General features: G+C 46.9%; 1 protein-coding gene across 1 annotated transcript; it reads left to right on the top strand.

Moving 5' to 3' along the window:
- The first annotated feature begins 30,260 nt into the window (after positions 1-30,260).
- On the top strand, positions 30,261-97,262 carry NUAK1 (NUAK family kinase 1). Its single transcript, XM_065887751.1, has 7 exons — positions 30,261-30,747; positions 61,405-61,525; positions 77,197-77,348; positions 79,926-79,991; positions 91,227-91,346; positions 93,134-93,266; positions 96,075-97,262. Exons 1-7 carry the CDS (start codon positions 30,493-30,495, stop codon positions 97,226-97,228), a joined length of 2,001 nt encoding a protein of 666 aa, XP_065743823.1. The 5' UTR covers positions 30,261-30,492; the 3' UTR covers positions 97,229-97,262.
- The last annotated feature ends 46,917 nt before the right edge of the window (positions 97,263-144,179 follow it).

Raw genomic sequence — 144,179 nt, forward strand, 5'->3', positions numbered from 1 at the left:
TAAAAATGTATTGTGGGGACTTCCCTCGTGGTGCAGTGGTTAAGAATCCACCTGCCAATGCAGGGGACATGGGGTCGATCCCTGGCCCGGGAGGATCCCACATGCCGTGGAGCAACTAAGCCCGTGCACCACAACTACTGAGCCTGCACTCTAGAACCTGTGAGCCACAACTACTGAGCCCACGCACTACAACTACTGAAGCCCGCGTGCCTAGAGTCCGTGCTCTGCAACAAGAGAAGCCACTGCAATGAGAAGCCCGCGCACCGCAACAGAGAGTAGACCCTGCTCGCTGCAACTAGAGGAAGCCCGTGCACAGCAACGAAGACACAACACAGCCAAAAATAAATAAATAAATAAATTTAAAAAATGAATTATGGTTATAATGAAAAGTTTGTTTATTTGGAAAGAAATTTGGTAGTGAAACATGCAGAAAGGTACAAAGGATATTACAACAAACATTCATGTAGCTGCTACTTTCAACTGCTATTGACACTTTATCTTTTTTCCCTCAAATCTTATATGAATGAAATTTTAAAATTACAGATACAGTGAAGATTCTCTTCTGCCTTCTTTCTCGGTCTACCTCCTCTACCTCTTTCTTCTCCCCTCCTTACCCTCCTCACACACCACAGGCACCGATATCCCTCGTTTGGTGGTTCTCCTTTCCACCTTTTTTACATTTGGCAATGTAGTATAGAATAATAAATAAAAATGAGAGAACAAATTTTTTTTTTTTTTTTTTTTTTTTTGCGGTATGCGGGTCTCTCACTGCTGTGGCCTCTCCCGTTGCGGAGCACAGGCTCCGGACGTGCAGGCTCAGCGGCCATGGCTCACGGGCCCAGCCGCCCCGCGGCATGTGGGATCTTCCCGGACCGGGGCACGAACCTGTATCCCCTGCATCGGCAGGCGGACTCTCAACCACTGCGCCACCAGGGAAGCCTGAGAACAAAATCCTTTTGCCTTTCTCTATCCAATCCCTATTCTTTTAGATACCAGGATGAGAGGCTTAAAAATCTCAGTTTTGGGGACTAGAATATTCTAGTAGACATCACTAGGAAGAGCGTGGTTCTTAGACCTAAGAGATGCTGTATAGGCAGTGTGGTATGTTCAATGGGATTAAATGTGTCCAGTGCAACTAGAGAAATGACGATATATTCAAAGTTTACAACATGGTGGGTACTTTATTATTATTATTATTTTTTGTCTGCACCATGCAGCATGCAGGATCTTAGTTCCCCGACCAGGGATCGAACCCATGCCCCTGCAGTGGAAGTGCGGAGTCCTAACCACAAAACCCCAGGTAAGTCCCTGGTGGGTACTTTAAATATGTAATCTCATTCAATCTTTCCAGAAAACTATGAGGAAAGTATTTCATCCTCATTTTACAGAGGAAGCCGAGGCTTAAGGATGTGATGAGATAGCCCAGGCAACTCCACTAACAATCATAGCTGGATTTGAACCCAGGTCTGTCTGACTGTAATGCTCCTGTAGATGACAGCTGAGTGACACAGGCTGCGAAAGGATTCAGGCCTACAGGCCAAGGTTCTTGTTCTCGTTAAACAGAACTTCCACTTGGTTCTCTGTTTTCTTTCACTCACTCAGAATTTTTCTGAAAATTTCTCTCCTTAGGGCAACATTTTCCATCACAGAAGGTGATTTGTTTTGGAAATATTTGAGTAAAAACAGCTCTGTATTTCTTGCTTTCCAGAGAATGGAAAAACACATGCTATTCAGTTGTGTTTTTAATAGCTACTTTGAGAAACAACACGCAGACATTCACATAAATTACTTCTTCTTTGTTAATCACCCCAAATGCCATCCACAATGTTTCCAATGAACAGCTGGGAATGTGAGTTAAGAAACTGAGTGATTTCTTAACATATTTACTTTCCTTATGAAATCTGTATCCTTTGCCTTAGAAAGATAAATGTGTTTGAGATTTCTCAACTTGGAGTTATTTAACATTTTCCAAGGACCAGCAGACTCCCAGGTGATTTTGAGGGGCATTCAAGTAGACATGGGATCTTCAACTTACAAATCTCATAAGACAGGCAGAGATATAGAAAAATATATGAACGAACGAATGGCTAGTATTTTGCAGTTAAAAAAGCGTTCACATACAGTATGTCATCCATAATCCTGGAGGGTAGGGGAGCAGACTGTTATTCCCATTTTACAGAAGAGGCAGGTGGGATGCTCAGAGGTTGAGTAGCTGGATTAGGTAACGTGACTGGGGAGGGGCAGAATTACCCCTTCACCCAAGGTCTCCTGAGTCCTGGAGCCATGCTCATTCCCCAGGGAGACAGAGTGATGCGGTTTGAGTCTTGACTCTATGCTTACCAGACAATGTGCTCCAAACTTCGCGTCTTCAACTGTAGAAGAAAGAACTAGGATGCCTATAACCAGAGGGATGGGAGAAGAGTCAGTGAGCTAAGGAGAGACTTGAAAGAAGATGTCTTACATCCGGCTCACCAAGTAGTCTAAGCAAAAGGGGGGGGGCAGTAGGAGCACCCTGGGGTGTCTCGTGAAAACCAAGTATGAGCTCTCTTTCTTTTTCTCTCCTCCTTCGTTGCTTTTCTTCAATCCCCAACCCCTCCCACTCCAATGGCTTCTCATCTCTGCTTTTCACTCTGCCAGTCTCTTTTCTTCCTCCTTTCCTCCCTTAGGCTTTCTTGGTTTCTCTGGACACGGGACATGCAGTAGCTACCTCAGCTCTTACCTGTCCTCTCTGTTCAAACACCAACAGAGAAGAACCAGAATTTCTGAGTGTCACAAATTTTAAACAGACAAAATCTAATTGGCTTAGCTGAGGTCAGGGTTCCTGGAGAGGAGCCATGGGGCCATGGGTCAAGTGGTCAACAAGCATTTAATAATCCCTTAAGTACAGGCAGTGTGCTTACTGCCATGACCTGATCAGATTTTTAAAACCGTTGTTAATCGAGTGTTTCTGTAAGTCAGGGATTGTGCCTTGCACCAATTTCATTTCATTGTCACAGCAACCCTTTGAGGGAGACATTATTACCCCCATTTTTTTTAACATATGAGGAAATTGAGGCTCAGAGAGATGGAACCATTTTCCTAAGACACATAGGTAATAAGAGCCAGAGGTAAGATTTGAACTCAGGTCTATCTGACTCCAGAGTAGGCAAGTGTAACCACCAGGAAGTATTGCATGTAAGGTATTTATTGCTTCTCTGAATGTAAGGAATGACTGAAGGAATGAGTGACTCAATCACCATTATTTGAAAGATGTACTAGAACAGGGGAAGGTCATGTTTCCTTCCCAAGCGTTTGTGGAGGCTCGTATGCTCTGATTCACATAGGGTCATTCTTAGGTCCCAGTTTAAAGTATTTTTTGAGCCTGTCATGGTACTTCATCTGCTGGCTCTCCAACCTTCTCCTCCTTCAATCCCATCCCCAACTCATGTAACAACCAGACCCCTGAAGGCACCCTGCCCTCCATCCTGCACTAAAGTTCCAACTTGCATCTTTTGCTCCTCAATACAAAATAATTGACAATATAGGACTTGCTAAACAGAACTAAGCCTTTCTCAGACCCTTGTGTGATGGGAAGTCTTGGAGGTTTACGTGAGACGTCTGTTTCATGACCACAGGGCAATCTAAATAGGCCTGGATGTTCATGGTTTCAGCTACTGAACCATCCCCAGACCCCTTTATGGAACTTTGCTTGGGGCAGTAGAGGCAACCTGGTTTAAGCGGTAATAAAACCCTTGAGAAAACTCTTGTCTTAGTAGCTGATCAGAGAAGAATTCCTTTTGGGGAAAGGACCTATATATTTGTGAAAACTGATGAAACTACTTGGTGTGAGACCCCTTGAAGATCATACCAAGAGTATTAGGAACTCACCAAATTCAAGGGTGGCTCTCTTTTCCAGGCTGGGCCCAACATTTTGATCTTTTAAAATAAGTAACAAAGAAGAAGATTCTGGACACTGGAAGATGTGACAACCACTCAAAGACTGTTCTCCTGCCTGTCAGTATCAACTTGACCAACATTTGGCTATTACCATGCCACTTCAGTCTTCAGCTTGGGACGCGTGTTCCTTTGTGACCTGTCTGAAGAGATGTCCCAGTCTGGGTAGGGGCATATCCAGAGTTTTTTCCACAGTGGATAGATATCTGCTTCAAAGGGGGAGGTGATATTTTTATAAAGTCTCCTGGGGAAAATACTATTGGAGGGATGATATCAGATAATAACTCCCAAACCTCAATTGAGGTAGCATTAATGGTTCCCTCTTAGCTTTTTTTTTTTTTTTTTTTTTGCGGTACGCGGGCTTCTCACTGCTGTGGCTTCTCCCGTCGCGGAGCACAGGCTCCAGACGTGCAGGCCCAGCAGCCATGGCTCACGGGCCCAGCTGCTCCACAGCATGTGGGATCTTCCTGGACCGGGACATGAACCTGTTTCCCCTGCATCAGCAGGCGGCCTCTCAACCACTGTGCCACCAGGGAAACCCCCTCTCAGCTTTTTAAATTGAACAAAAAGAATGGCCCAATGATTGAATGACTATTACTTGCAGGTGTGTTCCAAGTACTATATGTACCATTTCATTTAATAATGCAAAATATATTTTTCTGAGAAACATGCACACAGATCTTAGTGTGACTCACTGGAGGCAAAGGGAGCTAGTTAAATAAATTTTCATTCCCCCCACCCAAAAAAAATAGAAGGGAAACAAATCTTAAAATGTATGTTGAGTTTGAAGAGGTTCGGTCAGGAAATTAAAAAAACATGCTGGGTATTTCTAATACAGGGAATTTAATACAGGGTATTGTTATAAAGATCTTGAAAGGGCTAGAAAAACAGAAATAAGAAGGAGATGGGAGGGAGAACAAAACGGAAGACACCTGGGCACCCAGAGTTGCTGGTGTCTTTGGCAGGAACCACTGCCTCCCTGGGGAGCTTGTTGCAGTGAGATCTAAGTCAGTTAAAGTGGTGCCTCCTTGGCCCAGGCTGGGACTGCTGAAAAAGAGCTGCTTCTGCCAGAGTGGTTGGAGTCCAGACTCACCTAACTGCTGCAGCAATTCTACCTGTCAGGGTGCCAGAGCAGGAAGCTTCTCACCAGTGCAATACCTGTCTCTTGGCAAGGTGCTCTAAGTGAAGTGTTGGTTTTTATGTCTGGCTCCCCTAAGCTCACTTGAGCTCCTTGAAGGGATTGACTTCACTTTATTTGTGGTCTCATTCTTTTTAGTAATTGAGTTTTTACCTGGGCACATGGCTGCCCAGAATAAAGACTTCATTTCCCAGCATTCCTTGCAGCAAATATGGCCATGTGATCAAGTTATGACCAATGGGATATGACTGGAAGTGAGGGAGGAGGTCTGCCTGCCTTCCCCTCCCTCTTTCTCCTTTCCACTGGCCAGAATGCGGACATGGTGGTAAACCATTTTGGACCATGTAGATGAAGTCAACATCTCTGTATTAGTTTTCTGGAGCTGCTGTAACAAAGTACCCCAAACTTAGTGGCTTAAGAAACAGAAATGTATTGTCTTGCCTTTCTGGAGGCTAGAAATCCAAAATCAAGGTGTCAGCAGAGTTAGTTTCTCCTGAGGGGTGTGAGAGAGGATCTATTTCATGTCTCTAGACTGGCTTCTGATGGTTTGCTGGCAATCTTTGGCATTCCTTGTCTTGGAGAAGCATCACCCCAATCTTTGCCTTTGTGGCTATCTCCCTGTGTGCATTTCTCTGTCCAAATTTCCCCTTTTTATAAGGACACCGGTTGTATTGGATTAGGGGCCCACCCTACTCTGGGATAAGCTCATCTAAACTTAACAAATTACATCTGCGATGACCCTATTTTTCCAAATAAAGTCACATTCTGAGGTGACTGGGGGTGAGGACTTCCACGTATAAAATTTGGAGGGGACGCAATTCAGCCCATAACCACCTCACGGTGGATGCTGTGCTGTGATTACCTTTTAGGACCGAAGGATTTATACCCACAGCTGCCAGTGACCCCACCCCCCAGCTTTCAGCCCTTGCTGAGACATGCCCTCAGCTGAAGAGAGTCTTCTGCTCCAAGGTCACATACCTTCCCTGGGGGAAGACAGTAACCAATGACCAGTCTCTGTGTGTATGTATAAAGGCCCAGCCCCATTACCTCAACTTGGACAACCCTGAAAAGCCACTGCAGCTACAGGGCACCCCAAAGGGGTGGCTGAGGCCTTGGTCGTGACTGTTTCACAGCCCCACTCCTCCCTTTGCTCAATCCAGCCTGTACCCTTTTCCACAGGTGTTCATCCTGCAGGTTAACTTCCATTTCTGAGTCTGTTTCCTGAGGAGTTCAAAGGGCAACACACCCTAAAGAACCCAAAGCAGAGAAGAATCCTGTGTCCCTGGCCCCAGGGGGCAGCCCTATGACCTCTACTGTTTACTGTGATACGAGAAAGAAAGACTCTGCTCCTCCATTTAATCCTGAGCTATCTGCAGCCTCTCTCACTGCGGCAGAACCTGTGTCCCAAGAACTTGTTGAGGTGCAGGGGGTGGTACGCACTGAGCAGGTGATTGTGCTTAGTGAGCTCTGATGATCTCTCCAGCCTGGAATTTCCAGGATCCCCAGATTCTGTGAACACTGCGGAGCGGGCAGTGGTCCACGAATCTGTGCATCGCACGGGAAATTAAAAAATGCTTGTTTTGGAGGTTGCATCCAAGACCTCTAGCGTCTTTGCGGTGGGGCTCAGATGGTTGTGATGTTGCCAGTTGGGCAGCCATCAGAAGATGACATTTGGGGTGCACTGGTGTGGGGAAACTCATTGAGTTTTGCTTAGGGGACTTCTTCCAGCTCTGAGTGTCTCTCTTCGCAGCTCTGTTATTTTGTCGGGCTTCAATTTCTCCGTCTCTAGCACAGGACTGAGCTATTTGCAAGTCTCTTGCTCTGCCTGCTTCAGAAAGTTGCATGAGGCCAAATTGAGCCCAGATGAAGGGCTTTGAAAGGTCAGTAGTGCTGTCCAAATACACAAGGTGAGATGATCATGATTGGTATTGACATTAAAAGGCTGTTTTTGGTCACAGGTTGTGCAAACCAATGCTTGACAGATGGTGTTCCGCTAATGCTCCCAGGAGCCTTGTTACTGGGGGATTTTCCACTGAATGCAATTTTCTTTCAAAAGTTTTGTTTTGAAACCAGAGAGCCAGTGAGGAGCGTTGGTTAATCCTGGATGTGGGCTGAGCAGCTCAAGCTGAGCATGGGGCAGGCCCTTTAGCTAGGCCTGGACCTTTGCATGACCTGGGAAGAGAAGCTCTTTCAGTCCCTAGGACAGCTGGCTGCAGCTGACCCAATGTGAGCTGCAGGCTTATTGCAGTTTCCAGAAGTCTCTGGGCTGAGGTGAGCCAAACTCTCTGCCTTTGTCTTTTTTTTTTCATTTTTTAATTGAAGTCTAGTTGATTTACAATATCGTGTTAGTTTCAGGTGTACAGTGCAGTGATTCAGTTATATATATATTCTTTTTTTCAGATTCTTTTCCCTTATAGGTTATTACAAAATATTGAGTATAGTTCCCTGTGCTATACAGTAGGTCCTTGTTGGTTATCTATTTTATATATAGTAGTGTGTATATGTTAATCCCAATCTCCTGTTTTATCCCTCCCCCCAGCCCCCTCTCTGCCTTCGTCTTTTTTTTAAAAAATTATTTTTATTTATTTGTTTTTGGCTGCATTGGGAAGCCGTGTGGGGGCTTTCTCTAGTTGTGGCGAGCGGGGGCTACTCTTCATTGCGGTGTGCGGGCTTCTCATTGCGGTGGCTTCTCTTGTTGTGGAGCATGGGCTCTAGGTGCACAGGCTTCAGTAGTTGCAGCCCGTGGGCTCAGTAATTGCGGCTTGTGGGCCCTAGAGTGCAGGCTCAGTAGTTGTGGTGCATGTGGGATCTTCCTGGACCAAGGCTTGAACCCATGTCCCCTGCATTGGCAGGCAGATTCTTAACCACTGCGCCACCAGGGAAGTCCCTCTGCTTTCATTTTGATATGCATTCTTTTGGGCAGGGGTATGTGAGGGACAGGGGGAACTGGGAGGGGGAGGGAGGGAAAGGAGAGGGAGATCATAGCACACTGGAGCTGGAGGGGACCTTAGAGCCATCTAATCCACTCTCTTCCTATTGCCCGTCATGACACAAGGCTCAGAGAGGTTTATCTTGCCTAATAACATCACACAGCAAATTAGGAGACAGCTGGGTGCAGAACACAGGATTTTAAACTTCTAGGCCTGGGGCTGTTCGCCACCCACAGAAACTGTTGACTGCAGCTTCCTGGAAGGTTCTGCAGAGCTGGGGAGTTGGGTGGAGTGCGGACTCATTTGCTTGGACCCAATTTCCCATCTCAATAGCTGGTTCCTACCTCTGGTGTTGCTAGATCCTTGTTAGATTAGCTTCTCAGAAGCAGCCATGGGCAGTGACCTGGTCGGCCCTGGTTGACCCTACTTTGAAATGCAGTAGAAAGTTGATTATGGTCTGGTGCAAGGGCATTGTGACACCTTCTGCTTCTCAACAGACTGCCCCAACCACTGCCTGGAAGAGCTCCATTGAAAGGCCCTCTTTGGAGCTGCCTTTCTAAGATTTCTCTATTTAAAATGTAAATACCCCTGGGAGGCAACACTTTTCCATCTGACCTGCTATTGTTGTCACGGAGTGTCTCTGATCTCAGAGCTGGTCTCAAGAGAGAATTGAACTGGATGCAGTGAGGGGGATGGTAGGGTGACAGGGAGAATATGGAAGTGAGGACTGAGGCGTGGGAAACTCCTTTTTCTCGCTGCACAACTCTGGTGAGGGCTGGTGGGCTTTTGGGCCCAGTCCCTGCCTGGGTGAGGGCCATTTGCCCTTCTTGCCCAGTGACCTTGACCTGACTCCCCAGGTCTGAGGACTGCCTGGGAAGCCCGGGCTATCCTCAGAATTGGGTCCACCTTTGACTCCTCTCACAGGTGGAGAGCAGGGGATTTCAGGGTGGGCTCCACAGCTGAGCACAGGGGCTACAGGGGTACAAGGGCCCAGGAAGAGGGCTAGCGGACACTTCTGGCCACTTTGGGGGGCAAGGAAGGGCTCATAATGGCCTTTCCTCTGCTCAAGGCCTCAAGGTACCCTTGGTGGGGAAGCAGGGGTGGGCTCAGATCTCCATCATGGCCATGGGAAGTCTTGAGGAGGGGTCTTTGCAAAGGCAGGGGAGGTCCCTCTCTTCCTAGTGTTATTTCAGGGGAAACCAGAAGAAGCCCTGACCCCTAAATATATCCACACCCCGCCCCCCACATCATTGGCTCTGCTTTATCACCAATGGATCAGCATTTCTTTGAAAAAAGAAAGAACATTAAAAAGAAATTTGTCATGAATATCATAGAAAATCTAGAAATGCATAAAGAAAAAACAAAAGCAATCATCTATAATCCTATTGCCCATAGACAAGCGCCGTGAACATTTTGGCCTGTGTCCTCCCAGTATTTGGGCTGTGAGTGTGTGTGTGTGTGTGTGTGTGTGTGTTTGTGTGTGTGCGTCTGTAAATATATGTGTATGCATGGGTGTATATGTATACATTCATGTGCGTATATTCAAACCTGTGTGTACATATGTATCTATGTGTGTATGCGTATACATGTGGTTGTGTGCATGTGTATATACGTGTATGTGTGCGCGTGTGTGTAGGGTCCACCAAAAATAGCCCTCTTCCCCATCTGATGTCTGAACTTCTTAGGAGAGTCTGAAGAGCTGGGACGGAAAGTCTATGAAGAGAAGAGAAGGGAGAATTACAGAGGTGTGGGCAGAGTTAAGGAACAGATACTCAGTGGTGTGGCACTCTAAGGCTAGCGATAGCTGGAAGGACTTACCTCCCCTATGGATGCCAGGAAGGCAGAGGGATTCCATTTAGAGGAGCTGTAGCCATGGAGGGGGTTATAGGGCAGGATCCCTGACCACAGAAGGATGCAGTAGTTGCTAGCAGTAGGGCACTCGTCATCCTCCGACCCTTGCTGGTGCCTCCCAATGGCTTCACCCAACTGAAAGCCAGAACTCAAGGGGAGTCAGCCTCCCTGGGTCAGAGAAAGAACAGAATGGATAGGGGTTGAGTGGGCGGTGCAAACAATAGGCAACAGAAACTTCCTCCCCTGTGGAGGAGTGAGTGAGGAGCTGGCAAGAGGCTGACTTTGATGGTGGATCTACTTCACAGCTAAGTAAAAGTCAGGAATGGGGGAAAAAGTCCTTCTTCCTCCCCTTCCCCTCCCCCACCTGTCTGTCTGTCTATCTCTCTCTATCTGTTTACCTATCTAACTATCATGTCTATCTGTCTCTAAATTCTTCTAGGAGAAAATTGTAGGTGGTATGACGTAGCAGCTAAGCTCAGGCTTTGAAACCAGACCACTTGGGTTGGAGAGCTGACTGGACCACTTGAGAGCAGTGGGGAAAGAAAGCAGTGGGAGTTGGAGCTGCTTATCTCACTGCTCTGAGGCTCCATTTCTACATCTCTCAGTAGGACCAGTGGGAGGATGAGATGAGTGAATACATGGAAAATGTTTAGAACAGTGCCTGGAATATAGTAGGTGTCAGTTTGTAGCTATGCCAACAGCCCATTGTATTAAGTTGTATTAAGACCTAGTGAATAGTTGGGTAACGCTTCCTCATGCAAAGAAAGAAAAGAGCCAGTCACCGGGTCATGGGAATGGGGGCGGGACTGAGGTTGGCTTGCCCTGTCTCCAGTGTCTCACCCCACGTTAGATTCAGATTTCCCAGTCAGGGCCTCTCTCTAGAGGTCTTTCTGGGCACTTCTATTCTAGTTCAAGCCTTTGAAAATGAAAATCCTCCGGGGGTAGGAGCTATTCTCACCGAGGTGCTAAGAGTTTCTCTGCAAAAGGCAGGAAGGAGCACGTGAAACGCCAAGACCAGCTCTTCTGGACCAGGGTGCACTGAGTCCCTGTCCCCTGACCCCACCTGGCTGCCTTCCCACGGGTCTCCCCTGCCTGACATGAAGTGAGGCTCAGTGGTCTCAGCCAGGCCTGCCTCAAGGCCCTCTCTGCCCTTCTTAGGTAGCAAGTCATGAAAGGAGCCTCAGTTTCCTCACCTGTAAAATGGGAACAATAACCCTTCATTTGCTTGTAGTGAGGTTAAATGCAATACAATAATGCATCTGTGGAGCTTGCTTGAGTGCCTGGCACAAAACACAAAGGCAGCATATGGTCATGTAAAAGAAAACCAAAGGACCCGAATAGACATCTCTCCAAAGAAGACGTACGGATGAGCAATCAGCACATGAGAAGATGCTCAGCATCATTATCATTAGGAAAATGCAAATTAAAACCACAATGAGAAATCACCTCACACCCATTAGGATGGCTATTATTATTATTATCGCTATATTTTTTGTGTGTGGCCACACCGCGTTTCTTGCGGGATCCTAGTTCCCCAACCAGGGATGGAACCCGTGCCCCCTGGAGTGGAAGCGTAGAGTCCTAACCACTGGACTGCCAGGGAATTCCCTAGGATGGCTATTATTTAAAAAATGGAAAATGGTAACTGTTGATGAGGATGTGGGGAAAATAGAAACTTGTGCCCTGAGAGTAGGAATGTGAAATGGTGTAGCCACTGTGGAAAACAACATGGTGGTCCCTCAAAAAATTAAATGTAGAATTACCGTTTGATCCAGCAATTCCATTTCTTTTTCTTTTTTTTTAAATTTATTTTTGGCTGCATTGGGTCTTCGTTGCTGTGCGCGGGCTTTCTCTAGTTGCGGTGAGCGGGGGCTACTCTTCGTTGCGCTGCGCGGGCTTCTCATTGCGGTGCCTTCTCTTGTTGTGGAGCATGGGCTTTAGGTGCACAGGCTTCAGTCGTTGTAGCTCGCGGGCTCAGTACTTGTGGCGCGTGGGCTCAGTAGTTGTGGCTCGTGGGCTCTAGAGCGCAGGCTCAGTAATTGTGGCGCACAGGCTTAGTTGCTCTGCAGCATGTGGGATCTTCCCGGAAAAGGGCTCAAACTCGTGTCCCCTGCATTGGCAAGTGGATTCTTAACCACTGCACCACCAGGGAAGTCCAGCAATTCCGTTTCTGGGTACACACCCAAAAGAAATGAAAGCAGGATCACGAAGAAGTATTTGTACACTCATGCTCATAGTAACATTATTCAAAGTAGCCAAAACGTGGAAGCAACAAAGTGTCCATTGATGAATGAAGGGATAAACAAAATGTGGTATAGACATGAGATGGAACATTGTTCAGCCTCAAAAAGAGAATGGAATTCTGACAAAAGCTATAATACAGGTGAACCTTGAAGACATTATGCTAAGTGGAATGAGCCAGTCACAAAAAGACAAATATTGTTTGATTCCACTTTTACCAGAAGCCTAGAGTAGTCAAAATCACAAACAAAATGTCGAATGGTGGTGGCTGGGGGGAGGGTGGAAGGGGAGTTAGTGTTTCATGGGTACAGAGTTTCAGTTTGGGAAGATGAAAAACTTCTGGAGATGGATGGCGGAACGATGGTTACACAGCAGTGCGAATGTGCTTAATGCCACTGAACTATACACTTAGAAATGATTAAAATGGTAAATGTCATGCTATGCATATTTTGCCACAAAAAAGTAAGCAAACCAAACCAAACCAAGCTAGTTACAATAACAACGTTATTGTTAGCAACAATTACTGTTATCTTTCTGAAAGTGGATCTTGTTTCTTAACACTCTTGTCTTTCCCAGCCCAGGGCAGTTCCAGGCTCTAATGAAAAAAACCATTGGTAGTTGTAAGATCATCTCCTCCTCTTGGTCTTCCTTTTCCATTTCCTTCTTCTTCTGGAGGACAGGTCCTGGGTGTTTTCCCCATTTATTTCCAGAGCCTAACACAGTGCCTGCTTACTAGAATTTTTTTTCAATGAAAAAATGACCAAGGCTATTCCTAGGAAAAGATTTGTCTCTGTTCTCTCACTTATACTCCTAGAAATGCATCTTGAGGCTCTTGATGTGGGTTATACAAAGGCAGCAGAGCAATGAAGAAGCTAATAAAAAAGACAGTTCCTCTCTTCCAGAGGGGTCAGAGCTATCTCAGTTTATTGAGATAGAACCTGATAGGTGAAAATCGAAAGCTTTGAGGCAGAAGAGCCAAGACTTGGTGAGAGAACAGCAAGGTTTCATCCCTTTATAGAAATGCTGAGCCCTTAATCACTAACCAGAAAAACAGGCAAGTGTCCTCTCCAAGATTCAAGTCACTTCCAAAGAGACTGGCTTCATTCCCTCAGGAGTAAGAGGCTTTCCTGGCACTTTGTTTTATTCGTTGAACATTCCTTTGAAATGTTCTAATTTGGGGGTACACAATAGTCATTTCTTGGTAGAGCAAGATTTATCTCAGGGTTTGAGAGCTAGTAGGTTAAAACCCTTGGAGACTGGAATGAAAGTCCTGTTTGCCTGTCTGGCTTATTTTCACAGAGCCTTTGGAACCATTGTGGTCCTTTCTCATCTTGTAGACCATGTGACTCATCTTTGGAGTGAGAGGAAAAAAGGAAGAGGCAGAACTGGGGGTCTTTGACCTAACTGACAAGGGCAGCAGATGGGCTATTTATTGCCTCACTTTGTCCTTAAGAGGGTCTGTGTGTGGTTACTGCAAATTTCACTACCCTTCTGTGCACACCACGGTTGCCAATTGTATTAGTTAGCTTTTGCTGTGTGACAAATGACTCAAAACTTAGTGGTTTAAAACAATAGCCATTTATTCAGCTCGTGAGACTGGGTGTGACTGGCCATTTCTCTTATCTGGGCCAGGTATGACTTACAGCTGTTGGGTTCATGCATCTGTGGTCAGCTGTGAGATGACTTGGGGGCTGGCTGGTCTAGGGTGGCCACAGCTGGGCTGGCTCATCTCTGCTCCATGTGGCCTCCCATCCTCCAACAGACTGGCCCCGTCCAGGCTTGCTCCTGTGGCAATTGTCCAAGGCCAAGAGAGAGATAATAGAAATGGACAAGGTCCCTTGAGGTCCAGGCTTGGAATTGGCTGGACGTCACTTCCACTGCATTTTATTGGTCAGAGTGAATAATAAAGCCAGCCCAGATCCAAGGAGTGGGGAAATTGATTCAAGGAGGGGAATGATAGCAGGCCGTTTTTTGTAAACAATCTATCATTCTAACTTTACAAGTTTGCTATCATCTGGGACATCAGGTGAATGGGAGAAATAATGAAATAGCACAGTGCTTGCCATTAGTCATGCTCAGGAAATGCTGAATAAATAAATAAAAACATCTTGGGCTTCCCTGGTAGTGCAGTGGTTGAGAGTCCGCCTGCCGATGCAGGGGACACGGGTTCGTGCCCCGGTCCGGGAAGATCCCACATGCCGCGGAGTGGCTGGGCCCGTGAGCCATGGCCGCTGGGTCTGCGTGTCCGGAACCTGTGCTCTGCAACGGGAGAGGCCACAACAGTGAGAGGCCCGCGTACCGCAAAAAAAAAAAAAAAAAAAAATCTTATTAGGCAGAGAAGATAAAAGTAAGAATAAGATGCAGTCCTTGCCCTCAAGCATCTCAGAGCCAAGAGGGAAGACAGATGCATAAACAGATGATTCTGATAGAGCGTGGTCAACGTGGCCTGAGCAGTTTGGATGGAGTATTGCAGACACCAATAAGACACAGGTCCCCCTCATCCAGCCTGGGAGTGGGGTGTGGGGAAGCCAGAGGCAGTGAAGTAGAGTGGTTAAGAGTATAGTTTCCAGCCATCTTGCCCAAGTTGAAATCCAGTTCTGATACTGGATGTGACCTTGGGCAAGTCCCTTGACCTCCCTATACCTCAGTTTCCTCATCTTTAACATGCAGATGTTAAAAGCAGTGCTTACTTCATGGTGTTTGCATGAGTTTTAAATGAACTAATATTTGAAAAGCACTTATAACAGTGACTAGCCTATAATAAGCATTGTGTGTTAGCTATTATTATTATCAATTATTTTTAATAATTAGTAGGTGTTAGCCAGATGGGGGCTTGCGAGAGGTCAGAGCATTCTAGATGTTGGGGGTTTGGTGAGACCCTACTGCATTCTCCTCCCTTTTAGTTGTGAACCAACTGAGAAATGAACACAGGAATCAGGTGGAGGTGAGAGGATCAGTGTTGTAACTGCTAAAGGTGGACTAGAGATCTCAGCTTGGCTTTGAGGATGACGTGGTTTTCCTGCTCCTTCCTATAAAGCTGGCATATATTTAGGGTTCAACAGGTTATTATTTACGATTCCACCTTGATGTTAACTACTGGATTTCTTGGGCTATAACTGAATTTTGAATCTACTGGAAATAAAAATTCTGAGAACCTTTCTTGCTTGCCCCCCACCCCCCTTTTGTCTTTCCCTGCCTCCCTCCACGGAACCTGAATATGCCTGGCATTTGCTTTCCCAGCCTGCTTTGAAGCTAAATGTAACTATATGACAAAGTTCTGGTGGAGGGGGTGGGCTGGGAAGTATTTGCATCTCTCATAAAAGGAGAGACGGACATATGAAGGGGCTCACACCACCCCAACGCTTCTTACTTTGAAAGCCATAGTATGAGAATGTGATGTCTGGAACTATGGCAGCCATCTGTGACCATGAGGTAATAACCCAAGGAAATTTAAAAAACAACAACAACCAATAAACTAAGAATGGAAGAGAAGAAGAATTGAAAGAGCCTGTGTCCTTGATGTCTTTGTTGAACTGCTGAGCCAATTCTGGAACAATGTACCTCCAGTCTTCTTGTCATGCAAGATAATAACATGTCTTCATTGTTTGTCACTTTTACTTCGTTGTTTTGTTCCTTGTTGTTAAAATCGTTCTTATATAAATCCTCTCATTACAGGAGGAAGGTGCATTTTCACTAAGGCTGTTCAAAAGAATGTGCCACATACTAAAAGGTTCTTCCCAAAAAAGGTCCAGCAAGTGTACTCCCCCTTTATGGTGACTACTCTAAAATGGACACCATTCGTTTTGGATTTATGTGTTTTAATGAATTTTTAAAAATCAGTCTCATTTCTTTATAGTTACACACTTGGGCTTTAGCTCAGCTTATTTCAATATTTACTTAGCACCAATTGTTTCAAACATAGTAATAACACTAGTGACACACAGTGAAAAAGAGACCCAGACCCTTGCCCAGTCCAGGGGGGAGGATAAACAGATAAACAGATAGTTTCAAAAAATGGACATTTCAATGATGATATGGAAGTACAAAGGAGGGGAAGCAGCCACATGGTTGGGGGAGATGATGGGGGTAGCAAATCAAGCCAGGAAAGAGAACATTTATTGAACACCTACTATGGGGTGTACAGAGTATATGAATGCGTGGCTTTTATCTTGAAGTCCTGGTTCTGGAATCCAGATCAGCTCATGAGAACTGCCTTCCTTCCTCATCTTTTCAACATTAGCAGATTAAGGTAGATTAATTTATACCTCCATAAATGACAGAGGGATGGGTGGGGGAAGCACAGCCAGCATGGACACTAATCAACATACCTAGGATCAACATATTAGGGTTTGCTTATTTGCATAGAGCCAATCAGAGCAAAAGTGTGAGCAGCAGCACTCCAGTGAAACCAATCACAGAAAAGGAGCCCGGGAACCATGAGCTTTCAAAGCTGGATGGCATTTGTTGACACGACGGGGGCTGTGTGGTGCCCCTCTGCATGCCCCTTCCCCACTGCCCTAAGGAACCCTTGGGAGACTTTCGTCAGAGGCTCTGAATCATGCTTTCATGAGAACTCTTGTACTGGATCCAACCCACACTGATGGCTGAGACAATTGCTGAGGTGAGAGGGAGAACATCCATTCTTACAGGTGACTGATTCCTACAGGTACCTTACTGGACATTAAGGCACCGATAAGGCCTTTTATCCCAAAGGAATATATGTGTTTGCATTAAGGTGAAGGTTTAGTCTAGACAGTTTAGATAATTTTATATTGCAAGATCTTTCAATGTTAAGTAATCTTGTGTGTGTGTGTGTGTGTGTGTGTGTGTGTGTGTGTGTAATCTGAAAGGCGTCCTCTGATGGGTTTCTACTTATAGAGCCAGTGCAATGAACAAAGCCCAGCTCACTGTAGCCTTAAACCCTGTAGCTCTGACCAGGTGCTTGTAAACAGGGACTATGCCAGATACTTCTAAAGTAATGAGGATGGAGCTTGTGGGGTCCACTGTCTCTGCAACTCTGTTGTTTATAGGTTTCACTCAAGAGGCCAGAGCCATAATCAAGGTTGGACTTTACAAATCCAGGAAAACATCCTTAGAGGACAAGATCACCCCTGGCCAACATTGCCATATGGGACTTATTTGCAAAAGGGAAGTTCTCCTTCACCTGCACTGACACTTCTTAAGCTCATCTGGCTATGCTTGAAATTCTGTAATTAGAGTTTCATCCCTTTGGCTAAAGTCAACCAGGCAATCTGTGCCTTGTTAAGTACATTGCTTGGAGAGTGAACCATTACATTTACTAGTCACAAAAGTGATGTTCTCATATTCCTTCCTCTCACTGGATGCCCTGAGCAGCCCAGTAAGATAAGTTTGATGATTATACCTGTTGAATTGATGAGGAAACAGAAGCCCAAACAGAAGCCAAAATCTAAACCCTTGGCTTGAATTCCACATTTCTATGGATGATGTGGGCTCTTGGGTCTCACATTGCTCATGTAAAACTTGGACACAATAATGCAATAACACAACTCTCCTGGACGTCATCAGGAAGACCAAACGAAGCATGCTGCTCTTTCGCTTGTTAGTTCCTTCATTCACATTTAGCAGGTGGGTCTTCACAGTTCTGATCTGAGGGGCAGAGGGCTACCAAGATGCATGAGGAGAAATTGCTGTCCCAACAGTAAAAAATAACAATATCTCCCTTTAATAGAGCCCTTATTATGTGCCAGATGCAAGGCACACTTCAATATAATCCTCCCCAAATTATTTGTTAGGTATTGTTCCCATTTTGTAGATGCAGAAACTGAGGCCCAGAGAAATTAAGCAATTTGCCCAAGGTCACACAGCTAGCAATGGAGGGAGCTGGGGTTTGACTCAGATCCAGAACTTTCATTCTCCATGTACATGGCCTCTCCTACATTGGACTTCCTCTGCTCTATATTCCCTTTGACATTGGCTGGGCTTGTTTTAGGTAGATGCAGCTGGCTGCTATGGAGCCACACAGTCAAATGGAGCTCTGACCAGCAGGTAGACCCAGGACCCAAGCAATTTCGTGAGAGCTGCTGGGACATTTTAGGTACTGGGGGCCGAGACTCTCTGGATAATCACTGCATCTTTCTGTGGGTGGGTGTGATGAAGCCGGCTGCTCCCCAGCTCCTGCTTCACAGGATACCCTTTCCTCTCTTCATGGACTTCCTGGGGGGCTACCCATGGTCCACTCTTTGTCAGTGTGGGGATCTAGTCCCTCCGGCCAGAGGCCTCTCATCACCCGCCACGTCTGATAGGAGTGGCTGGTCCTGCCGCTGAAGAGAAAGCCCGCTGGTAACGGGAGAAGGCCAGGGGTGAGAAGCAGAGTGAGAGTCTGGAAGGGGACTGACTGCTGGGCGAAAATATCCCAAGGACGCATTAACTTCCCTAAATGCCCTTCCAGCATAACGAAGGTGTGGAGAAGCCAGTCAGCTGCTCTTTTCAGAGAACGTCAAGGGGGCTGTTCTTTTTTTAAAAAAATTATTTATTTTTGGCTGTGTCGGGTCTTCGTTGCTGCACACGGGCTTTCTCTAGTTGCGGCGAGTGGGGGCTACTCATCGTTGTGATGCGCGGGCTTCTCATTGCGGTGGCTTCTCTTGTTGCGGAGCATGGGCTCTAGGCACGCGGGCTTCAGTAGTTGTGGCACACAGGCTCAATAGTTGTGGCACACGGGCTTAGTTGCTCCGTGGTGTGTGGGATCTTCCCGGACCAGGGATCAAACCTGTGTCCCCTGCATCAGCAGGGGGATTCTTAACCACTGTGCTACCAGGGAAGTCCGGAGGTGGCTGTTCTTTTTGAAAGAGCAGGAAGCCAAGCTGAAGCCAGGGAGGGGTTCTTTGTCCTGCCCTTTTTTTCTGGCTCACTGTATTCTAATCTGGAGGCTGAAAGCTCCGTGCATTCCATTTCCTTATAAAAAGGACATCGAGACCCTGCAACGAACTATGTAGAAAGTATTTCACAAGTGACTTTCACAAACATGCCCCCCACGTTTATTTTTCATTTTGACAATGTCCCTACGATGGAGTATTGTTGTCTCCCATTTTACAGGTCACACAGTTAGTAGCAGACCTGGTCCTTTGACTCCATCTTCTATTCTCTTTCCATCACATCACTTCTCCCTGAGTTATTCAAGTTCTTTGAGTCTGTCCTAGGAGCTGGTCAATTTTTCTGCCTGGTAGTATATATTTTAGGCTTTGATGATCATATGGCCTCTGTTGAAACTACTCAATTCCACTCTTATAGCTCAAAAGCAGCCATAGACATACATAAATAAATGGGCATGGCTGTGTTCCAAGAAATCTTTATTTATGGCATTGAAATCTGAATTTCATATAATTTGCAGATATCATAAAGCACTGTTCTTATTTTATTTTTCCAACCACTTAATAATATGAAAATCAGCCTTAGGTCGTGTAAGACACAAAACAGGTGGTGCAGGTCCCTGCTCTATCTTTATTCATAAAACTGGGGAGCACACATGCCTCTCTCTTAGGCTTGTATGGATTAAATGAGATCATACAGGGGATGCGCTTTGCACAGGGCACATCGTCGCTCTTATAACCCACCTGTAAGAGCATGAACTTCCCTGGGCTTCCATTTCCCCATCTATAAAGAGGGAAGGGTTGGCCACTTGCAGCCCTAGTAGTCTGTGAATTTCTGCCAAATTGCTTCTTAATTTTTAAAAAATTTTTGGCCGCACTGCACAGCATACAGGATCTTAGTTCCCCCACTGGGGATCGAACCTGCGTCCTCTGCAGTGGAAGCGCTGAGTCCTAACCATTGGACCACAAGGGAAGTCCCTCAACTTGCTTCTTGATAAAGAGCTTTGACTGCCTGCCTTCTCCTGTTCCTGAGGACATCCATGCCTCCTGGATCGCCCCTGAATTTCTCCACTCCACTTCCATTTTTGCCAAGGTTTTTTTTTTTTTTCCTCTGTCCTGGTCATTAGGTATTTTGTGTCTTGGCTTGCCCTGAAGTGAACTAGAGTTCTTCTGCCTGTTTCATAGAGATTTTCGTGGGCAGAGGCTCAGCCACTTGGTGGTGCTGTGGGAAAATGTTTCTTCTCATAAAGCCACCTGGAATTTCTCCCAGAGAACTTCAGGTTTCAAGGGAGGAACACAAGAAATGGCACTTCTGGGGAAAAAAGAGTGTGGTTCACACCTGGGCATAAGTTTTCTGCCTTGGTCCACATCCTGTTAATTTGGGCAGTCAGGGCTCTGAGTTCTGAGGTTTCAGGAATCCCTAGTGGGGTGCTTGCATTGGAGGGGCTATGGGAAGACAGATCTGGGGAGACTCCCAATTCATCCGAATTCCTGGCTGTTTCCCAGATGTCCCCTCTTCTGTCTTGTTGGGGGAGGGAGTCAGTCTCTCTCCTCTCCAAACAAAACATGCAGTTCTCTTTGGAGCCACTCAAATGGCCTTTATCTTTCAGTGAGCTGACTTTTTGTGGTTTTTATAGAACTGCTGTTTGCGAGATGTGATGTTGCTTGGATACTAGCTGTGGTGGAGCCAAAATACCTGAGTTTGAGTCCTGGCTCCCCATTTTTGAGCTGCCAGAACTTAGATAGGCACTCAATCTCTTAGCACATCAAGTGTATGTGGGGAAAGTAAAAATCTCTAATCCCAAGTAAAATATCATTATGAGAATGAAAAGAAGCCAGTTGTGTGAAGGCATTTTGTAAACTGTCAAGCAAGAGACTGATGGGAGGTCTTAGAAACTTCCCGAGGGCAGAGGACTCCATTGATTACTCTTGATCCCCAGTCCGGGCACAAGGAGTGCATCTTACAGATGCTCAAGGTACATTTGCTGCATGAATAAATGAAACCAGTGGATGCAGAGAGCATGAAGGGAAGGGGAGACTGGAAATGTGCCTGTTAAATTAAGGGTTTCATAGGATGAGGCTGCAGAAGGAGCTGGAACAGCAGACCCTTGAGAGGAATTTGGGGCACCTGCCTCATCTGCTGGGAAGGCAGCTAACGCATCCCTCACCAGCTGGCTGCCTGGGCAGCCTGGCTCCGGTTGGACCCAGCTGTCAGGCCCCGGGCTGTCTAAGGCCTGGGGAACTGCTCTAGAGCAGGTGGACCAAAGAACTTCTGCCATCACAGGCAGGCTGGTGACATGCCTGGAATGCCCTCCCTCTCGAGCCTGCTTTTAGAGCTTAAGTCCCTGGTGACAGTAAACATAATGGACGTAGGGCCTGACACTGAGCTGCCCTGGGTCTTGGCAGGGCAGAGCTGAAGGACCCATATCCCAGGGCTAGAAATACAAACAAAAACAGGACAGGTAAATATAGGCAATTATGTAGGGTATCTAGAGCCCAGGACTATTTTTCCCTGACCTAACTTTTTTTGTTTGTTTGTTTGGGACAGAATTACTTGGGAAACTGTAATTGCTTTACATGGTTGTTATAGCTGATAGAATAAATTTAATAATATTATTAATTAAACCGTAAGATAGCAGCTCCCAGTTTGTCAGTGCTTACCACATGTCTATGTAGGTATTATACTTAAACACTTCATAGGCATCATCTTATTTAGTCATATAAGGTAAGCATTAACCCCACAGGATCACATCGCACAACTCTAAAAGGTAAGTATTACTATAATACCCATTTTACAGACGAGGGAACTGAGGTTTAATCTTTAATTACTTACCGGGGTCATGGAGCTAGCAGATGAAAGAGGTGGAACTCAAATTATTCATCCATCCATTCATTCATTCCACAGATAATTATTGAGCACCTATTATATACCAGGTACTGGGGATTCATGAGCAAGTAATATAGATAAAAATCTCTGCTTTGTCCAGACAGACACAACAAATAAGTAGATTGTGTAATATTATACACTGGTCAATGCAATGGTGAAGAATAAAGGGGGTAAGTAGCACCAGTGGTGGGGTGGGGGAGAAGAGGGTGGGCTGCGATTTTAAACAGGATGATCAGGAAAGACCCCACTGGCAAGGTTACATCTGAGCAACAGTAGAAGGTGCTGCTGGGTTGATGAGTTGTGTGGGAGTGAGTCAGAGAGTATAACTTTAATGCCTTTGAACTTTGCCCAATGGGGCAAATTGAAAAATTGGAGTCCAAGGAAGACTTCTACGGATTTACCTTTCTCTTAAGTTCATTCTATCTTTCTGGGGGTATGCATTTCCAGAGTAAGAAATAAGAAGGTAAACTAGGGAGGAAGTAAAGGTAGTCAAATTCATCCATCCATCCATCCGATGTTGTTTATATGGCACACATTATTAGGCAGATCTATACTTCTATTAGAACGAAGAATAAGATCGAGCTCTGTACTGCTGGATACAATGGCTATTAGCCACATGTGGCTATTGAGTGCTTGAAATACGGCTGTGTGACTGGGGAACTAAAATTTTAATTTCATGCAATTAACTAAAATTCAAATTATAAAACCTTGGAGTAGTGGAAAATATTTTTCTGTTAAATACAACTTTATTTTTTTGCTAGGGTTACATTTCAGTTTAACCACTGCAAACTTAGCTCTGAATTAAGATGTACTGTAGGTGTAAATTATGCAAAAGAAGAATGTAAAATATCTCGTCAATAAGTTTTTATATTGAATACATGTTGATTGCATGTTGAAATAATATTTTGAACATACTAGGTTAAATAAAATATATGATTAAAATTAATTTCTCTTCTTTTTCTTTTTAACTCATTTTTAATGTGGCTGCTAGAAAAGTTTAAATGCTATACATGGCTCACATTATATTTCTATTGGACGGTGCTGCTCTAGACCTGACTACCCTGGAGCTCTCAGGCAACTGGGCAGAGCTGGGCACATAATCGAATAACTGTACTACCATGAGGTAAGCGCTGTAATAGACTCAGGAACTGAGTGTTCTGGAGCGAGAGCCTTCAGTTCTGATCAGCACAGGATCAGAGGCAGACTGATATCTTAAGCTAGGTGTCCGAGGTGAGTAGGAGTTTGTCATCTGGAGGACAGGAAGGGGGGTGCCCCAGGCATTGGGTGCAGCACATATGAAGGTGGAGAGAAGTACCCCAGAAACGATGGGCGCTTGGTGGAAGGAGGTGGTGTGGATATGAATCAGGAGAGGGTCGTTAGGGTCAGACCTTGCAGGGAAAGAGAAGCCGGCATTGCTCAGGAAGAGAAAGACACATGGCTGGTCCCCCGCGTGCCAGCCACTATGCCAGATGCTCTCTCCTGTATTAGCCTATATTAGCTCATTCGTTGACTCCACACAAACTTGTTGAGTACCTACTATGTGCTAGTCATTGTTCTAGATGCTGAATATACAGAGGGAACAAGACAAAGTCTCTGCTTTCAGAGACATGAAGGTCATGATATACAGGACAGGGAGGAAGGAGAAGAAACCAAGGTCAGAGAGGTCGAGTGCCTTGGGCAAAGTCACACAGCTGGTGATAGGTAGGACCAGCGTTCTGATCTGGGTCTTTCTGATGCTAATGCTGATGCTCTCATTACCCTGTCAAGCTGCCCTGTGTGTTAGGCCACGGAATTTGGACTTTGCCCTGAAGGCCATAGGAGATCAGTAGAAGAGGTAGATACAGGGCCAGATAGACGATTGTTTTAGGAACGGCATATGGTGACGGGGGGGGGGGGGGGGGGGGGGGGGGGGGGGGGGGGGGAGGATGGCAGAAAGGAGACTGCCTAAAGAGCTATAGTCCGTGCTTTGTAGTTCTTGTGGGTGCCTCTCCTTAGCCCCTGTCAGAGTCACCTCCCCTGTGCCTCTCCAAATCACTTCCCTCCCTCCTCAAGCCTATTTTCAGTACAGTGGTTGCAGGGAGACTTTTCAAACCCAAATCTGATTATGTCACTGCTCTCATCAGATTGGTCAATGGCTTCCTGACTGAATAAAATAAAAGAATAAAAGCCAAAGTCCTCCCACCCCTCCGCAAAGCCCTAGAGGATTGGGTCCTCTGTTAACTCTCGGGCCTCAACTCCTATTCCACTCTACTCGCAGTGACCCCCGCATTGTTCCATCAACAGGCCAAGGATATTCCTGCCTCAGGGCACTTACTAGACCCTATGGCTGGGAGGGTCTTCCCCCTGATATCCATATCGTTCCCCAGAGACCCAGATGGTATATTCTCTCTCTTCCTTGGAGCCTCTGCTCAAATGTCCCCTTATCAGAAAGCCTTTTCCTTACTGCCCTCATCATTCTCTACCTCCTTACCTTGCTTTATTCTTCTTGCTAGCCCTTACCGTTACCGGACATGTAATACATTTATTCGTCTATCTATAAACCAAACGAAGGCAGGGGCTTCGTTTTTGGGCACTTCTGTATCCCGAGTACCTAGAATCACCATGAGCCCATGGTAAGCACTTAGCTCACGTGACTGAGTGCACTGGCCCATGCAGGGAGTGAAACGTAGAGAATTCTTTGTATCTCCCCAACCTGCCCCGAACGCCCCATGTAACCTCAAGGAAACCCAAAGGCTCTTCCACTGCGGCCAGTTAGAGTTCTTCCCACATGACCCCAGTGCATCCCTACATGTGACACGTGTACTCTCTTGACTTTCTGGCAGCCACTCTTTCCAGGGTGGTATGGTATTGTTTGCTCCTGCTGGAGTCCTGCCAGCGTTTTCCCTGTTGATGGGGAATTTATCACATTTCAGTTTCTTTTCTCGATAACAGAACCTTCCAACGAATCCCTGCTGTTGTAGTCCCACAGGAAGCCGGTATCTTATTTTTCAGTATAAAGTTTAGGACAGAGAAAACAAAGCAAATGGAGCTGCTGCCAATCGTCCACTTGCCCCATTCTCTTCACACGTGCGTGAAGAAGGGAGGAAAAGAAGGAATGTGCCGGGAATGTAAAATTGAAATCTCCAAAAGGGATCGCAAATTGTCAGCCCCGAGGGGCATCTCGCCTGATGACAGGATTCCACAGAGAGGCGAAGGTACCTGCCCCAAGTACCACCTCTGGGTACAGTAGGGGCCAGGAGCCCTGTCACTTGTCCCGTTGGTTGTCCCCATACTCCGGTGGATACCCAAAGTGATGCTTTTCCCAACAGGACCCTTTTGTCCCCTCAGTCACCAAAGAGATGAGAAGAATGGAAAGTAGGATCTCAGTCTGGGTTATTTCAGTTGAATCCTTGTAATATCAATGGATTTTATTGAAAATTCTGTTTCCTGGTGTCATCTGTCAGCCCCCCTGAAAAGGTCTTCCCTTGTATCCTTTTATACACATAATGTAATACCAGTGGGAAGATGGCAAAAAATAATAACAGCCAACATTTATTGGACGCTATCTCGTGTCATCTTGTGTTGTTCTTAGTGCCTTTTTTTTTTTTTTTGCATTAACTCAATCAGTCCTCAACAGAAACCCTTTGAGCTAGGTATTATTGGTGTCCCATTTTAAAGATGGGGAAACTGAGAAACAAAGAAGTTGCCCAAGATCACACAGTTTGAAAACGGTAGAGCCAGGATTTGAACTCAGCTGGTTCTGATTCTGGAGCCTACGCTCTTAACCACCGTTTTTACTGTTTCTCTAGCCACTTAGCTCAGAGAGAAACACAGCTTCTGTTTCGATTTTTGAGGAAATTTTAGTTTTTATTTTAAGTATATATTCCACATTCAAATAGCCTGGGCTCTCCCAAGAAGTTTGGTGGCTGGAGGTCAGTTGAATGTTGTAAATTGTGTTTATTACCCACAGACTAGAAACTTCAGGAAGATGAGACTAGGCCTGTCTCGCTACAGTGCATTCTCAGCCCCAGATGCCTGGTATGTAGTGAGAAAAAAAGAAATATTGTTGAATGACTAAATTTGTTTCTTACTAGTTTTATGACTATTGAATACTACTCTTGTTTGATCACAGATACTTGTAACCTGGGAAAAATTAAAGGAAAAACTCCTGCTCCAAATAATAAGCTTTCTCCTTAAATAAGCAAGTGGACAGAGAACATAAAAGTGGCATTTTGGGTTCCAGCTATTCAGAGGGTTGTTATAATCTCCCATTTTGCTTTTTATATGTAAATACAGACAGTATAAGCTCTATGTATTAGTTAGGGTAGTACTCGCTGCTGTAACAAAGAAACTCTCTAATTTCAGGGGCTTAACAATAGAAGTTTATTTCTTACTCATGCACCAGTCTAATATCCTGGTCAGAGGGTGACTTTATTTTTCAAGGTGATGCAGGGACACAGGCTTCTTTTATTTGCTGACTCCATCATCTTCTGGGGCCTTGGAGTCCTCTGCTTCCAGCTAGGCAAAGTGGGGAAGGTATACCCATTTTTCAACACCCTGGTCTAGAAGTAATGCATATCACTTTTGCTTATATCTCACTAGAGATAACCAGTCATATGGCCACAGTGGGATGCAAAGGAGGCTGAGAAATATATCCCCAGTGGAGCAGCTGTGGAAGAAGCATGAATATTTGGCGGGCATCTAGAAATCCACCACTGTGAAGAATAAGCGTCTGCCTGGGTTGCTTTTTATTGTAGGTCGTCTACCAGACAACATAAGTTAGAAATGCCACAACCTTAGGTAATGTTCCAAAACCTCATCTAGAAAAATGGAAGACTCATGTCAACCACAGCATATGCATTCATTGACATGAGCTGGGATGTCAGGCAGCTTGGAACGGGGGTCAGAGCAAAGCCTGATCACAGGTAACTTAACCTCTTTGAGACTCAGTGTTAACAGCCAAGTGGGGGATCATAACAGCCAAGTGGGGATCATAACACCCATCTTGCGGTTTTATGATGATTAGCGGTAATACATATAAAGGTCGTGGCAGACAGTAGATAAACCGTAACTGGTATTACTATGTTTTCTGAACAAAGATTTCTCAAGAGAGCAAACACTCTTTCTTTTAAATTGCTTTGAAAATAGAAAGTGTAGTAAAGAACAAGTAGGGAGCCTTATGTAAATATAAGTTGTAGGACAGTGTGGATGTCATGCTTCCAACTGCTGACGTGACAACATTGGTCCCATATCCAGAATGAAGCCAGAAATCAGTCTAATCAGGCAGTATGATCAACCTGCTTGTAACTGCATGAATTCTAGTAGAAGCCCTAAGAAGACGAAAAATAAGTATAATATTAATAGCCATGACTTATTGAGTGTATACATTATGTCTCTTAATCCTCACACCAACCCCCTGGGACATACTGTTACCCCTGCCAATACCTCCTATGTTATTACCATTGACATTTTGCAGATGAGAGAACCGAGGGGCAGAGGAGGAAAAGAGTTGTCCAAGATGCTCAGTTATGTGTGGTGGAACAGGGATTTGAACCCAGGCAGTCTGACTCCAGAACTCAAGTTCTTAACTAAGGAGCCTGGGATCTTGTTGGAGGAAATGCTTTATCTATGTGAAAACACTTGAGCACAATGCATGAGAACATTGTGCTGAAGTGTGGTTCAAATTATAAATGCTATAGGAATTCAGTCTGGAGAGGAACTCTCTGTGCTTGGGTATGACTGTGTGCCAGGCATTGTACTGTTTCCATCCTTCCCATTTAAGGAGAGGTAGCACAGCATATGTGGAAGAACAACATACACTTTGGAACTGGACAGGTAGTGTTTAAATCCCGGCACTGCTATTTACAGCCTGTGTAATCCCAGGCAAATTACTTAACCTTTCTGATACGGTTTCCTCAACCAAAAACAGGGTTTCCTGTCATAAAATAGGTTCCGTACATGGTAGGTGTTATTCATGCAACAAATACTGATTAAGTCCCAGGCACTTGGGAGCATCTCTATCAGCCAGAATAAGCAACGTTACGCTGCTATAATAAATAACCCCTATATCTCCCTGGTTTAACATGTGTTTAATATTTGCTCACACTACTTTTCCAATGCAGGTTAACTGGGACAGCTCTGCCATCTTTACAGAGGCCCAGGCTGGATGACGGAGGCTCTATCTCTGTACTTCATGGTTGTCACGATAAGATTGCCAAGACTGAACTTGCAGGATTGTCCAGACATGGGCATTTGCCCATTGATCCTTAAAAGCTTCTACCTAAAAGCAACGCACATCACTGCTCTCATTCCATTGGCCCATGCAAGTCATACGGCCAAATCTAATTTCAAGAGGATGGGGTAGTAGATTCTTACCATGTCCCTGGGAAGGGAAAGACCCGGAAAATATTTGGTTAACAGTTTTAATTACCGCTACAGACACGATCTGTTTATCTGTAAAACAGACCCACTAATCTATACTTTAAGAAGAAGAAACTGAAGCTCTGAGAGGTTGAGTCATTTGACCAAGGTCACACAGCCTATCCACTGGGAAGCCAGGCTCAACCTGCATGTTACTCACTCTGACTTTTTAATCTACACACACAATGTCTACAGACTTCGTATAAAAGCAGAATAGTTGCAGGATGGGGGCAGAGAGGCCCTGCAAGCGTGGAGGACAGAATAGGAATTGAATAAACATGGCCTTTGTGTTTGTATTAAGCGATAACCAGTGTGCTCCTGGGGAAGGCAAGAAGGGACAGCGGGGTTTATGTCAAGCATCAGTAGAAGAGAAGTTTGGACAGAGAAGAATACCAAGCACAGGAGTGTGGCACAGAGAGGATATGATGACTGCAGTGTTATAGGCCATGACTCTGGCAGCCGGGAGGGGGTTTGCGGGGAGGACATGCTGTTGCTGGAGTCCTCGGTAAGGTGATAAAGGACAGACAGGAGTGAAGGCAGCAGGAATGCAGAAGGGATGAACCTGAGAGCTGCAGAGGAAGGGCGAGCCCAGCTCACTGGTGAAAAAGTAAGAACCACCAAGCAAGCCATCTGCAGAACGCACCAGACATCCTTCATACCTCACTCTTCCCATCCTAGTCTGGTATACTGAACCATTTATAAAAAAAAGTCCTAAGGTTTCTTTTCCCTTTGCCTTCTTCTCTATTTTTCCTTGCTCCTTCTTAGAAGAACGGGGCAGCCTGGCTGCAGACGTAGGCCCTTCCTGCCTGACCCTCGCTTGGGGGTGGGGGTGGGTAGAGTGCCTGGTACCATGTCCAGGATCTGGCCATTTCAGTTAAAGGAAAACTCTAACGGCCCAAGGGGCCGAGAGGCCTGCAAGTCACCTCTGGCTTCAGCAGGCCCCAACCCTGCTCCATTCGAGGCCCCTGGTTTGCCCACCTCCAAAGGCAGCCTTGGCGGGCAGGGTGGGCACCCAGCTCTCCTCCTCTGTCAGCCGTCGCCCTGCTCTCTCTAGATGGTGTCGGAGGGCGGCAGTGCGGCGGCGGGCCCCAGATTCAGCCTCTTAGCCTCCCTCCCTCCCCGACTCCGCCTTTCTTCGGGGAGGGCGCGGCGCCGGGCTCAGCGCGCCCCTCTTGGGGTTTTCGGGGGCGCGCAGCTGCCCGGGGCGAGCAGCCCTTCCGCTGCCGCGGCGGGGGTCTGCGAGGCGGGGGTGCCAGCCCCGGTGGGGCGGAGGGGGTGCGCACCGCGGCTGGGCCGGGGTGGCCGTGACTCACCGCCTGTAACCCAACACCCGCGCTGCTCCCCTCCCCCAGCCTCTCCCCCGTCTCCGGCCTGGCGGCCGCGGCGACACCCAAAAGAAAATGAAGGGGCGCCCGAGCCCGCGGCGCCCCCGGCCGGATCGCGAGAGGGTCCCGGCGGCCCTCGGCTCCGAGCGCTCTCGCCTGCCCGGCCCCGGGGCTCGGCGAGCCGCCGCCGCCGCCGCCGCCAGGGCGCGAGCAGGAAGGGAGGCCGAGCGGCCGGAGCAGGAGTCGGAGGAGGCTGTGGCGGTGGCGGCGGCGGCGGCGGAGGGCCCGCGGTAGTTGCGGCGGGCGAGCCCGGGGAGGGGTCGCCCGGGCTGGGACTCCCCTGTCTCCGTCCCGGCCGAGCGAGGACAAAGCCCGCCGGCCGCCGCCGCCGCGGCCTAGGCGGCGCGGCACAAAGGGCGAGTCGCGACACGCACCCGTCCCCCTCCCAGCTCGGGGTGGCCCCGGGTCCCGGGAGGTGGGGGAAGCCCCGGCCGCCCCGCCCCTCGCCCCTCGCCCCCCTCCCCCGGGGCCGGCCCGCGCTCGCCGCCTCCGCCCCCGCCCCGTCTGCGCGTCCTCCCGGGGAGGGGTCCGGGGGCGCGGCGCCCCACATAACACTCCCCCTCCTGCGCTCGGAGCCACCCCTCTCCCCTCCCTCCTGCGAACACCACCGCCTCCCCCGCCACCGCCGCCACCTCGCCCGACGCGCCGCAGCTCGCCGCGGCTGGTGGGCGGTGCGCGGATCGTGCGCGCCGGGGGCGCCAGATGTGCGGTCCCGGCCGCCGCCAGTGACCCAGCCGCAGCCCGGGCGGGAGCCGGCCGCCTACCCAATGCTGCGGGGGCGACCTTGAGCGCGCCCAGGTTTCCCTCGGCGGGGACCCAGACACCGCGAGCGCCGTGCCCTGTCCTGCCCTCTCCTGCCCGGCTCGCCCCGCGTTCGGACATGGAGGGGGCCGCTGCGCCCGCGGCCGGGGACTGCCCGGACTTGGGGCCGGGGGCTCCGGGCTCTCCCCCGGAGGCGGGGGCGGGGGCGACAGCAGCCCCCGCGGCGGCGGCCCCGGAGCCCAGGAAGCCGCACGGGGTGAAGCGGCATCACCACAAGCACAACTTGAAACACCGCTACGAGCTGCAGGAGACTCTGGGCAAAGGCACCTACGGCAAAGTCAAGAGGGCCACCGAGAGGTTTTCGGGCCGAGTGGTGAGTTGGGGGGAAACCCGGGGGGCTCGGGCTAGACGCGGCTGGGGACCCAGCGCGCGCGCGGCGGGGTCTGGGGCGCAGAGGAGGGTCTCTTGTCCGAGAGGGGGCTTCCCGGGAACCCCCAGACAGATTCCTCACTCTCCCCCCAGCTCCCCGTGGCTCAGGCGTGTCTTTCTCCCGAAACACTTGTTACATCCTGTCTGCGCATATTTTGGGGGTTTTGATCCCATCAGCAAAGTAGTGTTTATGATTTGCAAACACTTTGCAACGTCGGGACCGTTGGGGTCTCCCTCGCGGGCACGCATTCATTCCCTGGAATGCCTTATTGCTTTAACTCCAGACAGAACCACAAACTCAGCTCGGAGCTGGTCCCCCAAGCCCCATGTCCTGTAGATGAATGAGACCCCCCTCCCCTGCATCCTCCCACTCCCCGTTACCGCGATGCTGCTGTCACTGCAAGGGAGGACGCACTCCTGCCTGTTTTTAAGAGAGAAGGTTAGGGGACAAAAGTAAAGGCTGCTGCATGCCTGAGGGTTGTGACAGTTTGTTGCTGGCTTCTGGGAGGACTGAAATGCCTAGGGCATGGACAGCCACACGGACGTTGAGTTGCAGACTCAGTTGCATTAGCTGCAGGGCTACTACATTGCTTAAGGGGTCTGCCCCAGCCACCCCCACTCTTTGTGACAGCTGAAACCCTGCCAGGGTCCCAAGACCATTTACACAGCCCCAAGTAGCGCCTGGAGTGCCTTGGGGTCTCTGCATTGTCCCAACCTCGGTGTGTTGTCATTTTCCTTTCTGCAGAACGGGCCCTTGAAATCCACACTGCTTGTGGCTGGAGGTTTGGGTTCAAAGTGACTGACTGTTGCAGAAAGATTTTGTGTGGTGTGTGGCACGAAATTAACATGGTTCTTTGATTTGCAGCATATCAGATGGATTTTAATCGATTTGGGGCCAAAGTCAGGAACTAATGATGGGACTCCTTGTGTACACTTTTGGGGGCTGTTTCAGGTCCCAGGTTGATTATAAACTTAACAAATGACCATAGGGAAAAAGCAAAATGGACTGTCGGATGAAGTGGTAGGTTCATGTCAGTATTTTTCTTTTGCATCTTTGCAGGGACAGTTCTGTGGACAAAATGGGGCATCAGTCAGAAAGTTCAGCCCCCCAATTCTCAAATATTTGGTTACCTGGGTAACTCCCTCATTCTAGGCTTCACTCTTTGGGTTGATATGGCTTTATCCTATAGCCTAAAAAAAGTCTGTTATAGGTTAATTGGAAATTTGAGAGATTGTACCTTGTATTTTTAAGCTGTCGTCTATCAACAAATGCCATAGCAAGCAAGTCATTGAGAGGGCAGGTGCCATTTTTGTAGGTTGAAAAATTTCAAGAGGAGATGGTTGTAAAGATGACCTTTGAGGAGCACACTTGCAGGTCTGTGGAAGAGGAGGCTGAGAAACGTGCGCTTCATTCATGCTTTTTGTCTGAGGTGATATTCCCCAGGCTGGATGTTGAATAAGCAAAAACTAAGCCTAGCTCCTTGCTCATGTTGTCTTAATAGCTGTTGAAGAATCGCGCTGGGAAGTTGGAAAGCGAAGTAATGAAAACCAGACGCAGTTGGAGCTGCAGGTTGAGGATGTGAGCTTGTGAGGGGTTGAGTGGTAAGGGTGTGTCTGGGATTTGTGAGGGGACACAGATACCAGAAACCTGGGGAGCTGCCACTAACTGCAAGAGTGAAAGCTTGTCTTATGGCAGACATCTTTCCGAGCTTCACCGGGGCCTCAGGTATTTGTCTTGCTGTCTGATCCACGGACTAGGGTAGAGTGAAAGGGATTGCATCAGTAGACGGGAGCCTGCCTTTCTCTTTTGGTGGGTGTCTTTCCCTTTATTTGCAGAAACTCTGAGTATTCCGTCGGGATTTACTCGAGTGGCCACGAGGGGGCGCCCTGAGAACGGAAGAGGCTCATTTCGCAGCCGCAAGATTTGAGTCCTGCTCTGGTATTGTCCAGTCCTCGTTCAGTTTCCCATTGTGCTATTCATTTCAGCTCCATCTCATGTTTTACTCAAAAATTATGCAAAGATTTTGAATCTGGTAGCATATACACATCCAGAAACTGGCAATCCCCAGACTGCTTTCTACTTGATAGATAAACTTAGGATGTTAGCAAAATCATCTGGTGAAAACCCTGCATTAAGCAGATGGGAAAACCGAGGTTGGGTGAAGGGAAGGCTTCCTTGGCCTCAAGTCCTTCCCCTGCTGAGCACACTGCTCACAGATGGTGTCAGAACTTAAGTGAGAAACAGGAATTGTCAGGTGGAAAATTCCCTGTGCCTGACTGGACAGAAAATAAAACAAACATCAAAAAAATTGGTCAGCAAGTTGTTCTTGCCTGTACAGTGCTTGGTGACTCAGAAGCTGTCAAGAGCAGCAAGGAATTTTCATCTGAAGTGTGAACTTGGAGTTTTCTTCTGGTTCTAAGGATGCACTAAACATCCACAATTCGCTTTTGGGGTGCGGTTTAGGAGAATTCAGAGCACGCTGTCTCATTTCTACCTTTTAGGCCTTTGGGTAGAATTGTGAAGTGATGTTTTATTTTCATTTGTACCCACGCCCTTCAGAGCACTTCCCAAGAGGAGCTGTGACTTTCAGCTCCTTTGCCAATGCGAGTGGCGGAAATCGGGTGCTGGGTGTCAGGCTCCATGAGATGCTGTGAAATCAGCCCCCCTGAGACAGAGAAGTGTTTAAGAGTAAGAATGTTGTGGCTTTTCATTGCACGTCTGCAAGGACCTTCTGAATCAAGCAAAATACCACGTAGCATCAGCGCTCCGTGAAAGGCAGTTCCGTAGAGAGTTGCAGAGTCTGGAACTTGGAGTTGGCTAGTCCAGCCCTCTGCGTGGTCCAGGCATCTTCCCCTCTTCATCCCAAATGTAGTCTTGCTGCTGCTGCCAGAGCATGTCCACGAGAAAGGACTCAAAGTGGCTTCTTCCAGAGATTAACAAGCCCCACAAAGGAGGCACTCTTGCAGAAGGGCTAAGAGTCCTGGCTTACGTTCAAGTCCTGACTGATCCCTGACTACCCTTGTGACTTTTGGCAAGCTATGTAACTTTCAGAAACCTCCACTTCCTCATCTGTCAAATGGGCTAATATAGTACCAACTTCATGGACTAGTTGTGAGAATTGAATAAAATAACCTATAGAAAACCTCAAAAAGGGAAATTAGCAAATTTACTTTCCTCTTTTAAAGGATGTTTTTTCTCATATCACTTGGACTTTCATTTAGATTTTAAGACCATCAGAGAGGCATGATGCATTGGACAGTTGCATTGGACACTCAGAGAGAGGAAGGAGAAATCATCAACTTTTCAGGTTAATTAGGGAAGTGTACACATAGGAAGCCATGACAGTCAGCCAGATTCTGATAGGATCTGAACACATTGCTAAGGCCTTGAATTTGGGCTTTGTTTATTGCACAACTTTTGTTTTGATACAGTTTCAGGCAGGGCTGTGTAGTGAGCCCCAATGTTATAACATGGCATTTTCTTTGAGCCAAACTCCCTGGACCCTCAGGCTGCACAGAGCATTGCCAAAAAATTCAAGGGCAAAAACAAACAACGTTTTGGGGAGAGGTGTTATGCGATCGCCTCACCGTCAAGGGCTAAGTTCAACTCTCCCTCTGCACCAGGTTAGCTCCTGTGAGCAGTACGTGACATGGTGTGAGCAGGTAGCAGGTCTCCGGGAGGGGTCTGGCATGGGAGTGGCAGGGCTGGCGGGCAAATCGTGCTCCCAGTTTGCCATGGTGCATGGGTGATGGGGCATCCTTGCCCAGCAAAGGAACTGATTTGACTAAAAACGGGTGTTTTAAGCACTGGCCCAAAGTTATTGATATCCTGGTGCTGGAACATTGCAGATCGGGGATGCAAATTAGTAAGCTGGCCTGCGCGTGGCTGTCATACGCATGGTGGCTGAGGTGCCATGTTGCAGCTAAGGCCCAAACCCAGTTTCAGGGAGTAAGGGACTTTGGCAGACACGTGGTCCAAACTTCTCATCCTTGAGGTGGGAAAAATAAGGCACAGAATTGTTAAGTGACTTTTCTGAGGTTGCACAGCTGGTGAGTGACTGGGCTGGGTCTAAGAAACCTGATTCTTAGTTTGCTATTTTTCCATCACTCATTTAATAAATCTTTCCTGGAGCAAGACACGAGCCTCACTCTTAAAGAGCTTATAATCTAGTAGCAAAGATGAAATGTACTTACAGCTATTGAACTAATTCTGCTCAGTTCAACAAAGATTTATTACCATCTCCCATATGCTTCTCACCATGTTAAATTCTGGGACATCCACATGGATAAGACCCGAGGAACTTTCAGTCTAGTGGAATAGACAGAGTGAGCAGTTGCTAGGCCATGGGTACCTCTTCTATACAGGAATTGATTACTTCTGGAGATTTTCAAGTTGGAATGTAGCTCATCGAAGAACAGTTCATTAAATTGAGTTCCGTGCTAGACAGGAACACCCCCTCCTGTATTGCTGCTGCTGCCGCTGTTATTACTACCAGCAGATACTTTTTTTTTGTGGTACGTGGGCCTCCCACTGTTGTGGCCTCTCCCGTTGCGGAGCACAGGCTCCGGACGCGCAGCCTCAGCGGCCATGGCTCATGGGCCCAGCCGCTCCGCGGCATGTGGGATCTTCCCGGACCGGGGCACGAACCCGTATCCCCTGCATCGGCAGGCGGACTCTCAGCCACTGCGCCACCAGGGAAGCCCACCAGCGGATACTCTTGAGAGTTTGTGGTGTGTCACACTGTGCTAAGTGCTTTACAGACATTTTCTGATCGTCACCACGCTCCTAAGAGGTGCGCACTCTTGTTAGACCCATTTAACCAGTGGGGAAAACAGTACTTGGGGAGGTTAAGTAGCTTGCCCAGGATCAAATAGCTAGGCAGTGTCAGACAGGTTTATCTATGTTGAGACCCATTGCTGCTGGTGAAATGGAAAACCTTCTTTTTGATGCACAGGAAGTGACCTCTGGATTTGGGTGCGGTGTTTCACTCATGTGCCAGAAGATTAGCCATGGGGAGGTTCTTCTCCTGGGGGGGTTTCTTGTCGTTCAGGAAGGGTATAGAGAGAGGGCGTACTGTAGGATTAGGGAGGGCAAGGGCTGTTGAAGATGACCCTTGATTTGGGTTTCCGAAGACTGAAATATGGAAGCTTTCGGGCAGAGGGCAGATTCCAGGGTGAGCAGACCAGATCTCTTGGAATGCAGGGTGTATGCTGGGACATAGTGGGAGGCAAGGTTGGTGATATGGGATGGGGGGAATAATAATACCATTTAATAATAATAATGATAATAATAGCGGCTAATTCTTCTTGAGTGCTTCTAACGTGCCAGGTCCATTTAACTAATTTAATTCTCGTGACAATCCTGCAATCGTTTCATTTCCCAGATGAAGAGACGGAGGGCTTCGCTGATTGCCAGGGTCACACGTAGCGGCAGAGCCAGGGTCTGGACCCAGGCAGCGTGAATGCGGAGACCTTGGCCAGCTCCCTTCCTCTAGGTGGGCTGAGCTGGGCGCTGATCGCAGCGGGGGCTCCGAACCCATGGGTCTGGTGTGCCGGCTTGGAGCAGGGAGCCAGCCTGGAGGTTTTCGCAGGAGTTGAGCTATGAGAAGATCAGGCTGAGCACGGTGCTGGGGGAGAGAGACCTCTGCTTGTTGGGCCACGGGTCTGTTTTAATGAAGCAGGTCAGAGAGCTCTCCTCCTGGGCGCACACTTTGTTCTTTGCGCCTTCAGCAGCCTCAGGTTCTGGAATCCCTAGGGGGCCTCGGGAGGTCAGCTGGTTCACTTCCCGGCCTGCAGACAGAAATGCACCCACCCCACTCCAGGACGTCTGATCTCACTTCCTCCTGGGAAGCCGCAGGAGATAAGGATTGAGTTGAGGTGTCTTGGACCTACTGTCTGTGCCTAGCAGTGTGCCGGGCACATGGTAGGTCCTGCGCAAAGGCTTCTGGGGCGGCACAGAAGGGAACACAGTGAGTACAGTGAGCGAGGGACTGTTTTAGGAGCTGTGGAGGCTGGAGGTCACCACCCCCAACCTCAAGGAGCTTTCCGATTTGTGGGCAAGGAAAGACAATGGCTGGAAATGAATGGCGGGTTACGTAGCAGAGTCTGCAAAGCCAGGCAGACCCTTCCCTGCACGAATTCTCTTTCTGTTACATTTGCTCATGCGCTTGTTAGGGGGGAGAGAGCCTTCCTGGCTGTGGCTTCCTGTCCTCAGTGGCTCTGGAGTCAGACAGCCTAAGTCTCATTTGTCTTTCCCACATGAAAGTCCTGGAGCGTCTGTAAGTTATGATTTGTGAAGTATCTGCTTTAAAGCAGAATGCATTTATCATTCCGCTGGCCCAGACGCCACTGTACAGCGCAGGAATGAGAAGATCCCAGGCCCCGGCACAGGAGGGGCTGGGCCAGATGACCCACCGTGAGTGGAGTCTGGCTGTATTGATAAAATTCTCTGGAAATGGTCCAGAAGCAGCCAGATGTTGACTTCACGGCGAGGCTCTCCGGTAAGCTGTTAACTGCATGTTAAACCGGGGCTGGGCTGAAGATTCCCCGTGATGAGCACACATCCTCCGCTGGGGTTGGTACCCCTTTTCCTTTCAATCTGGCAGTAAACCGGGTGTATTTCATGAGGGCTTCCTAAAGTGTCCAGGACAGTGGGAAGTTTCAGAGCAGAATATGACCTGCCATCGAGGTCCCGAGAACTTAGTTGGGGCGTGTCATGAACGCATCTGGAGGAGTCTGAGAATGATGCAAGGGAGTATATAAATGAGGAGAAAGAAATCATGGCTGTACAATCAGGCAGACTTGGGTTCCTTTGCCTCCCTGCGGCTCGGCAGCTGGAGGATCCTGGGCAAGCCGCACATTTCCTCTGAGCTTTTGTTTTCTCATCTTGAAAATGTGGCGACCAATATCCGACCAAGTGCGATTGCCATGAGCAGTAGGATTTGGAAGCTTGCAACGCAGATCCTGTGCATAGTATCTTGAAAACCAGAGCTGGTATTACTACTTTGTTGAGAAGTACTAGCGTCGAGCACCTGGTGGCCTTCTTATACCAGGTCGTGGCTGTCCCTGCTTTAAACCCTCCCATGGGTTGCTGAGGACTTAAACTCTGAATCTGCCACATCCTTCAGGTCCTGACTGGCTGTCCAAACTCTCACTCCCTTGTCCTCCTGTCTTGGCCCTGTGTCGGTTTCCTTCAGAGCTCGTGGGTTTGATGCTTTGTCTGTATACAGCTTCCCCTTCCTCCCCCTTTAGAAGGGAAGCAGGGTCACTGTCTGACCACAGCATCCTGGCCTGTAGCCGGGTGCCAGGCATACAGTAGGTGTTCAGTAAGAATGAATGAATGGATGAATGAATGCACGAATGAACAGCTGCATCGAGAGTGCACCAGCAGTCCTGAGAAGGTGGGGAAGGGCCCTTGGGTGACCCTGCTCTGGGTCACCCCTCTCCTTACCACCAGGTGGACCGCGGTGGAGGGCCCAGCGCGGCCAGGTGCGTCTCCATTGTGGCTCTGAACGGCTGGAGGGAGGAGGAGGGAAGCCGGTTCCCACCCCTGGTGGCTGCTCCCCGTGGTTCTTTGGAGCTCTGTGGCCTCCTTGGGTCACTCCCACACTTCCGGGAGTCGCCCGCCCCCCATCTGAGAATCCCTGGTGATCAGCTCTGCAGAGCAGGCAAGCTGGAGACACGAAATGCATTTGCAAGATTTTCAAAACATTTTCTCCCTGGGCTGTAAATCAAGTACTTAAGGAATTGTAAACCGGCTGGAGTGCGGAGTTTAATGTATGTCTGGAAAAAACACCATCGTGATTTGCCTTTTAAACTCGAGAAAAGAATGCCACTTTGCTTACTTTCATTAGAGGTATTGAGAGGCAGCTGGATATTTCCAGTGGGAGGGTGCTAAGAGGCTGCTGTGGTAGGTTCCCTCCTTCCCTGGAAGGGGAGGGGAAGGGCGGTGTCCAGATGGCTCAGGGCGCAACTTGCAACTCTGTGGCCAAAGGGAGTTTAAAAAAAGGGAGCTGCTGCGTTGTCAGTGTTTCCTTAAGTCCCCAATTCCCTCTCGCTGGTGTCATGCTCCTTGTAGCTCACGTGGCTCGAAAGCCACACAAGCAGCTGATGGGTGCAGGTTGGAAGGAATCCTTGCTGGCTGTTGTCATTTCATTGTGAGTTGGGCTCAGCTCGTGTATGATTCACCCCAGCTGCCAATGACACTCACAGGAAGGTGGAAGGGAAGTGGACGATCCAATCCAGGACTCCAAAGGGAGTGTGAGCTGGTTCTGAGCGCCTGGGTTTGAGACCCTGCTCCAACCTCCTGTGTAAATTTGAGATGGTCAGCTGGACTCGGTTTCTTCATCTGTGAAATGGGAGTGGTTGTGAGGATAAATGAGTTGTACGTCAAGTTCTTAGAAAAGTGTGTGGCCCACAGAGAATGTTATCCCTGGAAGGAGCCCTCTTGGGAAAGGCAGGATGGGGTCTCAGCTGTCTTTGTACCTTGGGCAGCCTGGACACAGGACATCACAGAGTAGGTGCCCAGGTGTTGAAGCCCCTTTCTTCACCTGTAAATCTAGGGGCCAAGACAAAATGCTCTCCAAGGTCCCTGCCAGCGCATAGGAAGAGAATCCTGGGATTCGCTGAACGCAACTGGTGAAATGCAGACTTCATATCCTACTGCCTGGTTTTTGGCAGGAGGTCTTGTTGCGGGAAGGGGAGGTATCTTCAGCTCCCAAAACCTTTTTCAGATTGTTAGGTGCAGGCTTTGTCAAGTGTAAGGAGAGTCCGCATTTCCATTCAGCTCAAGGCAGACATCGCTTTATAAGCATGTCTGTGAAGTGAGTTCTGGCCTAGGCTCTATGTGAGTTAGACCGTTCTCATTTTCAAAGAAGCGAATCAGTTTTCTCATCTATAAAGTGGGATGATAATAGACCCTGCCTCCTGGGTTGTCAGGGACAGTGCCGAGAACTGTGCCCGACATGTAGCCAGTTCTCAATAAAAATTAGCTGTTATTATTTGGGATTCAGAGGAAGGCAAACTCATATCCTGCTGGGTTGCTTGGAGGGATCTTCACTCATTCCTTAGCTACTTCGAGTTTAGGGGACTTTGCTTTTGGTCCCAGTGAGGCTGGAGGCCTGTGGCTGCCTCTGCTCTCCGTTGTGCATTTGGGTCTCCCAGTGCTTTTAGCATCGACGGGGTGTGTGGGGGGTGGGGGGTGGGGGGTGTTCAGCATCCAGGGAGCTCCTTCTACCCGGGGACAGGTGGGTGGAGGCAAGACTCCAGGCAGGAGGAGAAGACTAAGAGGGGCCCTCTCCCCAGTGGAAGGCATGTTTTTGGCATCCTCACTTAAAAGGAAGAATTGACCGGTGTGTTTACTAGTCTTTCATCCTTAAAGATGAAATCACTCTATCAAGCTCACCTCTGTGGAGCGCTTTATATTCACCAGGCCTTGGGGTGAGTGTGTTGCCTGCATCATCTCGCTGACTTCCCGGTCGTTCTTAGACACCCCTCGTCCCGATGAGAGAGATGCTCTCACAACCCCCATTTTACTGCAGAGGGAGCTGAGGCCCAGGGACACGCTATTTGTGACCGGGGGATGATGGCAGGAATGAAATTCACATCTGCCTGAGCTCTCGGCTACGACCCTAGACGGCTTCCAAGGAGGAGTAGAAATAACTGTCATTTTTCCTTCTGCCTCTCCCAGGTTGCACGTTTAAACACATTTATTCAAATACTTGCTGAGCTCCACCGCTGTGCCAGGCCCTGTGTGGGCACCAGGGAGGTGGTGTGGTGGGGTGGGGTGGGGCTGGGCAACGGCAACAGGGAACAGCCTCTGCCCCAAAGGAGCTCAGCCACCTCTTGGTTCTAGAACGTGCAGCTGCCCCTTGTCATTTCTAGATCCCCAGCCTTTGTGGTCAACGCTTACCCCTCCTTGCTGGTCCATTTAAGGACACCGATTCCCTATTGTATTTCTTTTGTGTGTACTTTAGTCTCTTAGAATTTCATCCCTTTACATCAAGTACATTCATTATGCACCCATGATTTTCTCAGTATCAATTATAAGAGAAGACAGCAAACTTTGAGAAGCTCTCAGTGGTCCTTGATGTAACACTACTACCTTGTCTAGCTCTCGGTAGATTAGAAAGTGAATTATTTCTCCAACTAGCAGAAGCCGTGGGAGGGGAGAGGCTGATACTCGGGTTGATCTGGTGAGCTCAGAGCCCAGCACGTGAATGTATTTGGGTGGAAAGGCAGGGCAGTGATGCACCTGCTCCAGGGAGAACCCCGCTTTGCATCTTCCTTGTGGTTAATTGATATCTGTTTCCCAGGCAGAATCAAATGGAATGCTTAGGGAAGGAACCAGTGTGTGAGTGGGTGTGCAGGCAGCTCGTGGCAGAAATCCTGGAGAGGGGAGGAATGAAGTGGAAATCTCCACTGAGTCGTATCCACCTTCTTGAATGTGTAGGATGGTCCAGAGCGGAAGGAGGATCCTTTCCCTAACGGTTGTAATAGCAGGAAACATTTATTGAGTGGCGGGTGTGAGCCAGGCACTGTTCTAACTACTTTACATGCTACCTCTCCTTTGAGCCTGTATTATTAGTACGTTCATTTTGCAGACCAGGAAGGAGAGGCTTAGAGAGGTCACAAGACTTGCCCAAAGTCACAGAGCCCACATCTAGGGCTGGGCTGTCTGACTTCAGGGTCAAGGTTGTAATCGTTGGGCTCCATGGCCTCTCATGGGCACGGATCCTTGGAGGCTTCTGCAGCTTCCTTCTTTGGTCCTTCACCCACACGCTGTGGGGTGGACTCCCACTGAACCCAGACTTACCGCTCAGAGAAGTTGTGTCCAGGTTTGTGAAAATAGCAGCTGGAGGAACTTGGTTCCATGAAGCCAGTTATTCCGTGTCTTACTCATTTATGTCCTCCCTGTGCCTGGTTCACAAGAAGAAGGCACTTCGTGTTTGTGGAATGGCTGTGGAGTGTTAGGAGTCTGGGGATGTTGTCAGGAGGCTTGGGGGCCAGCCCCACCATTGCCACAACTTGAGCTGTGTGACCTGGGGCGAATTACGCCTCTTCTATGACTTCAGCTAATTTCTCTGTGAGATGAGAGTTCTGGGACTGATTTGGAGCTTACTTTCCAGCCCCATCCAGTTTCTGCATTTGGTGAGTCTTCAGGTCTTGTCTCCAAATTGCAAGTGGCCGTCACCAACTCCTCCCTTGTTTGTCCTCTTTCACTGGAAGGCAGGCTCTTCCAGGGCATGGATTTTCACCAGTTTTGTCTACTGGTGTTATCTCAAGTGCTAGCATGGTGCCTGGCAAATCAGTATTGGTGACATGCCTGCATGCGTGCCTGAATGAATGATTGCCGTCTCTCTCTCGCTGATGAAATCTCAGCCTAGAAAAAATTCTGGGGCTAAAGCCTAAGAAGAAAATTAAGGAGCAGCTGTACCATTTTCCAAGAAAAACACCATCTTTATAAAGGCAAGGTGCAGCCGAGATGGGGAAGGTTTATCATCTCCGCTAGCCGAGGGACTAGGGAGTCAGCAGGATTCCTCGATTTTTCATCATCTGGTGATACTTTTTGCAAACCGCAGAGAAAACAAAACAAAAACAAAAACTCTCCCATTCTTTCCCCCCGCCGCCCCAGCGCCTCCTTTAACTTCAAGCTGAAAAAGCACTTGCTGCTTGAAGCAGCTCATGAAGGAAAAAATTATAACAAATATTTTGCATTTCTCTGGTGGCGGCACAGTCTGAATTCCTTTCAGCCCCACAATGAGCTCTAATTTTATGAAATGTTTGGATTAGCCACCAATTTTCCGGTGGAATTTAGGAGGCTTGTATCCGTGCTTATGCTTGAAGCGAAGAAATCTCGTAAAATCCATGCAGGGCCCAGTGGGACGTTGTAGCCAAGGACAAAATGACCATCAGCGGAATGACGGGGAAGAGAGAGATCTCTCTGGCAGCTGTGGGCAGGCTTTGTGGATGGTGGTGTGTTCTTGAACCACAGTCTCTGGGGCTTGGCCGGGCTGCATACCACTTCCAACTGCTCATGGCCTATAAAAATTCCAGCCCAAGTACAATGCCTTGTACCTCACCTTGTTCTTTCAATCCCCAGAGCCAGAGAACGTTAGGGCATCTGGTAATTGGGTGAGAGGCATTTGATAACACATGGTGCTCTACCCACCTCCCTCACCCTCATAGCACTGAGTGCCTTGTGTTATAATTTCCAGTCTACTAATCTCTTTCCGCCCCTAGACCTGTGCTGTTTCATGTGGACACACGTGCCTATTAAAGTTAACATTAATTACAGTGAAATAAAATTAAAAACTTAAGTTCCTTGGGCATACTAGCCACGTGTTAAGTGCTGGATAACCCTATGGGGCTGGTGGCAACCATCCGACAATGCAGGAAAGATCATTTCCATTATCATAGAAAGTTCTAAAGGGTGGCGCTGCTCTAGAGGCCGAGTTTAATGACAGCAGGGACATGCTCCACCCGTTTCCTTGCTTTATTAGCTCCGTTCACAGCACTTGTCACCATTTTAATTATCTCTAAACAACCTTGTTCATCACCTTCTCTGCATCTCCAGTGTCTAGAACAGTGCCTGGTATACAGTAAGCACGGTGAAGATTTTTAGAATAAATGCATGAAGTTGTCTGTCTGATTTAGCATTGCTTTGCATGTGCCTGCCACCTTCAAAACAACTGACTGACCACTTATTGAGTTGTAACTCTGGAATGGATTCATCTGATATTTGTTGAGCACGTACTATGTGCAAGCCTCTCAGGCTGTGATGGTGGGCAAATGGACATGACCCTCTAGTTAATGAGCTTAGCCAGTCTAAGGGCTCTTAGATTTGTGGGGACATGGGAATCTCCTGGGTGTGCCAGTTAAAATGCACCATCTTTGGCACCCACCCCAGAGAGCCTGGTCCAGCAGGGCTGGGGTGCGACTTAGGGAGACCTGGGAATCTTCAGCATTTTAACCAGATAACACAAGGGAAGGTGATGGGGTTGGTCCATGGTCTGTCCTTGGGAAACACAGTAATGGAAAGCTCATTGTATTCATCTGAGGATATACCCCCCCACCTTCTTCAGTCCACACCTTCTTTTGTGGTAACTGGAGGGCCCTAAGACCCCACGCCTTTATATTGGAACCGCAGTTTGAGGTCTCTTTGCCTGTTATTTTCCCATGGAGTAATAATAATAGCAAACAATTACATAGCAGGAATTGTGCCAGGCGGTAGTCTAAGCACGTTGAATCACTGACCTAGTTCATCCTCATGGTAACCCTAAGGGATGCACAGCGTTATCATCCCCATTTTACAGTGGATAAACTGAGGCACAGAAAATTAAGTCACTGGCCCAAGTCTGCACTACTTGGATGGGAATGCCAGCGTGGAAGTGCTGCAGGGCTGCTTCTCTGTCACTGGACCTTGAGCTGCTGCCCCCGCAAAATGCCGAATGTGCCTTTATGTCCTTTTCTGCCAGTTGCTCAGAATCAGAGTCAGGTATATTTAGGAAATGCCTGTTTAGGGGACTAACACGTGTGGGCCTTAGGAGCTCTGTTGATCTACAAATGCCCATCCCTGGCCTCAAAGAGCATAACAAATTCAGACATTCCCTTGGGCCTACTATACCTCACCCCTGTGCTGCCAGGTGCAGGGGCTTGCGGCTAACAGGAGAGACAGAGGCAGGGGCAGGGACTTCCCGAGAAAGTGTCACACCCAGGTTAGGTCTTCCTCGCGCCAGGAAAAGCAAAGCAAATCTTACAAGCTAGGTGTTCCCTCATTTTGCTGCTTGTGACTCTCCATTCTTTGCGTAGTTTTGTTGTAGAATAATATGCCTACTTCCCCAGTAGGGGTTCTGAGTGTGTGATGGGGGGCATCCAACATAAGGAAAGATGTGCCTCCCTGGGCTTCCCTGGTGGCGCAGTGATTGAGAGTCTGCCTGCTAATGCAGGGGACGTGGGTTAGTGCCCCGGTCCGCGAAGATCCCACATGCCGCGGAGCGGCTGGGCCTGTGAGCCATGGCCGCTGAGCCTGTGCGTCTGGAGAGACCACAGCAGTAAGAGGCCCGCGTACCGCAAAAAAAAAAAAAAAAAAAAAAAAAAAAAAAAAAAGATGTGCCTCCCTCCCGTCCTTTTTTCTCCCACCTAGCAAGGCAGGAAGCCCCTTAGAGTCGGGAGATGCCCAGAACTCCTGACCCACCTGGGAGAACCTTGAAAGAAGGGGAGCGAAGGGAGAGGAGAGAACATTTGTAGAATAATCGCCCTCCATGAGGCCGTTTACGTGCATCATCTTATTTCACAGCAGCTCTGTCATGAAGGGACCGTTATTCCCACTTTGCAGTTAAAAAAGTTGATGCTCAGAAAGGGTAACTGATTTGCTCAAGTAAGCAAGGTAGCGCCAGAGTTAAAAACTCAGGTCTGTCTGACCCCTCTGTGGGCTCTTCCGGCTACACCGCTTGTTCTCAGTCCCGGCGGAGCATTAGAATCACCTATAGGGACCTTTTAGCAGCTCTCTGCGGGTGGGGCCCGGGCATCACCATCTTTAAACAGACGCTTGGGTGCACGGCTGGAGCTGAGACCATGGTGGAGCATGGTGATGACAGAGGCCCAAGGGTCTGCACTCCTGAAGGTGTCCCATCCATGCCTGGTGCACCTGGGACCTTGCCCACAGCAAGGTGAGGCCCCTCCCCTATGTGGCTCCCAGTGTGCTTCCTCCACGGAGGGCTGGTGTGTCCAGAGCCATCCCACTGGACCTGAGCCGCGGACCTTTTGCTCTGTTGCATCAGAGGCTGCTTGTAAATCAGCAGCTGGCTTGTTTTCTTGTTAGGCTCCAGTTGTGGTGACTTTTGTGTGTCTATTTATTTCAGGGAAATAATTCCGTCCTGCAAAATCGATTCCCTGGGGGTTACAGAAGTACATTTGGAAGGACTTCTTTTACTGGGGTGACCCGAAATGTCCTCTTTCAAAAGAGGCTACAGCTGTTCCTTTTCTCCCAAGCTCTGTCTCACTTTGCCCTCTGACACCATCCTCTCAACCTCGTATTTTGAAGGTCTCGCTGCAGGGTTCTTACACACATTTCTGCATGTGGCCTATTTGTTAATAATAATAATTTAAAAAGGGGCTTTGCAGTATGTACTGTATGTTGGACAGTATTGGGCATTTTTTGTATGTTGTCTCATTGCATTTTGCCTTTTCTTGGCAGTGATGAATCTGGGGATCGTTATCCTCAAATGGAGGAAGTTACAATTATACCATGATTCGCTGGCGTTTTGGAAGGATGAGGTGCTCCGTGGACTATAGGAGCTGCCATATTGGGGCAGTTGGCTTGGCTGGGATGGTGGTGGGGAGTTGGCTAGTAAAACAGAAGAGGGTGGGAGAAGCAGAGAGCAGCCCAGCGGCCCCTAGGGTTCAACGTGACATGAGCCCAGTCAAGAAAGTGGAGAATTCTTGTTAATCTGATGCATTGGTTAAGTGGAAATACTAAAAGGTTATAATAGAGAGCTCTAAATATAGTTTTCCAGGTAACTGAAGCTCGCTTATTTACAAGCCAATCTTTTAAAAAATTGTAGCCATTTCTTATGGAAATCTTTCTCAGTTGGATGCACACTTTCTTGCTTTCTTAAAACAAAGTACCTTGAAGGTAGTTAAACCTTTTCTCAAAGTCTTTTGGGGAACTTCTAAATGGTTCTCAGTACTGTATTTTGGAGTTCTCATGTCTGCTATTTATAGTTTGTCTATCTGCTCCTTCATCAGCTTCCATGCCTTTTTGTGACCCTTTTAAATGATAACATTTTTCTTTTCCCTCTAGCAAAAATAATGCATGCTCAATACTGAAAACTCACAAGACACAGAAAAGTTAAAGACGAAAGGTAAAAGCCAGTCGTCCCGTCTTGATTCCACCAGGGAGGCTGTCTCTAGTGGCTTTCTAGTTCCATATTTCCACTTCTCTACAGCTTTGCCATGACAAGCTTGTTAGAATTATGTTAGCAGGAAAACATTGGGTGACCATCTTCAGGGGCTCAGTGGATGGATTCTATGCCATTTCTTGGGGTGGCTTTTCTAAGAGTTCGTTTCCTTTCTCATACAGTCTTCAGAGCTGAATGGGCCCTGACAATGAACCTAATGAGATTCTGTTTTCTCTTGTAAAAGAATGAGCCATTCTGGGGAGAGTTGGCCTGGCCAGGCTCACTCAGTTAGTATGTGGCTGAGCGGAATCTCTTGATTCAAGGTCCAGTCCATTTCCCATTTTGCCACATCTTACCTGTGTTCCGGAGGGACAAGTGACTTTGGAATAAAGGAGCTATGGCTATATTTGGAAAACTAAAACCAAGAGAAAACCTACCTTCACCTCAATCATCTAGGTTGCTCAAGTGACAGATTTTTTAAACTTCTTTTCTGAGGGAGTAAGAAACAGAATGTGGCCTCCTCCTTAGCATGCCAGCCAGACCCACTGCCCTTTTGAACATCAGTCTTAGATTAGTACCGAGATGGACTCAGAAACACACTTGAAAGCAACTTGCATTATTATCCGTACATAGCTTACATTTTATGACCTGCTTAAAGATGCAGGGAGCATAAATCTTGGGGAGGACCGTCTTATTTACTTGTTCTTCTTTTCTGCAGATGGGATGCTTGCATCAGAGCCTGGCTGGCTTCAGATGTCTGCTCCAGGATATTTTAGCTGAACTGTATGAGTCCATTAAACAAATGTAAGAGTTTTGGGGAAAGGAGGGCTGTGTCTCAAACCAAATGTTTTACATGGAGAACATCTGGGGAATATTGGTATTTGTGTGTACAGTACATCAGAAAGCAGCTTGGCGGGGTTCAGCTGGGATGTTTCTGGCCTGCGGTTGCTGGATTTGACAGTTGTATTGTAAGGGAATGGTTCTTATGAAGTGTTGCCATAAAGGCAGGGCTTGGTCCAGGAAGGGGTGTCCTCGTTTAGCCGTGCACTCAAATTGCTCTGATTAGCTCCCCAGCCAGATCGCCCACGACATTTGAACAGTCTGATATCTGAGCTAGTTCTCCCCAGGGTTTAAACAATGGAGCAAAGAAGCATCACAGTGCCAGGACTTGGGGTGTTTCTCCTTTACCCCGTGGTTGCATGGATTTCACGACACTTGGAAACAGGTGTGGCCCAGTGGAAGTAGTATTGGCCACAGAATCCAAGTACCTGGGTTGGAACTTGGGGTGTTGCCTTTATGACCTGTGGGGACTCAGAGAGTTCCTTTCTGCAGGATCAGTTTCTTTCTCCTGCAAAATAAGTAATTTGTCTCACGGATGGTAGGGAGAGTAAAATAAAGTGAGATGGCACTGTATACATGGCAATGTATACATACACACCTTGGTATTGCATACACGGGTTTGCGGTCTCACCCGCAAGTATAGAGTGAACGTGGACCAGAGTGGAATTGGGAATCTGACGTCAGCAACTTGTAGATTTTGGCCCAGGTTGGTGGTAGTGGGTGGATGAGTGAACATTCTTTTTTTGTTTTTTTGGTTTTTTTTTGGCGGTATGCGGGCCTCTCCCGCTGCGGAGCACAGGCTCCGGACGCGCAGGCTCAGCGGCCATGGCTCACGGGCCTAGCCGCTCCACGGCATATGGGATCTTCCCGGACCGGGACACGAACCCGTGTCCCCTGCATCGGCAGGTGGACTCTCAACCACTGCACCACCAGGGAAGCCCTGGGTGAACATTCTTATAAAAATTATGACTGATGGGATTCAGCATGTTTGATTCAGTTCAACTCAACATGTGTTTATTGAATGTCTGTTATGGGACCGGACTCTTCCCTACTTGTTGGGGACGCAGGGGTGAATGAGGGTTCCTATCCTGCCGTCTCTGCTTCCTATTCTGGGTATTGACCGTGAATTACTCTCACTTTTAGATTGTGTGTTGACTGTGATTTAGGTAGTACCTGCCGTCTCTGCATCCGATTCCGGGTATTGACCGTGAATGACTCCCCCTCTTATATCATGTGTGGACTGTGATTTAGGTAGTACCTGCCGTCTCTGCTTCCTGTTCCGGGTATTGACCGTGAATGACTCCCCCTCTTATATCATGTGTGGACTGTGATTTAGGTAGTACCTGCCGTCTTTGCTTCCTGTTCCGGGTATTGACCGTGAATGACTCTCCCTCTTGTTATATTATGTGTTGACTTTGATTTAGGTAGTACCTGCCGTCTCTGCTTCCTGTTCCGGGTATTGACCGTGACTGACTCCCCCTCTTATATTATGTGTTGACTGTGATTTAGGTAGTACCTGCCGTCTCTGCTTCCTATTCCGGGTATTGACCGTGAATGACTCCCCCTCTTGTTATGTTATGTGTTGACTGTGATTTAGTTAGTACCTGCCATCTCTGCTTCCTGTTCCGGGTATTGACCGTGACTGACTCCCCCTCTTATATTATGTGTTGACTGTGATTTAGGTAGTACCTGCCGTCTCTGTTTCCTGTTCCGGGTATTGACCGTGACTGACTCCCTCTCTTGTTATATTATGTGTTGACTGTGATTTAGGTAGTACCTGCCGTCTCTGCTTCCTATTCCGGGTATTGACCGTGAATGACTCCCACTCTTATCTTATGTGTTGACTGTGATTTAGGTAGTACCTGCCGTGATTTAGGTAGTACCTGCCGTCTCTGTTTCCTGTTCCGGGTATTGACCGTGACTGACTCCCTCTCTTGTTATATTATGTGTGGACTGTGATTTAGGTAGTGCCTGCCGTCTCTGCTTCCTGTTCCGGGTATTGACTGTGACTGACTCCCCCACTTGTTATATTATGTGTGGGTAGTGCCTGCCGTCTCTGCTTCCTGTTCCGGGTATTGACCGTGACTGACTCCCCCTCTTGTTATATTATGTGTGGACTGTGATTTAGGTAGTGCCTGCCGTCTCTGCTTCCTGTTCCGGGTATTGACCGTGACTGACTCCCCCTCTTATATGATGTGTGGACTGTGATTTAGGTAGTGCAGACAACGACTGGCATATTAGTCTGCTTGGGCTGCTGGAACAATACCGTGGCCTATGTGGCTTAAATGACAGAAATTAATTTTCTCACAGTTCTGGAGGCTGGAAGTCAAAGATAAAGGTGCCGGCAGGGCTGGTTTCTGGTGAGACCTCTCCTCCTGGCTTGCAAATGGCTGCCTTCTCCCTGTGGCCTCACATGGCTTTTCCTCAGTGAGCACGTGCTCCTGGGGTCTCTTCCTCTCCCTCCAAGGACTTCAGTCCTGTTCGATCAGGACCCCACCCTTATGACCTCATTCAACCGTAGTCACCTCCTTAAAGGCCCTGCCTCCAAATAGTCACATTGAGGGTTAGGGCTTCAACATTTGAATTTGCTGGGGGGAGGGGAAGACAATTCAGTTTATAACACCTGGTAATATTTTATAGGGTAGAACATTATTTGTCAGGGAATATCGTTGGACTTCCTGTACCTTTCTTGCAAGATTGGTCAAAACAACCTGACTGAACCCCCAATCAGCCAGAAAAAAAGGCCAAATTCCACAATAATTTACTATGTCTTTATCGGGGTGAGAGAGGAAATTATTGTAAGAATTAATCTGGATGGGTCCTGAAGACGGTATTTCAACTAGTACCAGTCAAGTGAAGTAGTCAGAGGCCCATCTTATGGAGGGGATGATGGAGTGTAAGGCACATGACATGAGTGAGCAAAGAGGACAGGGGAGATTCTCTCCTGGCTCTTGTCAGGGATGGGAAAATTCATACTCTGGGCAAAGTGAGACTCAGTTCTCCTCTTAGGAGCATGAGGGAGACTTGGGGGTGGAAATGGGGGAATGAGGCCTGGAAGGAGTTCTACATCAGTTTCTGCCTGTGATCTCACAAAAGAACACTTTGCTGGGAAGGGTCTCAGAGTCTTAGGAAGAGCATCTCCTTGGCCAAACTGTAGGTCATGTGTCTACCCATTGGCATGAGGAGGGTGCAGTATCTTGACTGTCAGTCTCTTTTAACAGTGGGGTAGGGGTGGGCCCCAGTGCAATGTCAGGGTGCTCCTACTAGTAGAAGGATGAATGGGTTCAGGGCAGGGAGAGCCTGTCCATTGCCCTCACCATGGGATTGTAAGCAACTTGAAGGGTAGGTCCATGATTTGCAGGATCTTGATCGGTACCTTATCTAGAGCAGATTTCCCAGGATTGCTTGCTGGAGAATGACTCACTGTTGCATCATTTTAGGGATGTGCTTCCCAGACCCTCTGGTCTGATTCTGTCTTTTGTTCAGCTGTGTTGCCTGGCCCTGCAGAGAGCAGCAAGAAACACCAGTGGATGTGCTTTTGAAGATGGGACTGATTTGAATAAGAAAAGACTTAGGGTGGGGGCAAGGCGGTGCGGTGTGGCTTTGGTGGCACCTGCATCTCCGGAGACTCCGATTCAGCCTTCTTTATAGACACCCACTAAACGCCAGGCACTGTGTTACTTGCTTCGTCAGTGTTGGTACCGAGCTTCAGAGTGTGGTCTTTGGGTTTAGCGAGACCCAGCTCTCCTGTTCATTAGTTGTGTGCCCTAGGGCAAGTTACTTCATCTTCCTCAGACTCAGTTTAAATTCACTGAGAAAGCAGAAATACTCTTTTAGTAAGAATTTCATGAATGAGCTGTTGAGAGGTTTAACAGGATGGTGCCCAGTGCCCGGCACACAGTAAGGGCTTGATAACTGGGAATTATCATGATTACCACCAGCTGTTGTCGTGAATTCTCTCCCAGCTTTTCTGGAGTGGGCACTATTATTGCTCCATTTTAAAGATGAGCACGTTGAGGCTCAATGATTTTGGGACAAGCAGGGATTCAACACTTGAGAGTTTAGCCAGGTCAAAGAAGACGCAGTGGCAGGGGGCTGGAGGCTGGGTTGGGTGGAATCAGATGCCCTATTATTGTTGTATGGTTTCATAAAGTTCCTTCTTAATACTTGGGGACCATGTCAGCCACAGCTCATTGGCGTATACAGAACACCAGTTACCTGCCAGGCACTGGAGATGTTGCAATGAATAAAACAGAAACGGTCTCTGTGTGAATGAAGCCTGTAAGTAATGGTGAGCAAGGTTAGGAAAGGGGACCTATATGTGCGTTCCGGGGGCTCATTGCAGGGGGTGGGTGCGGAGGAGGGGGTCAGTTGGAGAAGTTAGTTGCAGACAGTAGGGTGTGGGGGGATCCGGGCAGAGGAAATGACAAGCACAAATGTCCAGGGGCGTGGACACACCCAGGCTGCTCCTTAAGTCCCTGTAGTGACCAAGGACCCCTGCCCCAACCTCCCTGAGGGTAGGCACTGAGTGATGGGTGTGGGTGAGGCCCATGGAGGCAGCCGGCCTGATGGGGTGGCAGGAAAGTTCCACCTGGGACTGAGCATGCGCTTTGGGGGCTGGCAGAGCTGGGTGGGGGCTGTGCCTCTGTAGCTGGAGGTGCTTCTGTGACAACATCCCTGGTAGCAGGTTGGCCGGGCGGTAATTAGCGGGCTGACAAGCATCCAAATGGATTGTGCCGGGGGCTGGGGAGAGGATGGTGGGGGAGTGGAGGGCGATGGGGGGGTCCAGCGGGGGGAGAGGGGCTGTGGAGCAGGGATAATGGACACTGAGAGCTGAGAGCTTCTCCTGGAAGGAAAAGAAGCTGCTGCTTGTGAGGAGGTGACGAATGAGGCCTCTGGGGGTGGGGGCGGGGACAGACTGCAGCCGGGGCTCTTATTCCTTCCCTGTCTGATCCGTCTTTTTTTTTTTTTTTTTTAACATCTTTATTAGAGTATAATTGCTTTACAATGGTGTGTTAGTTTCTGCTTTATAACAAAGTGAATCAGTTATACATATACATATGTCCCCATATCTCTTCCCTCTCTGATCCGTCTTTGTGCTCTAATTGCTATATGCCCGTTTTTCACCTAAGAGGGATTCTGTCCGTATAAAAATAACCTCTGAGGACTCTTCTCTTTCACTTATCTTTAAAATCACCCATGGTTAAAATATAAAATTTAAAGCCATGCCCTTTAATTTGTGTGTGTGTGTTCTATGTATCCTACCATCTTAAGAAATTAAAAAACTTTTTTTTTTTTCTTTGTTCTGCTTACCTGGATCAGCTAAACTCAGTTGGCTAATTTCCTTTCCCTTTGGAAAGCTAATGTTTCTTCGGTCTTTTGTGTCCCTTTTTCATTGGTTCCCAAGGTCAGTGATTCAGTGGCCGCCTGAAGTTAATATTTAAAAGCAATGTTTTCAGTGAATTAAGAAATAATGGGAGAAGAACCGCTCAGGTATGCCTACTCACGTGTGATATCAAATCAGGCTTCAGATATTGGAACAAGGATCGGACTGAATTGGACTGAAAAGTGTCCCCAGCAGGTCTGTGTGAGGACAGCCCCCTGGCGTCAGATGGAAATGAAATCACACATCGTGCTGTGAAACGGGTCCTAAATGGCCAGCATGCTTAGGCGTGGCTGTCACCTCCGCCCCATGCCCCCATCTCAGTTTATTAATAAGGCAGCAGTTCTGGGGACTTCGCTGTGCTGGGGCCTGCCTCACATGTAAATGTGAATTTAAACCCTTTTTTTTTGGGTGGCAGTTTCAGTCCTGCTGCTAGCTGTGGTTTGGAATTTGGTTAGGAATCCCCACCCAGGGTATGATATATCCAGGAGTGGCGTGGGAATCAGGACCCTTGTTGCCGTTCCAGTACTGCTGTTAGCTTCGTGAACTTGGGCCTGTACTTTAATCTCCCTGGGACTCGGTTTCCTCATCTGTAAAACGAGGGGGCTGGCATAGAACATTCTGGGGCCCTGGTAGCTCTAACATCTGCCAGTGATAATGTTGCTGGTTATGCCTTCTCGCCCTTCATCATATACACAATCTGATACGATCCCCACAGCAACCTCGTGGGGTCAGTGCTCCTGTCACCTTATTTGCAGATGAGGAAACTGAGGCTGTGACATGTTTGTCCGAGTACCTCCCTGTGCAGGGGGCACCTGGGCCAAGTTCCTGTGACTGATGACAGGGCCAAGGGGCTGAGGCTGGCTTTCTTAGCAGCTCTGGCTGGGGCTCTGCTGGGCTTGGAGCTCGATAAATCACAGTTGCAGAATCCTAAGCTTATTCAAGCTGTGGTATGAACAGTGTCAGAGGGATCAGATGCTACTACTTGAGGACGTCCAACTTAGAAGTAACCTCAGCCCTCTGGTCTGGTCTGTCCTCCCCCCAGAGCTATTGAAACCTGGAAGAAGAGTCGTTGAGCTTTAGATTTCTGAGTTGGTGTTGCATTTGGCTTTCAGGAATGCGAGAGTCCAAAAATAAGCCCCTGCTTGGCCGCTCGAGTCCCAGCTGAACAAGCCTCGCGATTTCAATATTTTTGTGACGCTGATGTTGCCTGTGTAGCATCTCTTGTGCTACTGGAGACCATTTCCTGCAGGGGGCCTTGGGATGGTTTCTTAGGGATTTCCAGCGGATCCCGGTGAGAGGGGGCTTCTCACAGCCCCGGCTAGACCCTCTCTCACAGAGCAGGCAGGATGGGGGGCTCCAGAGCTCACCTCCTCTCTCCCCCTCTGGACACATTCACTTTGACCAGGTGTGGGAGCTCCAGGTGGCTTGCAGAGCATGAAGTAACCCATGAGCAGCCAGCTTCCGTGGCCTCCCGGCATCCACAGGCCTGCCTCAGGCTAGGATGAGCCAGATGTCCTCTGGGAACAAACCTTCCCTTTCCCAGGGGCAAATTAATGCAGGTCACTGAGTCCCTTCAAGGAAGTAGCTTGTTTTAAATTCCCCTCTTTATAGATGGGCAGTTCATGAATTTTCCTTAATCATCTAGCATTTAATATGACTGCATAGTATTTAAGTTACGGAAGGAGTGCCATCCCAGCCACATTGACTGTGGTTTAAGGTCAAACTAAAGAGTGCAACAGAATCACCAGGGAAGCTTGTAAAAAGTGCCCATCCCAGCTTGTCCTCATCCTCGAATTCAATAGGTCTGGGCTGGGCCCTGGAATCTGCATTATGGCAGTCAGCATCCCCCTTTCCTCCCCAGACGGAGGATCTGATGCAGGTGGTACGCCACCCAGCCTTTGGCCAAGTGCTGTCTCCTGGAATCTAACTGCGTGCTCGGGGTGGGCTTGTCGCTTGCTCTATCATTGCTGCTGGCGCTAACTTTCCATCGGTGCCTGCCCGGTCAGCCCTGGCCACTGTCTCCTGTTTACGAACCTCAGCGCCATACAGGGAGTGTACATCTGCCTGCAGTTTCTTCGTCATTAATTCCACTTCCCTTGTGGCATCGACACATGCAATAATGACATTCTTCGCTCAGCCCTTGAAGGGGGCAGGTCCAGAGCAAGGGATGACTGTATCTGTAGATAGAAACATCCCAGGCCCTCCTGAGGACCTCCTAAGTGGGCCCTGGCCCAGACAAATAAAAATCTGCTTTGCTGTTTCAATTCTGGAGATAGAACACATTTTTCATGGCAGGAGAAAAAAAAAAATCAGGGTCATCTGAGGAAACACCATCTCTTATGGGGAGTTTTGGGAAATTGAGGATTGAGAGCTGATTTACACAGGATTATATGTTCAGAACCTCTTAGAAGGTTAAAAGGCTGGTGGTGGCGAAGGTGAATGGTAGGATAATGTTCTTTGAAGAAAAAGGTCTTTCTTCTATATGCTGTGCTCCCTGGCGTCAGGACGCCTCTCCTCAGAGCCTGCTGATACAACTCTTGGCTTCCAACCTGCTTCTGTCTGAAGAAACATCCACGCATTGACATGAATTAACAGGCCAGAGAGGAAGAGGCCCACGGTGGAGCTGCCTTGGATTCCCATGGGGCTGGTTGCATCATGGCAACTTGCTAGAGTGTTGTCCTGAGTTGGCCAGACTCTTCACAAAGAGCTGGGGGTCATTTAATTAATTAGGGGCCTTGGCTGCAAGGTGGCCCTCCTGGCTGGTGTCACCGTGGTAATGGCCGGGCACAGCCTTTCTAAGTGAAAGCCGTTTGGTGATCCTGGGGAGCTTTGGACCCGTGGGGCCCATGCGGAGCTGTGCCTTTGCCTTGAACTCTGACCATCAACCAGGCCAGAACAGGAACGCCCTACGCTGGCCTCCAACTTGACTTGGCTAACCATTCATTCCCACTGCAAATGGCCTCTGGGCCTCTTGGTAAGAAAAGGTCCCCTGAGCTGCCTCTGACTCAGTGCCTTGCGGCTCCCGTGGAGCAGTGGAACGTGGCCGGGTGTGAGATCACACCTATGAATGGCAGGGAAGCTGCCAGCTCCTGTTGCCGGGATTAGAACTCAAACTTGTTCTCCCTAAGTGATGCTAATGCTGTGTTTTATGGCCCTGTTTCTTCCCTGCTGCTCAGTCCCCAACTCCTGACCTCCCAGGACCTCACATGGGACCCTGTAAAAAACTTCATCTGCTTGGAGGGGGCCCATCACACTGGACTTTGGGGACTGTTTGGGATCCTTTGAGAGATTCTGTCACCTGCCATGTTTGCTGTCCGTCCCAACTTTACCCACAGCCTCAAGAACCAGCAGCCTCTGGGCTCAGCCTGCCTGGGTTCAAGTCCTCGCTCCATCTCTTACAGGCAACGTGACTTTGGGCAATGTTTATCTCCTCGGTGCCTTGGTGCCCCTGTACAATGGGGTTGTAGTTAGGACTAAATGAGATAAAGTCCACTGGCACGTGGTTAACACATAATAGATATTAGTTACTGTTATTATTAAGAATATTGCCGCTGCTTTAAGAATGTTGGTACGTTAGGCCAAAGACAAAGCACTAACATCATGCTACTCAAGTGTGGTCCCTGGGCTGACAGCAGTGGTGCATCACCTGGGAGTTTGCTAGAACCCCAGAATCCCAGGCCCCACCTTAGACCTGTGGATTCAGAATCTTCATTTTGACCAGATGTCCAGGACCCCTTTGAGAGGCACTGTTCTGGAACAGCCTCTCTTTAGGCTGACAGATGTCAATCAGTGAGCATCATGGGAAGTGGCTGTGGAGGGAAGAGGGTAGTGATTCTTTTGGTTGGAGCCTCAAATGCACACAGTCTGCCCGGAATTTTCTCCACTCCCCAAAGCAGCCCAGGAAGATGGCTGGCTGCCCTGCTCTGTGTAGGCAGGCAGGCTGGATATTAATTTTAACCTGTTCTTGCCTCAGTGCAAATGTGGGGAAGGGGAGGATGTGTGTGGGAGGAATGGGGAGGGGAGAGGCCCGTGTGATGATGTGCTGTGGGCTTGTCACCCCTTTAAATGTGGCCCAAGACCCTGTATCACCGTGTCGTTCTGACAGGCCTCGTTATAGTCACTGCCATTCAGTGAACACCTGAGGGCCAGGCACTGTACTTACTTCTCCTCCTTACAACAGCCCCAAGAGTTAGGACTTGCTGACCCCATTTTACAGATGAGGAAACTGAGATCTGTGAGGTTCAGGTTTGCCTGAGGTCATCCAGCCAGCAAAAGCCTGAGCCTTCATCATACTGCTCTGCTCCCCATAGCCCTGCCTAGACCCCCGAGCTCTTAACATTCACAGTGGCCACTGTGGAAGAGGAAGCCCAGCAGGCTGCAGAGCAGGCAGTTTTGGGTGATTATTCAAAAAGGGAAAAACAACCACTGCAGAAGAGAAGGCTGTTATATTTAGCAAGGGATCAGCATCGGCTGAGCTTTTTGCCTCTTAAACAGTCAGGCACCGCAGGGCAGAATTTGCAGGTCCACGGCCATAAGGTTTAATCATTGAACGATAGGGTGGCCTCATTTATAAGGCACACGGTGATGTCTAGACTTGGGAACACTTAGGAAAGGGGCTGGGCTGTGCGTTGGGCTTAAACACCTGAGTTCCCGGCTTCAATCATTTTGAAGGCAGAGTGAAATCTCTCCAACTCCTGCGGGAACAAACTGGACTTTTTTTTTGGAGGGTGTATGATTTCAGATATTTGGTAACCTCTTCCTGCTGGGCCCTTTCCTTACCTCTGTCTTTCTTTGTAGATGTGGGTGAGGATTGAGGGAAACTGGGGAGGAGGTTTGCTCCATAATATCGGGCATCTCTGTGTATCTCTTTGGTAGCCTTTGGCCACTATTGGAAGGAGAAAGGGGAAATGGTCCTGAGGTTGCTTTTCGGGTTCCAGTTGTTCGTCCTCCTGTCTGGTCTCAGACTCAGGAGCCACGGATGCTCATGTGGGCTCAGCTGTTCTGAGCTTCCAGACATTTCTGATGAGGGTACAATTTAAAGACCCAGGAGAGAGATTCTCCTGCCCTTTTTGCACTTTGGGAACAAATGTGGTCTCCATTCCCTAGACCTTCACTTGCTGCCCCACAAGGAAGCAGGAGGAATTCAAGTTTGTTCTCAGGTTGGAGAAAAGGAAGGAAGGCCCTATTTATGGGGTATTCTCTCTGGGTTAAATGTGTCTGACATTTATTAAGCCCTTATCCTGGGCCAGGCATGTTCTAAGCCATTTAATCCTCATAGGGCCCTGTGAGGCAGGTCCTGTATTTTCCTGCTTGACTGATGAGGAAACTGGAGCACAGAGAGGTTTTGCAACCTGCTCAAGGTCACACAGCTGGTGAGTGGTTTTAGCCAGGACTCAAGGCCATGTCCTTAACCATCATGCTGCCTCACCGTGTGCTGGCTCAGTTTATCCTTCAACTTCACAAAGGAGGCACTGCATTACGTTACAGAAGCTGCATTTTTAGATCTCATTCTCCTTTTTAAACAACTCTTCAAAAACGTGACAACCATTTTTAGCTATCTGGCTCCTATGGAAACATCCTGGGAGCTGGATTTGGCCTCAGGCTGAATATGCATCAAACAAAGAAGCAGGATAATTTCAGATGGTGTGGGAAAGGTGTAGGGAGAGTATAAGGCCAGGAGTGTCCTTATCAGGTAGAGGGGTCAGGGAAGGCCTCCCTAAGGGACCACGGAGCTGAAGCTTGAATGATAAGGATGTAAAGATCCACGGTGTGTAAAGCACTTACCACAGTGTCTGTACCATCTATTAAGTGCATCGTGAATGCCGCTATTATTTCTATCCTTATTGCTTTCGTGGTTGGCCATTCATTGGATCTATGACCTTGGGTGAGTCATCTCCCGCTCTTGGGAGTTGAACTGAATGTCTCCCCTCTGGCCTTGACAGTTGCACAGTTCTCAGTGATTTCTAGCATTTGTCTCCCACCACGCCTTTGAAATAGGGGGCAGAATGAGCCCTCTTTTGCACTTTCAATAGAAGATTCATTGTCGGAAGAGGGAAGCTTTTGTGGAGGGACAACCACCATGGCTATTAACATTTATGGAGCTCTTTTAGTTTCCTCAGTGCCGAGTGGGGTGTGATTAGAATGTGGGCACTTTCCTTTTCACACTGGGCTGGAAACATCCCCCTGGCAAAGACACCGTGGGACCGCTGGCCTCTCGCTCCATGGTTGGGGGGATTGACAAGTCCACTTATTTTCTCAACCCCCAGAATGTCACTACCCTCCCCTGACTTTGGATGGTGAAAGAATTTATGTCTATTGTCATTTGACAATAGGGCCTCCCCAAGGCCAAGTTCAGCCTGCTGTATAATCAAAGGGGTAGTTTCACCACTCGGCCCATCTTTAGTTCCTGGAGGAATGTAGGAGTTGGTCCAAGAGCCACCCACATCCTCCACGGCCTGAGTGTGTTCACTGTCGGCTTCCTCCAGAGCAAGCTCCCAGGATCGCAGGCCCTGCTCAGATAAAATAAAGCCTTCAAGTCATGTCTTTACATTTGACGTAAGCAGAGGCAGGCATTTCTTGCTGCATCCTGAATGGGGCTGTCGTGAGGGCCTGGGGGAGCTGGGGGGCCTGGCACCCTGGTGAAAGGGGGCCTTGAAGCTGGAAGCTCATTCATCTCTGGGCAGCCTCCTTGTCTCTAGATGCGTGGTCCATCCACACTCTAGGGAGGGTGCTACCTGCCCCTGGGTTCACAGCAGGGCGTCCTGTGTTTCCTGTTTGCTTTCCCTATTCCTCGATTGCCCACGTTAAGTAGGATGCCAAAGAAATCCTAAGTCACCTTGACGTGCCTGTCTTGGTGGTGCTGTTTGACTGGAGTGGTCCCTCTGTTTTTGGCTCCAATTCTGCTATCACTTCCCTGGTCTGGCCTCTCATCCACCTAATAACATCAACCCCTGCCCCCCTGCCCTTCTTCCCTCCTTCCCCCTTCCCTCTCTATGTACCTGCCTCCCTGCCCACACTCAGTGTTTTCTCAGGCCTGCCACGCGCCAGGCATCATTTTAAGCACTGGAGAGAAAGCAGTGAACAAGATCCCCACTAGTGTAGGGTCAGGTAATGACACCAATACTGATTTAATGACAGCTGGGGAAAGGTCTGCAAAGGAGAAATCCGGGGACCTGCTAGTTGATTTAACCAGCAAAGAGCAAAATCAAGAATAATAAGAGCTTCCTAAGTCTTGTGGCGTCACAGATGGACTGGTGGTATTTTAGAGACGTTTCCGTGTGTAGCGCTGCATGGGGATCTGGTGCCCAGTCGGAAACTGCAGGTGCTCACAGGTGTGAGTGCCTTCCTGCTGCAGCCGCCCATGCTTGACCCTGTGATAGGCAAGGTGTGGCCCTGGGCTGCTGCTAACAAGGACTTTTTCCTCCAGAACCTTTGCAATCCGAGGGGTGGTTTTACTTCCTTTCATCCAGGAAAGGTTGCTAAGGTGAGGGTCGAGGTCACAAGAGGACCAGTTTGGAGGGAACTAAGCAGGCTTTCAGAGCTGGCAGCAAGTCGATTGGCAGGTTTCCTTGTTACCCATGGCTAACCCCCTCCGCCAAAGTAGTTTTTGCCCCCCTTAGAGCCAAGGCGGATTAAATTACCAACCAACTTGTTTATGAGCAGAGATGAATTCATTGGCAAACATATTTCTTCCTTATTAGATTCCCATTGTCCTTTAATGTCTTTTTATTTATGTGTTTCTTTTGAGTAATCGCTATGCGCCTTGGCCCTGGCAACTCTCTGCAGTTTGGATTTGCAGACAACATTGGCACGGAGCTTTTGGAATCAACTGGGGCTGGGCAGGGAGTCTAGCTTAGCTTCCTTGGTTTTACTCTGACTTAAGCAGGGCCTTTTGGTCGTATCACTTGCTGTCAAAGGTGCCTTAGTGAGAGGAAGGATGTAGGAAGGATTTGGCTTCTGAGCAATTGCATCAGCATAGCATAAGCCGGAGTCTTAAAACCCAAGGTTTGAGCAGAACTGGCCTTGAGACCAGTTTACTGCTTGAGAAAAGCAGTAAAGCCTTTTCTATCCATCACTGCGGCAGCTGCATGGTGGGGCTGAGTGATGCTAATTTCACCTCTCCATGTTTAGTCATCGACACCCTGTAAACCAAGCTCTCCTTTTTTCTTTTTTCAAAGGATCAGGATTCCTAGAGTAAATGAATCTGGCCACGTGAAGCAGCCCTCTGCTTTGTGGAAAAAGAAAAAAAAAAGCCACCATCCCAAACCCAGGCTGTTAAAACCTGATGTTTTCTGTTGTCTGGAGAAGGGTGTTTTTGCTATAAATGAAAGATGTGACGGGGGTATTTCGAAGCTTTGTTTTGGTTATTGTCGGTTCTGCCAACAAGTAACATCTGTATTTATTTTCCAAACTCTCCCAATGGCTGATTTGCATCTGTTTAGTTCTCTGAGTAACATTTCATTTCCTGACTTTATAGGTTGCTATAAAATCCATTCGTAAGGACAAAATTAAGGATGAACAAGACATGGTTCACATCAGACGAGAGATTGAGATCATGTCATCCCTCAACCATCCTCATATCATCAGTATTTATGAAGGTCAGTGATTTTTTTTTCACCCCCGTATCAGTTACCATTTCTCATACCATGGGGCCTGCCAAGATTTTTAGGTAATTGCCCTTCTGGGCAGGAGCCAAGTATTTTTTCCTCATGATGTAAAAATAGCTGGGTGTTATCTCTTATTTGGTTACCTTGAGTGCAGCCAGACACATGTAGCACAGCGCACTTTGGTGATAAAGTAGCTGTGGCTGGTGCCTTCTTCTATCTTCCCCGTTTCTTGGTGGTTGCTAAGCAACCCACCTTATTGAAAACCACTATGTGAGACAGCCATGGTTTCTGGAAAATGGCAGTTTTCTGGGTGGCCAAGTAACGGTGGATCTATTGTAAATGTCATTCCCCAAAGCTGATGCTTCAGGGGTGGTGTCATGAGTTATTCAAAGTTAGCCTTTCAGAGTTAGGAATTAACTTCCAGCAGGTCCAAGAAATGCCAAGAAAGAAGAGGGATCTGTTGGTGTGACAGATACTTTGCAAATGCAGTTCGAGTTGTTGGTGTTTACAGAAGGACAGGGAGGGGAAAAGCTTATAAAGGTGCTTATGCTTCAACTCTTTAGTTGCTCATGGGAAGAAATGGAGAGTATAAACTTCCCAGTCTATCATTTAAAAAAATATCCTTTAAAAAAATTACACAAGCAACATGTGTTTATGGCAGAAATGATTGAAATACAACTGTTAAAATTTTAAAAATAATTTCTGCTCTCTCATTTTGATGAATGGCTCTTTATACATATTTATATTTTTAGTCTACTTTTCTATATCTGTAATGTGGTTTTTATCCAGAGTTAGATCATACTGTTTATACTGGGTTTTAGCTTGATATTTTTTCATTTTTTATATCATGCATCTCTTCCTATATCAATAAATATTCCACTATAAGGACATTTTAAAAGGCTTTATAGTGTTCCATTTATGGACATACCATAATTTATTGGATCTATTTTCTTTTGTCAAATATATACATTGTTTTAAATTTCTGGTTATTATAAACAGGGCTTTAAAGACTCTCCTTGTACATCATGTTTACATTCATTTTTGATTATTTTCTTATGAAAAATCCCTAGTCTTGGATTTACTGAGTCAAAACATTTCTGTAGAATATTTTTTAATATACGGTTGAGCCAGAAAAACCAACCTATTTTTAATTTCTGGTCTGTTCATCATAACTTATACAGTAAGGGCTAAGAGGAAACCAGACGGTGACCCTAAAGTTTTTCTGATATTTCAGTTTTCCTTCTTCTGGTTCCCTGCTGGGTTTTGCTATGCTTTTTTCCCCCTACTATTTCTATTTTTGCTCCTCATGTAGAAGTAAATGCTCGTAATATCTTTTATCTTGACCTTTCTAAAGCTCATTTTTGGGACCCTTGGAGATAGGATTTTTAAGGGGGAAATTTGCATTTATTCAGTCACTTATTCATTCCACAAACATCTCTTGCAGTGAGTCTCAAACTGCAGTCCCTGGACCAGAAGCATCGGCATAAATTGGGATTGTTAGAAATGCAGAGTCCCAGGCCCTGCCCAGGACCTGCCTTAGATATGTAAACAATATATTCTGGGACCAAGGAGGCCCAAGCTTAGAAGTTTTCATGGAAATATATGGCATCCAAGCTGGGCCTTGAAGGAGTTTTTTTGGAGGAAGAATTGACAAAAGTAGAATTCCAGGCTGGTAAAACAAATCTGAATATGCCTGGTAATTGAGGGGAATTTCCAGAAGTGAGAAGTGAGTTGAGATACAAAATGCAGGATGAGAGTGAATTTTATTAAATGTGGAGTGTTTTTGCTCTTTGTGTTGCCATGGAAACCTGAAGGCCATCATGCATAGTGTGGACCAGTGTGGGTCACGTGCTCTGTGTGCAGTTCTGTGAGATTTCTTAGCCTAGAGCTGGAAGCTTCTTTACCAGGAAGCAGAGTTTTAATCCAGCATGAAGTTTCCAGTTCTTTATTTGGGAGACGGGTCTGTGGTCACAGAAGTCTGGCATCAAGAAGCCTACTTCTTTACTAGCATCATGCCCTCCTTGACCTTGGGAATCCTTCAGGCTGAATGGGGAACAGGAGTCTGTCCCCCTTCCAAGGGAAGGCCAGAGATGAACCTCAATGGAAGAACATCCTATTATCAAGGTCAAGGCCTTAGTCCAGCCCCTGCTGGAGGCTTCAAGAAGAGAAGCCCTTGCTTGTAACTTTAAAGATGGGTATCAGCATGAATTAAAGTTCTTTGGGTGACTAGAAATAACTTTCACCAAGGCCTCAGGTGAGAGCTTGGGCTTCAATTCATAAAACGCTTAGAACTGGCTTTAGGGAGTCAGGGAAGAGCTTGAGTTCTCACACCAGACTTGAGACTTTGAGCAGGATGGTGGGCCTTTCAGTGCCTCAATGACGGCACCTATATTGGGATAACAATTCTACCCCCTCCTAGGGTTTGTCAGTAGGATTAAATGAGATGATACATATACTGGTAAGCTCAAAAAGGTCATTGTTATGAAGACCCCATAATCATCCTAAGTAGTTCTTAATCTGGGGTCCATTGACAGGCTATTTCATGAGTGAGCTACAGGGGGTCTGTAAATCCTCTGAAATTAAGTATGTAACTATGTTGTCTAAGCCACTAGCTACAGGTGGATATTAAAATTAATTGAAATAAAAATTCAGCTCCTCAGACACTTTAGCCACATTTCAAGTAGCTCAATGGCCACATTTGGCTAGTGGCTGCCATATTGGACAGCATCGTAGTTGTGGAAACTGAGGCTCTGGAAGGTTCATGACTCCCTGGGTGTGTTTGTTTGCTAGGGCTGCTACCACAGACTGGGTGGCTTAAACAATAGAAATTTATTTTTTTCTTGGATTTGGAGGCTTGAAAGTCCAAGACTAAGGTGTCAGTAGAGTTGGTTTCCTCTAAGGCCTCTCTCCTTGGCTTGTAGACTGCCATTTTCTCCCTGCGTCTTCACATCTGTATGTGTCTGTGTCTAAATTTTTCCTTCTTAGAAGGACACTAATCATTTTGGCTTAGGGCCCACCCTAATGACCTCATTTTAACTTGATTACTTCTTTAAAGACTATCACCAAATAGGATTGCATTCTGAGGAACTAGGTGTTAGGACTTCAACATAGGGTTTTTTGTTTGTTTGTTTTTTGTTTTGCAGTGGGGCTGGGAATATTCAGCTTATAATACTGGGTATGCTGGCTAGTTGGTGGCCCTGGCACACAGGTCTTCTTACCCCACTTGTTTTCTTCCCTCTGCCAGGCCTCAGCCCTGTATTTTTGACCTTGTGTCTTGTTTTGCTGGCTCTGCAGCCCACCACTGTGCCCCAGGCATCCCCCTCAGCCTGGCCTTTTCCCTCCTTTTCAACCCTGGGGTGTGGCAGGGGCAGTGCAGAGGTAGCAATGGTGGTGGGAACTGAGTCTGTGAGTTAATACCCTGGTCCCTCTGTAGCTCACAAAGTGAAACCTTCTCCCTGGATGCTGATTGGTCGTTTGATGGGCCAATCAGGAGGCTTAGCTGAGTTCAGACATGTGTTAATTTTCTGAGTGAAAAATCAGTGCCCAGGCATCTAATTGGCTGTTTGGACATTAGCTAAGTGAACTTCACAATTTCTTCTTCAACAAGGACCTTTGTGATTTAAAACAGACACACACACACACACACACACACACACACACACACACATCCTAGCAAAAGCAGCAGTAGCAGTAACAATAATAGCAGCAACATGACAAAGCAATGATGCACCTAACCCTGTACGTTTAGGACCTTTGGGGTTTCATGTGGGGAATGCACCATTTTGGACTGTACAATCAGGTGATGTTGAAATAACTAGTTCCAGAGGAATAATTCATTCATTAAAAAAACTAAGCGCCTACTATGTGCCAGGCCCTGTTCTAGGTACTAGGAATGCAAAGGTGAACAAGGCAGGCTCTGGGCTATGGAGCTGAAATTTAGTGAATAGACAGGCGAACAGATAAGTGACTTTTGAGCTGAGACCTGAATGGAATGAGAAGTGAGCCCTTCGAAGACCTGGGCATTCCAGGCAGAGGGAACAGTATGTGCAGATGCTCAGAGGAGGGAAGCAGCTTGTGTTGTGAGAAGTGACAGAGGGCCTCTGAGACTGAGGGACTGAATAGGGTGGCAGGAGAGAGGAAATTGGAGAGGGCCATATTTTGACCACATTGGCTAAAGGAAAGAGTATGGATTTTTTACACCAGGAGTAGGGGTATGCCACTGGTTTTGAGGAAGGAAGTAACATTTTAAAATTAACACTTGAAAATAATACTAATAGTAGCTTGGAGTTATTGAGTGTTTACCCTGTGCTAGGATATGTGTGTGTATGATCTCATTTAATCCTTATATCCATGAAAGATGAATTGTTAAGATCCCTATTTTATGGTAAGGAAAATTCAGCTTGTTGGCTAAGTGCATTTTCCAAGGTTATACCAACTACTAGTAACTGGTGGATCTGAGAGTTGAACTTAGCGACACTCTGAAGCTTGTGCTGCTGATACTAACCAGGTATTTGGTGGTCTGCAGCGACCCCTAATTGGGGGCAAGCCTTGTCCTAAACCCTGTGATACAGATAATTCCTGGCCTTCATAGAGGTTACTGTCTTAAATATGTGAGAGTATTAAATCCCAGCTTGGTGGGTATTTTAGACAATATTTCTGTATACATGTTAGGAAGAAGCTTGGGTCCCCATTCCAGTAAATTCATAGGTCAAGTGTTTCCTAAGCTGCAGTTCATGGAAATGTAAGTTATTTGTATATTATTCACAGTACCTGCAGGCTCATAAAATCTGCAGCTTCACTGAATCAGTGCTGCTGTTCACCAGATCTCAAAAATAATTCCTCTTAAATGTTTCTTTCTCAAACCAGATCCTGGGGTTACTCTCCTTTTGACACGTAGGTGAAGGTGATTGACCCTCAAATTTGTCAACTCTGTGTAAACACACAAACCATAACTGGCTTCTAATGCTAAGTAAATAAAAGAGGATAGACATACACCTTCTAGCCTGTGATGCTATAAGGGTAACCTAATCGAGAGAGAAAAGGAAGAAAGAAATCTCTGGCACCATCTTGGGATGGACCCCTGTTTTCAGTCAAAGGAATTCCATTCTCTCAGCAGGGAGGTAATTGACAATAAGGAAAGAACAGCTGAAAAGGAAGTGCCCCGGAGCTTTCAACTTGGTTTGCCTAGGATGGAAGAGATAAAAACGGTTTTTGCCTGGGGTTCTGATTTCAGGACCCAAGTTCAAACATCAAAGGCACATTGTCTCACCCCCATTTCCCCTTTGGAAGCCCAGGAGACTCAATCTGCAAAACCACGAACCAGCATCTTACGGCACAACACTTCAGGGAGACAGCACAGTCCAGCATGGAAAAGCAAAAAGGTGGGGAGTGGGAGATTGGACCGGTGCCTTCATTTTTATGCTCTTGATTTTTTTTGTTCCTGGAAGTCTCTTTCCTTGGCCCTGCAAGATTACATCTTCTCTCTCGGCCCTTTTTTACACTGTGATATGCCAGACTGGCCAGCCTTTTCATCACATCCCCTGTCTTAGGTAAGGGTGAGCCTGGCTTTCTGGGACAAAGTAGGATGGCTATTTGGCATTTGTCAGCTGTGATCTCTTGCCTTTGGGAGAGTCTCTCAAACTTCAAAAACACAGTAGCAAGCAAATGTGTTTCTTTTAATAATCATGTGAGTTTCATGCCCTGGCTCCATGAGCCTTAAACCTGCTGTCCATGAGAAGATGTAAAAGAGTCCGTATTCTACTAAATTCTCCGAACTCTTACTGTGGAGACGTTTTGGATGAATTTACTATCAGTTAAAAGCTCCTCCCAGCTTCTTAGAAGTATACATTACAATATGCTTTTTTAAGCTACCTGTGCCTTATGAGATTCCGATAGATCTTTCTGGAAGGGGATCTAGTTCTTGTCTCTTGGTGAAAATCACTGCTTTAAAAATCCAGGCTCTGATGACAGGCATTCCTGCCTTCTCCTCCCTTGCAACTTGTGGCCAGAGGCAATGAGAGCAGGGCAAGATGTTTCCACAGAACTCAGCAGAGGTCCTGGAGTGAGAAACTTTTGCTGCCCCTGGAAGAGAACCCCTTGAGGATGGCAGGATCCCGGTAAACTGCCGAATAATACACTTGAGCACGATTCTCAGAGGGTGACCCAGGACCAGAAGCATCAGCGTCTCCTGGGCCCCCATCCCAGACCCACTGAATCAGAAACCCTGCCAGTGGACCTGATGTTCTGTGTAATAACCAGCCCTCCAGGTGACTCTGATGCACTCAAGTTTGAGAAGCACCATATTAGAAAAACCCCTGCTCAGCAGGTTAGAAACTAAAGCAGGGCTTCATTGCGAGCATCAGTGATTTGGAAATACCTACAATAGAAGCAGTTAACATTTTTCTTCTCTGGCTCAATCCAGAGTTTTCAGGCAGCAGGCAAATCCTGATTTAGGCTCTTTCGAAGCCAAGGGACAGCTGATTGGATCTAACAAGGTCTGAGGGTCACTAATACTACCCTGTGTTCTTATTCATTTGCTTCCCTAATCATTCATTCATTCAGTCATTCATTTTACAAAGATGTATTGAGCACCCATATTCCAGGTACTGGGCTAGCAGCGTGAATATGTAGGCATTGTCCAAATGGGCTTAGATTTGAATGAATCAGTTGCTTTGCCAATTGCTACTGTGTGACCTTGGGGTAGTGACTTAACATCTCTGGGGCTTGGTTCCCTTAGCTATAAAATGGGGTCAATAGCTAGCTACTTTATAGATAAGATTGTGAGGATTAAGATAATGAATAAAATGGCTAAGCTTGGTCCGAGGTACACGCTCAATAAACCATACTGATCATTCTTGATGTGATGTGAGTTAGAGATACGAGAGGTCCTTTCTGGCTGGAATAGAAACTTCCATTGGGAGGTGGTAGCAGAGAAGGTTGAGGCCAGATTGTCCATTGCAGTGATTCTGAACTCTGGATGCACATTAGAACCTCATGGGGCGTTTGCAAGAAGAAATGCTGATGCCTGGGCCTCACCCCTAGGGATTTCAATTTAATTGGCCAGTCCTGAGAAAGATGGGCTTGATCCTCCAACCAGGAGGAAGTGAGCCCTGCTCTAGAAACTTGTCTTGGTCTGATCATTTGTCATCAGTGGATTCCAGAGCAGAACATGTGTCTGGCAGCTGTCACCAGTGAGCCGTGGGCGATACCTTTGGGCTTGGGTTTCCTTCCTCAGCCATTTGGTTGCTGCCCTCATCAGGGACTCAGAGCCCCATGAAACAGTTTGTTGAACTTGGCAAAGTGGTGTTTTATGCTTGTGTTTACTCTTCTGAACCCATGGCAGATTGCTGAGCATTTTAACACACTCCCTCTGCTGTCAGATTCACAAGTTCCACATGAAGTCTCTTCACACTGCGTCCAAATGAAGGACCCACCCGTTAATCACACAGCTCCAGAGAGTTTTCTTCGCTTATAATCAGACAAACAAGCTCTTGGGCTGTGAATCTGTCCAGTCACGTTTCTAATGAGTTTCCTATGAAGTTAGCTATTTGACCTTCAAGTGTATTATTTTCATTGTTTTCATTTGATTACACCCAAGTCATTTTTCTAGAGGCTGGAGATTAGAAATAAAACAACCCAACACGAATGCTACTCCCTGGCTGTCCTGCCTCACCCTCTTGGGTTTCCTGGAATTCAATATTTTCTAGTGCCTCAAATAACACTACTAGTACTTGAAGCTGATTTTTAAAGAAAAAAAAAATGGAACTGTATTGCCATGTAACTTAGGGTCTTTTGAAATGAACTGGGATGGCTCTGTTAATTTGCCGAGGCTGCAAATTAGGAAGGCTCATGGAGTGTAGAAGGGGGGGTCTCTACAATGACCATACCCTACAGAGGAGATTTGGATATTGAAAGGGGGATTGGACTAGATGAACTATAACTTCTAACTTGCAGAGTTTGAGGGTTTTTTGATTTGAGAATTTGTGCTCCGCCCCCTCCAGTGACTTCTGACAGTGGCTTCATCTGGTAGGTACGGCTCCAAGATTGACATCTGTGCTTTGGAACACCACTGGGGACTGAAGAACGGACCGCAGTTAAGAGAACCAGGCTTGCGGAGTCCTTTGATGTCTTTGTGTTAGTTCACTCTTTCCTCTGTTCTCCTACCCCTCTCCCATCCCTCAAGGGCACAAATGCAATCGCAAGTGTGGATTCTGCCAATGCAGATCCATAATAATCCTGGATTTGAGCCAGGCATGTCTTCGTTTGTTCTTCTTTCTTAAACTAAGATTTGCTGCCTACTAATAACAGCTGACACTTACATGTCTGCTTACTGCTGCGTGCTGGGGTAATCCTCACAATGACGATAGAAACTTCATTTTAACAGATGAAGAAACTGAGGCAACAGAAAGGTTAAGTAACTTGCCAAGGTCACTCAGATGGGTAAATGGCAGGACCTGGATTTGCGCCCAGTAGCCTGGCTTCGGGAGTCAAGCTCTTAAGCTCTGCACTCTGTTGCCCAACGAAGCAGACTAGAATTTAGGGTTGACAAGATAGTCCTGAGCCATACCTCAGGGTCAGGCAGTGGCTAGAGCCAGAGGTGTGATGCCCACAAATTTGTCTTTTCCACCCTAAGTGATAAGGGTGGGGTGAAACCATATAGCAAAGCCACCTGTGGGAATTTTCAGGAGAGGGAGACTAAGGCTGTTTCCACAGAGGGTGGGATTTCTATCCCTTCACTGTGCAAATGGGGGGAGCATGCTTTTTTCCAGAAGTTCACTGTGGAGGAGGGTGGAGTCCAATGGTTGGTCCTACACGGCACCCTGATTCCTTCTCCCACACAGCCCCTCTATCCTGGTCGTGTCCCCTGCCCTCCTAGGGTTTGCTGTTGGTCTCCCCAGATAGCACTAATAAATGGTACTTGGCCAGCCTTTTTCATGTGCTCTTCCTCGGGCAGCTTACACACTTTTCTTTCATTTCGTCTGCCTTCTGTGGAGTCCACTGCTGGCAGTGGGTGGCCTTCTTGACTCTGGTTCTCCCTGGGCATGCCAACCGACATCCAGAAAGAGTTTTGGTTTAAGAAAAGACAATGAGTGAACTAAAGAGCCTTTCATTGTCCAAACCAGGAAACACATTGAGTCAACTCTGACCAACTCACTGATGATGGGAGAGCCGCCAGTCTAGGTTAATTTTCTCACTCTCACTGCCCTGAGGACCGTTTTATGAAGGACTAAGCCCATGAGGTGTCTGAAGTTTAGTTCTGGGGAGGGAACTCTTAAAGTATGAATCTTACATTGACTAAATGACCCAGTTAGGCTGCAGACAGTCCTTGCCAAGGGAAGATCACTCCATTTCTGAAATGAAAAAGAAAATGACTTTCCGGGAGGATCCTCCTGAACTTTAATAAAAGAGCACCCTGAGGAGTGGAATGGTGCGTCTATCTGAGGGCTTAGGGAAGTAATAAAAATGCTGCTAATGTGAGGAGGCCCTGCCATGGAGCGAATGGCAGCACCCTGGAAGTGATTTAGGAGACGGAATCGATGGAAGGCAAAGGCATGAGGAGAATTCAGACTGGTCCATCCTAGGCTCTTGGCCTTTCACTTAAAACCAACAGACGAGTCTTCCTCTCTTGAGGTTCCATGTTAAGCAGAAAGAGAGCCTCCATTTTTTATAACCTGCTTCTCATGGGACGTCCTGTTAATTGATTCTCACCCTCTCCCTCCCCAAGCCCATTTTCTTCCTACATGGCCTCGTATTTGGCTCTAAATGACCAGTGGATGGTTGAAATCTCAAGATCTCCTCACTCATCGGCGTCTCTCCCAGGCCAGGCCACTGTTTTTATCGTATGCATTTTCTCAAGTTATACAAGTTGTGTTATTAACCCCAAGGGAGGGAATGGTTAGGAGTTGGGTAATTAGCGTGGTTGTGAAAGCCAGACAATCAGAAGGCAGAACTGGACTGTCGAACTGAACATCTGATGAAATTCAGAACTAATTGGGAGAAGTAGCTGTTACTATATAGCAGCCAATTCCCACTCTCCCTTGAAATGGAAAATAAGCAGAAAACAAGAAGAATAATTCAAGTCGGTATCCGGGAAGAAGGCCCTTCTGCGGAACAGTAGAAGAAAAAGGAGAGGTCTGGGTATTTTAGGATATGCCGAGACAGTGGTAAAACCAGCTTGTGCAAACAGAGCCCAAGGTGTTTTTGACGGTTCAGTTCCACGCCTGTTTTCTCTAGGAATCTCCTCAGGCCCACTCAGGCTGCCTCACCCATCGTTCTCGCTGCTCATCTGGGGACTTAAAGTCTATATCCCACAGGTTAGCATTTGATTTATTTTATAAGTACTAGTTTTATACAACTAGATAGCAGCTCCTTGAGAACAAAGACCGTCTTATGCTTCATTTGTATCTCCTTTAACACACAGCAAAATGTTCAGGTAAATGCTTCAGATAGGCTGATAAACAAGCATTGTCAGAAAAGGGAGTGATGTTTGTTCTCCTTAATGAAGGAGAATCTTTACTGAGTATTAGGCAAGGAGAGTAAACCTATGATGGAGGAAAGTGGTGGGGAGTCATGGCGAGGATATAAGCTTTCAAGTCAGTCACATTTGGGGTCAGATCCTTACTGGTTATCTGCCCAACAGACATGGATACAGAGGAGCATCAAAAGACACACACAAGAATGTTCATAGCAGCATGATTGGTAATGACCCTCACCTGGAAACAACCCAAACGTCTCTCACCAGTAGAACGGATAAGTTAGCATGACACACCAATTGGAGTACTCTACAGCAACGAGGATGGACGATCTTTGACTACATGGAATGGCATGGATTATTCTTACAAATATAATATTGAACGAATGAAGCCAGACGCAAAAGAATATACTGTATACTGCATGATTCCATTTTTAGAAAACTCAAAGTCCAAAACGAATCTATGATATTGGCTTATATACATATCCCTGGGGAGATGGTTAGTGACCGAAGAGGACGTGCGGGGGAGGGGGGGGCGCTGGCCACATTGTTTCTAGATCTGAGCGCTGGTCCTCTATTTATGAAGTAGGGGTGATATTAATGTCTCATAGGATTGTTAGTATTGGATGTGACAATCCATGGCATGCAGTCGTTGCTCAGTAAGTGTTAACTATGGTGATTATGAATCAGCCTTCTAGGAGAGGAGAGATCACTGACTGGGGAGGCTCTTGGGGTGATGTGAGCCCTGCACTCTTTCATGGGTCCAGGATCCTGGCTGCTACCCTGTCCCTTGTTCCATATGTTTATTGTTCTTGGCGATGTTTGGTTGCGTGTCTGTCAAGCTCCTTGTGGGCATTCAAGGCCTCTGTGTTTCATTCATAGTCTGTTGCTTCTTTCTCTTGTCTTAGTCCCTGGCACCTGTCCCCTCTGGGGGTCCCGCTTACGGCGCTCCTGTTCCCCCCTTCACTCATGTTGCTCCTTCTGCCGGGCTGACCTTTCCTCCCCTTCTTACCCTGGTAAAGATTTCTTCCAGTATCCCCAGTGCCATGCACGTCATGGGTGCTTTGTAAAGTTTTTGTGGCTCTTCTAGAAACCTGGGTCTGCACCACATGGACCTGGCCCCTGTGCTGAGGGCTGACTCAAGTTGAGCTCAGTTTCTATTCAGGGGTTTAATTTTCCTGGTAGGCTTGGCATGTCAAGGGCCATAGTTTTCCCTACCATTCTGGAGCCACCGGGCTTCTGGGTAGAACTGTCTGGCCAAGAGACACAGGCTTTCATTTTTCAGAAAGGAAACCCTTCCCAACTGGTGGAAAATAAGCTTTTGCTTAGTGACTAATAACAAAAACACAGACAAGATTTCTGGGCTTATAAATAACCAGTTGTAAAAGTACCCAAGGGAAGCAGCCCTTTTTGCCAGAAGAATGGCTGTGAGTGTTCCTGTCACCTGGCGGATAGGGACCTCACCACGGGCAAGGAGTCGTGGGCCAGGGGTGCGGAAGCCGGTCATTCTTCAGGACGAATTCCCAAGGCCTTGCTGTTATACATTATAAATCCTGGGCTATTCTGGAAAAATAATAGCTGATCTCTAAGGTTCTTCCTGCTCGAAAATCCTGTGATTCTGCGGAGCCACAGCATGTTTTAAAGGGTGATGCCGGCCGGGAGAGGAAAGTCTTAGGGTTTTGTTTGCCAGAGCTGCCTAAGAGGCAGATGAAGTAATTATGAGAATAGCTCCCATTGACTGAGCAGTGGCCAGGGCACCGTGCTCAGGGTGCTAGGCCCATGAGCTCACTGAATCCCCCATTACCGTGTGAGGAAGTTGTTAGCCTCATTTGACTGATGAAGAGACTGAGGTTCAGAGTGGTTGATGTATATGGATAGCAGTATAGGGGCTAAGAGGGTGGAGTGTGCCATCAGACTGTGGGCCCAGGCCTTGAGCTTGCTTTGTGGCCGTGGCAGTTATTAACCTTGCTGTACCCGGGCTTTCTCATCTGTAGAACAGAGATACTCATAGGACCAAAGCCATATGAAATAATGCATGCAAAATGCCATGGGTACAGTGCCTGCACATAGTAGGCCTTCAGTAAATGCTGCTGTTATTAGGAAGGGCTCAGGAAGCTTCATGTATAATAATAGCCTCCTGGATGAATCACTGATGCCCCAAGTCTAGAAATGTTGTTTGCATTTAGCTAATCTAGGGCTGCAACCAGGGCCTTGACCCTGACTCCAGCTGCTTCCTGCTGGAGGACTGGGGGATGGGATCTCAGAGCCAGGCCTGGCCCCGTGGACAGTTCTCTCGCCCGGCTGCCCACCAGCCCTACCAGCAACAGTGAGGCTATCGCCTCGTTCATCCATTGTTTCCCAAGCTGGCTCCCAGTTAGTTCAGTAGGAGTACTGCAGTGGCCAAATCGCCCTGCAAAACTCAGAGTTAAAGAAACCAGGTTCTCCAAGGGGTGATCAAGTATTAGCATTTTCCAAATATTTTACCTGTGTTTTACCATGGAACCCTTCTTTTCCTCCAGAATGTCTTGTGGGACTAGTGTTCCATGAAACACGCATTGGGAACTGTTCCCCAGCGCCCCCTCCGAATGCAGTCAGCAAAGAGGCAAGAGTGAACAGAGGGGAGATCATTCAGAAGGGGGCGGCCGGGGACGTGAGACAGGTGGACAGGATCAGGCTCTATTTTAGAGGTAGGACCAGAAGGACTTACTGATGGAGGCTGTTTAGTGAAACATTTGACATATTGAACTGTGTCGAACTGAATTGTGTTTATATCTCCTTGATACCAAGTTAGCCGGTTGGAAAGGGATACATCTGGTCACTGAAACAGTCCTTTCGTCTGCGTGCAGCCAGCGACCCACACCTTCTGATGGTCACTGAAGGGGCCAGTGGCTTTGACCTCCTTCAAGGATGCATCGGACTCTTCGGGGGCGTGAGGCTCCTTGTTTATTTCCCTGTCGAAGTACTTTCCCTCTTCCTCCTCCGCCCTGACCCCACTGTTTTTTAAAATTAGAAAACCCACTGCCCTCTCCAGGGCCTGTCACTCTATCATTTTTAGAGGCTGAGCCATGCATCTTGAGGCAGCTTTTCCAGTTTCCAAAGTTTATTGTTAATGAAAAGCGCACAACAGGCTGAAATCCCTGGCAAGAGTCAAAGCTGCAGGGCACACCGAGGCCAGCAGATGCGGGAGCAGCCAATTTTGTTTTTGTTTTCGTTTTCGTTTTCTTTGCGGTACGCGGGCCTCTCACTGTCGTGGCCTCTCCCGTTGCGGAGCACAGGCTCCGGACGCGCAGGCTCAGTGGCCATGGCTCACGGGCCTTGCCGCTCCGCGGCATGTGGGATCTTCCCGGACCAGGGCACAAACCCGTGTCCCCTGCATCGGCAGGCGGACTCTCAACCACTGCGCCACCATGGAAGCCCCTCCCTTCGTTTTATCAGAGAGGTTTGGCTTGACTTGAAGGAGCCAAAAAGGAACTGGAGGAGCCTGAGCTTCTAGCAGCCAGTGACAAGGTATGGGAGGACAGGGGACCCAGGCTGAGAGCACGTTCCAGTTCATCGAATGTGTCTGGCTCAGTGCTAGGCCCTGGGGTCCCATAGTAGTGATACCAACAATAATAACTAACATTATTGAGTGTATGCCATAAGTACAGGCCTCGTTATAAGCATTTCACATACCTGATACCAATAAACCCTTCCAACAATTCTAGGAAGTACTTACTGATATTATTCACATTTTACCATTGACTAAAGTGTGAGGCACAGAGAGGGTACGCAATTCCCCCAGAGTCACACAGCAAGTAAGAGGGAGGTCTAGGAATCTACTTAGGAGTGTCTGATTCCAAAACTACAGTTTTTACCTCTCCAAGTCCAGGCTCACAGTCCCGGCTGAGGAAATAAATATGTAAATCAGCAAATATATCCACACAGTTCTAAAGTGCTGTGTTGCAAGTATTCATTATGAGAGGTAGAAGGGAGGCAACATGGGCATCAGATTTGAGTTCATCCTTGACTGATGAGTTGGAGTGTCCCTGGCAGGTAAGACAGGTGGGAGTAAAGGCAGAGGGCAGAGCATGGAGGTGGGAAACAGCAGTGTGTTTGTGTGTGATTGGGAGAAACAGTGAACAGTCTGGCATCAGTGGGCATAGGGGGCCTGACAGGCAGTGGAAGAAGCCGGTGAGATGGAGGGAGGTAGGCAAGGGTCCTTCAGGGAAGGAGGGTCTTGGGTACCCTACCAACATTTTTATACCACATCCCTTGGAAGGTTGGATTTCAACACAATTATTATTTTGTCTTTGCTCAAAGGACGTCTTATGTGAAAGCCCCAACTATAAAGCAGATAGCAGTGGAGTGGCTTTGGCTGAGGTGGAGCTGAGGACCTAGAGCCTGTCCTTCATGATCTCCCCTGACCTACCCCCATGGGCATCTGCCTGGAACTCCTAGGTCTCAGTCGAGCAGAGTTTGAGCATTACTGCTAGAGAATATCAGGTTTGGGGAGAGAGAAGCATTTAGTGCCATGTAGTTATTTAGTATAATGGTCCAGAATGCATTTGTGAAGTTTTGAATTCTCTCATTTAATAAATATTAATTGAGCCCCTTTGCCAAAAGGCATTGAGTGCTGGGGATACATCAGTGAAAGGAATAAACCAACCCTCGTTTAGATTCTAGTGAGGTAGACAGAATAAATGCACAGACTAGATATGTAACAGGGCTAAATGGGGTCCATAGGACATGTAGGACCTGGTGGCCACATTTGGAACTTCGGGTTTTATTTTGAGTGAGATGGAAAGTCTGGAAGGTTTTGAGCAAAGAGACGACAAGTTTCGCCACCCGTTTTGGGGTCTGGGTAGCTGGTCCATACCAAATGGTTAATAAATGGTAGTCGTGTTTGTTGTTCCCCATCCACAGGGAGGCAGTTCTGGTGGGAGGCTCTTGTGGGAAATGAACCTGGTAAAGGGAGTAGTGGGGTCCTCAGAAGAGAGAGGCACATTCCCCGTGATATTACAGACGCAAGTCCAGTAACAGCAGCAATGATGTCATTGCCCACCTGGCTGGGAAACTTGCCCATCTCCTCGTGACGCTGTGGACTGATTTGTTTGTCCAGTGACATCTCTGTTGTCCCCTCTCGCACGGTCTGTAGTTATTAGCGAGCTTGTCAGTTAAACAGGGTGTTTGTGTATCGCCGTTCCTCCCGCAGTGTTCGAGAACAAAGATAAGATTGTGATCATCATGGAGTACGCCAGCAAAGGGGAGCTGTATGACTACATCAGCGAGCGGCGGCGCCTTAGCGAGAGGGAGACCAGACACTTCTTCCGGCAGATCGTCTCCGCCGTGCACCATTGTCACAAGGTACGGCCGGCCCTACCACAGCTTTGCTCACAGATGGTCTTCATGGCACCACGTGATTCTGTTCATATTATGAAGGTGACATCTGTTCATAGTGGTATGTATGGAGAATTCATAAACCAGAAAGAAGAAGATCACCGTCCCCCAGAATCCAGGGATAACCCACGATTGACATTTTTGTTTGTTGTTTTCCAATCTTATTCCCCCTGCTCCTCACATTTATTTTTCATTCAAATTTTTAATTTTGAATCATTTTAGATTTACAGCAGAGTTTCCGAGAAAGTACGGAGAGTTCCCATGCACCTCTCACTCAGTTTACCCTAATGCTAACCTCTTACAGGACTGTAGGACACTTGCTAAAATGGAGACACCCACATTCATTTATTGCTATTAACAAAACTCCAGATTTTACTCGGATTTCGCCAGTTTTACACCAGTGACCTTTCTCCCTTCCAGGATGCAATCCATATGCAATCAATGTGGTACACATTGCATGTATTTTTACATTTCTGTCTTGCTTTTTCACTTAGGATTTTAATCTAAACATTTTCCTATGTTACTAAAAAGTCTCTGGAATGATTGTGATTGTTGGACACTTAGGCTGGTTCTAATTTCTGGTTATTAGAAATAGCGATTGACGTCTTTATACATTAACCTTTTTTCTCTCATTTGAATAATTTACTTAAGAGAAATTCCAGAAGTGCAATTAGCGGGCCATAGGTTCTGAACCTTTCTATGCCCTGGTTTCTTTTCCTTGCATAGGTTATATCCACAGAGGTTATATACACACATGTACAATTTTGTTGCAACACAACTAATGGGATGTGCTCTTAATCCAGCCAGTTTAGCTACCCTTGGTCTCTGGAGAAGGGAATGAAGTACACAGATAGTTCCAAGCCATACTTCAACCAATTATTATTTGTCATTTTAGTCCTGATTTCCATCCCATTCATACTTTGCACACCTGGAACAGTCCTTCACTTTGAGGACAGTAGTGACTTGAATCCAACATGCCATCCAAAATAGAGTCAGCTTCTTCATTTGAATGATTGCAGCACGGGGCCTTCTGGTTTGTCAAATACCCTGGTTAACTGAGAACGACTCTGGAATGATCATCTTCTAATTACTTACAATCTAAAACCCTTAACCCATGTGGACATTATTTAACTTCTCTCTGCTGACTCAAAAGGCACTGATGATTCAGATCGCACAGTGTTTTGTATTTTATCATCAGGCGTCATCCTAAAGCACCACAGATCCTGTTTTCATTATTCGAAGTGTGTGAAACTTGGCTTTTGTATGAATGGGGCTTTAGTATGCTCATTCCATCTTCTGAAAACTGGGAATGCAACAGTGTAAACCAAACTACTCCCAATATTTAAAATTAAACAAAATCAGCTACCTTGCATTCCGTATCTTTCCTCCAGGAGCCCTGGTTTGTGCATTTCTGAATCCCTGAAGGTTTGGGTTAGAAAGAGTGGTAGAAATACATGTTTTCACCTCTCCAGTCTCAGTGTCTTTAGATACTGGGAACTGTCAAATAGAAAGGAAAATAAGCAATGAAGTGCTAGCTGTGAACGTGCAGATTCTGAACTAAAGAAATCCTGAATGAAAGACAAAGAATTCCTAGCCAGTTGGTTTTCTTGAAAGGGCAGCTTCACTTGCCAAGGTCCTTTATGCTGAATGATGTTAAAAACGTCCTCCCAGCCCCAATAGCTGGTTCTTTCAGTTCCTCTTCCCCTGCTCACCCATCCCCTTAGAAGATCACTGGGTTTTGAAAAGAACTGAGCAGGACAGTCGTTACTGCTGTATAGACCAACAGCCTGCTGGTTAAGGACTTCTCTTCACCATTCAGCTGTCTGCCTGTTTGTCACTGGGCTCCTCTGCCAGCTTTGCCAGCATTTGCTTGAATGGAAAGGTCCCACCGTATGGCGGCAGCTTGCTTTGGTCTCAGTGGCCTCTCCCACCTTCACCCTTCACTCCACACTGAGTCTTGCCCAGCAGAGAGGAACCTTGCCTCCCAGCTGCTTAGGAAATAACCCTTGGGAATGCTTCTGTTATCCTCAGGACAGATCTGCATGGTTTCCTGGGTCAGAACAGATTGAGCCAGGCACTGGGAAGACAGGTAGACAGACAAGACAAGCAAGGTCTGTGAGCCCCACATTCTGAGTCCCCAGCAGAGAAATCTGCTGCTTCCCTGGGAATCGCATCACAGACAGACAATGTTTACCACTGCCTGGGACTATATGGCTTTCACACAGTGGAATTACATTCCGACAAAGAATCCCCCCCGCTGTTTTACAGGCTCTGGGGGAGAGTGGATTCCTGTCATTTTTCCCTTAACCACACAGCAAGTGACTAATGCTCTCCTGTCGCTGGTGCTGTGCTGGTCGCTGGCAGGGAGCTTCATGACAGTGAGAGAGGCCCTGAAGGATGGGGGTGAAGACCACCGGCGCTGACGCATTTCTTTAATCTGTCAAAGATTTCCCTTTGCTCACTCTCCTCCTTCCTCCCCCTCTCCCACTTTCTCTCTCATCCCAACTGCTCCCATTCAATTCCCTGCCTGTCTTCTCATTTCAGAATGGTGTGGTCCACCGGGACTTGAAGCTGGAAAATATACTGCTCGATGACAACTGTAATATTAAGGTAAAGCTCTTGCCTCATTGATTGATATGCCAGACCTGGGGATTACAGCTGGTTGAAGGCTTACACTCTGCTCCAAGCTGCAGCCTACGAATAAGGCGGCCACTTCCTTCCCGCAGGCGGGTGGGGAGAATCACTGTGTTTGAGCCCTCAGTTCAGTTCCAGTGGTTGAATTCACTCAACAAGCATTTATCGATCTCCCAACCACATGCCAGACATTGTCCTAAAAGTTGACTAGAATACAGTCCCTGTCCTCGGGAAGCTCATAGTCTGTAATTAGCACCATCAAAATACTTACAACGATAACCTAGTGCGTTTGTGTTTCATAGCATCTTTGCCCGATATCGCTTAAATTCAATCTTGACAGCAATCATGAGATAGATACAGTTATTTACATCATTTCACAGATAGGGAAACTGAGGCACAGAGACGTTAAGTAACTTTCCTGAGACAGCACAGTGGTAGGTAGTGGAGTTGGGGTTTGAACCACTGTCTCTCTGACCCACTGAGCCCAAGTTTGAACCATTCTGCTGGAATTTGCCCGCAGGCCTGCAATTTATTACCTGTCCCTGCCACTTCTCTGTCACTTCCGCCCCTTGTCTCCTCACCCCCCACCCCAGCCGTGGAACTGGGAAGCCGACTGAAATGGTGGCGGTGGTGGCTTTTGGGAAAGAACATGCCAGCAAGTGATGGGGTTGACTCTCACGGGGAGTATTAATGCGGGCTGCTGACGGAGCTAGAGAAAGCCCTCCTGGCCGACAGGGTTCAAGTGTCCCCTGCAGAGCACTCCGAATGGCCTTTTGATCATGGCTGCAAAGTAAGCAAATACGGTTTCAAAATAAACTGGAGCTTGCTGCATGGGTTTCATTATGAAATGGCCTTAGTACTCCCAGCACCAGGGGTCCCTCTCATTGGCCGCCGGTGACGTTAGTGCCTCATCCCTGGTCCCTGGACCAAGCATGGGAGTGACCTTGCATCATCCCCTTTTTTTGTTATTGTTGCTTTCCGTTGAGGGAGTGCATCACAGGGAGGCTGTTTCCTTGCTGGGACGGTTGCAGTTGCTTTGGTGTTTGCATTCTGGTTGCAGATCATGGTGGCAACCATTAGTCACCATCGTCCTTTGAGAGGCCCCTGGAAGCCACATCCGGGTGACCTCTTGTTTTTTGTGAGTGGTTGACCGTGATCACATATTTCTCCGTAGCCCACAGAATAAGGAGGAAACAGTCGGTCAAATTAGTCTTTCTAGGAACAGGAAGTGAAATCTCAGGGTCTCTCCGTTTCTGGCAAAGTGGTTGGATTATTCCAGAAGGAGCAGTGGCTGCAGAGTTAGAAAATTTCATCCTGTGTGGTTTACTAGCTGTTTGACATCGGGAGAGCCACTTAAAACCCTGTTTCCTCAGCCATAAAATGGGGAGAGGGTAATGCCCACGGGCTTGTTTTGAGGACTGAACAAGATGCTCTGCCTTTGGCTTTGTCTAAGCACAGTGCAGTGAGTCAAGGTTAAGAGCAGTGGCTTTGGAGTTGCGTGGCCTGGGTTTGAAGTGCAACCCTGCCCCTTACTAACGGCAGTGTTTTAGGTTAATTATTCACATATCTAAGCCTCAGTTTCCACATCTGTCTAGTAAGGATGCCAGCCCTGGACAGTCAGTGACAAACGTGAGGATTTTAGACAATATGTGGTCAAAGCACTTAGCACTTACCTATTAATATCCAAGGCCCCAGCTGACAAGGCTGGCCATTGGGGAGGGCATTGAACAGGAAGTGAGCTCTCTGAAGGTGCTGGGGCGCGGTGGTCAGGCCACGGCTAGAGAATTGGGTTCTGGTCTGAGGGGCACATTCTAAGGGTTTGTATCATCCACCCTGGTAACTTTCTCTGCAGAGTCTTCCTGCCACCTGCCCCTGAACTCTCAAAACGAAATGTGGTCTTTACAAGGCTTGGAATGTGAGCCTCTCGCTTGGGGATCGGGTTCTGTGGTACAGCTTGACCTCATGGTCCCATGATGTAGTCCCAGAAGTGATAAGGCACATAGCTTCCTACGGAGTCATAGAATTCCCCGATGGAAGAGAAGAATGGTCACCATTCTGAAAGCAATTGTGCGGGGAACAATGGGCAGGAGCCTGGGAGAACGGCTCATTTGCATAAAGCAAAAGGGCCATGATGGGGGTCTCCCAGCTCCCAGGACCAAGTCCTTCATCCCAGGGTCCCTAACCATTAGGTAGGGAAATAACAGATACATAGAACATTATAAAAAGTAAGGTTTGGGTCCTTTTTCCTTAGGATTCTGAATCCTTAAGAATGTCTACTCCTGGCGTTTACCAAGGTAAAACACACACACACACACACACACACACACACACACACAAACCTCCCCTTTCTCTTACGCTGTTACTTCCTTCCGCTTGTTCAAGGAATCCTACGAGGATCTGAGAATCCTAGAGCTTGAAAGAACCTTGAGGGTCATTTTCCAACCCCTTGTTTTAATGATTATGGCCCAGAAAGTCTAAGTGATGTGCCTGCCCAAGGTTGTACACAATGAATCAGTATGTCATTGTGTCTTTGTTTCCTTGGAATGCGGCACAATGCTTGTCACACGCCGTAAGTCGGTACTCTAAACTATTCGACTCTGGAGTGAAGGGGTGACAGCCAGGATTAGAACTCACATGTTTGACTTCCAGGCAGATTCTCTTTATATCGTCTCACACCCACTTCCAAGGTTTTTGAAAATGTGTTTCAGCTGCTGTTGATCTGTCTTCCGGCTGCATATGCTCAGCTCTTCCTGACTCAGCATTTTGCTGGAAACATATTTAGAAAGGGCACTCGTAGCAAAGGCAGGCAGACACATGGCCACAAGCTGGCCTCCATGCTCGAGAGAGTCCATGTCGTCGGTGTCTGCACCGGGGGACCACTGACCCTGAAGGCCTGTTACCAGCCAGCAGAGTATGAGCAGTGAGGTGCTTCTCAAAATGTGGGTCCATGTTGCGTATCTCGAGGGTGGAGGGCTTTTGCCCAGAAGGCCTATAAAAATGCTACTGGTCGAAACTTGTCGCTGCAGTTTTGGTGTGAGCCATGGCTCTTGTTCCTCTCCCCTTCCCTGCCTGATGTTGATTTGCGACGAGCGCATCTGGCACTGGGAATTATTTTTCTGGCCACTGCGCGAGGGTGTGGCTTCTAAAAATATTCACACAGTCGGTCAGCAGAAAGAATGAGAGCAATGTGCTTCTTTGGGTTGCATTCCGTACTTTGCGGAGAAGCATGTCTACTAAAATAGACACCCAGCACAGCATTAATTTGCAATTAATAAAAATGGGCCAGATTCACATCCCACTCTCTGGGAGAATGGAATGCTGACAATTCCCATAGACAGCTCCTGTAAAAGTGCCTGACAATGAGAAGAGGGCCAGGCACCAGGGTCAGCAGACCTCCACAAAGAGGGCTGGGAATCTGGTGAGCTCCCAGGGCTCAGAGTAGAGGGACATAGGGGAAATGGCCCGTTGCCCCTGATGACAATGGAAATGCCTGCTGCTGTGGATAAGAAGAGCAGCTGTGAATGGCCAGGGCTAAGTCAAGATGGAAACCCCGAGGCTTAACAAGACCAAGAAGGGCAGCTCAGGGTACGGGCCTCTGGGCTTTGATTATATGAATGCGAGGATGCTGCATTCATGCATTAATGAATCCATTCGTTTGTTCATTTGTCCACTTATGTGTATGTGCGTGTATACATACATATCCATGAACGCCTGCATTCACTCTTCCATTCCTGCACTTATCCATTCAGCAAATTGAATACCTCCCGTGAGCACCATTTATTTGACCACAAATATTTACTAAATTCCTACGGTATACCTGGCATTGTGCTGGATGTTGGGAATTTAATAGTGAACCAGATGGCCAGGTAGGTCCTTGTCTTCTTGGAGCTCAGAATCTAGCTGTTGTTAAACCAGCAGTAATAATGAGCCATGAGAAGGATACAGAGGTGAATGAGGAAGGTAAGGTACCTGTCCTAATGGACTTAGAATTCCAGTTGGGGACACAAGCAATAAACAAATACGTAGTGTAATTCTCTGGAGGTGATGAAAATCCATGCAGGATGAGTATGGGGAATGACAGGTGTTATTTGAGCTATAGGGGGCGGGGGGTGGGGGGCAGTCAGAGAAGCTCCCTTGCCTAGGACACAACTCCTCAAATCCACTAGACTTTTTGGCCTTTGCACACACAGTTGCCTCTGCCTGGAATGCTCTTCCTACTGCTCTTTTCCTACCCCTCCTTAGAGTTTCAGCTTGAAGGCCTCTTCTTCCAGGAAGCCTTCCCGGATCCTCATCTCTTAGGCCCAGGTGACTCTGCTGTGTGCCTCATAGTCCCTTTGTAATCTGTCGTGGAAGTGCTGAGGAGGAAGTGGTGGGTCTGAACTGTGGGCAGATCAGAAAGCTTTTGCCGAGGCAGTGGCAATTGAACTGGGTTTTGAAGGATGGCTAGGAGTTTGATAGAAAGGGATGTGATGATGGGCTTCCAAGGGGAAGGAGCAGCAAGCACAGGAGCAGGGCAGGGCATGGAGGCTAGACAAGGAAAGTAACCTTTTTGGAGCCCCTGCTAGAAGCCAGAACCCTGGGGCAGACCTTCCACACGCCTTATTTCATTTGGTTCTCAGAATGTCTCCAGTGGGGTGGGTCTGATTACCCCCATTTTACAGATGAGGAAGCTCCTGCAGCTAATAAGCAATGGGGTTGGCTTACAAACCTAAGGTTATTTGACTCCAAAGACCGGGCACCTGATAAATTCTCTACTACACCCACCCAGATTTGCCCTGAATCCAACAGAGCATCCTCACACTCACAAGGGGAGGCCACTTTTTTCATCCTTGCTTCAGCTGGCCTTACCTTGTATATAGGCAGCCTGCAGACAGCTGTCCCTGGGGGAGACTCTCCAAGTGTTGATGGTGGCCATGGCCAGGTTGCCTGAGTCACTGTGGCCAGAGTAGCCATGCGGGGCTGCCAGGGTCGAATGAGCTGGGTGGTTGCGTGTTCGCATCCCCCGAGAGGCTGCTTCTTGGAGGTACCTCAGTGAAGAGCTTCCCCAGATGGCTTGGGATCCGTTATTTCCCATCTCTCTCGAGAGGAGGGGTAACCTTAGATCTGACGATGCAAGCTGACCCCACTCACTTTTGCTCACCATTTCACTCCGTACCTTCACTTCCTGACAACCCGAGTGAGGCTGTCACGGAAAAGCCACAGCAATGAACTCCAGGGCCCGACAGAGCTATGGAGTGTGTCTTTCTGGAGAGGGACACAGAAAGCCCGTCTCCTCCTCAGCCACCCGAGAACAAGAAATCCCCTTTATGTGGAGCTTTACAGCCAGTGCAGCCCTTCACCCACATCTCAGGCCAGCCGCTTTCCTGCCCTGGGCCTCAGCTTCCTCATCTGCAAAATGGAGATAACAGTGGAACCCTGCTCATTGGGTTGGTGTGAGGATTTAATATACGTAGCGCTCACAGAACAACGACTGGCATGTAGCAGTGCTGCTGTTATTATTATTATCTCATTTAATCTGATTTTGCTTTTCACAACACCGTGTGGTCGAGGCTATTGCAATTCCCTTTTCCAACAAAGGAAACTGAGACTCAGGTGAAAGTAGTGATCGCTTAACATTGACCGAAGGCCTACTATGTTTAAGGCGTGGGTTAAGGCACTTTCTATCTATCAATTCATTTGATGTCGTATCTGCCCTGTGAGGTAGGTTACATTATAATCATCACCCCCCCCCCCGCCCCATTTTACATTTGAAGGAACACAGGTTCAGAGTGACTGATGTGCAACGAACCCCCTGGGGACCGTGTGACAATGCAGATGCTGACTCAGTAGGTCTGGGGTGGGGCTCCCAGCTGGTGCTTATGCTGCTGGTCCAGCTGGTAGAAGGCGAGGCCAGGATTTGAACTCGAACCCAGCATCCCTTACTTCTCCTGTCGTGCGGTGCAGCCTCTCATGCTGGACATGCTCATTTCGGAAATGAATGATAGTCATTTCTCTTGGGTCTTTGGTGGGCACTGGCTCTGAGCAAACAATTGTTAAGTAGACCAAACCACCATCATTATCCTAACGGCTGTCGTTTATAGAGTCAGCCAGTACCAGGACTCTTCCAGGGGCTTTACGTGCATGTCTTCAATCCTCAGAACAGCTTTAGAGGTGGGTTCGATTATTATTCCCATTTTGCCGATGAGGAAATTGGTGGCAGTTCCCACCCATGATCTAGCAGTGCCAAGTCCAGGGTTAGCCCCAGGTGCTTCTGGCTCCACAACCTCTGATCTGTGCAGTGCGCTTCCTGTCAGACACTGCAAATGACTGTCAGACCGTTGCTTTTATTATCATCCACATCAGCGTCCTTTCCCAGTGGTTAGTCATCAGCAAGCTGATCCTTCCTTTTTCACTGGGTGAGCTCGCAGGGATTATTCACAGTGATCCGAGGTTAACCCCCTTTTAAAAAAATGGTGGTAAAATATATGTAACGTAAAGCTTACCATTTTTAGGTTTTCGGTCCAGTGGCATTAAGTACATTCACGTTGCTGTGCAACCATCACCACCATGGATCTGCAGAACTTTTGCATCTTCCCAACCAGACACTCTGTGCCCATTCACCACTAACTCCCCGTTCCCCCCTCCCCCAGCCCCTGGCAACCGCCCTTCTACCTTCTGTCTTGATGAGCTTGACTCCACTAAGTACCTCACATAAGTGGAATTCTGTACTATTTATCGGTTTGTGTCTGGTTTGTTTCACTTAGCATAATGTCTTCGAAGTTCATCCATGTTGTAGTGAGGTTAATTCTTTTGAAATGTGAATAATCACTTCCCACTCTGTATAACTCTGATTTTCATCCAGCAGGGCACACCTGTAGAAAGGTTTGAAAACAACAAAAACTCTAGAAATTAAGGACATGAGTGTTGATATCCTTTTCAGAGTCCAGGCTGAACTGAATAGCCCAGTGTGAGGACAGGGTGGTTCTGAACGGGGCAGGGCAACAGCCCATCTCCAGCAAAGTGGTTACCTTTCTCCAAAGGTTACCAGTGTGTCGGCAAAATACAACTTTGAAAGTAAAGCTGGATGCCTCGTTGGTGGAGTCACCCTCGATACACAACTGACGTTCTGTTACAGAGAATCGTACAGAACCCAATGTTCACGTAGCTGTTCTGTCTGTGACCTTCAGTGGAGCTTCTTAAGTCCTGTAACCTTCAGTTGCTTCACTTACAGAGCGAGGGGCAGGATTAGTTCACCACTTACGACTCTTCCAGGTTGGAACCATTTCTGGGATTCCTTTTTGTTTTATTATGTTTAAAATCATTATTTCCCAAATGTCTTTTCTTTTGTTCTCTTCATGGATTTTGCCTTTTCCTAGTATCTTCTGTGCTATTTCACTTTAATACTTTTATTTAGTGCAATTCACTTAAGAAATCATGTGTATTTGAAGAAGAAACCTTACATAATTACGTCCAATGGAAAACCAGTATTGTTTTGAGTATCATAAAGCTACCCAGGTGGGTTTAAAGGTGGGACACGTATTTGAGCTCCAACTTTGTAAAATGCTTAAAATAGTAATTGGCACATACTTTACATCATTTAATTTTCACTGTGACACCGTGGGGCTGGATACTATTCCTACCTCCATTTTACAGATGGGAAATTGAGCCTTTGAGACGTTTTATACAGTGGCCATTTCCCGTCTTATAGTTGATATAAGCTCCATACGGCGTGGAATCTTAGAGCTGCAGCCCAAGTTTAAGTGGCTCAAGGATGGAGAACTGTGTGTGTGTGTGTGTGTGTGTGTGTGTGTGTGTGTGTGTGTGTGTGTTGATTAATATTTCTTTTCCACTGAAGTGCCAAGAACATGGACTAATCTAGATTTCTATTAATCTTATGTCAGCAACAATGACAGTTTAACTGGGAGAGGCTGATAAACATTAGTCTGTGAGGATGGGAGTGGGCCGTAACATAAACACACTTCTCAGAAGGGTTGAGAAAGAAAGCAGGGATGCCCAGACTGGCACACTCCTGGTGTGTGTGTGGGGTTTTGCACGTGGTGGTGGCGGGTGCCTCTCACGTGTGTGTGTGTGTGCCTGTGTTTGGAAGCTCACGCAGTGCCCCGGATGCCGCCGACGTTCACAGTGCTGTGTCCTGCCTTAGCCGACTTCTCGGGATGTTCCAGGGCTGCAGCTGGTCCCTTCCTGTCCTGATTGACAGGGCACACTTCATAAAGCTTGCAACCAACTTCCTGCAAGCCAGTCAGGAGCCTTGATAAGAAAGTGGAATTCAGGGCAATTAAGTGCGGGCTGAGCCCCGAGACTGCGTTTTCTGAGGGCGGTTGTGCGCCAGCTGCTTTCAGTGCCATTCCGTTCATTCAAGGGTGACTTTTACAAAGTAGCCTTCTTCTGGGCGCTGCCTTCAAAACAGAGCCTCAGCTGGGCTATGTGTGAATCACTCATCCTATTTATAAGCTTCAAGTGGAAATCGGTTTGGGGAAGGGCAGAAGTCCGCAGAGGCTCAGCGTGGCAGGCTGGCTTAGACTGGGTGAGATTTGCAGATTACCCAGGGGCAGCGCTGGGTAGTGGTTTGAACCTTTAGAGACACTCGGTTTACATTGTTGCTTGCTAGATAGCTCTCCTGAGATGAATAACCTAATTTTCCTAAACCTCAGTTTTCTCATCTGTTAAGTGGGTCTTTAAAAAATTATGATAGACTATCCATAACATAAAATTTACCATTTTAACCACTTTTAAATGTACCATGTCGGGCTTCCCTGGTGGCGCAGTGGTTGAGAATCCGCCTGCCGATGCAGGGGACACGGGTTCATGCCCCGGTCCAGGAAGATCCCACATGCCGCGGAGCGGATGGGCCCGTGAGCCATGGCCGCTGAGCCTGCGCGTCCGGAACCTGTGGTCTGCAACGGGAGAGGCCACAACAGTGAGAGGCCCACGTACCGCAAAAACAAAAAACAAAAAGCAAATAAATGTACCATGTCAGTGGCATGAAATACATTCACATGGTTGTGTAAATGGGATTTTAGATAGGATTAGATTAGAGAGTGAAAGGTGCTTAGAACCACGCCTGATAATTGGAGGTTGTTCTGTAAGTGGTAACTAAGTTTACTATTATTATTTTGTATTATCTACTAATTGTCCTGTGCTTTTCAAAATATAATGCCTATTCTGGTGACAGGTGTTTCTTGGGTGAGGGCAGGTGCTAAGCAGTGGATGTTACAGAGATGAGGGGCAGATGTGGAACCTGCCACCTGCCTCGGGGGACTCAGCCTAGTAGGCAAGGTGAATTTATATACCTATAATATATATATTTGTATATACATATGTAATATATATTATATGAATGTGATATATGTGATGATGTGTACATGTATAATATATACATTACACATATATATATGATAATACGTATATACGTGTAACATATATACATTATATGTATATATGAATAGGTGCACACACACACAGAAGAGCGCTGCCATAAACGATAGTAAAACACTTCAAGAAGCCAAAGGAGAAGAGAGTGATTCCAAGGGGTGTGCGATACAAGAGAAGCAAGGTTAGGGAAAACATTTGTCTGGAACTTGTAGACAAAGTTTCAAGGCACTTTTTCGTTCACCTTGATTAATTCTTTTTTTTTTTTTAATCGTTCTCACAATAATCCTGTGATCCAGAAGAGCATAGGGATCATGGGTTTCCATTTTCTGGTGGTAAACTGGGGCTCAGGGTAGCTAAGGGACCTGCTCCATGTCCCACAGATGGCTAGTGGCAGAGTTTGGGCTGCAGTGTGATGACTCAGAACCCGGTGCTGTGGGTCCATTTCATCTAGGGTCCCAAGGTGGGCAGAACACAGTTCTGATTGGTGCGTAGGTCTATAAAAGGTGGTGATGTCCAGTGCACAGGTAGGTACGTACACCACTGTGGAGGAAGGCAGTGAGATTTTAGGTAGGCCACAGACGGACGGGTCTCAGATTAATAGTTACACACTGTAGTGTTCATCAGAAACATCGAGCATGTGATTCTGTGGGGATTTCTCACGTCTACACTGACGTGAAAATAGAGTCCTTGCAAGGAGCGATTTTAAGTAACAGAGCATGCAGTGGGTGCCAGGGACTGCAGTCGGGAATCACTGGCCCAGTTGTGCCAACTGGTCCTTTCATGAAAGCTCAGGGCTGCAGAGAAAAGGGTGACCCAGCTGCTTGTAAATTTTGGAAATTAATCCTCTGTCAGTTGCTTCATTCGCAGATATGTTTTCCCATTCTGAGGGTTGTCTTTTGGTCTTGTTTATGGTTTCCTTTGCTGTGCAAAAGCTATGGAGAACAGTATGGAGGTTCCTTAAAAAACTACAAATAGAACTACCATATGACCCAGCAATCCCACTACTGGGCATATATCCTGAGAAAACCAAAATTCAAAAAGAGTCATGTACCAAAATGTTCATTGCAGCTCTATTTACAATAGCCAGGACATGGAAACAACCTAAGTGCCCATCATCGGATGAATGGATAAAGAAGATGTGGCACATATATACAATGGAATATTACTCAGCCATAAAAAGAAACGAAATTGAGCTATTTGTAATGAGGTAGATAGACCTAGAGTCTGTCATACAGAGTGAAGTAAGTCAGAAAGAGAAAGACAAATACCGTATGCTAACACATATATATGGAGTTTAAGAAAAAAAAAAATGTCATGAAGAGCCTAGGGGTAAGACAGGAATAAAGACACAGACCTACTGGAGAACGGACTTGAGGATATGGGGAGGGGGAAGGGTGAGCTGTGACAAAGCGAGAGAGAGGCATGGACATATATACTCTACCAAACGTAAGGTAGATAGCTAGTGGGAAGCAGCCGCATAGCACAGGGAGATCAGCTCGGTGCTTTGTGACCGCCTGGAGGGGTGGGATAGGGAGGGTGGGAGGGAGAGAGACACAAGAGGGAAGAGATACGGGAACATATGTATATGTATAACTGATTCACTTTGTTATAAAGCAGAAACTAACACACCATTGTAAAGCAATTATACCCCAATAAAGATGTTAAAAAAAAAAATAATGAAGTTAAAAAAAAAAAGAAAGAAAGAAAGAAAAGGGTGACCCAGCTGGCAGAGCCACGCAGGGACGCCTCGGCTGCTTTGGTCCGTGTGGTGTGAGCTGAGCTGATGCAGACGCTGACTGTAACGCTAACAGGCTCCCTGGGTCTTGCTCCTCTTTGTAGATTGCCGACTTTGGGCTTTCCAACCTGTACCAGAAGGACAAGTTCTTGCAAACGTTCTGTGGGAGCCCACTCTATGCCTCTCCCGAAATTGTCAACGGGAGGCCTTACCGAGGGCCGGAGGTGAGCAGCTTGCCTGGTGTGTATGGTGGGGGGCTGGAGGGGAGAAAAGAACTGAACCTAGGAATACTTTAAAAAACCAAACAAACATAAAAACAAGCAAACAAAGAACCGTTTCCTTATATGATTATAAAAGCCATAATATACACACCTGGGAGAAAAATCCAGAGCAGCCTAAAAGAGAAAATAAAGTTGCCTGCAATCTCCCCACAAGAGATAACCACGTAATATTTATGTGACTTCTTCTTAGGCTTTTTTTTCCAGTGTAGATCTTGTATTTCAAACAATTGAGGTCACTATTATATGTGTACATCTCGCCTTGTATTACTAACTTAAAATTGTGACTTTTCTGAATTTGCTATTACTAAAAACATGGTTTTTAACGATGACGTGATGTTTTATTGTATGAATACATTGTAATTTATTTAATCACTTCCCTAGTGTTAGACAGCTTGTTTTCAGTTGTTCCCTATGGTAGTAAGACAAGCAAGACAGAAAGCAAACAGCCTCACTCTGCAGCGAACCTTTTTGCGTGTATCTTTGACAACATGTATTTCTGATCAAGGAAATACATTTTAATTGCATCTTCTGATTCATGAGAAATACATTTCTCTGTGTGCCTAAAGCTTTCAGGGCCACTGTAAGACACAGGTATGTGAAAATATCGTTTTGAAAATGGGTGAGTTGTGACTGATTATTCATGTTTAAAGAGATAGTTCTATTTATAGAGAGATTCATCCACTCAGGATACTTTAAGTAGCAGCCATTCAGTGGGTTGAAATGTTTCCTTCCAAGTATTTATCTGTTTGAGAGTGTTCGGGGCAGGGCTAGAGGGTAAAGAGATGGATGCCAAGAGCCTCCATCACTTGCAGTAAGGAGAAAGTCTTTCCAAAACAAGAATGTAAGGGAGGAGCCTAAGGTCCAATTTACAACATTGCAGAAACTTGACACTGTAAATTTATCACAGATAATGAATGCTGCTTTGATCCTCGATGATCCGTTTCTGAGGTTACAAGCTGGCAGCCTGTGATCTGGCCAGCAAGAGTGCTTTATTTGGCCATCTTTCTAAAAAAAAAATTGAACATTTAATAAATGGGAGATTTCACATAAAAGTCTGTTTTCTGACTTCTTTTGAAAAAACAAAGGATCTAGCAGTGCTGGGCCTATATTACTATGTGACAGCAACTAGCCAGAGGAGGCTGCCTGTGTAAGATGGGTGAATGCCCTCTACAGTTTGTCTTCAAACCAACACTCCACGTGGTACCCCACCGTCTCTCTTTCTTTGTTCATGTTTGTGGTCTGCCTGGCTCTTGTAAGCATTTGAGTTTGCAACCCCTGATCCATTTGAAGAAGGTGCAGGATTCCTGGATTAGGAGTCAAGAACCCTATGTTCCAGTCTTACCTCCATCACTGGGATGGGGAGGGGCCTCTGGAGAAACCATTTAACTTCCTTGGACCTCAGTATTCTCATCTGCCAAATAGGGCTGAAAATAATCCGGGGCCCTACCTGTTTCACAAGATTATAGTGAGGATCAAAGAATATCATCTATTCAAGAAAGTTCTTCTATGGGTTGGGACCGTTGGTCTCAGTTTGCAACGAAAAAGTCAGGCTCTGAAACAGGCCCCAGGTGCACTGCCTATCAGGTGTCAGGCTGTGGTGGGAACCTGTCTGCCAGGTGCTAAATTCCATTCCTGGGGTCGTTGAGGGTGGCTGCTCATGGTCTGTGATGCTAATGGTTTGGAAGGGAATCTACTTCCCAGCTCCTATATGTCTTGTCTCTCTGCTCCAGGTGGACAGCTGGGCCCTGGGCGTGTTGCTTTACACTCTCGTTTATGGAACAATGCCCTTCGATGGTTTCGATCACAAAAACCTCATTCGGCAGATCAGCAGTGGAGAGTACCGGGAGCCCACGCAGCCCTCAGGTGTGTGCCCACGGAGGGTCAGCGGCTAAGCCGGGCGAGGCCAGCTCACACTTTCTGCTTTTGTGTCCATGTCTGTAAGGAGACTCCTGCTTTTTCCTCTTTCTTCCCCCCAGATCTTTGCCTTCTGGCAGAGCTGGCTTATTAGGCCACTTACCCCAAACCTTCCCGCTGTGATATTTCCAGAACAGTTGTTCTACTCTGCAGGCTAGGCGTCCTGTTTGCTTGCTGTGTGAACTTGGGCAAGGCCCTTACCCTGTTTAGATTCTGTTTCTCCACTATAAATTCACATTTTGGAAAAGGTATTACGTGAAGTCCCTTCCAGTCCACGTAGACATGAAACCCCCTCAGTAGACTCTAAGGGTGGCAGCTGCTCTTCTGTACACCTTGCCCTGGCCGGGGGTATGGCACATGGGTGCTGTTTCATGACCTGTTGCCACAGAACAAGTCTATCCCATCCCGCTCCCACACCCAAACAAACTCAGCAGTTTAAACAACATCTATTAGCCGTTATCTCTTGATTCCCTGGATTGGTTAGAGCTTTTCTGGCCAGCCTTGGGTTTCTCCTACAGTTGCAATCAGATGGTAGCTGGAGTTGGGGCCGATTGTGGGGACACCTCGGGGCCCCTCTGTGTGGGCTCTCTCCCCATGAGCTGCCTCCCCAGGCCTCTCTCTCTAGGAAGGAGCGTGGACTTCTTACATAGCAGCTCAGGGCTCGAAGATGGAGGAAGAAGCAGCTGCCAGGCCTTCTTAACGTCTGCTTGGAAGCCAGATGATGTCACTTCTGCCACGTTCTATTGGTCGAAGCGCCCAAGGCCATAAGCTCCATCTCTTGATGGGAGAGCATTGTTTGAGTGCAGAAGGGGTGTGTACAGGTGGCCGTATTTGGAATGTGGTTAACAGACACTTCGTATATTGCAGTACGCGCATCCTACGTGTGTATATACACACACACACGGTTGATTCTCATTATTTGCCGCAGTTGTGTCCTATAACATTGCTGTGAACGCTGAGTTTGTGAATACTGAAGCACTACTCATAGGGAAATACAGGGCTCGACTCCTGGGAGCCTCTGGTCACAACGTTTTTGTCAACTGATCAATCCATATCCTCGTTTTATGTATATTTCTGTTTACAGACGCCTCATTTAAAATATATTGTTGATTTATGAACATCGAACTTACGGCCAACAGCACTTTAACTCATGCCTGAATGAGGCTTATCTGGCTCATATGTTTTCTCCGTAAGGTACATCACTGCCTTCTTGGCCTTAGAATCCCCAGATAGCACTTCAGCACCACGCTTGGGGGCCATTTTAAACAGTGAAATCACCAATAAAAAGTGCAAATATGTGAAAAGCATGAACTAAACGGACTGTGAAACTTGCTTACGGCATGAGAGCAGAAACAAGAAGGCAGTGCCTTGTCACCTGGTTCTGCTTCAGCTGGGAACACACATGCGCATTGTGGGGGGGGGGGTAATTCACATTTTTTGCCAGTTCGTGGAAAGCACCTTGAGTATTGATTTGGGGGTTCCAAATACATTTTAATGAGTAGGCGAATTTACAAATACAGAATCTGTGAATAATGAGCACTGAGTATTTTATATGTATAAACAGGTATAGATAATGCAGATATCTATGTCTGTACATTTTTTCAATAAGCTAACCCGAGTATTTTTGTTTGTTTTTAGAAAATTCTGGGTGAAATCTATGGCAGCCGTTTTGCCTGACCAGCTAACTTGTGTCAGCACAGTTTCTGGTACACTACAGGGGTTCAGAAAACATTTATTGACCGAATGAATGAACTTCCTGTTAACTCTTCAGGGCTGCAGCTCACCCCTGGCTCCATTGCCAGGTCCTGGCCAGTTACTCATTAGCTACATAAGTAGCTGAGGGGAGGTGGCGCCTTCCCAGGATATAATTCAACCCCCATTTGGGGAGCACGGTTTGATCTTAAAAGGCGATTTATAAGCTGTGAGAGTCTGTTGGTTCCTGTGGCCTCCTCAACATCCCTTTGGGGCTTTCCCCTAATTCTTTGGCAGCAGAAATTGACAAATGGAGTTTTTCAGACAGGCCGTAAACGGATAGCAGATAGAGATCAGCTCTCTGATCTGACAGCTTGGTAGGCTATGGCTTATGTCAGAGAGGGACAGGAGGTGAGCACTTGGGTGTGGGATTCAGAGCCCGGCCAAGGCCCGGGTCAGGCCAGCCTTGGGGACGGCCCCCTCTCAAGGCCCAGGCGTGCCAGGTGTGAACACCTCTCCATCCTTCTCTGTCTCTCCCTCTCTGATGAGAAGCCTTTTCCTTGCCATCTCAGCCCTAAATTTCCTTTTTGTGCTGACACATTTTCCTGGTGACCTGAGCGCTGTGTGTTTATATAAACCTAACTTTGGAGGACTAAAAGCCATGGTAATCTATACCTGTTTTCCCATTTAGTAAAACGATATCCACCAAAGGAATGGTGGGGCCCTGCTTGGGGTCAGGTCTGGATTCTTTCTTGGTTACCTGGCCTTCCCCATTTTATACAGATCTGAGTGGATGGAAGGTCAGCAGTTTGACATTCCGTCAGTAGCGTGGAGAAACATGCCGGGCTCTGATAGCCCACTGGCCTGTGGCTCTGAGTCCTGATGACGCTTTCTGATGGACAGTCTGGAAAGCTACGGCTTCCTGCTCCATAGCGTGGCTTCACCAGGGCTCCATTTGGATCTTTCCTCAAATGAGTGTGTCTCCTTTGCACCCCCGGAGCGTCAGCTTTGGAAAGCCCAAAACTCCCGTAAAATGTATCGTTCCTTCTGCTTCTTGTCCCATAGATGCCCGAGGCCTCATTCGGTGGATGTTGATGGTGAACCCCGACCGCCGGGCCACCATCGAGGACATTGCCAACCACTGGTGGGTGAACTGGGGCTACAAGAGCAGCGTCTGTGACTGCGATGCCCTTCACAGCGCTGAGTCCCCACTCTTGGCCCGCATTATCGACTGGCACCACCGTTCCACAGGGCTACAGGCTGAGGCTGAAGCCAAAATTAAGGGCTTGGCGAAACCCGGGGCCCCCGAGGTCATGCTGGAGCGGCAGCGGTCGCTGAAGAAGTCCAAGAAAGAGAACGACTTTGCTCAGTCCGGCCAGGACTCGGTGCCTGAGAGCCCATCCAAGGTGAGTTCCAAGCGGCCCAAAGGGATCCTGAAGAAGCGGAGCAACAGCGAGCATCGCTCTCACAGCACCGGCTTCATCGAAGGCGTCGTCAGCCCTGCCTTACCCCCCGCTTTCAAGCTGGAGCAGGACTTGTGCCGGACTGCTGTGCCCCTGCCAAGCGCCCCCGAGGCGGAGGTGCCAGCTAAACTCAGCCCAAAACAGTCGGCCACGATGCCCAAGAAAGGCATCTTGAAAAAGACCCAGCAGAGAGAATCGGGTTACTACTCGTCCCCGGAACGCAGCGAGTCTTCGGAGCTGCTGGACAGTAACGATGGGCTGGGTGGCGGCATCCCCTCCCCGAGCCCCCCGGATCCGGCCAGGGTGACGTCCCACAGCCTCTCCTGCCACAGGAAGGGCATCTTGAAACACAGCAGCAAGTACTCAGAGAGCACCATGGACCAGGCCCTGGCCAGCCCCGAAATGCCCACACTGGAATCCTTGCTGGAGCCCGGCATCCCTGCCGAGGGCCTCTCCCGGAGCTACAGCCGGCCTTCCAGCGTCATCAGCGACGACAGCGTCCTGTCCAGCGACTCCTTCGACTTGCTCGACTTGCAGGAGAATCGCCCTGCCCGCCAGCGCATCCGCAGCTGCGTCTCTGCCGAAAACTTCCTCCAGATCCAGGACTTTGAGGGGCTCCAGAACCGGCCCCGGCCCCAGTACCTGAAGCGGTACCGGAACCGGCTGGGAGACAGCAGCTTCTCCCTCCTCACGGACATGGACGATGTGACTCAGGTCTACAAGAAAGCGCTGGAGATCTGTAACAAACTCAACTAGCTCCCCAGGGTGCAAGGGTGGGTCGGGGTGGGTATAAGGGAGAAGTGGGAGTGGTGACTGGGCTATGGACAGAGCTGGTTACCTCTTTGCTGGCCATGACAACAGACTGAAAAAGGATCGGTGCTGTCTTGCTTTGGCCAAATTTGCAGCCTTGAGCCAGTGCCTATGAGGGAGTAGTGGGCTCTTGGCCAGTCCTGCCAACTGCCAGTCAGAAGTGGGATCCTCATTGGCATTTGCTTTATGGCACCTCCGAGAGTCCAGGGGAGGTGGTGTTGGCCAGCACTTAGGGGGTGGGGAGGGAGCATATGGGAGAGGAAACGTTTCCCTAGAAGTCGTCCACGTGCTTCTGGAGGAGGGCAAGACAGACTGGGGTCATCTGCTCTGAGTGAACTCAGAGCTCGCTCCTTCTCTCCTCACGTTAGCAGGCTTGGTCTGCCTGCAGGGGGTGGGCACGTAGATTTTATCTGAGCTTGAATCGGTAATCGATGGATAGGGGCTGCTGGGTGTGCTGGTTTGAGTAGCCCAGACAGTGGGAAGGAGTGCTGTGATTGAATAGTATTGGCTGCCATGGGGATGGGAAGGGGTGCAGTAGCACTCATGCCGTGTAGTTGCCATCCTTGACCTGGCTAAGCCCTGGGAGTGCTAGTGTAGATCCCGTGGGATCTATGTTATCTCTTTCATGCCACTCGTGTGGCATTTGTTAATTTGCCACTCTACCTTGAATGGAAGACAAGGGCCTTGGTCAGAGAGAGAGTGCTCTGAACCCTGCTAAGGACTTAGAGTCAGCCCGTGGTGATTTTTTGGCTTTTTGTTGTCTGCCTCTTCTTTCCTGGTGTCTTCCTGGCTCTTCAGCACAACCTCCAAGGGTAGACAGGGAAAAAGAGGTGGTGTCAGAGGTCAAAACTACGGTGTATAACAGAGCTTGGAACCCTCTGTGATCTTTTGCAGATGAGTGGAAGTTGATCCACACCAGCAAGGGGACAACTTGTCAATTTCTTTAACATCTTAATATTAACTGGAATGCTGCCTTGTGGGTTCTGACCTGTGTGATTGTTTTGAATTGAATGTGATATCGTCGGAATGTGATATCGTCGGTAGTTCCCAAAGGAGTAACTCGCTCAACCATTAACCTTGTTTACTCGTAGCAAACGGTTTCCCCATCCACTGAGCATGGAATCCTCAGAGGTAGGCGAGTTTGCTTCTAGGGAGTTTGTGTGTAGGTGGGGTATTTGGATGAGGAAAGGTAAGTCAGGCAGAAGGTGTTTCCCCGTACGAATCTAGGTATTCTGTGTCCTACCTGCCTGGAACTCCTAGGCTTTAGGGGGAGCATTCCAGCCACTCAGATGAATAAGGTGCTTAAAGAGCAGAGTGGGTTGGGAGGAAGCAGAGAGGAGAGGGAACACTTCCCTGGAAGTCCTCCAGATGGTTCTGGAGGAGGCAGAAGAGAGGTGTGACAGGGCTTTTAGCTTGAAAAGTAACATAGCTAACATAGTGTAACTTCTAGACACCCGGATTACAGGTGATCAGATGTCACGCCCACAGTGGGGCATCTTCAGATACCGAGTTTGGAATTAATGGTCTTATTTGGGAGTTTGGGACAACTTCAGGTTCTACTGGCCCCAGCTAATTGAAACTCTTTGTTTCAGGATGGCTGACTTCCAAAAGTCACCTAGACATTTAAGGAGAACTAGTCTCGGGGGTATTTTGGGGAAAACCAACAGATAATAGTTCATGGGGAGAAGAGAAGGAATTCACCTTCAGGTACTACGAACATTGATTAGAATGAAACTGCCCTTTTCCCTAAGGAGATGGCTCCATTTCTCCCCTTGTCACCAGCTCCGGGGTTTTGGCTTGTGCGTCCCTTCGGGTTGAGCTGAGTAGTGTAATATGGGAAGCTTTCCGGTTTCCCTTCATTCAATTCCACCTCCTTCCTGAACTCCAAGATAGGTTCAAAGGGAAGAAAATTCTGTAGCTAGCAAACTGTGTATGGGGCGTGTGGGTGCGCGGAGGGCATTCTGCAATCTCTAAAGCTCCCTCCTTGTCTCATTTTACGCAACCTTTTCTGGACAGCCTGCACTGCCACACTGCTGGTCCCTCATGCGTGGCAGCCAGCCTGGTTGGTAGCTGTCAGTATGACTTAGGTATAACACCTACCTACGGGTTGGTGTATTTTCCTCTTGCCCAGGTGATTGTGTCTGTTTGGTATTTTCCATCCTTACAATCTTCAAGTAAAAATGACACTATTAAGGAATGTCATTCTATCCCCACCCCCAAAACACATGTATGTTCTCTTTTGTCAGTAGAACCAGACAGTGGATTGTGGTAAAGACAGTCCTCCACTCAGAGGAAGAGACCCTGAGTTTAATCCTGGTGTGCTGGTGGCCTCAGGCACCTGCAGTATTTCCAGGGCTGAGTTTTCCCTTCAGTGAGGGCTGGAGGGGTAGATTAGCTGGTCTCTCAGGCCTTGCCTAGTTCTGACATTCTGCTAACATCCTCTGATTCTGGACGTGATGTTGACTCTGTCCTTTTAAGGAAAAACTTGGAATAGAGGGACAGGCCCTCAAAGCAGCTCCCTTGCTTCCTGATTAAGTCCTATCATCCCTTCCAGCCAATCCCAGCCAAGGAAATTATGCTTGATTCATTTCCATGGAATTACAAGTGAGAGACACTTTGATGACCTGGTGGACCAAGCAGGAGATTCAAGGTCAGCTCTCCTGGTCCTTTCCTTGCCTCTGTGGGCCTTTCAGTGTCTTAGTTTACGCATCTGCCAAAGGAGTAGAATTATACTTCTTTTTACAGGTAAATTTCAAGGCATGATCAGTTTTCAGGAAGTGCTTCAAGACCCCAGGCAAAATGGAAATGCCAAGTACTCTCTGAATTTCCATCCCTGTTACAAGGTGCTGCTTCTGCAGACGACAAGGTGCATCTTTCAGGGTGAGACTCTGGTGAGTGTTGGCCACGCCTGCTGTCTTGAGTACAAATGTGAATGACTGACTGACTGCTTATCGCCAAACTGGAAATGTTCTGTAGGGATTTACTGGCATGGTATCATTCCTAGAAGAAAAAAAAGAAGAGAGAGAGAGAAACTTGACTGCACATTATTTTAAATCCGTGTTGTGACTTTTATTTAATTGCTATTTTTTTTTGGTAATAAAAAGTTGACTTTTTTATTTGAATTTGTCTTTTTTTAATTTATTGGTCTGAAAGGCATTTCAAAGGTATTATAATAATATATTGGTGTAATTTAAACGGTGCAACATGCTTTATGTCTCCAGTCAAAATTGGTTTTCATTCATTTGATTGGTTTGAGCCCAGGACAGCCTACAGGGGAAAAAAAAAAAAGCTGGTTAACCACCCAAAGTGTTTGTATTTTCATTGGAAACTGATTTGTTTTTTGTTTCTGTTTTTATTTTTAAATTAAATAAATTGCCATGAACTGAACTGGGACGTTGCTTCTTTATTTGGTGGTTTTCCTCTTAGTTAAGAGAATGACAGAATGGGTATAAGTAACAGAAACCCACCTGTTAGCTTAAGCACAAGGGGAATTTCTTCGAAGTTCCCAGAAGAGGAAATGTAGCTGGCCGTGCAGTTGCAACCAGAAACTGGAAAAGTAGGACCCAGGCCCTCTTTTCTGCTCCTCCTTGCATGCCAGTTTCATTCTTCTCCTTCTGTAGCCTCACTTTCTCGTCCCTGGTTTTATGACCCACCTTGGCTTACCCCATAGCTTCCAAATTTACATGTTCTCAGTTCTGGTTTCCAAAAAGTTGACCCTTTTCCCACAGTCTGGACTAGAGATGGCATCAAAGGTTAACCCTTAGCCACACTTACTCCCCACATGTCAGTCTCCTCTGCCTGCCCCCTGCCTCAGCCTCCCTCTATCCCAAGGGCAGACAAAGCAATCATATGGTTGCTCTGAGTCCAAATCATTGGGCCATATTTCCTAATGGGGAAGGCCACTGCTCTGCCTATAATAAAATGCCGTCCTTAGTCCCATTTGCCATTGTTTTTTGTGCTAACAGACCCTCAGGAAGCTCTTGGAAAGAGGGATGGATAACAGGGTAAGATTGAGGAGTTCCTGGATCCCAGTCACGATATCAAATGACATCCAATCCTACCCCTAGTCTCTAATATTAGAGAGTCATGCTGTGCACTGAATATCAGTGTTAGGGATCCAAGCAAGAGAAGTCTGACTTTCCAGCAAAAGTGCAACTTTCCAGTTTGGACATGATGATTGCTACTGAGTCAAATTTCTTCACCTCTTTGGGCCTCAGTGTTCTCATCTGACTCGTGGGTATATTAATTGCTACCTTTGCCAAACTCTAACAGGGCTTTGAAGAAGGAAGGAGAGAATTTCTGTGAAGTTAGCCTGAGAGTGAAACTCATTATGAATGGGAAACTATAGTCCTTTCTTTACAGGGCAGTATTCACTGACTTTTAAAATAGGACGTTTGAGACAATCTGCCTGGTCTGGAGACTCTTAATTCTTGCTTTGGTCTCTACTGCTGTTAGCAAATGGGCCTGTCAGTCGTGCAGGATAAGAGACTAAGGGGAAGTTCACCTATAAGTCAACCCCTTTGGCTAAATGCTGGAGAGGGTGTGGAGAAAAGGGAACCCTAGTACACTGTTGGTGGGAATGTAAATTGGTACAGCCACTATGGAGAACAGTATGGAGGTTCCTTAAAAAATTAAAAATAGAGATACCATATGATCTAGCAATCTCACTTCTGGGCATATATCTGGAAAAGGTGAAAACTCTAATTTGAAAAGATACATGCACCCCAATGTTCATAGCAGCACTAGTTACAATAGCCAAGACATGGAAGCAACCTAAGTGTCCATCAACAGATGAATGGATAAAGAAGATGTGACATATGTGTGTGTGTATATATATATATACACACACACACACACACACACACACACACACAATGGAATACTACTTAGCCATAAAAAGAATGAAATATTGCCATTTACAGCAACATGGATGGACCTAGAGACGATCATATTGAGTGAAGTAACTCAGATAGAGAAATATTACATGATATCACTTTATGTGGAATCTAAAACATGATACAAACAGAAACAGACTCACAGACATAGAAAACAGACTTATGGCTCCCAGAGGGGAAAAGAGAGGGAGGGAGGGATAAATTAGGAATATGGGATTAATAATACAAACTACTATACATAAAGTACATAAACAAAGGATTTACTGTAGAGCACAGGGAACTATGTTCAATATCTTATAATAACCTAGAATGGAAAAGAATCTGGAAAAATAAACGGAATCACTTTGCTGTATATCTGACACACAATACTGTTAATCAACTATACGTCAACAAAAAAGTAAAAAAATAAAAGTGAACCCCTTTAGAAAGACATAATTTGGCAGTCAGGTAGGAGGAATAGCATATGCCTGTTCTAGAGGCTGGACCACATGTGACATGTAAGGGGTAGAGAGGAAATAGGGGTGGCTGGATTGGCGCAGCTGACATATTGTCAACTGATAGGTCAGTGAGGTTAATGGGAAGTGGTCACTTTGAGGAAAATCAAGAGAATTAAGTGGTATAAACCCAACTCAGACCGTGTTAAGTAATAAGACAAGTTTACTGCTTCTTGCAACTGAGGAGTCCAAGATGTATGTCTCAGGCACAGCTGGATCCAGGAGTTCAAGTGATGCCCTTGGCCTCTTTTTCACTCACTCTCGCTGGATGTGGGCTTTACTCTTAGGCAGGCTCTCTCTGCATGGCAGCAAGAGATCTCCCGGTAGTAACAGGGTTATGAGGTCTTCTTACTGTGTGATCCTAGAGTCAGAGAGAGATTCTTACTATCCTAGCATTTATGTGCCAAGAAAGGACTGTGATTGGCTTTTTTTGGGTCATTTGTCTCCCTCTGGCCCAGTCACAGAGTCCAGGTGGAGAGATGCTCCAATTGGCTAGCCTCGATCCTGTGCCTACCCTTGTGGTATACTTGAATGACAGCTCCCTCAGAATCACAGAGTTGGGGAGGGCACCTGTCCCACAAGAAGGGATGCAAGCTTGACAAAAAGTAACCCATGTTAGTTACAACTTTTGGACATTAATTTCCTCACCTATAAAGTAGCATTAAATGATTCCTAACTTTCAGAGTTATTGTGAAGATTAAATAAATCACTTAATACAGGACTTGACACATACAAGATTTTTAATTTATATACAAAAGATCAGGAAAGACAATAATATACTATAGAAAGGAGAGAGATTTGTTAGGAAGATTTTTAGCTGTAAAAATCAGGTGTAACATCAGCAAATTCAGCTGAAACTGGTTTAAACTCTACAGGGGCTTTATTAGCTCATATATTTGGAATTTTAGAGATCATGGTGGATTTCATGGTTACGTAGGTCTAGGGGGAGAAATGGATAATAAACAAGTAAACAAAATCCCTGAAAATTACAGATTGTGTAAGTGCTATAAAGGAAGTGGATGGGGTGCAGAGTCAAGAATTAAGGGAGGGGATACCTCTTGTATAAAGGGTAGTCAGGGAAGGCAAACCTGAAGAGGTGACCCTTGGGGAGAGGTCTGAAGATGAAGAATTAGCTATATGAAGAGTGAGCGTTCCAGGCAGAGGGAACAGTACATGCAAAGGCCTTGGTGTCTTCAAAACAGAGCTTTACAGGGTTAATATCTGGCCCATTTGTATATGACAACCATGGTCCAGGAAGTCTGGTGTTTTGCTAAACATCTGTGGCCACATTCTAACATGAACTGGCTGTGATCATTTATGATTTTGTGTATCCTTAATTACAAGTGGCTGCTTCCTTTGACAGGTGGTCCCCAGATGAGACACATGCAATTTTAAAAGGAGAATATGTTTTCACTGCAGAAATTCACTGCTAATTTACTGAAATTTATGGAGAGGATGTTTTTAATCCACAGAATCCTGTGACGTTTGGGGTATGGAAATGGAGCAGCAGTGATGCTCCGTAAAGACCAGAAAGTGGGGTGTAAGGTTTTCATGTCATAAAACCTGCCCCATGCTATTACAACTTTCTGGTTCCAGTAGGGAATTGTATAGAAAATTAGCAATCAACTTTGCTTGAAAACTATGACAATTATTTTCTTATTGATGAAAATTTACACTGCCCATCTCTACCTGACTGGGAATATCCACTGTATCTTCACCAGTAGTTTCCTCCATCCACTCCCTGAGCTAGTTTTCATTTCTGAATTAGTCTGGATGGGCTATGTTATGTGAAAGTAACAAACCCCGAAATGTCAGGGGCACAATATGGTAAACGCCTGTTTCTTACTCTCACCAAGTGCAATACAGTTTGGGCAGCTCTTCCTGTCATGCTGTCTCCATGCAGGCACTTCCGTCCTGCGGTTCTTTCATCCTGTGGTCCTGCCTTCTCGAGGTCCTTCATTTCCAGCTGTGCCAATGGGGGTGAGAGAAAGCACAAGTCAGGGCCTTTTAAGGAGCAGGGCTGTACGTGGCATCCATCATTTATGCTCAGATCCCACTGGCCAGAACTCAGTCACCTGACCCCAACCTAACTTCCTGCATAGTCTTCAAGTCTATCGTACTTAGAAAGTGAAAAGTAAAATGGAATCAGATGGACACATAACAATGCCTGTCACAGCTCCTCTCAGTTTACCGTGGGTTGGCGGGTGGTGGTCCCAGCATAAACAGAAATCATTATTGTTAATATTTACCAAGTGCTGACTGAGCTGCAGGCAGTGTGCCTACCCTTTAATACATCTCCTCTTTTAATGTTCCTCGGGTTCCCTTATCTCCAAGATGGGGAAACAGTGTTGGAAACATGCAGTAACTTGCCCAGGTCATCCAATGGTTAAATGTGGAGCTGGATTCAAATACAGGGTGGGCTGACCGGATTCTGAGCCCAGGATTTTAATTGCTCTGTTGTGAGCCCGGGATGATCCTTCTTCAAGTCAGGCTCCTTGATCATATGCCCCCTCCTGTCACCATCCCTGTTCACGGAAGTGGCATTTTCCTGCAGGAGCTAAGCAGATAACATCAGGAATGAAGACACTGGCCCAAGTCTGTGCATTCTCCAAACAAACATGGACAGGAGAGCAACTGTCCCCCCGCACCCCATTGGTATCAGCTTCTAGAAGACCCAGTCTCAGCAGGTGGAGTTAACAGAGTTGATTCAAATTTCTTAATTACTCTAGAGTGAAATGGGTTGGAAGAGTGAGTCTTTCCCCATCCTGAGAACCTGCTGTGTCTTAGAACTCAGTAGATGGGACAGTAGGTCTTCTGTGGCTGGGTCCCTTCTGTCCAAAGCTGTGTATTCACATGTACCCCCCCAAGAGAGCTCTACAATTCTTTCCTGTGCTGGTGTGCCTCAGGGGACCCTGCTTCTAGAGAGCTGAGAGCACAGAGCAACTTCTTGGAGCTACATGAAAACACAGGATGTCAGGCTTGGCTGCATGGACCTGCCTGGGGTCAGGCACTGCAACAGCAGCTTCTATCACACTAAACACAGAGCATCGCCATGTCTTCAAGGCCTAGAGCAGGGCCAGTATACAAGCGTGGCCCCAGATTGGGCTTCCAGAGGAACACCTTGCTGTTAGGTGAAACTGAGGGTGGGGAACAGTTCATTTCAGAGGTAGCCGGAGAAAAAGAGCTCCCCAAAATAGCTATCCTTAGAAAGTTCTGCAAATTGGAACTTGTGAATCACTGAAGCTGAAAAACATCTGATTCAGCAGTGCCTAGGGTCTTGCAGAAGCTTCAGCCATCAGACTTTGGAGTCTACACAAAAGGATGTGTGTGCAAAGCAGAAAGTCCGATGCAGACCTCTGAACCAGGCCTGCTGGTTAGCTCCAAAGAGGACATGGTTGTGGGTTTAACCCCTGTGAAGTACAGATGGTCCGTGGTAGTGGGTGCTGCCTAGGCTGACTTCTCATAAACACCATTTTGGGCATAATGATGACGAACTAAGAGGCATGGAAAAATGCCTCCCCTGTGAGAGAAACAACTCATAATCACGTGGTAAGGTCTTTTGGGGATCCAGAATAGTGGTGGGTGGGAGGAGGCAGGCAATTAACATACAAATAAATAATATGACAGATGACGATAAGTCAATGGAAGAAATAAAGCAGGACAAGGAAATGGGGGTGGGATGAGGGGCAGTAGTTTTGGTAGAGTGGTCAACAGGGAGAACTTTATTGATTAGGTGACACTTACGCAGTAAGCCCTACAGCTCCGTATTGAAAAAGTCTTCAGCCAGAGGAAAGCAGCAAGTGCAAAGGCCTTGGGTAAGGAGTACACTTGAGGGGCTCAAGAAACAACAAAGACCCGGGTGTCTGGAGCAGAGGAAGCAGTAGGAAGAATGGCTAGAGATGATGTCAAAAAGGTAGCTGGGGCATCTTAAGCCACAGAACCCCACTGTGGAACATATGGAGATATTTTTTTTCTTGCAGTTTGCAAGGTATGGTCTGAGGGCTGCTAGAAATCCCCCAGACCTTCTGCAACTACATAGCTGCGTGAAGACAGATTTTCTTCTTATTTTTGTAAATTGATGGCTCTAGGGTTTACTGCATCCATCTTTAATCACAGTCTACCTTCCAATATTATGCCACTTGATATGTAACATTAAAACTTTCATTTCCCCCATTGTTCTTTATGCTACTGTTCTCACATGTTTTACTTTTACATGTTTTAAACCCCACAATACATTATTACTGTTTTTTTTTTAAACAGTGGGGCAAGGAGTATCCCACAGGAGTTTCTCCTTCATGGATAGAAGTAAAAGTTGAAGTTTAGTCATTTGCCCAATCACAGAAATAATTCATGGCTGAACTGGGTCTTAGCCTCAGATATGACAGACTTCAATGCCTGTTCCATTCACTGTTATGAAAATCGTGTTCTTCCTCACCACCCCCATCCTCTTTTTAAAAACACATTCCAGAAAGAAGGCGGGTAAAAATCCAATCAGTGAAAGGCAAGTCAGTTATTCTGCTTACTGGTAATTCCAGTAAAAAGGATTAGTCAGGGAGTTTGCCATTGTAGTTGGCTACTGCTCAGAGGTGCCCTGCCAAAGTGAGCTTGCACTGATTTTTTCCTTGTGAGTGAAGAATCTATTGGGGCAGCTCTTCACTTATTTGTTCATTCGTTCATTCATTCTATCATTTATTCATCCATTCAAGATTATGGAACAGCTATCATGTTCCAGGCACTAGGCTCTTCTTCACGTTGGGGAGCAACAAGTAACTCCCAACAGGTTCTCTTTTGCTTTCTTCTTCCTCTCCTTGTTCACTCTCCCAAACCTTTAACACGATCATGTGGGAAAGGCCCAGATGGTGACATTTTCAGGATGTCTCCCAGGAGCCTGGTGAAGCTTCTAGTGGTTAGGAGAGAAGTTAGGGTCTCCTTCCCTATTAAACGTCAATACCCCTGGGAGGAATCACACATCAAGCCACTAAGCCTGAGCCAGTCATGAATGTTTTAGGAGAAACGTATTAAGTGCTGAGAATAAGAATGAAGAACAACATAGGCCTCTTGGGAAACGGGACAGGATGAGAAAGCAAGGGGGTTCTCACAGGAAAGGTGGCAAGGATACACTCTGAAATTTTACCTTAAGCCGAGCCACTTAAGTATGTGTCTCTTGCCTTCCTTGGTCTGGGTGTCATAATAATAACAAAGTGGGTAATGTTTTGTAGGTTATAGTTTCCCCCTATACGCAGTTTTTCCTTGAGGCTGCCTCTCAATAGTCCCTGGAGGTAAACATTAATACTGCTGAGGAAATGGAAGTTAGGGAAGGGCAGTCATGGGCTCAAAAGTCATCCAGCTGGTAAGTGCATGGCCTGAATCCGAGCTCAGGCCATCTAACTCCAGGGCCTCTGATCCTAAAACCTGCTCTGTATCTGCTCTGTCATCTGAGCATGCAAAGTTGCTTGCTATGACCGAATGATCTGTCTTCATTACTTGTGCAATCAGTTGAGCATTTTGTATGTGCAACCCCTCCACGGAGCACCAAGTTCTGTGCCGAAGGTCATCTGGGCTCTTGCATGCCATCCAGATGTTTGTTGCCAATCTTGGGAATAATTTCTTCCCCTTTGTGACTGGTTGATTGGAATGGAAGTGAGAAGCAAGTCTGGCCAACGACTGCCCAGGAGACCAAGAAATGACAAACAGAACCATACAAAGATGTTCTCATCTTAAAGCTCTGCACTCCATTTGGGCAACTAAATTGGAAAGAGAGGACTTTTGAGGAAAGGCAGGAATTAAAGGATAGTCTATCACCAGGTTTGCTGCTGCTGGAAAACAAAATGCAATGTATTGGGCTGGCCAAAAAGTCCGTTTGGGTTTTTCTGTAACATCTTACGGAGAAACCCAAACGAACTTTTTGGCCAACCCAATATTTTCAGGGTGAGGTTGCAGAGCTGTTTCTAAGAGAGGCTTAAGCAGGCCTTAAATGAAGGCCTAGATGGGTTAATGAAATAAACGTATTTCCTGCTTCTCCGTGATTTATATTTCTAAGGCTGCACCACACAGTAATTCAATGAGGCTGAAATGGCAAGAATGTCTGGCAGATATTTTGGGAATATGATACTTGGTTCATTGCGGTGGTTCAATTTCAGTATCTGGATATGAGTGAGATACAAAGGGACATCAGAAACAAGGTTTTTTTCTTTTCTCTTTCAGCCTCTACTGCCTCAAACATAGCCCACGCCTTCTCAACTTTATTCCTGTCAATATAATAGGATATTTACTGAAGGCTTCCTGAAGCTTATGGTCTATTTGAGAATGATGAGGTATTCACTGCCTGCCAGACATGGTCCTGACAGTTAGGAAGTTTATGCTTCAGTTCGTGGTTTTTCCTTTCCCTCCTGGTGTAACAAGAGACGTTAGCTTTGTCCCCTAAGTAATACTGGGATTGCTCCTCTGCCGTTTTCCAGGGCCCCCAGAACTGTTTGAATCCTCTTCCTTCTGTGTGTGTATGTGGGCCAGTGAGGCAGGAGAGATAGCGAATTGTATTAATCTTAGGAGAAGATGTTTCTTTTCCATTCTAGTAGCTTTTTTTGACTGCAGACTCTGTGCTACTTACGGTTCCGAGGTGGAAATCTGCCCTTTTTATCACTTCTGCACCACTCTGGGGAGCAGTCCCACCCAAAGCAATGCGACTCCAGGGGGGTGTCACCCAGCTGTCATTGCCCTCTACACTGCAGGGGTAAGCTCCTTACCCATTCTATCTAGTTGGAATTCCTGTTCTCCTGAGCCCAGGGAGTGGTCCTGGGTTTACTCCAAAACACAAACAAGGCCAATCAGTGCCATTTGGGTGATCAGGTGTGACTGTTGGGAGAGAGAGGTTTGTGTTCTTTTTCTTTTCTTTCTGGAATTATCATGAGAATGATGTAAACCTAGAGGTACTGATGGTGGCAGTTTTATAACCAAGTGATAAGAAAGATGGCCTGAGAACGAAGCCAAGTGAGAAAAAAGAAAAAGAGCTAAGAAAGTACATGAAATGTGCGCTGTCGCGTTGTTTGCGCTGCTGGGTTCAGCTGTTCCTAAAGCAAACATTAACCCAAGACTACAGTTATGAGAGTTAGTCCCTTTTTGGGGGGTGCTTAATTAGTTTGCTTTGGATTGCTGTCACTTGCAACCAAAGAATTCTTGACTGATAGAGTCTCTGAGCATAACCTGGGAGATAAAGCCAAAGGGAACTCTTAGTGGTACAATGGTGGTCAAGGCAAACTTGGCCTCTGCCCTCATGTTGTTCATGGTCCAAGGGGCTGTCATTTCAATGGCTATGTCAGTCAGAGTTCTTAGCTTCAAACATTAGAAACAAGTTCTGGTTCTTTTATGAAGAAATGGAAATTATTAAAGACTATTTAGTAAACACAGAACCTTCAAGAGGGTCAGACATTGAGACTGCAAGTGCAGAAACAGTTCTGTTGTAGACTTCGTTAGGTGGAGACTCCCCCGCCAGCCCCAGTGGTCACAGACATTGTCCCTTGCCCTGCCAACGTCTGACAGGGTGATGCTGGGGACAGGCCATTAATGATACAATATTTGGCACAGATGCCACTGAAAATTGGAGGTACCTGCCACTGCCCTTCCTAGAATAGACTACACGTGGGGCCTGCCTGTGGGTCAAAGCTGGGCATGGGTTTGTCTAATTGGTGGGGATTGGGTCACACGCCTGTACCCTAGGGGCAAGGGAAGTGACTATCTGGTTTCTACAGTAACCTCTACCTTGCACTAAGCCTCATAAGGTGGGGACTTCTTTGGACAAAGGATGAGCGTTCAGAGATGTTCAGCAGCCAGGATGACAAATATCCACAGTGTTGACCATGTTAAGGAAGGTTAAGTTTGAACATACAAGCATCTTCATCCCCAACTACAAGAACCGTGGTGTGCGCTGTATGGGAAGACGAGGTTGGACAGACTTTGCAAAACAGGCTCATATGGCATATTTCCTCAAAAAGCCAAGCAATGAATGCTGCTTCTCTTTTGTTTGCAAGTTATCTTTTGGTAGAATAATAATAATAATAATGGTGATGATGATGATACCAAATCAACTTCTAGTTTAGGATAGGATAACAATTTTCACTTTTTCTGCTCCAGGTTCTAACTCCATTGAGAGACCGACCCAGGTGTTAGCTTTATTGATGATCAGACAAAATCAGAGACTACAGCTTGGCCCTTAGGCCATATGGGGCTTCTTTTGTTCCTTACCTTCAGGTGAACTTGTCTAGCTGTCAGAGGCAGAGAAGCCTCCTCCACGTAGGGTACCTCACCTGGGACCAAGGGAAGAAGCTGGGACTCCTGTGGATGGGTGTTGAGCAAGAGAGTGACCCCAAAAGGCCTTGGGTGACCTTGCCCTGGGCCCCTTTTCTGGTCTCACAAGCTAGACCATCAGTCACTGTGTGCTACAGGAGAGAGTGGGAAGAGAAGGATGAGATGTGGCCCTCTTCCTAACATTCCCTCTGTTAAGTAGCAAAGGAGTTCCTCTCCCTTTGTGAAAACACAAGGAATAAACACTCTCTAGTACTGCCATGAATCGGGGTCATCCTCTGTGTCAGACACGCTATCGAGCATTTTACAAAAATTAGCTCATTAAATTTTCGTGAAAACCCTATGAAATAACACAAGAGCTACCATTTAGTGTTTATGCCAGAAAATTTTCTAAGCCCTGGGCATCTATTAGTCAATTCATTCCTCATCAGCTTCAGGCAGGGTCCTGGTATGAAACAGGATAACTGGAGATTGTCACAAAAGGACAATTTCCGAAGCAGCGAGGGATGGTGAGGATGATGTGAGGAAGGGGGCAGGTCCTTGTCTCTGGAAGGATAGGAGCTGTCATCGAGGGAAACAGCAGCCTGAGGGGACTGTTGGGAGAGTTAGTCTCTGGCCGGCAGTCTTTCGGCCTCCGCTCAGCTGCCTAAGGGCCGCTTCCTTACAGAGAGAGAAAGGGCCCACCCCACCTGCGCTGGGCCTACCACTTTGGGTGGGATTAGCTTTCCCTGCTTCAGGCACGATGAGTGTTCTTTTGTCTAACAGCATGTGTGTCACATGGCACCCAGCCAGCCCCACTATTGTAGCTGTCCTTCCTTCCACGGTGGCACAGAGGAGTGCACGTGGGCCAACTGCCCTGCATCAGCCACTGGGAGAGACCTGCCAGCCAGGAGGGACCCACACCCACTATTGGAAGCTGATCTTGTCCTGCCTCTTTTCTGTGTCAGTAAAGCTTTGCTCCAACCGGTACTTGACTGCGTCGTGTTCTTCTTGGCGACTCTGGCACCAAGATGCAGTGGGCAGAAGTGTTTAGAACCCTTCCCTGGGACTGGCAACCTGGGCACCGTACTCTGTTCCACACTGACTCTGCAGGGAGGGAACTTGGAAATGGCCACGTCACTCTTCTCCCTTCCTCTCATCTGTCAGCTCGCCCCCTCAGCTGAGCTTCAACCGGAGCCAGCGGGCAGGGATATCTGCTGATGTAATTGTCACCTTCCAAGGGCTCAGAGCAGATGGCAAAAGGTGGAGAGTACATCTGGACGGGCACAGGGCAGACCCTCAGCAGAGGTACGTGCTATCACTGCCTCTATTTCCTAGACCAGGAAACCAAAGCTCAGAGAGGTTAGATAATGAGCCCAAGGTTATATTAGTAAGAAGTGGCAAAGACAGGTGGCAGTTCAGTCCCTCTCACTGTAAAGCTTGTGCTCACCACTGTCATTCTGGCGCTGGGGCCTTTGGCTGTACCTTACTGCCTCTGAAAAGAGATCCACAGGCCTATTGAGACAGGCATTACTGATTTCATTCTGTGCCTGAAGAATCTGAGCCTCAGAGAGGTTAAGTAACTTGCTTGAGCCCACACAGCTGGTTAAGGTACTAACCTAAGTCTGTTGGATTCCTGAGCCCATGATCTTTCCACCGTTTCATGGGGCAGGAAGGCAACGTGCATGATTCCGCAGCAGATGGAGACTTAAAAATCGCAGGTCGGACTGGGCACAGCCAGCAGGATCTGACTCCTTAGCGGCGCTGTCAGTATGTTTGAGACGCTTCTTATCCTCCCTCCCGTGACTGCACTTTCCACTCCCTCTGAGTTCCTCCGCCCTCCCTTGTCTTTGTGTTCACTGTTTTTGGCTTTAACTTTTGTTTCCTCAAGGTCACCCTGCTTCCTCCCGGGACCTGGGGATGCATGTTCACTGTGATATTCTTTTTTTTTTTTTTTTTTTTTGCGGTACGCGGGCCTCTCCCTGCTGTGGCCTCTCCCGTTGTGGAGCGCAGGCTCCGGACGCGCAGGCTCAGCGGCCGTGGCTCACGGGCCCAGCTGCTCCGCGGCATGTGGGATCTTCCCGGACCGGGGCACGAACCCACGTCCCCTGCGTCGGCAGGCGGACTCTCAACCACTGCACCACCAGGGAAGCCCCACTGTGATATTCTTTAGGCCTTTCCAATGCAATGCGTTCAAATTAAAACCATTTTTTCCCACCCATCAAACCCGCTTTTCTTCCTCCCTGGTTTCCCATTTTGTTTAATGGCACCAGATAAGAAGGATGGAAACTGGGAAGAACCAGCCTTCTTTCGGCCTGGCTTCTCCTCCCCACCCGCCTCCCGACCTCCGTCTACCAGGTGGTTTCTCCATCACTCTCCATGCCGTCTGCTTCCACTGCCGGGCCCCCGGTTTTCACCCTCATTCTCTCCCACACCAGTTGATTTCCGCGACTGCTTTCATCCTTCCCCACTCCCTCGTACACACTGCCACCGAGTCGTCTTTCTAAAATGCAGATCAGACCTCGCTTGAAAACATTTTCTAGGAGAGAGCAACAGTCTTAGAGTTACTGAGGAGGGGCTCACCGCCTGGTGCGCAAAGAAGCCAATATTATGGCGCCGGCTTTTGAGAAAAGAAAGAGCTGTATTGCAAGGTCCACTGGTAAGGAGACAGAAGGCAAAGCTCGCAAACCTATCTCCCCGATCCAGCGTCCAGGGCGAAATTTAAACGGTCAGGGGAATTTCAAACTTGGAGGCTGATTGGCTAGTCTCCAAACTTGGAGGCTGATTGGCTAGTCTCCAATCCGTCCGTATTAGCTTTTCGGGCTGCTGGAGGCCAGAATTTCCTTATTGAAGCACTTCTCGCTTCGTGAAGGGCTCTGGTGGCAGCATTTCTATTCTTTGAGCCCTGTAGACTGAAGATTCCCGGGTCATCCTGGAGACCCGGCCTCCCGTCTTGTACATGTGCAGTGCTGTCTCTGTAAAATAACTCGAGGTTTGACTAATCAATCAACCCATTTAAGGATGCAAACCCCGTTTAACCTGGTCAATGTTTTACTGCTGTTTCATTAGCAAGGGGAGAAATTTGAGGCATGGCAGAGTGGGTTGGGGGGCGAGGGGGTGATGGGCAGAATTACAGCCCCCGTAAGATTCCAGCCCTAATGGCAGAGGGACTTCATAGATGTGATTTTGGTTAGAATCGGTTGACATCAAGGTAGGAAGATGGGCCCAGGTGGGCCCAAAATAGTCACACGAACCCTTCACAGCAGGAGAAAGCAGAAGGGAAAGTCAAAGAGATGGGGAGTACGAAAAGAATTCAATACCAGTTGCTGGCTTGTAGATAGAGGAGACCACAGGTCAGGGAAACCCGTACCTCAGTCCTACAGAAGCAAGGAATTGAACTGTCAACCTCTCAGTGAGTTTGCAAGTGGGTTCTTCCCCAGAGCTTCCAGAAAGGAACGCAACTCCGTCAACACCTTGATTGCAGTCTCCTGAGCCCCTGAGGGAACAACTGGGTGTTGCTTTAAGCTCCTAAATTTGGTGTACTTTGTTCTGGCAGCCCTGGCAAACTAACAGGACCAGAAGACTAATCCCGAGGGAGATGCGCATGTGCCGAAGGCCTGCTGCTGACCAGGCACTGTGGCAAGTCCTTCCCACTGCTGTGCCAGGGACAGGGCTCTGAGTTGCAAGCAACGGAAAGAAACTCCAGCTGATCTGAGCAAAAAAGGAATTTATGAAAGAATATGGGCCAGCTCCCAGAATCTCCAGGAAATCTGGGAAACAAGTCTTGGAAAACGGAAAGCTTGGGGATATAAAGGAAGCAGGATGGCCAGGATTCAGCCAAAATTGGTCCACACAGAGCCTGTTTGCTGAGAAGAGTGTAGCGGCCATGGCTGGACACTGCCCTCATACTGGCTTTGCCACCACAGCCAGGTCTGACCTCCGGCCACTGGGCACTGCTGCCTTAGAGAAGGCAATGGCCCTGGTCAGAGCTGCGAAAATGAATTCTCCCCCTTCCCTGCTTCCAAGGATCCTTATTTTGAGTCTTGAGATCCTGGGCAGGTGTGTCTGATTGTTCTGGCCTGGGTCATAGGCCTAGAAGTTTCCGATGCTGGGAAGCCACAAAATGACTCACAATTAATGACAATTATCCTACATCGACTCATTTCATCCACATGACAACCCAGCAGGGGGTTACTATGATCCCTATTTAAGAGCTGAGGGAACTGAGGCCCTGGGGAGGTGAACCTGCTTTCTTGAGTCCTGAGCTTGCACTGGGCAGAGCTAAAACTTGAAGCCAGGCCACCAAAGTCTTGAGCCCATCACTTGGGTTCTCCCTGTTGTGACTTCAGCTGGGTGAAAGTCAAGGTTCTGATCCCGTCCGAGGAAAGAAGAGGCAGGTGCGTACCATTTGGTCCTCGGTCCGGAGGACTCTGGGTAGATAGATTGAATGTGGGCAGAACTGTATCTGGCCAGATACAGTTCTGATTGGCTTGTGAGGCCTGGGCGTGGCAGAGCTTTATTTTCCCTACTTGGTGAAATATGCCTTCTAACACCTGTTCTGAGTCAGTCCTCTTTGGTTGTTGTTGATTGTGTGACGTGGCCTGCCCTCTCTCAACCTCAACTATAGACAAGGGATGTCTGAGGCCCTTCTGGTGAGAACCCCACGGGGAAGCCTCAGCCTTCTGTCTGTCTTGCCCACCCACACCAGATACCAGCTCTCCCGTCCCCTTCGCTGGCTTTCTCCACCTGGCATTGCCAGGAAATGGGACGGAGTCCTGAGAATCCCACTCACCCGGGAATAGCCAGCAGTCACAGCATTCCATGGGTCACGGGACCCACCTGGTGCGCTCAGCACCCCAGGCACCACCTAGCATCCTTACCATATCCTCTCTTCTCCTGCTCCACATTCTCTTAGCTCTGAGCCAGGCCAACACCAGAAAGAACAGCAACAGAAACAGCCAGGCCAACACCAGAAAGAACAGCAACAGAAACCTCCTCTCATTTGGAGCCTATTTTCTGACTCAGGGTTTTGGGAGCACGACCAGGCGCAGGACAATGATTAAAAAAAGGTCTGAGTTACTATACTGAGTTACTATATAGCCTGAGGGCCAGGCTAAATGGAAACAGCTAAGCTCAGACACCCGGGAGAGGGAGCCCCAATTCAAAGGTGCCTCGGATGATTCCCCCTATAAAAGTTATCTTTGAGGATGACTAGTGGCACTGACAAGGATTGGTTCGTTTAGACATTTATTTATGATAAATATTCAATATAAACCTATATATTCAATACAGATATTAATATACATTCAATATCCAAATATATATGAAATAAAGATTCAATATATAAACACGATATTTGGTGCACACCTAGGGCTACGCAGTAGAGCACAGGAATAAACCACAAGGACTGTTGAATACCTACCATGTGCCAAGCACTCAACACACGTGATCTCAGTTTCTAGTTACAGCAGCTGCTAGTTTACAGATGAGAAAATGGAGGCTGAGCGCATGAGCTAATATGAGGGAGATTGTTTTCCTACCTTGTCAAGCACAGTGGATGCATGATTAAAGTTACTGCTGTTTTGATTAATCATTGTAATTCGCAATAGTAAAGACTGTGAAATATAGAGGGTCAGTGGTAACAGAGGCTCTCTGGACCATAGCCTGTTGGGGTGACAGCCGGGAGGGACAAGATAATGGACCGGGTTCTTTATCCAAAACCCACTTCCCATATCTATTTAGACACACCCTGTCCCAGGTACTTTGTTCACATAGCTCATCCGATCCTAACAACTATACCCTAAGAGAGCCTATTATTATCCTCATTTTACAATCAAAGAACCTGAAGCGTAGGAAGAGACTAGAAACACTAAGAAATTATTCAAGGTCCCATCACCTGTGGGGATTGAACCCTCGTACTCAGACACTGGAGTCGGCTTGCTTTGCTGTTAAACCATATAGTCTCCCAGCTAATTGCTAGCCTTTACCACCTGAGGGTGTAGGATTCCCAGATTTCTCTAACAAAAATATAGCATGCACAATTAAATTTGAATTTCAGATACACCAGAAATAAATTTTTAATATGAGCATATCTCATGCGCTATGGCCATGTAATAGACGTGCAAAGTCTGTTAAAATACCTAGCAGGTAGTTTGTGCTCAAAAAGCCTATTTTCCTTCTCCTATGGCAGACACTGCTAGCTGCCTAGCCAAACTCCTGTTAACTTTCTCTCCTCAGTAACAAACAGCAATTTCCAGCTGGACACACCATCTAGAATAAAAGATGACATTTCCTGGCTTCCCTTACTGAGCCCTTATATCTAGGTGTGACCAAGTGACTAAGTTATATCAAATGAAATGTAATCACAAGCGTTGTTTGGTGCTTCTGGAAAGTTTCCTTAAAAGGGAGGGGACGAACTGTTTTTCCATCCCTTTGATCTTTCACATTTCCCCCTTCATTTGGCCTGCCATGCAGATGAAATGACAGGCACTGTGGCATTCATATTGGACCATGATGTGACCTTGAGGCCTAAGCCATAGAGTGAGGTCAGTGGAGCAGAAAGACAGATGCCCGTGTACCCAGTGACTATGGGTTCACCATATTTGCCCTCGACTGTTTACCTCAAGACATCTTTTAGGTGTGAGGGAAGTAAACTTCTTTCTTATGAAGTTCCATCTGTGTTAATAACAGTCAAATGCAATTCATAACTGATATGCATCTATTCAGTAAACATTTAATGAGCATCTATTACAAGCTAGACATTGTTCTGGCTTCTGGAAATAAAAGGATGGCAACATGTAGCTCATGGTCTTGTCAATTTCTCTTTGTTTGAAATTTAGATCAGAGCTAGGAGGAACCTCAGCAACTACTAAAGTCAACCCATTCGCTTTATTTAGGTAGTATCTGTACTACATTTCCCCTCGTGGTCCGAGAATTTTGGAAGTCACACCTCTCAGCTCATAGCACATTATCATAATTAGTCCCGGCAAAACCTCTCTTTTGTTTTATTTTTTCCTTCCTTTGTCCTAACACCCATGTCCATTCTCTCTCCCTTCAATAGGTACTCATTCTAATGTGATATATCCTTACATATGGGTGTGTCCTTGAGAGATACTGCTGGTGTATGTGTTTTTAATTTTCACAAATAGTATTATGCTATAAATCTTATTCTTTCCTTATTTTCTCACACAATACATGTTTTTTTTTTTAAAAAAAACCACACAAATATTGTTATTAACAATAAAGCTACTGAGTGAAGTTTAAGATTTCTCTGCAAAATTTTTTTATTGTGTTGGTTCTTAGAATAGATCCCACTAAGGATGAATAGTTAGGATATTGTGCTCAAAAGTTTGTTTTCAATTTTGGAGTATGTCTTTTTTCCCCCTCTTTTTGGTTCAGTTTATTTTTTGAATATGTAAGACACATAATTCAAAAGATAAAGCAAAATTAAAAGTTGAACTCAGAGATGTCTCCTTTCCATCCATACCCCTCCGTCCTATTTCTGGTCCTCATACTCATAACTATTATTACTGGTTTCTGTTTCTGGCAAATTTTTTTTTTGGCAAAAGTAAACACATATACATGTACATGTATATATATTCTTATTTCTCTTTCTTATTTCGTGAAATATAGTACATGTATAAACAGTGTTCTATACCTTGTTTTCTTTCACTTAATAATATACCCTGGAGTTACTCCAAATCAGTATATAGAGCTCTTCTTTTTTTCTGGCTGCACCTCACGACCCGCCCGCCCACACCCCTCCCCCGGAAGTGGAAGCACAGAGTCTTAACCACTGGACAGCCAGGAAAGTCTCAATTCTTTGTTCTTTTTAGAGTTGCGTAGAAACCCATTGTGACCATGTACAATAGTTCTTCAACCAGTTTTCTATTGTTGGAAATTTAGGTTGCTTCCATTTTTTATTGTTACAGACAATGCCACAATGAATAACCCTGGGTATATATTGTATTTAGGGAGGTGCGTTTCCAGTGTAGATTCTTAGCAATGGACTTATTTGTCGAAGGACAAATGCTCTATCCCTTTATGAGATATTTTCAAATCCCCTCCATAGCGATTGCATCCTTTACATGATGAAATGCATGGGATGCCAGTTAATCCACAGTACTGCCAATAGTGTGAAATCATACCTGTATATTTATAGCAATCTAATAGGTGAGAAATGGTATCTTACTATAAATTTAATTGCCTTTTTTTTTTTCTTGTTATGAGGGAGGGTATAGGTGTTTTCTGTGTTTCTGGCTGCTTGCTTATTTTTCATGTTAATACTGCCCCTTTGAAGTCTATCCACGCTGCTCTAGGGATGTATACTTTGTCGATTCTCTTTGTAGCATTGTGTTCCATGGACCACATTCATTATGTTTAACTTGTAATTTCCCCTGGCGCCAACCATTACCATAAAGCATTACTGTGAACCAGAATTTCTCTGGGATATACATACCCAGGAGGACTTGGACACATTTAATTTCACTCAGGGCTGACAGATTGCTTTTGGAAATGTCTGAAATGTTTACCTTTCCACCAACATGGCATAGAGTTTTTACTTTTTTAATTTACTCATTTTACAGATAAGGCAATGAGACCTAGATCAGGGATGGGAGGGTCACAAAGTTTGCCAGTAAGAGCCAGGATTTGAGACCTGGTCTTTTAAGTCCATATTAATCATTGTTTGCTAATGCCTCATTCTATTAAAAAAATGAATTAATTCAACAAACATTTTTAGAGTGCTTACTACATGCAAGAAAGATGATGGGCACTGGAGATACAAAGAGGAGGTTATAGTCTTGGGAGGGGAGATCAGTAAATAAGCAAATGGCCACAGTCAGGATTTATGTTTCCATCTGCAAATGAGTACGTGTCACATGGATGATCTGTGTGAACTGGCCAAGCCAGCCTTTCTTCCCACTCTTGCCCAAGTCAGAGCAGGATGAAGGAGGCTGGTGGTTTTGTTCTTTTGTCTTCTCTAGATTCCCCTGCTGGTCATATGAACATTTAATGAGGTTCTCTGGGAATGTTTCCATATCTAGAAACGTTGGCCAGCTCACCGGCCGTAGTAAGAAGCTCTTTGGAAAGTTCAATCCACATATAGTTAGAAAAAAGAAGTACATTTGTACCGGCGCATCTTCCTCTGGCAATGTCCTTAGGACTGTGAATCTAGGAAAACTGAGTTTTTCTTTTACAGTTTTGTTCAACTTGGCTCCCATAATTTCCCACCTTCATTAGAAGCAACAAGATGGGCTGGAGTAGGGTCTCACACTTGTCAATGCCTGGGGACTTTTTTCCAATTCCTTTTCTCTCTGTGTTTTAAAAGATATTGTCTTCTGAACAGACTGTTTGTTAAATAATAACCAATTTTCTTTTTCTGCTATTTATGATTCAGATGTATAAATATTTCTAATTATAATATAATAAAATCACATTTTAGGAATTCTTGTGATAGCCCTGATAGTCAGTCAGGGCTTCTAATCTGTATCTAGTAAGTAGTGCTGGTATACTTGGTCTCCAGGACGGGACCGACAGACCTCAATAATATCTAAGAACTTTTCTGGTTCCATATCTCTGATTTTATCTTTCTGTCATCTATCTATCTATCTATCTATCTATCTATATCTATCTATCTATCATCTATCTATCTATCATCTATCTATCTATCTACCTATCTATCTTTCTATCTATCTAGGCTTACATCTCAGGAGTTCCTTTGATGCACCTAGGATTATTATTAGATAAATTCAGCAGATTCAGTTGACGGGATCTCAGACAAAATCCAAGTATAGTATCTTGGTTAAAACTTCGCTCTGTGAAGTCAGACTCTCTGTGTTTGAATCCCAGACCTGCAATTTGCTCCTTGATGGCTGTATGAACTTGAGCATACAAGGTCATATGTATCTCTAAACCTTTGTTTATTCGTCTGTGATTTACCTCTAATAGTCATTCCTCTTATGAATATGATGGGGCTATTATGTGGATTTAAAGAGATAAGAAGTGAAAAGTGCCTGGTAGCACATAATACATGCCAACTTGTTATGATGGTGATGAAGGAGATGATGGTGATGATGGCGATGATGAAGAAGAAGACGATGCCTTTAGAAGCTTTGTTTTAATTTTTACCTATGTTGCTGCCCTCACCACTATCATGTAAGTTGCATTTCCAAGCTGCCTATTAAATTCTCCAAACCTCACACTGCTTGTGCCCTTGAAAATATTGGGGTCTCTGGGCTGTACATTTCACAACCAAGTTTACTTGATGGATTTAACATTCATGGCTTTGGTCTAGATCCGTGACTTTCAACTGGGATGACTTTTTTTCTCCTCCAGGGGATATTTGTCAATGTCTGGAGACATTTTTGGTTGTCACAATGGAGGCCAGGGATGTTGTTACACATCTACAATGCACAGGAATGCCTCTACAATAAAGAATCATCTGGTCTTCTGCCCATTTTTGGATTGGGTTGTTTGTTTTTCTGTTATTGAGCGGCATCGGATGAATGGATAAAGAAGACGTGGCACATATATACAATGGAATATTACTCAGCCATAAAAAGAAACGAAATTGAGCTATTTGTAATGAGGTGGATAGACCTAGAGTCTGTCACACAGAGTGAAGTAAGTCAGAAAGAGAAAGACAAATACCGTATGCTAACACATATATATGGAATTTAAGAAAAAAAAATGTCATGACGAACCTAGGGGTAAGACAGGAATAAAGACACAGACCTACTAGAGAACGGACTTGAGGATATGGGGAGGGGGAAGGGTGAGCTGTGACAAAGCGAGAGAGAGGCATGGACATATATACGCTACCAAACGTAAGGTAGATAGCTAGTGGGAAGCAGCCGCATAGCACAGGGAGATCAGCTCGGTGCTTTGTGACCGCCTGGAGGGGTGGGATAGGGAGGGTGGGAGGGAGGGAGACGCAAAAGGGAGGAGATATGGGAACATATGTATATGATTCACTTTGTAATAAAGCAGAAACTAACACACCATTGTAAAGCAATTATACTCCAAAAAAGATGTAAAAAAAAGAATCATCTGGTCCAAAATGTCACTTGTGCCAAGGTTAAGAAACCCTGGCTTAGATAGAATGGAGGAGGCAGTCACTGCATCTGTTTTGCGGCAGGACAAGGGGTGAGACTTTTCCTTCAGTGTCCTGGGGATGATGTGAACTTTAGTGTGGCAGACAGGCAGGCAGCCAGAGGCTCCTATCAGAGATACTTCACAGGCTCCTGGAGGGAGGCAGGGAGCCAGAGGAGGCTAGTGTCTCCTTTGCTTCCCAAAACACAGGCCTCCCTAAGACCTTCAGTTCAGGCCTCATCACCAAGGTGGAGTCATGTAAGCTTGAGAATAACGGTCTTCAGATATTGAGTAGCTACTGTGTGCCAGGCATGGATTTAAGCCCTTAGAATATATGTATTATTCAATTAAATGCTCTATTAGTTGGGACTTTTGGCAACAGGTGACATCTTAAACTGGTTTCATCAAAATAAAGATAATTTATTTACTTGCATTGGAAAAGTCTTGGCTTCAGGTATGGCTAGATCCAGGGATTCAGAAAATGTCATCGAGTCCTACTCTTATTTTCTCCATCTCTTGGATCTGCTTCTCAACCAGGCTGCCTACTGTGACAACATGTCTTCTAGAAGTTCTAGTTTTATTATAATCTACCCACTTCACAATCTGAAGAGATTCTCTCTTCCTGATAAAGTTCTCAGAATGAGAATAGGTTCACATGTTCACATGTTGGGTTCTGAACAACTCGCTGTGGCTATGGGAATTTCATGCTCAAATCATTCAGGTCTCTGTCAAATGCCAAACTTGGACCTGAGGGTGAGGTCAGCTTCACAACATGGGCTGAGACTGGAGGCAGGTGGTCTTGCAATGAAACTCAGGAGGCTATATCCAGAAGGGGGCATGGATGCTGAGCCTGCAGAAGAAGAGATGATGCATCCATTTCACAGATGAGGAAACTGAGGCTAACTTAGACCAAGAGGTTAAGTTCCTTGCCCAAGTCACAGCCAGTAAATAGAGCCACCGAGCTTCTTACTCAGGTCCCCCTAACGCCAAAGCGCCCGCCCTGCCTGCTACTTACTGCTGAAGGCATGCTTCACCGCGTGCTTCTTGCCCTCTCCGGCTACTCCTGGTTCTGAGATCCTACTTTTACTCTCAGGAGGTCTGTACATATGTATTAATCATGCTCTCCTCCCTCCACCCTTATTAATAGGGCTTTGTGGTTTTAGGGACCACCTTGCCTTCACTATCTTGTTTCAGCTTGTCCTCACAATAATGCAGGGAGGTAAACAGAGCTCAGATTATCTTTGTTTGTTTGTTTTTGGCGGTACGCGGGCCTCTCACTGTTGCGGCCTCTCCCGTTGCAGAGCACAGGCTCTGGACGTGCAGGCTCAGCGGCCATGGCTCACGGGCCCAGCCGCCCCGCGGCATGTGGGATCTTCCCGGACCGGGGCACGAACCCGGGTCCCCTGCATCGGCAGGCGGACTCTCAACCACTGTGCCACCAGGGAAGCCCTGAGCTCAGATTATTAACTCAACTGTTACTGATGTGACAACCACAGCCCAGGGGACCTGAGCAGAGAGGCCCATTGTTGATGTGGTGTGCAGAGTGCCTAATAATGGCATCACAACCTTGAGCATTAATGGTCCCCCTACAAAGTGTTCCCCCCATTTGTCCCTCAAAAAGCAGCAGGAGATGAGTTAGCTCTGGATCAGATGGCAGACTCATGGGCGTCCTAATACTAACCCTGGAATAGACAGATTTCCATCAGATTACCCGGTGAGATCAGAGCTGCTGGGAGGTGGGAGAGCAAAATGAATGCTCCAAGTGGGCAACATGGTCCTGAGAAGAAGGGAAGAGAAAGGAGAAGTGAGAGGCGGGGAGGGGAGGGGAAAGGGCTTCCTTTCAACCTCACCTATCAGGTTAAGTGCCCCCTTCTTCCCTGGGGAGAGGTGGGAGAGGGGCCGGAGAAGCTGAGAGTGTTACTCCAGGAGAGGGAGAGGAAGTTTCCCCTTCAAGGGTCAGAATTGCCTGCTGATGCAGAGCCCTGGGCTCTGAGATTCATGGAAGGTTCTAGGGAAGCTGCCTTGCCCTAGCCCTCAAATTGTTCACATACCACAGATGTTTGAGGGAAGGGGTTGGTGGGGGGATTGAGGAGGGAGGAGAGGGGAAAACACAGAGGCACTGTAGCCACTAAAATCCTAGCCTTCTACCCAGCGTGGTGCAGTGGTTAGCTGCACGGGCTTTGCAGTCCGACAAATGTGGATTTAAATCTCAGCTCTGCCCTTTACTGTGGGATATAGAACACATCCTGTAACCTCTCTGCATTGTATCATCTTCATCTATAACATGGCGGTCATGACACGGACCTTGTGTGGTTACCCTGAGATTTAAAGAGAGAGTGTCTGTAAAATGCCTGGAACATAATAGACGTTCAGTAAAACTATGAACAAAATCCAATCTCCTCGACATGGTCTGCAGGCCCCACGTGCTCTGGCCCCTCAGATCTCTCCCATCCCATCTCCTCTCCCCTCCCTGTGGTTTATTACACAGTGTGCAAACACCAGTCTTTCTCTGGCTCCTCCAACATGCCAAGCAAGTTCCAAGCCTTTTCATGTGCTGTTCCCTCTGCATGGAGAATTGTCCGCATGAATTTTCAGCCTTATGGCTCCTCCTTATCTCTAGGCTCTCACCTCCAAGGATGCTTCCTCTCATCTTCTTATCTAAGCTTTCTCCCCCTTGAGGACCCAAGCTTCTCTCTACCACATGACCCTGTCTTATCTCTTTCATAACATTTATCATTATCTGACATTCTCTGGAATTGTTTTATTGTCGTTCTTCCATGAGGATGGAAACTCCATGAGGGCAGAAACCTCCTCTGTGTTGCTCATGCTGTAGCCTCACTCATGTTGGGCACGTAGTTGGTGCTCAGTAAAATCTCCTGGAGACGAGAATGATGATGGTCATGCTGGCAGTGACATTGGAGGTGATGAGGACTTGTTCATCTCCTCCTTCCCAGGCTTCAGAAAGTTTTTTCTTTTCTGAACTTCCTCAGCTGCAGAGCCTCTCCCTGTGTCTTGCAGGCATCTTGAGGATAACAGGCAGTGCAGGTCAAAAAGAAAGCAACCCACGGGAAGAGCTTTCAGAAGGAGGCAGCTCGGCTTTTGGGAAACAATGACGTGAAGCAGCAGGTTTTTCTTGGCTTGAGGCCTGAGATTCTAGAGAGAGCTTATAGAAAGCTATCCCATTATTACCGCTTGTTATTGATCATCTGTGTACCTCTCCACATTGGCCAGGATCTTTTACAATGCCTTTTATCAAATTTGCAAAGAGCTTTATACATGTGTTTTATTAGCTATTATTAACCTGGCAGGGGTGTACCTGTGTCAGACGGAATGCTTGCATTTTGTGGGACTGGAATGTTTTCTGTTTTCAGATGTCTGATTTCGTCTCCTCAGCTGGTTGTGTAACTATCAAAGAACAAAATGTCAAGAGCAACATGAGCTTTTTGAAGGCAGGGACTACATCTGAATCATCGTTTGTTCGTCAACACAAGACCTGGTGTGTAGTAGGTACTTAGTAAATGTTTCTTGAATTCATAAATATAATGAACATAAGTTAGTAAGTAATTGAGACATCCCTAGTGTAGACACACATCATATATGGAGGGAGCAATCATCAAAAGCCAGATCACCATCTGCAAGGGTTAGCTTTCCCCTCTGTTCCTGGGCTGTGGTCTATGGACCCTTCTTTTTTCCCTACACCTCTCCTCCCCATGCTAACCAGTCCAAGAACAGGAAGAAGGGTTCAACCCTGCCAACAGCAAACTTGCAGGTCTCTCTCTCCCTGAAACCAACAATCCAAGCCCAGGTGGCAGAGATGAAAAAGTTCTTTTGTTAACTGGCTGGTGATCAACTTGTATATATCACTGTGTTGCAATATAATTTTTGGAGTCTCAAAAGACATTTCTAAAATAATAAAAAAATCCCTAAAAATATGTAAGTAACACATGCCTCGTGTAGAACAGTTAATAAATACAAAGAAAAAGAAGAAAACAGAAATCACCTGTAATCCTACCATCCAGACCTAATCACTGCTATTTATCAAAGATTTAAAAATATTTATAGATAAATGAATAAATACCTATACATATATATACACCTGTAAGTTTTACCTATACACATTACATATATATATGTAAGTGATTTTTACAAACATGAAATCAAATTGCACTACCAATTGTAATAGCTAATATTTATAGAGGACCTCCTATGGGCAGGTTTTATTTTAATGTCTTTGTATGTTCTAGCTTACTTAATCCTCATAATAACACCATGAGGTAGGCATTAATATGATCATCCTCGACTTAGAGATGAGGAAACTGAGTCATAGAGAGGTTAAATAAGGTGGCACAGCAGCAAGTGATGGAGCCAGTATTTAAACCTTGGCAATTTGACTCCAAACTTCACTTGGCAATAGATGGGAATATCTTGCTATATTAATCATTTTTCTATAGCTATGGCTGTGAAGTTTTTATTGTACTACCCAAGATGGTAGACAGATTTCAAATCATGTGCCAAATTCAAAAAAAATAAAGAAAAACTCATGATCAGTTTCAGTCCAAAATTTGAAAATGAACTAAGATATTCCCATAATAGCTTGCTAGGGCTGCCATAACAAGATACTATGGAGGCCATAATTTCAAAGTCAAGGTGTCAGCAGGGTTGTTTCCTTCTGACGGCTGTTGGGGAAGGCTCTGTCCCAGGCCTCTCTCCTTGGCTTGTAGATGGCCAACATTTCCCTGTGTCTCTTCACGTCATCTTCCCTCTTACGGATCTGTCTTTGTGTCCAAATTTCCCCCTTCTTTAAGAATACCAGTCATATTGGATTAGGGTCTACCCTAATGGCCTCCTTTTAACTTGCTTACCTCTGTAAAGACTCTGTCTCCAAATAACATCACCTTCTGAGGTCCTGGGAGTTAGGCCTTTGACATAAGTTTTTGGGGAAGACACAATTCAATCCATACCATTTCCCAATCACCACCATAAGGACATTTGTCCATGTAATTTCTTTTTATTTGTCTTGTTGGAAGTACTGATATTTTGCAATTGTAGCCTGCTGTGCAAAAAAGTTATGAAATATGTTAAGGACTTAGGAAATTGGCTAATATATCAGAAAGTCGTATGCCATGGAATTTCTAGGGCAAAAGTGTCCTTTAAATAAAGATGAAACTGACGAGAAGAATTCAGCCAGTGAGAGATCAGGAGAAGACGAACAGCTTCTAGGCAGATGAACAACTTGTACAAAGGTTCCATAGCAAGAAAAACTTGGGAGATTTGGGTGTTGGTATTCAAGAAACAGAAAGGAGGCTGAGGCATATTGGGTGAGGGGATAATCTTGGCAGGTAAGGTTGGAGACGTAGAGAAGGGCCAGATTGTGAGGGACATTGTAAGCATGGAGGGCAGGTCCATTAGATGTCCTCCTCACCCTCCTGGACACACAGCTAGACTACATTTCCCAGCTTTCCTTGCAGTTAGGTGTGGTCGTGTGACTGAGTTCTAGCCAATGGCACCTCCATTTCCCCAGTGCTTGATGCTCTTTCTTCAACCACAATGTGGTTTAGTAACCACATGCTTAAGATGGGGGAATCATAAGATGGAAGGAGCCCGAATCCTGAATCATTACTTGGATGTCAGCTGCCCATTGACCAGGAACACCTGTTTGGACTTTAGACATTGTCTTAGCCTGGGCTGCCATAACAGATTGGCACACACTGGGTGGCTTTAACAACAGGCATTTATGTCTCACAGTTCTGCAGGCTGAGAAGTCCAAGATCAGGTGCCAGCTCTCTTGCAGATGGCTGCCTTCTTGCTGTATCCTCTAATGGCTGAGAAAGAGAGAGAGAGAGAGAGAGAAAGCTCTAGTCTCTTCCTCTTCTTAGCAGGAACAAATTCCATCATAGGGGCTGTACCCTCATTATCTCACCTAAAACTAATTACTCCCCAAAGGCCCCGGCTCCAAGTACCATCACACTGATGATTAGGGCTTCAACATATGAATTTGGGTGGGTCTGGGGTAGGGGGGACACAAGCATTCAGTCCATAGCACAAGTGTAAGAATTAAACTTCTGTTGGGTTTTGTCACTGAGGTGCTTGATACAGCTGCTAGAGCTGCCTTAACATCTGGATAAGTAGCATAAATTTTTTTCTTGAGTGCATGGGAGACCATTAGAAGAGTTTTAGCAGAAGCACAAGACCATACAACTTAAGTTGTGGCTGCTCTAAGATTTTGGATGTAGTTAGCTGACTGAGTGAGGGGCTAGTGCTAATGAAGTGAGTGAACCTTTCAGTTATCCATGCATCTGTGGGTTTCATTCTATTTTTGCAGCCAGAATGCTATCTGACCACTTCTAGAGGGACATCATGACAGAGAGTGGGCGACCTTGCTCAAACCATCTTTCTTGCTGGGCAAATGATCCCAAGTGTCCAGTGTTCTGACAGTCAGTCCCTGCTGTCTCCATTGGACAGAACTTTCTTTGTTTGTTTGTTTTGTGGTACGCAGGCCTCTCACTGTTGTGGCCTCTCCCGTTGCGGAGCACAGGCTCTGGACGCGCAGGCTCAGCGTCCATGGCTCACGGGCCCAGCCACTCTGCAGCATGTGGGATCTTCCCGGACCGGGGCACGAACCCGTGTCCCCTGCATCAGCAGGCGGACTCTCAACCACTGCACCACCAGGGAAGCCCTGGACAGAACTTTTGACTCCATCTCACAATCCTTCCAAGCCTACTCCTTTCCCCTCCACTTCTCCACCTCAGTAAATGGCACCCCATCTCTTCAGTTTCTAAGGTCCCCAAACCTAGGAATCATTCGAATGTCTTGCCATGGTTGACAAAGCCCTACATGGTCTGACCACTTTCTACTCTTCTGTTTTCCAACCTTGTCTCTGGCTGTCTTGTTCTCACTCAGCTCCAGACACACTGGTCTTCTTTCTGTTTCTCAGACAAAAGCCAGCCTGTCCCGGCCTCACGGTCTTTGCACAACCTTTTCCTTCTGCCTGGAGCACTCTTTCTCCAAGTCCTTTGCACGGCTGTTCTTCCCATCCTCAGGTCTTAGCTCAAATCTTGTTCCTCAGAGAAGACATCATGCCCACGCCCCTCAACCTGCCCTTCCCTTGCCCTCAAGTCACAGGTATATTATCTCCCTGTTTCATCACCTTCCCAACACTCATCACAGTCTAAGGCAGAGCCCCAGAACGAGGCCATGGTAACGAAGTAGAGGGAGATGTTAAGAGGACCATGTCGGTAGCTCTTGTCAGACCCCAGTGACTCAAGGCAACTCAGCTCTGTAGCCTTTGAGAGAGGGGCTGGAACAAAGAGTGACTTGAGCTGTGAGCTGCCCCAGCCTATAATGCAGTCAGAGAAGAGAGAGGACGTGATTCCCCCAGGAATGGCCAGGAGATGCCATCGTGGGAGTAGGAGAAAGAGAGTGGCCTTTGCTACCTGGTGGCTGGGAGGCGACATTGGTGAGCACATCTGAGCCCTGCCGAGGGCTCCCATAACTCACTGGGGGGAATCTGGTGGTGGTTGGATTTCCCCTGACTGTGTGGGTCTGGAGCCAGAGAAATTCTGTTTGTTACCGGTACTGGGTAGAGGGGGAAACCGTGGCTAAAATGACAAATCCTCTTCTTTAAGAGAGGTGGGGTATGGTTAACTGGACTGAGGTCGAGAGAGTGTTAAGGAATGATGATTTCACTCGGTCCTCCGCAGTGGGGAAAGGCCAACCCCACAGGACATTTTTATGGGCCGGCTGTAAAGGGTGATTTGGGTCATGAGGGACTTTTGGGTTTATAGGTCTTCTGGCTGCATCAGTCCGAGGAGCGTTTGGGGTGGGAAGGTGGCGGGTGTGTGTTGTGATGTGGAGAGCAATCTTTGGCCAAGTAGAGGCTGGACGCTTTGAGCCAGGAAGCCCTTTAGGAGAAACATTTTCCTCTGCTCTCACATTTCCATGAGGAACTTTTACCCCACTTTCCAGGAGGTGAAAGTATTTGGAAGTAATGCATTTCCTACCTTTGCTCACTGAATCTTCCCCCAAGGGATGAAGAGGATCTAATCTGACTGGCCAAACCAGGAGAAGGAAGTGAATATGCATACTCACCTCTTGCCCTTTTTCTTCCTTCATGGTGGTCTGTCTATAGAACAAGTTTTCTCCCAGGGTCCCCACATGCAGCTGCTCGTGCTATGCACTGCAAAACTCCACGTGGTCCTTTGCATAAAGAGGGTGAATGGCACTCCCTAGAGTTGAGCAGGGTGCTAGCCCTGCATTCGCCTCCAGCTCCAGCCCCCAGTGGAGTAAACACCTCTGGATCAGGGCTCCGAGACAGTATTTAGAGGCAGTTCTGGAAGTGCATCTCTTGCTGTCTGTTAGTGGCCAGAATAATGGCTTCCTACTCCCAAAGATGTCCACGTTCTAATCCCCAGAACCTTTGAATACGTTACCTTACATGGTGAAAGGAGCTTTGCAGATGTGATTAAGTTAGGGATCCTGAGATGAGAAGCTTATCCTGGATTACCTGGGTGGGTCCAATATAATCACAGCATCCTTATAAGACAGAAGGTGATGTGATAAGGAAAGAGAGAGACTTGAAGATGCTATACTGGGGGCTTGGAAGATGGAAGAAGGGGCCGTGAGTCAAGGAATGCAGGAAAGATTCTCCCCTAGAGCCTCCAGAAAGGAGCACAGCCCTGTGACCACAGCGTTTTAACCCAGTGAAATTAATACATGTTGGGTTTCTGACATTCAGGACCATAAGATAAAAAATGTGTGTTGCTTTAAGCCACTAGGTTTTGGTAATTTGTTACAGCAGCAGTAGATACTAATACAGACTCAACTGGTATTAAACAGCAGCTCCCCTTCTTGCTGCCGTGGTGTCTGGCTCTTCTTCATGAGTTGCGCTCCAAGGTCTAGAGCTGTGTTGTTCACAGCAGTAGCCACTAGCCCTATGTAGCTATTAAAATGAAAATTAAACACAAATTTAAAATTCACTTGCTCCATTGTACTAGCCACATTTCAACTGCTCAAGAGCCACAGGTGGCTTGTGGCTACCTATTGGACAGTGCAGGTACAGGACATATTCATCATCCTAGAAAGTTTGATTGGATGGCACTGGGCTGGACACTGGGGGAAGTCATAGGAACCGCATCAGCCAGGGGTTATCAGCCGTGTTCTCCAGCCAGACAACACCAAGTTGGCAGTTTATCCTCCATTTGACTTCTGTGTTTATAGTTCTTGAGCTATTTTGCCCTGGGGGCAATGGGGCAGAGGTGAGATGGATCCCTTCAAATCCCAACACAATCAAGCGAGGACAAGGGTGTACCAGAACTGGGGACCGAAAGGGGAACTAGAAGGGAGGGGCCCAGCTGCCAAGGACCCGAGGACGCCAGGCCCAGCACACAGTAGGAATCCTTGACCCCCAAAGAGATCTGGGGGAGAGAAAATGGTCAAGTCCTTCAGAAACATAACTCAGACAACAGCTGGGTTTCTGGAACCCTTGAGATCCAGATAAGATTGGTTTGAAAACTCGTTCCATTCCCCGGGCAGTCCAACACTCTCCTCCAGATTTCTGGATATTCTTGACATCCTCCAAGCCATTTTTGCCTTGAGACTAACCTCTCTGAACTACATTAACCCTGACCTGACTTCCAGCTCCTACTTTGATTTCAATGCAGAGCAACGCTCCCTACTCCACCCAACCCTGCCGCCCACCAAGTGCTTGAGAGACAGTGTGGCGTGGCAGTGAAGGGCATGGATCCTGAAGTCTGACTGCCCGGGCCTGTCACTTACAAGCTTTGGGACCTTGGACAACTTACCTAATTCCTCTGTGCCTCAGTTTCCTCATCTGGAAATTTGAGATAATAATTAACTTGTTGTGGGGATTAAATGAGTTAATTTGTGAAAATTCCTAGGACAGTTCCTGGCATGTAATACGTCCTTAAAAGGGGTAGGTTAACATTTGTAGGTATATTGAAAATTTCGGGTTCACAGAGGGAAATCTGTACCTTGCTGTAAACAATTCAAATAGCCAACTAGCCATTCCTGGCTAATTACATCTGTTCAGCTTCTGTCACTAAAGGTTCTAATTAGCCTGCCCCTGTTTGTGGCATCTGTCTCCTGGTCTTCTTTCTCTCCTTTCTTTGGCAGGTGGTCCCCGGAGTGGGTGTCCCGACTGGCTGTAGCAGGGTAAGGGAGTTTAAAATGCAAGTCCCTGACTGCAATTTTACAAGGATTTTTTTTCAGTCCAGATTTATTACTCTTTGTGTGTCTATGCCAGGGGCATTTCAGACTAAAATAGCCATTGTTATCTGTTTCAGAGGAAGTGGGAGATAGGCGCCTCCAGACACTGTCTGTGAGCAATCGGCTGCGGCTATGAGTCAGTAATTCCTGGTCCCCCTTCTGCAGGGTCTAGGCTGGGGGCTGTCCGGGAGCTGGTCTAAGATTTATTCTAGAGTGTTGCTTAAGCCCAGTGTAAGTAAGCACCACCCATCTGAGAGAGAAGACAAAAGGACCTCTAGTGGCAAAGATGGGAGGAATCAGCATTGATCTTAGCATCCAAAAGATCTAGGTTTTCTCCCAACTCTGCCTGCTCCTTACCAGCTCTGTGACCTTGGGCAAATGACTTCACCTCTCTGGGCCTCAGTCTCCTTACATGCAAAACACATGTAGCTACGAGGCTGCCACTACAGTTCAACATGATAATGTATTTAAAAGGCAATAGTGCATTTAATGAGCCTGGTATGCAGTAGGTGCTCAATAAATGGTAGTTATAACTTATCTGGTGATCAGAACATTATTAGGAGGAAGGTGTTATTGCCCCATTTTGACTGAGCCAACTGCCAGAGCTCACAAAGCTGATAGACGTCGGAGGCAGGATGGCAGCCCGACTGATTCCACATGTTATGATTTTCTCTGTCTCTTACATATTACATGAAATTCACGAATGCTTTCTTTTTGTAAAACCTCAATTACCAGAAGCTGAAGAGTGAAAAGTAAAATTTGTCCCTTATCTGTTGACCCTACTCTCCTCCTCAGAGATAACAGCTGTTCATAATTCATCATGGATGAGTGTTGCCCATTTTCTATGAACTTCCTTAATAATTTTCACCATGCTCTTTATTTTTTTATTATTTTTATTTTTTTTTTTACATCTTTATTGGAGTATAATTGCTTTACGATGGTGTTAGTTTCTGCTTTATAACAAAGTGAATCAGTTATACATATATGTATGTTCCCATATCTCTTCCCTCTTGCGTCTCCCTTCCTCCCACCCTCCCTATCCCACCCCTCCAGACCATGCTCTTTAAATGTGAGTGAGATCTATCATCTGTTATCTATCCCTCTATCCAGTTCTGTGGCTCATTTTTGACACTTAGCTCTATGTCTTGGAAAATTTTCTACACCTGTATATATATGTATATAACTTTGCATTAGTTTTGGTAACCACTATTAAGATTCCATCAAATGGCTGTAGGGTAAATTATGTAATCAAATTTACTAGCGATTATTCTATTGAGAACGTTCAGATTGTTTTTAGTGCTTCACCTTTGAATTTCACTTGGTGTTAATGTAACAGGACTTTAAATTTTGATGTAGTTGTGTCTGTCAGTCTTTCCTTTACAGCTTCTGAGTTTTGTGTCTTATTTACAAAGGTCTTCTCACCATCTCAAGGTTGTAAAAATATTCTTGCAAGTTCTCTTCTGGTATACTAAAACCCCATTATGTTCCTGGAAGCGGGGCCCAAAACGTTGTCACTTAGGAGGTGGGGTTGGTGTTCCAGCTCTGAAGATGAGAATTAGTTGCCAATCACTGGTCGTGCTATATCTGAATTCATTTGTTATGGGGGATACTCTGTAGTTTTGGTTTTTACGTTGAAGTCTAAAGCATCTGGGATATATTATTTTGAATGGCATTGAGTAGGATCTACTTTTATTTTTTCCCTTGTAAATGAGAAATTGTGTCAATATCATGTATTGGATGGTCTTTTTCTTTCTTAAATTGTCACCTTTATCTAAAAAGTATGGTAAGTGTCTAGATATGGATCTGTCTCTGGAATCTCCTGTTCCAGTAATATATTTGTAGGCTTAATCATATTCATCCATCTATTTTGTTCTGTTGCTCTGTACTTGAGCCAGTACTACATTGGCAAAGAGTTAAATGTCCAAACAATACAATAAGTATTTTTGAATGAGTTAATGTAATGAATTACACTGATACATGTCTCTCTTCATGATTCTTGTATTTCTTTTACTACAGTGCTAAATCTGATCTGTTAATATTTATTTGGAAGTTATCATCTGTTTTAGTGAATATGGAGTATGGTTTTTTATTTGCATTCTCTCCTTGTTTAGTTTTGGCACAAGTGAACAGTCACTGGTTTTGCCACTGGATCATACCTCCTCTCTGTTGCATTTCCACATACGTTAGTGACACATTTTGTTCCAGCTGTCATGACGGATCTATAGCCCTGGAGCATCAGTGAGAGGCTGTAAGTAAAGAAAACTCAGATCTTGGTCCTGGATAAAATCACTAGAGTCAGGGGGTGTAGCAGAGGGGGTCGCAGGCTGGAAGGCTCAGCTCGACAGAGGAAAGCAGGCATCAGTTCTAGGGGTCAGTGTTGTGAGGTTGCCTCAAGGGGTGCCAGGGTATATTCACACCATAGGTGAATGTGTGTGTCTTTTTGCTGTGTATCCTGCATTGGTATTTGTGTACGTGTTTGTGATAAGCCTGGGCGCATGAATGTATGAGCATATGTACATGCCTGTGAACATGTGAATGAGTGTAAGCCCATGTGTGTATGTAGATGCGTAAGGATGTGTGCATGTGTCGGGGTGCTTGTCTGTGTACTGAAGAAATTTCTGCATCATTCCAAGCTGGTCAGGCAGGACAATGCAGGGATCGCTTAAGCTTTCATGGGTTTTGCGGGAGGATGGGTCAGTGGGCCTCGATAAGGCACATTTGGAAAAGGCTGAGGCAGGGAAACTGAAGCATGGGACTGGCAGTGTGGCTTTGACAAAGCAACTTAATCTCTTTTAACCTCAGTGTCCCCAGGTAAAACATGGGAGAGGCTCACCCCTGCCCTGTCCCCTCCTCCTGTCCTAAGCTCGAAGGGAGACTCAAATGAGCTGACATCTGTGAAAGCCCCTTACAGGTTGAGAGGGAAGGAAATGCTCTCAAGCTCTGCTTTCTTGTTTCCCAGGTGGGCTGTCACCCACAAGGCTGGGGCAGTGATGTGGCGGCCCAGCAGTGGCTCTGTTCCGTTTGCACTGGGCTGTCGATAAACACGTGGGAATGTGCTTTCCCCAGGAGCCGGTGTCCTCTGATCCCACATCAGATGGTTTGGACACTCTTCAAATCAAGCTGGCTTCACTTCTCTGTATCCTGTGGATAGAAGTGCCGGCTCCTCCTACGCCGACCCCATCAGCACACAGGAGCCAAGAGAGACAAACTGCATCTCTCTCCAGAGCAGATGCTGGACACGCGGTCCGAGCTTTGGAAGCCACCTGTTGGGGAGAGGCAGGAGAACTCTGACCACTCCCTCTGGCTGAACCTGTTCGGCTGGCAGACTCCTCTAACTTTCTCTCAGATAACTGCACTTGTAGGTTTAAAGCTTCCTGGAATAGACTTAAGCAGAGCAGCCTGACTTGGTTTTTCCTGCTTTAAATGCTGTGGTGTGGGCCAGCCATGTGCTTTGCAGAGGTCTGTAGGCGTGATGCCATCCATGCCACTTGGTGGCTGAGGACTGGACAGCAAGGGAGAATGGCCACTTTTCAGTATGAAGTACTGTGGCAGAATGCTGCCCAGTGGTGACCCATCTGACCAAATGAGGCCAAAAATGTTCAGTCAGAGTGCATATCATGGGAAGTGTATTAGGATTCTTTTTGACAAAAGTGACCAAAAAACCCCGCAACCACCCAAGTCAAATTAGCTTCAGGAAAAAGTATAAAAGTTGTTGGCTCACATAACTGGGAAGTCTAATGTAGGTTTCAGGTGTAGTTGGATCCAGGCTGCACTCATCTTCAGAGTGCCCTCTTTTTCTTCATCTCTTTGCTCTTTTTCCCTCTCTGTATTGGCCTTATTTTCTCCTCCTATAGACAGGTTAACTCCCTGTGATGGAGGAAGATGACCGCTGGAAGCCATAACTACACATCCTCCCAAGAACTGCCATAAACAGGAAGTTATCTTCCCAGGTTGCTTTAGCAGAAAAGTCTCAGTGAAGACTGATTGGCTTGGCTCAGGTCATGTGTCCACTTCTTGTCCATTCACTGTGGCTGGAGAGATAAAATGTTCTTATTGGCCATCCTGGATTCCTGGACCACCCCTCTAACTGGAAGAGGGGGTGGGGGGATTGGCAGCCCCCAGATAGTGCTTGGAGTGGCTTAAACAAAAGACATTTATTTCCTCATAGTTCTGGAGGCCGGAAGTCCCAGATCAAAGTCCAGTAGGATTGGTGTCTAGTGAGAGCCCTCTTAATGGCTTAAACACAACTGCCTTCTCCCTGTGTCTTTACATGGTGGAGAGCTGTCTGGTGGATGTCTTTTCTTATAAGGACATAATCCCATTGGATCAGATACCCACATTATGACCTTATTTAACCTTAATTACCTCCATTAAAGCCCTATCTCCACTGGGGGCTGGGGCTTCCCACCTTCGGGGGGAAACGAACTTTCAGCCTAGAGGAAGGGGCAGCAAATTTATTCTTGATCCCACTGAATCTGTCTCCTATGATTATGTGTCAGAAATTGAGCTAAGTGCTTTATGTGAATTATCTTAATTAACCCTTCCTCCTCTATGAAACAGATATTATCTTTACCTCAGTTTTACATAAGAGGCAATCGAGGTTGAAGGCAGTTAAGTAAGTTATCTCAGGTCACAGAACTAGTAAGCGGCAGAGCCAGAACTTGGGTCCAAATCTGCCTAGTTTAAAAACCTACGCCTTTAACCATGATGCTCTCAGCCACTGAAAGCCTACCCCGCTGAGGGTCTAAACCACAATTCTCTTTGAATGTCCAGGCTCCTTGGAAGAATTGGGCTTCGGTGTCTGCCTATTTCCTGACGTATTTAGTTTTGAAATAGTTTCTTATGGATAGAAGAGAGAACTACAGCCTGGGGAATCAAAAAGCCCTTGGTGGTTTGGTTTTGGAAACGATCTCAGGTGCCCTCGTTCACACTTGGGTATCCTCTGCCCTGCCCACCATGACTAGTTAAACCACGCCCTTATTGGCAGCCCAGCTCTGAAGTTAGGTAGCATCAGGTTCTTGGTTTGACGGAATGACATCAGGAAGCAAAATGTGGAAAACGCAGGAGTTCAAGGTCTTAGTTCTCCATCTCCATCAATGAAGCTAATGAAGCTTTGGGGTCCCTCACTTGCCCAGGGGTGGCCCTGGCTTTGTGTTCACCTGGCCACGTGTTTCTGTAAGCGGTTTTAGCTGCAGTGGGCTCAGTCTGCTGTCTCTTTCCTCCTCTCTCCCTCTCCCCTCACACTTCCTGGGCTAGGTCACGTTGGGGTGACCACTCTTTCCTTCAAGGCGGTATTGGATGGCCAAGCATATTTTATAGGCATAGTTTTGTGTGATTTTTCTCAAAAAGGTCCCCCCACCCCGAAGTATAAGCTTCAGGCTCCCCAAACTGATCTGCCTCTTCTTCCCTCTGCTGATTGGTTCTACGACTTGTGATCCTGTTTCCAACTAGCCGAGTAGCCATGAGCAGTCAGTAGGATGGAGGTCACAATGCCTCTGCTTTCACGTCACCCTTGGGGTTCCTTTCAGCTCAAAGAGCAGAGTCAACAGCCAGCAGGCCCCGAGCGACCGCCTGACCCAGGTGCCTCTCAGAAATGAGCCTATTATTCATTAACAAGCCTGGTTATTTTATGGGCCGATTAACTTGGGAGGACATGGAAGGGAAATTCCAACATTGTGCAAGCCTCCTCTTCTCTTCTCCCCTCTGTAGTTTGAGTCTCTGCCACTGTTTACATTTAAGCCGACTTGCTATCCCAGCATCTGCAGTTTGATTATTTGACTATGGCCTGGCTCTTGGTCAAACCACCGGGGAGCCCACTAGCCATGATTATAATGGGTTTTTTTTAAAAAGTTGGGCCTCTGTGTATGGGTCCACTGGTATTAGAGTGTAGAGTTATTGTAATGAGGTATTAGCCTCATAGAAACAATCGTGCAAAGCAAGTGGGCTGAGAAATGCCAGACAAATGAAGTTGATTATTTGGTCAGTACATCTTTGCTTGATTTTTTGTTCTGTTGTGAAAGAGAGTGTGTGGGAAGAGAGGAGACTGGCCGTTACTGAGCACCTACTGTATATCAGGCACGACTTAAGTCACTTTTCCATGTTTTATGTTTTGTTTTGAAATGATTCAGCAAGGTAGCATTATGAGCTTATGTCTATTTACAGAGGAGGCACAGAGACGTTAAGAAAATTGCCCTTAGTCACACAGCAAGCAGATGAAGGAGGCATACGCACAGCAGAGTCTGTGACTTCAAGTGCTCCGTTTCTTCCACTTTAAGCTGACTGATGTGGATATACTTGTAGCGGCACTCCCAGTCTCTCCGAGCCTCTTTTGGTTTCTTTTCGGTCTCAGAGCCTCAGTATCAGACATGCTCTGAGGTGGGTGCTGCTTGGCTAGAGGAAACCATGAGAAGCCAGAATTCGGGTGAGGTCCTTTGTAGGAAGAATCACCGGGATCATTTTGGAGGCAACTTGAGGTTGGCGATTTTGCTCCTGACTTCTTAGTGAGCACAGCGCAGCCTCATGAAATGGACAGACCTGCCATCCCGGGAGCATCTTCTAATTCCGGCTGTGTCACTACTTCTGTCTGTCTTTAGGCAAGTCCGCACCTTTCTACCTCTCTGGTCCCTGTCTACTTTCCAGCATTGCCACCTACCATCCTCTGTCTTGCTCAGGCTGCTGTAGCTTTGCAGAATGCAAGTAGTTTATTTAGTAAGTGATCCCAGGAAATGTGGACGAGGGAGATGGGGCAGGAGACAAGGAAGAGAAGAAAGGCAATAAAGAGTGAGTTATTAGGAATGACCCCTCTGGGCACCCGGAGTTTAATCCTGCTTGGGGTCGTGGGAGCCCGTATAGAACAGCACTTCTCATCCCCCCCCCCACCAAGGGCAGAGTGAACTGCGACTTTGGAGAAAGCTCTCGAAGAGTTGTACGTTCTGACCTTTGGAAGACTGGCTAGTGTGCACAGAAGTGTCCACTGGCAAGAGGACATGGGGGTGTCTCCACAAGATTCTGATGCAGTCAGAAAAACCACTATTTCCTGAAGCCACTGTAGTAGGGTTTTCTGTTACTTGCAGCAGAAGGGATTCGCAAGGTGAGCATTTGTCTAAAGACACGTCACTTTCTTTCAGTCCACCGAACATGTCACTCTTTTTCTTGCGTTAGATAGGGTCTCCCCTCATACTCATGTCTCTGCCTGGTCCACTTTCCCCTCCCCTTCCTCACCCAAAGTCTCACTCCATCTTTTCAATGCCCTGCAGTTTCCAAAAGGGGCTGTGTCTGATCAGCCAATCAAAAGTGGTTTCCCTTCTGCTGTTTGAACCCAGGTCTGACCAAATCCAGACAAAACGTAAGTCCAATTTTTTTTTTATTATTAGATTCAACAAACATAAAATCACCCTGTGAAAGCTTCTAAACACTTACTCAATTTCTAGACTAACTGGTAACATACAGTTCATTTTCCAGCCCTGGGCCAGGGACCACACTTTGAGTAGCTCTGTTTCATACGGTTCTGGCCACTGTGTGCCCATCGAATGGGGCTCTGGTTAGCTGCTGCTGCATAAAAAAGTCATTCCCAAAACTTCCTGGCTTAAAACAGTTATTTTATTATTATCTCTCATGATGTCTTTGGGTTAGGAATTTTGGGAGGGGCACAGCTGGTCAATTCTGGTTTGGGGGTCTCTCATGCAGTGGCAGTCAGAGGTGGCTGGAGTTGTAATGGTGTAGGACTGGAGCAGCTGGGGGCTGGTCAGGCACCTCTCTTTCTCTGTGTAGTTTCAGGACCATTTCATGTGGCCTCTCTGCGTGGGCTAATTTGGAATTCCTCCCAGCATGGTGGTCTCAGGGCAGTTGACTGCTGGCGTGGAGGCGTAAATGGAGACCAAGGGTATCGAGAGTGAGTGTCATAGTGAGCAAAGTGTTATCTGAATCGCCTTTTAGGAATTAGCCGAAGTCATTGATACTCTATTGATATACTCTATTGATTGAATTAGTACTCTATTGATTGAATTAGTCACAAGACACACCCCTATTCAAGAGAAGGGATATTAAACCCTACCTTTTGATGGAGTAGTGGCAAGATTCTAGAAAAATACATGAGATGGGAGATTCTGTAACCATCTTTGGACTATACAATCTGCCTCCTATGGGGTGGTGGCAAAGGATGAAAGCAGAAAGCCTTGTTAGCAAGCCGGTCTGGGTGAAAAGTGGAGTTGGATATCATATAGGCAGTAAGAAAGAAGAGAAGAAAAGGAAAGCCTGATATGTATTACGTAGGAGGTAGAAATCACTAGGAAGTGGTGATCAGGAAATGAGGTGTGAAGGAGGAAGTGGGGCAAGAATGTGCCTAACATTCCTGCCTCCTCCGTTTGGGTGAATGGTGGGTCAGTTGCCAAGGTGGAGAATTTAGGAGGAAAAGCAGGAAGCAGGAGGGGGGCTGTCGATGGCTTTGGCTTTGGTCTTGCTGAGTGGGATTCACATTGCCTGATTCATTAAACTTCTTCCCAGTGTAAGACTGAGCAACAGTGTGGAGATTGGAAAAGACTATATCCTGCTCTTAGAAACTCTGCCCAGGAATGTGTCAGGTCCTCGACCCAAACTAGGCAACAGAAGGGCTGGGCTCTCGGGCAGATGGACACACCTGAGTGAGGAGGCTGGTAAACACAGCACAGCACAGTGTTAGCCAAACCACCTGATTGTCAGAATCACCGGGGGAGCCTGTTAAAAATAAAAGTTCCCAGGCCCCACCCCAAACTTACTGAATCAGCATCTTCGGGGCGTGAGGCTGGGAACGCCTATTGTATAAATGCCCCAGGTGACGCTGATGATCGGGAGAGTCTGGCCAGCACTGGGGCAGTGCCGTTGTTCATTGCAGAGCAATGCACAGCGGCAGGAGGGTCATCCACATGGACAAAATGCTAGCAGTACCCCCAGCGTTGTGCAAATCTAAGTGTAAATTTGGACTCTACAGTTTCCTCCTATGTGATCGTGGGAATGTGAATCCAGGCTACCCACATCCTATCCGACTTGGCAGGGGTTCCCACGATCCCTATGCCCCAGGTCTGATAATTCGCTAGAATGACCTTATGGAACTCAGGAAATTGCTATACTTAATGATTACCGTTTAAAGGATGAGGATACAAATGAGCAGCCAGATGAAGTGGTACATAAGGCAAAATCTGCAAGGGTCCCAAGTGCAGAAGCTTCTGTCCCGAGGCCGCAATGATGTGTGTTGAAGTTGGAGAAGCACTGCCCTAGAACCGCTGTGTGAACAAGTTGTCTAAGCTGTGAGAGGGGAAGGCTAGGTACGTCGGATCAGGACGTAGCAGGCACCGTTGGGTTCCTACCCAGCAGCTCTCCTTCTGCCTTTGTACTTGCTGGCAGGACAACAATTCAGTCTTAGGTAATGGGTGACTGTGTTGTTCTGGAGAGGCTGGCCCTTACCCATCCTCGAATCCTGATTGGAGAAAGCCAGTCGAGGAGCCCTACTTCTACTTGCCACTGCAGGTTTGGGTGTGGCTAGATGATGCAGTGCTGGCAGGGAGTTAGGAGGGCGTGTTGGCAGGGGCTTTGGGAATGGCTATCCTTGTGGATTAAATAGGTAAGGAGGAATCACTCCCTTTTCTGCCCTTAGACCTTGGAGTCAGCAGACGATACCTGGAGGTAGAGCAGCCATCTTGGGAACATGAGGGGAGCCAGGCTAAGCGGATGGGCCAGCACAGTGAGCATGGCACCGTGAACCCCCCAGCCCACCTCCACCCCCCGCAAAGGCTCTTGAAGCACAGTTGAGATGCTAGATTAATCCAGTCTAGAGCTACTCTCCCTCAGGAGCTCTTAATACAAATAATAAGGGATAGATGTCTAATGGGGCTTTTTCCTACTCTTGACCAAGGTCCCAAACCTGAAAACTAGAGGCACCTCTCCGCTCCCCCGCAACATTATAGAAACGGAGGTACTAGACCAGGTTTCTCCATCTTGGCACTATTGACGTTTTGGACCAGATAATTCTTTGTTATGAAGGGCTGTCCCACTCATCATAGGATGTTTAGCAGCATCCTTGCCTCTCAACCCCCTAGAGGCCAGTAATACCCCTCCAGGTGTGACAACCGAAAGTGTCCCCAGACATTGTCAAATGTCCCTGAAGTGGAGGAGATGGGGCACCAAATCGCCCCTAGTTGAGATCCCCTGTGCTAGACCGTCCACGTACAGGGTAGTCCCAAGCGAGTTCTGTGATCTGTAGCCAGCACTTGCTTCAACCAATGTTTAAGAGAAGGTGAGACAGATCACGGAATGAAGGGGAGGGAGGATTTCTGTGCAGAAAGTTGTCAGAGACTGGGAGTTTCCCTTCACAGAGTGCAGAGAAGGCCACCAGGAAGAAACAAATATGTCCCCATCGCCCCCCGCACTGGCTGGGCTGTGCAAACTCATGGCCTCCAGACCTCCACTGGGCTGGAGTTGAGTGTAGTCAGAGAGTTCTTGGGAGAACTTTGGGATGCCTGGATGTTTGGAGAAATCCAGGGACAGTTGCCAGACCCTGGCCTGGAGAAGTTTAAATGCGAGACACTAGCTCGAGTGACACTTGACAGGACAGCAAAGGGCGAGGGCTACAGTGGCAGGGAAGGGATGGGAAACCCATGGCAGATCATCATGGCAGATTCACCCTTCTGCATGGAACTTCGAGGTAAGGTGAGGGCAGTGTGGCGTGTATGGGAGAAGGTGGTGGTTATTAGCCGGGGTGGGTCACCTTTGCCAGAGAAGGGGACAGCGGGAAGTACAAAGGAGAGAGTCTCCAATAGCCGCCAAAGCATCGTCATCTACTGCACAGATGGCCACATTTGCGGCACCAACCAAATCGGGTTTTCCTTCCACACCTGCTCTCCCTCTGCCCTGGAGGGACGAGAAACAGCATTAGCCAGTAAGAGAGGAGGTAGAGCAGGGCTAGAAAAGACCCTTCTGTCCCCACCGCTCACTGGAGGCTTCCTAGCTGGGATGTGGCTTGAACTGAGTGGTTGGGAAGGGCCAGGGTGTGGAGGGAGAAACTTCAGCTTGGGTTAGAACTTGAGGTTTTGATATTCGTTTCTAGGAATGTATCCCTTTCTTCTAGGTTGTCCATTTATTGGCATACAATTGTTCCTAGTAATCTCTTATGATCCTTTCTATTTCTGTGGTGTCATTTTGTAACTTCTTTTTTATTTCTGATTTTTATTTACTTGGACCCTCTCTCTTTCTTTCTCGGCGAGTCTGGCTGAAAGTTTATCAGTCTTGTCTTTCAAAGAACCATCTCTTACTTTCATTGACCTTTTCTGTTTTTTTTTTTTCATTTCATTTGTTTCTGCTCTGATCTGTATTATTTCCTTCCTTCTACTAACTGTGGGCTGTTTGTTTTGCTTTAAGAAAGTATGGGTGTTTATTTTTATGAGTGAAAAGCATTCTTTTTCCTTCCCACTCCCCACCCAAATCTCTCTGATCTAAGTGACATGTGATCATCGCTCAGGCATAAGATTTCCCTGGACCTCAGCAGAGTAAGTTGGCTCCCTTCCTACATGCCCTGCCGGCACACTGTACCTCCCTTTCTGGAACATTCTCCAAGCTTTGGTTAGCCGCTCCCACTTCACTTTCCCAGTGCAAGCTCCATGAGGGCAGGTCAGGCTTGCCTCCTTCCCTGCTGGGTCCCTGGCCCGGCTGGCAGCACATAGTAGGTGCTCACTAAACAAATGCTTGCTGACTGAATGAACTGCAGTCTCTCCCGTCGCCTTTGCCATTCCACCCTTCACTCTCTGGTTCTGTTTTTAAGTGACCTATTGGAGAAAAGGGCAGGGATGATGAAAGTGAGGATGGAAAAAAGGGGTTGAGGAATTTTGCACAAATGAACCACATTCAGCAACAGCAAATTCACCACATTCTTTAGAAGCCTGTGAAAAT

This window comes from Phocoena phocoena, chromosome 11 (genome assembly GCF_963924675.1).
Source record: "Phocoena phocoena chromosome 11, mPhoPho1.1, whole genome shotgun sequence".
NCBI classification, from domain to species: Eukaryota; Metazoa; Chordata; class Mammalia; order Artiodactyla; family Phocoenidae; genus Phocoena; species Phocoena phocoena.

Coding starts and splice junctions, on each gene's coding strand:
- NUAK1 (XM_065887751.1), top strand. CDS start 30,493: ATGGAGGGGGCCGCTGCGCCCGCGGCCGGGGACTGCCCGGACTTGGGG. Junction 77,349..79,925: donor CCGTGCACCATTGTCACAAG/GTACGGCCGGCC, acceptor TTCTCATTTCAG/AATGGTGTGGTCCACCGGGA. Junction 79,992..91,226: donor ATGACAACTGTAATATTAAG/GTAAAGCTCTTG, acceptor TCCTCTTTGTAG/ATTGCCGACTTTGGGCTTTC.